Consider the following 142,236-nt stretch of genomic DNA (forward strand, 5'->3'; position numbering starts at 1 on the left):
GACTGGTCATGACTAGCTGGTGGACAAGCCTTTGCTTTGGAATAGCTGGGGCCTGACCAAAGAATTCTTGCTTTTAAAATGACCTATTTTTTTATTTAAAAAAATTAAACCTTTTTAAAACAAAACAACTGAGGTCTAAATTACATATTCAAACATGCCCAGTTCCGAGAAGCACAGATGGATTCGTTTTGACAAATGCAATGTCACCACCATCCCAGGCACAATCCATAGCCCAACGCCCCAGAAATTCCCTCCCACCTCTTCCCGCTGATCCCCAGGCCCACGGCCCCAGGGAAACCACTGTTCTGGTTTCCTATCACTTTCAGCTTGATTTTGCTTTTCCTAGAATTTCATATAAATAGATGCATTAGTAGGTCCCGTGTAGACATATGCCTTTTTTTTTCACCTAATATAATGGCTTTTAAATTCATCCATTTCCCGTGACTTGTTCCTGGCTATTCCTGAGTAGGATGCCATTGTCATGGGAAGAGCACGGTCTGTGTTCCATTTTCCTGTTGATGGTCATGTGGGTGTTATTAGTTTTGGGCAATGATGTCTAAAGCCTCTGTGAACATCCCTGTTCGTCTTCTTGAACATACATTTTCAGTTATTTTGATGTGGGATTGAAAAGCCTGAATTGCCACGTAGGTATACTTTTACCTGCCAAACCGTCTCCCAGAGCAGAAGATGCAATCTGGCCAATTCATTTTAACTCCACATGTGATAAGCCAGGACTACCAACTGACCTCCTTACCAGACAAATGACCGTGTGACTAACTAGCTGGTTCTGGGGGCTGGAAAGGCTTCCAGAGACAGGAAGGGCAGTGATCAGAAGCAAGAAACGAGATCAGGGAAGGCTGCTCGCGCTCCCCTGGCGAGCTTCCGAAGCCAGAAGCCTTCTGAAGGGTCGAGGTCCCCAGTCCCATGATGGAAAGGAAAATCCTGAGTTGTCTTGAATTTAATTACAAAGGCTAGAGAGTGGGGAGGGAAAGTTAATCAGTTAGCAGATGCTGGGAAACCACCCACAGACTCTGCTGCACAGACCTGAATGTATGTGAAACCATGACCTAAGTCCATGGAGAACCAGGCGGCCGCGCCCTGTTTTCTCTGATGCAACCGCTGAGCTGAGCCTGCAGCACGAAGCCACTGAAGCCACTCCTCGTGGCCTGCCCCAGCCCAGAGCTTGCCCTGCTTCACACCATCTGCCCCTCTTAGCTTTCGTCAATGAAGTTTTGCTGTAGACACCTTTTCCTCCCTATGTTTTATAGAAATGCTCTCGGCTCCAGGTCTGGAGTCTTTTCCTTCTGCTGCCTGGCCCTGCTCCTGGTAGTTGTGGGAACTTGTCCTGGGACCTGGTCTTTTCCTTTTCTGATTGGCATTGCAATGGCTCAGTTGCAGAGACTCAGGTCCCTGGGTCTCCAGAGATGTGATTGACCGGCCTTCGGGGGAGACCGCCAGCCAGATGCTCCTTCAGCCCCTGGAGTAAGAACCTGAGGATGGGGCTGGGGATGTGGCTCAAGCGGTAGCGCGCTCGCCTGGCATGCGTGCGGCCCGGGTTCGATCCTCAGCACCACATACAAACAAAGATGTTGTGTCTGCCAATAACTTAAAAAAAATAAATAAATATTTAAAAATTCTCTCTCTCTCTCTCAAAAAAAAAAAAAAAGAGAGAGAGGAGAGAGAGAGAGAATTAAAAAAAAAAAAAAAAAAAAAAAGAACCTGAGGATGTCCTGAGGCTTCAAGTGGCCAGGGGAGGTAGGAGGAGGATGCAGGTCCTCTCTGGTGCTAAGTCCTTTCTGGTGTGAGGGAGTCAGCGGTGGCCGTTGGATGTGTTGTGGCATGTTTAGCAGATCTCCAGCCTTCAATGACAGTGTTCCCCATCCCACCCCCAAGGTGTGTCATCCATAGAGGTTGTCCAGTGCCTCCAGAGGACAAAGATCATCCCTGTGTTGAGAACCACTGGGTTAAAGCAAGTCCTAAGACTAGCCCAGGTTCACAGGGAGGAGACCACAGAAACACAGAGATTCCTGGAAGTTCGCTGGGGGCCACCAAGGGACCTTGCACCGCTTCCAGATCACCTCCAGCTCACTTGGGATCCGCTGGACCCTTATTTTGAGGTCAACTTCTCCACCTGATGAACTGAGCCCCAGGTAGGTCAGAAGCTGCAACTCGAATCAAGTGCAGAGTGATCCTGTGACTTAGGGTCCTTGGTCACATTGGCTGTGGATCTGAGCTGAAGGATTCAAACCCCCACGCAGCTCCTCCCCATACCAGGTCAAAAGTGTGGGGACACGGTCTGAAACCAGGCCATCTGCCTGGTGGTTTGGGGAGTCAAAATTTCTAGAGCAAAAACATGAGCACATAAGAGGCAGTCAGGGGACCCCGAGAAACAGGAGCCCTTAAGATAAAGGAGGTGAAATCTCCCCAGCAGGGGAAATGACACAGGCAAGCTAGATCTCAGGCTCATGAGGTTCACAAACACCAGAAAATGAGGAATTAAAGAGCAGCCCAGTCTCGAAGGCTTTAGAATTAAGACAACGCGGGCTGGGGATGTGGCTCCAGCCACCCTCCTCCCCGCCCCACCCCCTGCTAACCGCCACTCTCACTTATCGCCATACATGGAGGCAACTTTGTAAACATGGACTTGTATACTGTATTCTTTCATGTCCGGCTTCCCTTTTATACATTTCATTTTAAAAGATTCACTCCTCAAGTTGTGCACATCAGTCATTTTTACTTTTTATGGGTGTGAACTATGATAAGAGTAAGTTTGACTTATGAAATGGTCCTAGGTTGGATACTGCTGTTTATGCCCCAGTGCCAGAACCTCCCCTCCCACCCACAGCATCCCCCGCCCTTCTCCTTCCCCCAGAGCTCTGACCGCCATCACCCACACCTGGAGGGAATGTCCTGCCTCTGTCCAGCAGTCCCCCAGGGCTGACCTTGACTGTTCAGGCTCTGTGATGACATACTGACTTAGAAATTACTGAAGCCCGGCAAGGTGGCATACAACGGCAATCTAACCTTAGGAGGCTGAAGCAGGAGGATCGCAACTTTGAGGCCAGCCTCAGCAATTTAGTGAGGCCCTATGCAACTTACTGAGACACAGTCTCAAAATAAAAAGTGCTGGGGATGTGACTCAGTTGTAAAGTTTCCCTGGGTTTAATTCCTAGTACCAAAAATAAATTTTTAAATTAAAAGTTAAATTATCGGAAGAAGAGTTGCCTTTTCTAATTGCACCCTGGCCCTGCCTGGCTAGCTGTGGCCATCAGTGCCCTGTTCCTTTAAGGGCTGCCTGGGTTTTGATGCCATCGCTCCAGCTGAAATGGCACAGCTGGCTCAGCCAGGATGGGATGTTCGCTCCCAGCTGTGTGGAGGGAGTGACCCCCTCCTCAGCACAGCGGTTCTGCCGCTGGACTCTGAGTTCCTGGTCCTGCCCTCCGAGACCCCTGAGTTCTGCCCCAACGTGGCCCCTACACTGTTTCACTGCTGTCCCTTCCTTTCCCCCAGGGCTGCCTCCAGATTTGGGACATGATTTGTGTTTTGAAAAGGAGCCTGTCTGCTGGGGATGTGGCTCAAGTGGTAGTGCGCTCGCCTCGCATGCATGCGGCCTGGGTTCGATCTTCAGCACCACATACAAACAAAGATGTTATGTCCGCCGAGAACTAAAAAATAAATATTAAAATTTAAAAAAAAAAAAGAAAAGAAAAGGAGCCTGTCTCTCTGGGGTTGTGGCTTGCGCACGGACAGCGTTTTCTGGTCAAGTAACTACGAGGAGTAAAGTCAATCGGTAAATATCGGTCAGTGATTGGTGGAGCTATCAAAGTATCAGTCAGCTGTGCCGCGTGACAAGCTGCACCCAAACTTTGTGAATTCATACAACTATTTATATTGCTCACAGTTCTTGAGGGACTCTGTATTCCTACATTTTTCATTAAGAAAATGCTTAAAGCAAGCTAACTTTATAAAGAGTTTATGTAGCTTGAAGTTTTGGAGGTTAAAGATCAGGCAGCCTCATTGATTTGGCCTCTGGTCAGGTGGCTCTTTGGCAAAAGCACATGGAGGAGTGAGTGTGAGGTGAGAGGTCGCGTCCTTACACAGGAAGCCAGAGAGCTCTTCTGGGGTTGGGTGTACTCACAACACCTGATTTTATAAGAGGTCAGGGTCCCCCGAGGGTGATCTTGTTGCCTTCCAAGGGCGGCTCCCACAACGACCTATGGGCCTCCCCAGGCCTCCCTCCTAAAGGTCCCAAAACTTGACCACGGCCACCGGGGACCAGGCCTCCGACACATGAACCCCTGGAGGACCGAACACGTCAAAACCTGCTTCCTTCCAAAGCTTCTTGTGCCCTGGTGTCCAGTACATGAGTCCCCTGCAGCGCCCTTAGTGGCCGTCTTCCCTCAGCTGGTTTATTACCAGTGATTGGGTGCGCTCACCTCCTGGCTGAGGGAGGTCAGTGGAGAGTAGAGGCTCCGGGTTCTGGTCCCAGCTCTGCCCTTCCCTCACCATTGTACCTGAACCAATCACTCCAGCTCTCCCAGCCTCAGTTTCCTCATCTGTAAAATGGAGGGGCTAATGTCCACACTATGGAGCTACTGCAAAGTGAAAAGAATAGCGCATTGATTGTGCGCTCACACACACGGTGCTGGGCTTTGTTCTAAGCACTTCACTCACATGGTGATAATCACCCTGGGAAAGAACACTAAGAAGGTTGCAGTTGGGAAGAGGCAGAGGCGGGATTCAAACCAGCAACCTGGCTTCAGAGCCCACGTGCTGAGCCACACTGCTGCTGTTCTGCCCCCAGACGAAGGAAGCAAAGGGCCCGGCCCAGAGCTGACCACGGAACCATCCAGCAGGGGAAGCGGAGAGAGGCAGGAAAGGGGAGTTTGACCTCTGACCACAGAGAAATCGGCACAAAGAGAACAGTTTTGAGCTCTTTTAATTTCGGCAAACTTCCATTTTGCATTTTAGATTTTAGGGGTTTTTTTATTGAGTTACATAAGGGAGAGGCAGGTTTCCGTGTGGCTTTGTCAGGCTTGTGGCCTCTAAAGGTCCTCACTGGGCCTGCATCACCCAGCACAGCCAGATCCTCTGTGGGTCCATCAAAGATTATGGAACTTCCCCTTCTTGCTGCAAACCCTGCATCTGGCTCCCATAGTTCCCAGCCCCTTCCCCTTCTCTGCCCTGGAAGAGTCTGGCAAATCCTCCCCCATGGTAGTGGTCAGTGATCACGGGTCCCAGCAATGCCCACGGTTTTCCTGTGGTTCCCGCATGGTATAGAACACCTCAAATGTAACATGGCAGGGGACTGGTGAAACCTCCTAGGGCACCAGGGACCGAGGCTGGAAGGGGAGGTACCCGCCAGGCTGGGTCCTGAGCCGCTGGAGGAGCCCGACTCCATCCAACCTTACCCGATGGGGTCCAGTCCCGGCTCAGGAAGCCACCTTCTTTGCCAGCTGTCCCAGGTCATTCTAAGACAGCCCTCCCGCGCTCCCTAAGCTCTAAGCAGTCTTCACCACCCCAAATCTACTTCATTTGATCCTCACGCCTGCACTTCCTGGGAAGAAGGCCATGGACAGTCTCCTTGGCATAAGAGGAAACCAAGGCACAGAGAGGGAGGGAGGCCGGGGACACATGCCAAGCCAGAGGAGGTGCTTGGGAGAGAACCAGGGCTCCTGAGGACCCGAACATTGGGCCTGAGCCTGCCGGTGGGTGAGGGACCCTACCCTGCGGCCCACTTGCCGAGGCCACCCACTGAGAGAAGCTTAATGATAGGGCTTGTTCCCCAGCAAGCTAGAGAACCTTGTCCCTCCACAGGCTGGTGTGACTTGGGGCAGGTCCCCTCTCCTCTGAGCCTCTGTGGAGATGGCATGGAGGTCCCCTGTGACGGAGACATGCTGGGACTGTGCAGTTGGGGCCTAAGGCGATTCCACCTCTTTAGGGTTTGGGGATCCTCCATCAAAATGCAAGAGGTTGTGTGACAGGTATGGTGACTATGCTGTGACCTGATGACAATAAGGATGCCTGTCTGTCTCCCGGCTGCTCTCAACAGCTGGGTTATACGTAAGTGTCAACGTTGAATGTAACCATCACTGTCACCCAGGGAGGTGGGTGGTGTTGTTACCCCCATTCTATAGATGAGAAAACTGAGACTCTGAGAAGTGGAGAAAGTGAGCCAGGACTGGGATCCAAGGGTCTTCCTCCTCTAAGGGCAGGCTCTTGCTCCTGGATGTCTGCTTTAGAAACAGACTCCACTGTGCAAGGTCTATAGCCCCTGAGCTGTTCCTCCAGTACTGAAGCCCCTCATGGCCCCTCAAAAAGCATTACGGGAACTTTCTGAGCACGTGAGGACCTAGACCAGCAGGACCAGCTTCCCCTGCCTCTCCTTCGCCAGTCCCTCATCCTGGCCCACATGCAGACACTGCAGCTGGGCCATGGAGCCTGTGAGCAGACACAAGTTTATTATTGCACAGCCTGTAGCACCTAAGCCCCCACCCCCACACCGGTTCCAACCAGGCCCCACAGCTCTGGCAGCCACAGGCTCGTCCCCAGCACAGGACCAGACCCAAAAACCCAGAGCAATGATCTTAGAGTTGAGGCCCGGAGCCTGTCAGCCCTGAGGAGCCTTACCCCACCCCCTCATTCCCTAGGAGTCCAGAAAAGCCCAGATACAGATGCAGAGTGGTGCCCACAGCTGGCTGGGATGGGGGCGTCTGTAGGCTCCTCTCTGCAGAAGCACAGTTCAGGATTCCAGCCACGCTAGAGGCTCTGGCAGCTGGAAACGGGCAAGTGCAAAGCTAGAGGGGAAGGTTCCTAAGGATGGAGAAGGGGGAAGGGAAAGTTGTTCCAAATGACCAGGTCCTGACCTGCCCTGGGGGGGAGCCTGGCACCACACGGAGGCTCCAAGGTCCAGAGAAACAGAATAGCAGCAGCACCTCCAGCTCAGCTCGGATGCTGTGGCCACATCCTTCCCCAGGAAGGGCTTGGGTGGGCCTGGGAGCTCTTTCCCTTCTTTCTGGAGACAGGGAACCACAGCCCTTAGCCCCCAGGCCACCTCCCAGCAAGCCTGAGGGCCCAGACACAGTGTGTGAGGACATCTTTAAGGGAGGTGCATGTGAGTGTCCTTTGCCAAGCATATGGAAGGGGCTTTCTTGTGAAGACTGCACCAGGCTGATCTCTCAGCACCCACCTGAGAGTCTGCCCAGGGAAATCTGCCTCCCTTCCATGTCATGCCTCCCTGAGCCCACAGTGGCCCTGGTGGGGGAAGGGGACAAGCCAATTCATAGGGCATCATACGAGCTGTAGCTCACCGGCCCGAGAACTTCTGTACACTGACCCCAAGGAAATCAGCAGCTCTAAATGCAACTCCAGCCTCAGACACACCCACAAACAGGGGCCACCACAACGGCACCTTACCCTTCCTCCCGCCCCGCCCCTGGGGTCAGTGGCTTCCTAGGCAAAGGCTCCCATTCCCCAGGTCTCCCCCTGTGCTACTGGGCCAGGAGGGAGGCTGAGTGGATTGGTGGGAGAAGGCGGAGCACTGCATGCTGGGCTAGTCAGCTGAACTTGTCCATTTCCTCCACCATCATCCAGAACCTCTGTAAGTCAGGGCCAGCTGTGTGCTGGGTACAACCACATGGTCCAAGGGATTTCAGTACCCCCTCAGCTTCCCAGGCAACCTTGGGCCACCAGCCAGGGGACTAAGTTAAAATGGGAGGGGGGTAGGAGCAAGAGGGAGAACATCATTGAACATCAACATCCTGCTTAAGTGACTTCTTCCAAAACACACAAAAGCTCAGGGATTGGGTGACAAGGGGCAAGGAGAAGGAGTGGGTGAGGACAGGGGACAGGAGCAGATCAGGAAGCTCAAGAGACCAGGGGTCTCCCCTCAGGGCTTCCCTTGCCCCCGAGCAGAGCGCCCCTGGAGGGGTCCCAGACGTTTTACTCCTCTGGCACCCAACCCACAGCACGGCCCCGGGAGGCCTCCTTAAGCGTCTGTGGTGTGGATGTGAGCTGGGCGCGGGGCTCCAGGAGCAGAGTCTTGTCCTCTTTGGCCACCTGCCTGGCATTGCAAAAAGATGGATCATGGTGTCCCCGGAACTCCTGGCTCTGCAAAGGGACAGCAACGAGGTGAGGTGAGGGAGGGAAGAAGGGTGCTCCAAGGCTGACCACCCAGTGGGATGCTGGGCGCCTTCCCCTTCCCCCCCACCAGGGCAGCCCCGGCCCCTGGCTTTGGCACTCTGCCAGGCCTCCCCAGGCCCTGACGCCTGCCTCTGCCTATTTGAACAGGCTGTTCCCTCTGCTGTTCCACTCTTCCCTTCCTTCCCTCCCTCTCCCCCTCTGTCACTGGGCTCTCTCCTTTCCATCCTCTAAGCCATTGGTGCCTACAGGAAAGGCTCCAAAATCCCCATGAAACAGGCAGCCCACGAGCTCAGCATTTACCCCCAGGTGGACCTGCCAGCTACACAGTGATGGCACAGGGATTCCTTCCCTCTCCTGAGACTGACTACAAAACTCCAACACACTCTAAGCTACAATCAAAGAAGGGCTGTTTGGGTTGTTGTTTGTCTTGCAGGGGGAGGGGGCAGAGGACAGGGGCAATAGGCAAGAACTCTGAGAGCACTGCCAAGGCCAGGATTCGCTGTGAAGGCCAGCCCTGGCAGGGGGAAGACTGTCACCCTGAGACCAGCTCAGCCCATCCTTTTTTTAGAGGACTGTGTCCAGTCCCCAGTTCCATCATGGAGAGGAAACTGGGATGGAACCAATGGCAGAGGAAGGGCATGGGGTGGGAGGGACTGAGGTGGGGCAAGAGGGCGTGGTGCTCAGCCCTGCCCACCATCTCCGGTGGACTGTCAAGATGCAGGGATCTGGGGACAGCATCAAGAGCTGCTCAGCTTGATGTCTGAACTGGGAGATCTCCTCCGCTGTGGGCTGTGAGGATTGGCTGTCACTCCTCAGGGCAGGAGTGAGTCTCTGCTGCCTCTACAGCTCCCCCTGGAGGCGCTGCTGAGCAAATGTTGGTCCAATGAACGAATGGATGGGTGAATAAAGCTCCGCAAGTGTGCAGCTAGGGACACCTAGGCGTGAGCAAATGGGGTGGGGAGCCCAAGATCTGCCAAACCCAGGGCAGATGTGACTCCACAGCAGAATGCTTGCTTAGCATGCACAAGGTCCTGGGTTCAAGCCCCAGCACGGCAGAAAAAAATAACAACAATAATTAGCCTCAGGATGGATGCCCAGTCCCCAGTGCGTTCCTTCTCCTGTCACCCTGACCCAGAATTTCTATGGGCTCCTCCGTTTTCCTGCTTTCCCCTGCCGCACCTGGTAGACGAAGGTCAGGTCAGGAGATGGACAAAGAGGATGGCCAGGCCGATGTTGAGCAGGATCACCATGCAGATGAGGACAGTATTGGGGACCTGGAACAGTGGACAGAGGCTGCCTGAGTCCCAACAGCCTCTTCACAATCCCAGTCAGGTTACAAGTCTGGCCAGGGGCGCAGGAACTTCTAGAAAGATCCTCCTAAGAGCACCCCCTGTGTGGTCACTGTGGACCCTGGATGGCAGACTTTGGGAGCTGAAAAGATTCTTGAAAATAATTAACATAAGCCCCCAGGGTCCAGAAAGGGACATGAATATATCCCAAACCACAGAGCAGGAGAGACTCAGGCCTGGAACCCCGGGTGGCAGGCCTGATGGACTGCTGATCCCTCCTGTGTGGCCTTCCTCAGCCCTTGAGAGCCCAGCCACACTCTGTTTCTGCAGTAGTGGCGTCCAGCCTCCCAGGGATGGAAAGGTCCAGAGTCCAAGACCTGCTGGGGTCTTCCTCCACCCCCAGGAAGCCATCCCTGCTACACCCTGAGCAGATGAGCAAGCTGGGTCCCGGCACAAGTCTTCCCCACCAGCAGGTGGCCCATCCTGCCTTGGCTCAGGCTCCCTGCTCACCCTGTTCCTGAGACCTGCCTCTGTGGATAGGACACCAGGGGCAAAGATACTTACCCGGAGGTGAGGCAGGAATCTCTGCCTTGTCATTTAGGCTCTGAAGTCCTCTAGGCACCGGGACAAAGCTACACTCCAGTATTCCGCCTTCCCCGCCCCCAAATGCCCTGCACCCCAATCCTGCCTCCCGTCCTGTGGACCTCGGATGCCTCTTCTGCCCATAGACTCACCTCTTCTACCTCCACCTCCGCCTCTGCCAGCAGCGCCGCCTCCTTCCGAGCCTTCTTCTTGGCCCCAGCCTTGGTCAGCCCTCTGGCCTCAGTCTTGCGGGCCTTGGCCTTGGACTCGGCTTTGGGGACAATGGGCTTGGGCTCCAACTTGGAGGGGGCCTCGGGCGCAGGCTCGCAGACTTGGACCGCAGGGGCCTGCACGGGGGCGGTGGCCGGGGACGGTGGCGCGGAGTCGGACCCGGAGGCTTCGGGCTCGGGCTCATCCTCGAAGGGCGGAGGCGCGGGCGGCCCTGTGCGCACGGCGTAGCTGTGGTAGCCGCGGTACAGCGCCACCTCGGGATCCCGCGACGGCGCGGGCGGCGCCTGCAGCGCCTCGATGGCCATGTGTTCCGTGGCGGGGTGCGCGGGGCTGCGGCGGCCCGCGCCCTCGGACGGCGTGACGGGCCGGCTGCCCTCGCCACCAGACTCGCCGTTCCAGGCGCCCGGGCCCAGCAGGCCGTCCTTGGACGTCCCCGGCCGGGGACGCTTGGGCTGCGGGGGAGTCCCGGCCGGCGACGGCGGGCCCCCTTCGGGCCGCGGGGTCTCGCGCTCATGCAGCTGCGGGCTCTCGCGGGGCGGCTTCGGGACGCCTGCAGCGCCCGCGCCCCGCTCGGGGGGCTCCAGCAGGCTCTCCGAGTTCTCCAGGATCTCCTGCAGCAGCCGGCGCTTCTGATATTCCGGACCTGCCGAGGCAACACAAGGAGGCTGCGTGCGAACCCCACCGCTGGATGATCCTGGGCCAGGCACGTCACCTCCTGAGCCTCTCTCATTTACTCAGCCAGCACTCAGGGCACGAGCTGATACCAGACCCTGCCTGGCCTGAGCAATTTCCTAATATGAACTCGTTCGTTTTGATAACCCTATGAGATTGGTGCTATTGAAAACCTCCGATTTCCAGATGAAGAAAGAAAAGACCCAGAAAGGTTAAATCACTAGCCCAATGTCACACAGCAAAGGGCAGATGTGATGCTTTTAACTAGGACACTGGTCTCTTTACATCCCCTTGCTTGAAAAATGGGCCTAGTAATACCTATTTCATAAATAGCACTGGAAGGATAACTTTAGAAAATGTGTGCAAAATGACAAGCTCAGACCCTGGCTACCACTACCCAAGGCAAGCTAGTGACACTCTTCCTGGGCCAGCAGGGGGAGCACTGTGACCAGAAGGGACGTCTCTGGGCACAGACTGCACTCCTGGGTCTTCTATCTAGTGTCACTTGGGCTCCCTTACTGCAGTGCAGTCTGTCAGAGCCATTGGTCCTCCTTACTCTGCAGCCTCACTCCCCACCTCCTGCTGCGTGCCTCCCCATCTAACTGTTCCAAGCTCCTGTGCTTTTGGGCCTGCAGTTCTTTCCATTCAACTGTCCCACCCAGTACCACCTGGTGCAGTAGTTCTCAAAAGTGTGGCCCCAGACCAGCAGCATTGGCCCTGCCTGGTCCTCTAGACATGGGCTCCACCCCAGACCTAAAATCAGGACCTGGGGGAGGGGTGGGCCCAGCAGTCTGTGTCAAGATCAATTTTGAAGGACCTGATCTGTCACACAGCACTCATCATACTGTGTGAAATTGAGGTTTACCAGTTGCCTTGCACGAAGTAACACAGCTGGTGAGCAGCGGAGTCAGGATTTGAACACCTGCAGCCTGTGTGCCTCACCCCATGCTGTCTTTGAGTGGCCCTGGAGCCCAGCACAGGCCTGACACACAGGCAGTGCTCAATTAGTGCTTGACAAAGTATTGAGCAGGAGCAGGAAGCCCCGTTTGCCCCGGCATCCATCAGAGACTTACCACTTCTCTAAGCTTCACCAGCCCCAACCAACAGGGACAGTCATGCAGGCAGAGATGTGTCTCCTCCGTGTCCTTTTTCATTGTCCCATACCTTGTCTGCATCATGCCTCACAGTTTCCAAAACTTGCAAGCATTCATGAGCCTACTGAGTATCTCAGCTTCCCAGCAAGCAAAAAAAAGTGCCCATCGCCCAGTGGCCCTACCTGGCTGGTAGAAGTCCGGAGCCAGCTCCCTGGCCAGAGTGCGGGCAATGTTCGACTCCTGGTTGGCGGCCAGAGCAGCCTGTTCCGATGCCTCGGCTTTGGCCCTGGCGTGGCTTGTCCTAAGGAGACAATAGGGAAGAACACTTAGGGTCCCACCAGAAAAATAGTTCTTGTTTCTTCTCCCCATGCCATGCAGAGACACCTGGACCCAGCATTCGCTCACTCAGGCTGTCCATGGATATTTATCAAAGCCTGTGCCCAGAACATTTCTTCTACTTTCTGGGCACGAGAGACCTCATGTCCCAGCCTCCCCTGCAGTTAGGTATGATGGGGTAACTCTCTGGCCCGTGCGTTATGGGAAGCTCTGGTGTGTGCGCTGTTCAGGCCTGGCCATAAAACCTTTTCCCTGTTGCTGGATGCATGCAGAAGAGGCCAATGTCCCACGACAGGGTGTTTAACATCTTTTGCGTCACAGAGTCCTTTGGCAGCCTGGTGAAGCCTGTAGATCCATCTCAGAACAATGCTTTTAAAATGCACAAAATTCATGGGATTACAAAGGAAATCTGCAGTTATATCAACACACTGTCACCAAAATATTTAAAATAACAAATTTGCAACATAATAATGTATGTCCTTCTTTATTAACACATTAAACAAAATGTCTATCAGGCCTACTAACTACCATAATTTTCAAGTATAAATTAGCATAAAGGATATTTCAAAGATAACTGCAACAGTAATGTGATATGAAAATATGTATGATTTCCATTGACAACAAAGTCACAGATACTGAGAACGGTATCATGGCTTATTGCCTACTTCTACAAATGAAGAAAATGCTGAATTTTAGTTAGAAGTTGGTAAAAAAAAAAAAATAACACTTTTCCCCACCTCTAGTAGGTACTTTTGGTGCCCAGTCCAGATCCCTTTACTGGGCAAATTGCACCTGCCCCCTAGCTGTCGTGAGTGTGGGCTGCTAATGGCTCATTGCTACCCCAAGGATTGCAACCAACAGAAACCATTGTGTTCCACAAGTTTAAAATGCCACTTCCTCTACCCTTGCCCAAGCAGCCCACACCAGTGACTGGCTGACACCAATCAGCCTCCTCTCACCCCAAGAGCAACCCACTGCAACCCTGGGGCACAAATCCTTGCTCCAGAGGCCTCAGCTTTAGGCAGGGCTCCAAAGGAGACCACAGGCTCGCACAGCTCCTTCCCCGTCCCTCCTGATGCTCCCACACCTCTTTCCTGGAAGCATGCCCTCAATAAATCTCTGGCTCAGGAGTCCCCATCTCATGCCGTGTTTCTAGGGACTGTAACCTAAAACACCATTCAAGTTCATGGACCCTCCACATTCTACCCAGAGAATCCCTGGTGGACTCCAAATTAAGAAATGGAGTGGAAGGAACCCAAGTGCATAATTGACAGCCCCTCCCACAGTCCTACACTGGAATGTGACAAGAGCAGCACCTGAGATTTGAGAGATGTCTGTTTCAGCTGCCAGTTTAGCTACAGTAACAGCGGCCCCGTTTACCAACAGGACAGGCTGGGTGCTCCACTCCGGCACTAAGGGAACCAGTAAGATCATCTGCCATGATATCATGACATCTGAGGAAGCTGGTGCTGTTGTTCACCCTCTTTACAAATGGAAACCGAGACACAAACAGGTTAAGTAACTTGCCCAGGGTCACAGAGTCAGGAGGGCAGGAGTCAGGATGTTGAACCCTCACCTGGGTGCTCATGCTGCTCTTGAGCATGGGAAGACTGTGGCCAAAAGCTGAGGCTTGAGACTCCTGTGGACAAGAAGGTCCAGACCCCACCCCCCACACACACACACCATTAAATCAAACATAATCAAATAAAAAGTATTTATTTACAACCATGGAGATGTGCCAATTAGGAAGAGCATAGAAGACACTGGAGACCCTGGACAGTGAGCCTTCCTAGAGACTGGCAGAGTGTGGGTTGGCACAGGAGGTTTCCCTGAGGATGGGACATTCAAGCTGGGACCTGGAGACACACATCCATTAGGCCTAGCAGAGGTAGGGAAGGCTGTGAGCTGGGCAGAGAGGCGAGCAAACTCTGAGGCCCTGACCTAGGTGACAGCTGGACTTCCCTGCAGAACACAAGGTGGAGTGAGAGCCAGGAGAGGGGTTAACTCCTCGGGGAGTGGAGTGTCTCCAGCACACACTGGGCCCACAGTAAAGAAGATGGATTCCCTGAAGCTCCTACTATGTGCCAGGCCCCTTACCTTTTGTCATCCCTCTCAATCCTCAAAACTGTCCATAGGAGGTTTTTTCCATCCTTCCCCATATCATGGGCAGGGAGACTGAAGCTCAGAGAGCTATCTTGCTCAAAGATGCAAAATAGTATCTCACATTGGTGCTCAGGGCTCTACTTCCCACAGCCAGGAAGCAGCAGCATGAGAATTCAAGCTGAGGCACCCAGGAAGCAGGGCCCCTGGACACAGGCTCCGCTCCACTCAGCAATGAGCAGGCCATTGAATCTCACACCCAGGCCAGCAGACATCCAAGCCGCTGTCCTCTCCCCCATGCCACCCTGTCAGGCTAGGGTTCACTGAACCAAGAGAGCAGCCCAGGAGCGCGCACGCAGGCACACGCACATACACACACACACACACACACACACACACACACACACACACACGGGGGCGGGGTGGGGGTGGGGGCTTGGGAATAGGTGAGAGCACATCGGGGATCAGCAGCCCTGGATTCTGATTTTGGCTCTGCCTCGTCTGGGGTTAGGGTGCGGCGTGAGGGGCTCTCAGATGCCGAAAAATTCAGTGATCGAGTTAAATCATATTTTCATATAATATTTAAAGTTAAAATTGAAATCCTGGGTAAGTAAATTATTTAGAAAATGTTTCACAGAGACTGATGGGACGCTGTGCTGGCGTCCCTCCCTCCCCCACGGCTCCCCAGTCCTGACCCCACTGGACCTTGGGTGTGCGGCTTTCCTCTCCGTGCCTCAGTTTCCCCGTCTGTAAAGTGGAGGTGACAGCTCTCCCCTGGTGGAGCTGCTGTGAATGTGAAGGGGGTGGTGATGACTTTGCTGGTGAGACAATAAGTGGTGGCGGTGGTATAGGAGGACAGGGTGACATTTGCAACATCGAAATTCAAGGTGGTACGTGCGGAGCGGCAGGCTCACGTTGGCCTGCGCGTGGGTTTGTGTGAGACAAAGTCCTAAACTCTTCAGAGCCACTTCCAGGGGAACCTGAAACCCCAGGTCAGTGGGGGAGGGAAAGCGCAAGGCAGGCGAAACTTCCAGCTGAGAAGATGCCCTTTTTTGGTCATGTGAGCTGAATGACGCTCATTTCCTGATCCTTAGCGAAGCTGGGTTGCAGGACTCCAGGCTGGAACCAGGGCAGCCGGCACAGGAGTGGAGATGGGGGTGGCCACATAGCCCGAGACATGAGGGTTGCCGCATTGGAAGCATGGGACCTCTGCCCACCTCCATCAGCCTGGCACTGGCCACAGAACCCCTTACTAGCCCTCTCCCCAACCCCCATCCTCTCTAACCTCAGGGTGGCTTCTCAGCTCCCAGCCTGCAAGCCAGGAATCCCAGTATTCTCCCACACCCTCCTCCCCATCTCCTTCAACCCCAAAGCCAATCAGTCACCCACTCCTGCCTGTCCTTGCAAAGCCCCCCCAGCCCCAGCCCACGCAGTACACAGGGGTTGTGCCTGCCCGTGTACATTCCCAGGCCTCACCTCTTGCTTCAGGTCTTTGCAAGCCCTCTTGCTGTGCTCAAAGCAAAGCCCAAACACTCCACACTGCGCCTGCAGGGCTTCCCACCTCCTCTGCGTGAGGCAATCCTGATGGGGCATGCAGGGCAGCCCCCAGATGAAGGGCAGGCAGAGCTGCTGTCTCCCAGAGGCCACTGCTTCCAGTCGGGTGCCACTCTCAGGGTGGCCCTGCAAACCCTCCAGCATCCTCACCAGCTTGTCAGTAATGCAGGTTCTCAGGATCCACCCCAGACCTTCTGAATCTCAATCAGAGGGGGAGGAGCCCAGGAACCTGTGTTCCACAAGCCCTCCAGACACCCGCAGCTCACCAAAGACAGAGAAGCGTGACAGAGAGGTGATCAGCCTGCCCGAGCCCTGGGAGCCTCAAATGCTTTCTTTAAGCACCATGAGCCCTCCCTGGTCTAGGCCCTGCCAGGATGACACAGGGACCACCTCTTCTCTGACTACTCGCCACATCGAGGTTGATGCCTCTGGGCGAGGGTCTTCTAGGACGGCTCTGAGCCTGCTGGGGAAGTGAGGGGAACAGTAACTGGGTCAGCGGGTGGGGCAGGGAGAAGCCACTCTTCTTGATGGCATTCAGATGGATTATCTTTCGTCAGCAGGGTTAAAAATAAGGCTGATGGTTCTGGGATGGGGCAGGGCTATCACTCAACAGAACCACTTTGGGGCGCATGCACTACTACCTCCCCATCCCATAGCTTCCTTTCCCATCCCCAGGTCCCTCGCTGCTTGGTTATAGCTGGTCTTGTTTCCCAGTTGTCTTCACCATGCATTGGTGGCTTCATGAGGCCAGAAGGGGACACTCACTGGACTCATCTTGACTCCGGGCCTTTGTTCAGGCTGTTCCCCCAACCTGGAATGTCCTTCTCCTCCCTCCATACTTACAACCTTAAAGGGCCAGCTAAAGACCCCTGGCCACTCATTGGTCCATTTATTCATACAATTTATGGAATGTCTACCACGAGCCACGCACGGTTCTGGGCGCTGTGGACTCGACAGGCATCTTGGTGAGCTCCCTCATGGAAATCACATTCTAATGCAGGACTCAGACAGTGCCAGCTGCAGGCTGAATCCAGCTCCTGGTCTGTGTCTGACTGCCCTTGAACTAAGAACTCTTATTATATTTTTAAGGGGTTGAAAGAAAAAAAAAACAAAGGAGTAATATATTGTGACACATGAAAAGTATATGAAGTTCCAATTTCAGTATCCATATAAAGTTTTATTGGAACGCAGCCACACTCATCCGTTTATGTACTGTCTGGAGTTAGGTGGTTGCCATAGAGACTGCACGACAAGCAAAGCCAAAAATATTTCCCATCTGGGTCCTTTTCAGAAAAAGCTTACCACCCTCTGTTCTGACGCATTGCCTCCACAAATGTTTCTTCCACTATTAAAACTAATAGCATTGATTGGGGTTATTGGTTGAGCACGTTGTGCCCAGCTCTGTGCTATGGCTGTCTTGATAGCTGTGACCTAGAGACGTGACCTATCCAGCTTAACAAGACTGTGGCCATCTTGGTTATAGCAGCCATCTTGCCCTCCAGGTGACCCTGGCACCCATCCCAAACCCTATAGGACAAACAAGTCATTAAGAGAGTCAACCAAGCATGTTGTGCCAGGCACTGATGCCTGGACTGTTTCTTAACTGACATTTGGCACGTTAATAGCTTTTGAGAAAGGTCAGGTAAATAGCGCTTGGCCGCAGCCCACCTTTGTTTTGCTTCACATATAAATTCCTTCCTCCTGCCTTGGAGTGAGGGGATTCTTTTGCCTTGCCACTGTCCTAGGCACACTTCTGTCTGCGGATCCTAAGAAATTGTGCTTTCTGTGATCCTTTGGACCCGTCTGTGTCTTTCTTTGGTCTCACGGCACCTTCCACCTTTGGTGACTGATGCTTCTACGGGAACTGAGTTTTTCCCAAACATACCTTTCTCATTGTCACACAGTTAGAAACTGAATGTGCCCAAGCTCTTACCCATTACTCTGAGCTACATCCCTCCGGGCTCCACACCGAGGTAGGTTGAGCCCTATTCTCTGTGGGCAGGGACCAAACTTGGGGAGGAACAGGTCCCAGCAGCCACTTGGGGATCCTGCACCCTAACAACACAGCCCTGCCAGGCCCACCGGGCCTCATTTCTGGAAATCAGTCGTTAAACAGGAGCTCAGGGCAAGCGTCTAAGTGACACCATGGCATGGCTAACAGGGACAGCTGGTCGGGCCAGATCCAGACTCTGCTCTCACAACCCTGAGAGGTCTGAGCCTTCCTGAGACCCAGTCTCCTCTCCTGCAAAGTGGGAATAGTAACAGCACCTAGCTCAGAGGAAAAGACAGAGGAGAAAGCACGTCGGCAAGCACCCACACGGCTCTGGGACGGTGGTGGGCACACACGAAGTGCTGTGTAGATGCTTGTAAATAAAAATCAGTAAGAAGCACAGTTTGTTTGGAGAGGATTAAACCAAAAATCCTGCGTATACTAAATGTCACCATTTTTTTCACTTTAGAATGAAAAAAAAAAAAATCCTCAGAACAAAGAGGTTTGGCAGACTGGGCAGATCATTGTTCCCAGCTCAGGCCTCTGCCAACGTTTCTGGCCGCTACAGAGGTGGTGATGGAGACAGGGCAGCCAAGTGTCTTCCTGAGGGAGAATGCTTCAGATGCCACAACCCTGCCTTCTCCCAAAATAGCTCCTCGCCCCCAGCTCTCACTGGACAGGCCCGTTTCCCTAGAATGACCAAGGCCAGCCTAATAGAATGGAGGACCCTGGCTCGGTGTCCAGTGGCTGGCCCAGAGAGCTCCCCAGGAGGAAGCCCCCTCCCTCAGGGATTCGGGCAGGAAGGAGTCCTGGACCCACAGACCCCTCCCTGCCATGCCATTTGCCCCCATTTGCCAAATTGATCCTGATCCCCTGCCACAGGGGGGCCACAGCAGGTGCTAGAGAGAGAGTGGCCAATGAGCAGGCTGCACCACACCAGGAAGCCCCTCACCAGAGAGGCTAAGGGTGCAAACTCAAGCCCCGATCATAGCACCATGTCCCATTCTAAGATCTGACCTTTGCTCTTTGGCCTCCGTTCCTTCAGTGGTGAAATGGAGATAATAATATTTACCTCATTGCTGGGCGTGGTTTTGCACACGCCTGTAATCCCAGAGGCTCTGGAGGCTGAGGCAGGAGGAGCAGGAGTTCAAAGCCAGCCTCAGCAAAAGCAAGGTTAGGAACTCAGTGAGACCCTGTCTCTAAATAAAATACAAAATGAGGTTGGGGATGTGGCTCAGTGGCTCAGTGGCCCTGAGTTCAATCCCTGGTACTCCCCCCAAAAGATTTACATCATAAATCTGAAATGAGATAGAAAAAAAAGTATTGAGTGTAAACTGAGCACTTAGTAGTAGTTACCATTATTACTGTTTTTATTAGTATTGTCAAAATGTTTACCAGAATTCCCTTCCAAAATTCTATCTGCTGCCAACAAATGGAGACAGGCTGTCTCAAGGCTGTTCTGAGGTCCACCCACACTAGAGCACCCACCAGGACTTCATTCCTCTCTATCGCCAAATGATAGATCATTGTGTGGATAAGCTGAGTTTGTTCACATCAGTTGATGGATATTGGGGTGGTTTCCATTTTGGGGTTATTGTGAATTCTGCTGCTTGGATATTCATGTACAAGTTTTTGAATGGAGGCATGTTGTCATTTCAAACTGCTGGGTTACGTGTTACCTCTGTTTAGCCTTCCACGCACCATCAGGTTATCTTGCTAAGTGGCTGCTCTATTTCAGTCTCCCAGCAACATCTGAGGGCTCCAGTTCTTCCACATCTGTGCCAACACTTGTGATTGTCCACCTTTTTAATTATGACCATACTGGGGACTTGTGAAATGGTACCTCATTGTGATTCTGAGTTATAAAGGACTAATGATTTCGAACATCATTTTATATACTTAAAGGCCATTTGTTTATCTTCTTAAAAGAAATGTCTGTTTAGATCCTTTGCCCACATTTTTTTTATTATTATTGAGTTGTGAAAGTTCTTTATTTATTGTAGACACACACCCCTTAGCAGATACATCATTTGCGGTATTTTTCCCATCCTTCTGGTTGACTTTTCACTTTTTTTGATAGTGCCCTTTGAAGCAAAAAAAAGTCTCAATTTGTTGTCGTTCGTTTGTTTCAGAAGTACTAGGGGTTGAACAAAGGACCTCCTCACACATGCTAGGCAAGTGCACTATCCCTGAGCCACCAGCCCCCCTTTATTTATTTATTTTTTTTGGAGTCAGGGTCTCATGCAGTTGCCCAGGCTGGCCTGGAACTTGCAACCTGCCGCCTCAGCCTTCCAAACAGCTGGGATCACAGGCGTGCACCATCACGCCCGGCAAAAGTTTCACATTTTAATGAAGTTCAATCATCTATTTTTTGTCTTTTGTCCTCTGGACATTTGGTGTCATACCTAAGATGGCTTTGCCTAATCCAAGGTCACAAAGAATTCCTCCTATCTTTTCTTCTATGAGTTTTACAGTTTTAGTTCTCTCATTTATGTCTCTGAGCATTGCTTCTCATAAAAAAAAAAAATCACAGATACACTAAGGGTTCATACCACCTTACAAGGTAGCTACCACCACCATTTTACAGAAGGGGAAACGGAGGAACAGAGAAGTTGTGTCACTTACTCATGATTATTAAAGTGCAAGTTGAGCCATGGATGGCCCCAGCTGTGGAAAGATTGAGTCTGGTAGGAGAGATACGACAGGTGAGAAGTCCTGAGAGTAGAACGAAAGAAGGTTAGTGGGCTCTGGAAGCCCATCTGGGGATGCTATTTTATTCTTTGTATTTTATTTTTATAATACATATACAAATAAATGCATACACATATGTATTTTATTATTATGTTGCATATTATAAAATGTATCATATATATATACCCGTGTCTCATAAAAATAATATGGCTTCCTGGTAGAAAATTTTGGAAGACTAGCATAATTTTTTTTTAATTGCTGTTTACATTTTGGTGTTGTGAGGTGGTTAGGATGGTGGGTGACTTCCTGAAGTCCTCTGGGCTTCAGCTTTTCCATCTGTAAAATGGGGGTATGAACAGCCCTGCCTCACAGAGTGGCTGGGATTGTAGAACAAATTCATACAGAAAACCCTAGACCAGGACCTGGCACAGTGAGCCCCAGGCCAGTGTGCCCAGCAGCGGAAAGTGGTTTGCTCTAGTTGAAGGGGAGAAAGGGGTGGTGTTGGGGATTTGGGTTCTGAGTTGGAGTGGAGGCAGGAGCTATGCTACCCTCCACTGCTCTATGCAGGACTGACCCAGCCAAAACTCCCTGGCCACAAAGGTAGCCCTTGCAGATCATGTTTCATGGCAAATCTTGCTCCTTATGGAAGAACCTCCAGCCCAGTGAGAGTGGAGGCGTGGCCCTCCCAGCCGAGATGGGGAGGCCAAGCCACAAGAGTGTATTTACCCCATGTTAAGTGTGTGCCCGTCACTTGATCTGAGTGGCTGGCTGAAAAATGGCCCCAAAGATATCCAACTCCTAATCCCAGGCTCTGTGAATGTCACCTTATATGGCGATACAGCCTTGGCAGATGTGATTAAAATAAAGATCTTGAGATAGAGAGACACTCCTGCATCACAGGGCAGGCCCTGAATGGAATCACAGTGTCCTGAGCGGGAAGCGAGGGAGATTAGGTAGAAAAGAGGAAGGAGCCCGATGCTGGGGAAGCAAGATTGGGGTGAGGGGCTCAGAGTCTGAGGAAATGTCCTGACAAGGATCCCGGGACAGTGAGGGGCTGTAAAGCAAAGAACAGGCTCTCCTCTCAGAGGTCCTGCAAGAGCCAACCCTGTGACAGCCAACCCTGCCTCCAGAGGGGAAGACGGGAACCTGTGTTGCCACCCGATTTGTGGACACTTGTTACAGCAGCAGTAGGAGACTAGAACTACCTATGTGATGGCATGTCATCCTCGGAATGACCCACTTCCCTGGAGAAGGAACCCAGGCTGAGGAGATCATTTGCCTAGAACAGCAACTTGTACACTTTCACAGATAGAAAGTGCAGAGTTGGCCAAGTGGGAACCCGAGTCCACCTGGGCTTTGCTGACCCCCCACCCGCCGACTGCTCCAGGGTTTCAGTTCAGGCTGAGCAGCGGTGGAAGGCGGCCTGAACTGAAAGCCTCTCCCAGGGCACTGTCCCAGGGCCTGTCAGAGAGGGCGCAGAGCTGGTGGTTATCAGTAGCGCTCCCCTCTCCTGCCCCAAGAGGGCTGTCTGGAGGAGCCTGGCAGCTCCGGGCTGACTGTGGGACTGAGGAGGACTGGGCTGCACTTCAGCAACTGGTGAAATGTCAGGGAGGGGACCTGGGGCCTGGCTCCTCCTTTCCACCGGGGACCGGGCCTGCCATCCAACCTGAGCCAGCTGCCCACAGCGGCCTTCGTTGCATGCACTGGCAAAGGCTTCAAAGCAGATGAGCAGAATTTCCTTTCCAAAAAGTCACTCTTGATTTTAAAACGACGTTTTACAAATGGTCAGAAGAGCACTATTAAAGCAACGCCACTCAGAAGTCACTCCACTAACATGACAGCTATTCTTCAACTTCTGAGGTGTCTTCTCTAGACTATGGGTACACTTTTTTTTTTTTTAACAGGGTTGTGGATGTGATAAAGACTGAATTTGGAGTCACTGTGGCTAAGAGCATGGAATCTGAAGTCATGCTCCCTGGGTTTGAATTCCTGACTCCAACACTTCCTAGCTGTGTGACCTGCACAAGTCACCTAACCTCTCTGTACACTCATTTTCTCTTCTGCAAAACAAAGTGGCAGGCAGATCTCTCAGATAGCTCCTGGGAGTCATACCCTTGTAATTCCCTCCCTTCAAGTGTGTACTAGACCTAGTGACACAGTTCTAATGTAGAGAGTATGGCATAAATGATGCCACGTCTTTCCATACTAGTTTATTAAAGAGTGTGGCCTCTCTTACTAGCAGACTCTCTCTGGCTTTGACAAAGTAAGCTGCTGTGCTGGGGAGCCCATGTGGCCCAGAACTGAGAGTGGCCTGCAGCCAACAGCCAGGGAGGAAATGAGGCTCAGAGGCCTACAGGACACAGAATCCTGATAACAGCCCTGTGTGTGAGCTGCCAATAGCCCCCCCCCCCCAGCTCAGCCTTCAGATGAGACCACGGCCCCAGCCAACACCTCGGCTGCAGCCTCATGAGACCCTGAGCCAGAGGACCCAGCTGAGCCACGCCTGCCCCAGAAGCTGTAAGATAAAAAATGTGGTGTTCTATTTTGTTTGTGGTGCTAGGGATTGAACTCAGAGCCTCACAAATACTAGACAAGAAGCCTATTCCCAAGCCCTTTTTATTCATTACTTTTATTTTGAGACAGGGTCTACCTAAGTCTCTCAGGCTGGCCCTGAACATGTGATCCTCCTGCCTCAGTCTCTCAAATAGCTGGGGTCACTGCATATGCCACCACACCCTGCAAGTGTGTTGTTTTAAGATGCTCTGTTGGGCCAGGTGCAGGGACGCATACCTATAATCCCAGCAGTTTGGTATGCTGAAGCTGGAGGATTAGAAGTTTAAGGCCAGCCTTAGCCACTTAGTGAGAATTTGTCCCAAAATTAATAAAACATAAAATGGCCTGGGGATGTGGCTCAGTGGTTAAACACCCTGGATTCAATCCCTGGTATATATAAAAAAAAAAGTTTGGGAGCTATAACTAATCGCAGATAACTAATAGATAACTAAAACTTGACCGACAACTAATACAACCAGAATAATAATGATGTCTACCTCGGAAGGCCATTATAACAATTAAATGAGTTAACATTTAGAGAACAGTGTCCTATTACACATTTTCAGCTTAAATAATTTCCCAAGGGCTGGGGATGTGGCTCAAGACGTAGCGCGCTCGCCTGGCATGCGTGCGACCCGGGTTCGATCCTCAGCACCACATACCAACAAAGATGTTGTGTCTGCCAAGAACTAAAAAATAAATAAAATTCTCTCTCTCTCTCTCTCTCCCTCCTCTCTCACTCTCTCTTTAAAAAAAAAATAATAATTTCGCAAGTTTCCTTCCATACATTCAGAGTTATCATTTCAAATTCTTCAATCTGTTTTCTTCTTTAGAAATTGAGCATCCACCTATTTCCGTGCTGGTGATTCCCCTCCGGGAGGCTGGCCAGCAAATACGCTCTCATGGTGCAAAACGACATAGGAACAAGAGTGTTTGCCGCGACACCGTTTGTGACAGCAAATGACCGGAAGCAAAGCCCAAGCCCAAGCCAGCAACTGGTCAACGCATCACAGCGCGGCCATCTGAAGGACTGTTAGGTAGCCAGGTCCAGGAACGGAATCCATCTTTATACAGACACAGCTAGGTTAAGCTCAAGACAGGTTAGGTTCAAAGGCAACTTGTAACGCTTGGGTAAACCAACACGTTTGCTGTTCTATGTGAGAGGATATTTATGGGAGAATGGGTAAGAAACAGTAATGCCCAATGGGAAAGAGGCTCGGTGTCAGGGAACGAGGTGGAAGAAGGAAAGGAAGAAGAAGACAAGGGAGCCCCACCCCACTCTCCACCCCAGGGGTGACTGTCCACAGCCAGCCTCACCCAGCGCCCTTGCCCTCCAGTTCCCAGCTGGGTCCAGCCAGTCAGGGGCAGGGGCACAGCAAGCAGCTAGAGTGTGGAGGAGAGAGGATCTGGGTGCTGGCTGCCCTGTCCCTCCTCCACAGCTGAGCTCTCACCCACCAGCCCTAGTAACAATACCATGTCCACCCTTTGCCCCTCCAGAACTGGGGTACTAATGGCTTCCCATTGCACTAGTCCCAGACACCCTAACACTCCTGGTTAATGTTCTGGCTCATCTCTGCAAACACTGCCTTCATTCGATTCTTCATTAAACCCTTGGAATATGCCCTTTCCTGCCAGGATCCCGGCTGGCACGACCCTTTTAGGCCTGGATGTGAGTGTGCTACACCCATTCCAAACACGCTGATAAATATATATCAAAATCTATCATCTAGTGGTGCCAGGACCTTTAGCAGTATGGTTTAATTTATTCCTTAAAACAACCCTTAGTGGTGGGATTACCATGTCCACTCAATAGACAGGAAAACCAGGCTCCGAGAGGCAGCGTGACCTAACGGCATAGCCTCACAGTTAGGAAGCCCTGGCATGGCTAGATCTGCAGGTCCTCGGGACCCTACGCCTGCGCTAAGCCTCGATGCAGGGATCTCGGGCATCAGTGCAGGACAGCGCTGGGGCTTCCTCTGGCTAACCTCCTTCCTGCCAGTGAGAAACCCGAGTTTCCGGGGCTGGTCTTGCTCCATCTGAGGTTCTCTAATTCCTTCTTGGAGCTAGAAGACTCCAATAGGGAGAGAAGCGATGTAAAACATACCTAGCAATGGTATGGAGGGCCCTGGCCATCCAGGTGTCTAGTCATTGAGCTGCTGGGTGCTGGACAAGACAATGTCCTGGGCAAGAGGCCAAGTAGACAGGACAGCAACAGGAGACAGGGAATCCTCGGGAGCTCAGAGCAGCTGCTAGTTACAAACCGGGACAGAATCCGCTGAACTTCAACAACTGGCATGATCCTGCTGGAGCACCCAGCTGGACCCTGACCTGGAGGTGTGTGTTTTCCTTCCAGTTTCTCATCTGATCTCCAGAGATCACCCCCTGCAAAGCTGATCTTGACCCTCTGCATATGACCCCACAGTGCCCAGGGACAATGTGGAGGTCCTTTAGTATGAATTTGTGACTTAGATGGTGCCAACCTCTCCAGTCTGACGCCAAGCTCAGCCCTCCAGACAGACAGAAGCTTCCAGTTCCTCGGAGGTGCTCTACCTGCTGTTTTCTCTCTGGGGTTTGACCAGGCTGTTCCTTCTCCTGGGCCTACTGCCCCCACCCTCTATTCTCCACTTCATGATCTGCTCATCCTTCAGAACCTTGCCCAGGAAAGCTTACTCTGATCAGATCTCTGTTCTTACGGTCCCCGTACTTGGCTGCCCAGCTACTTCATCTTCTTTCCGTTGGTCTGTGAGCCCCCAAGAGGCACAGAGAGGCTACCACCTGGCAGGCCTATTTATCCACCCCGTATTTAGGCTCAACATGTGTCTTCTGGATGTGTCTCGCTCTACAGAGCACATATATTTAACTGCAAGACTCACAGAGCTAAAGGACCCTCAGGAAGCATCCCATCTCATCAAACACCAAAACAGTGACAAGATGGGGACACCAAGGCCCAGAGGAGTCTGCATGATCATTTTCAATTTTTCAAAATTGAAAGTGAGTCATTGTGTTTGCTACTTGTTACAGACCTGTTGGAAGGGTCACTTACTATGTGACAGAAACTATTCTGAGCGCCTGCACATACTGCATCACTTAACCTGAACAATGACCTTAGGAGAGACGTACTATTATAATTCGCAGTGTCCAGATGAGGGGCTGGACTATGAGCACTTCAAGAACTTGCCCAGGGGCACACAGGCAGCAAAGGTTGGGGATGCACAAGGTCTGGGCCCAGCACCTGCATAGTGACCACAGGAACCCGGAGGAGGCAGCAGGCCCTACTTCTTCCTCCTCTATGGAGACCAGCCTAGGCCCGGGCACACAGTAAGTGCTCACAGTAGCCTTGGGCTGTCAGGAGCACAGGATCACATAGCAGGTGTTAAAAGGGTAAAACCTGAGACCTCTTCCAGCCTCTTACCCTAGGAAGCAAGGCTTTCGCCTAGGAGTTGAGATGGTCTCTTGGTAGAAAACTGGAGATAGGACCTAGCCCCTGCCACCTCTCCAAGACCATGATTGTCTACATGTTCTGGGAGGCAACAGAGCCTGCTGGCAACAGGCCTTACCATTTGCCTGCTCTGATCCTTGGGTGCAATCCCCTGGGAGGGTGCCGAATCCCTGGGGCCCGTGACCACCACCACCACCATCATTAACAGGCGATACTTGCTGAGTACCTTCTGTGTGCCAGGTGCTACGCTAAGACACTGGGCTTGTCTCACTTTATCCTTGGATATCCTCTAATGCAGGCGTCACCAACAGTCCTCCTTTTACAGGGAGATGTCTTCATAACCAGTAAAGAGGGAAGCCAGGAATTCTACTGGGCTTATACCAAAATAAGAACATGGAAGCATTGGTTAGCTCTGGGGTCAGAGGAGCTTGGTTTCAAACTCCAGCTGCCCACTCCTAATTTGTGTAACTTTTGCCAAGTCACGAAACCTCTCTGAGTCTCAGTTTCCTCATCTATAAAAGAGGTTAATACCAGCACTCGCTACCACTAAAATGACCTTGAGGTTTAAGAGAACTGTGGCATGTGAGGTGATGCTCCCTCAATTGTGACAAGCATTTACTAGGCACCTTCTGTGTACTGGATCCCAGCCAGATCTGGGTACAACAGTAATGGAAGAGACACTTCTCAGGACTTCCAAGTCTGCTTAGCCTGGTACCCGGTCCACAGGCTCCCCATGAATGGCACCTGCTCTTTGTTACTATTGCTTAGAGGGTAATTTTTCTCCCCACAATTTGGACTTCCCACTCTGGAGTGTCCAGGTCCAGAGTGGGAAGTCCAAGAGTCTGCTGACCTAGCTCTGGGTGTGCCCTGCCCCTGCCCCTGCCCCTGTCCCATCCTGCCCCATGAGCCGGCCTATAGTGGCATCCCACAAGGCTCAAGTCAGCAGACGTCTCCTGCCTAAATAAGGACAAGGCGTCCAGGAGAGCATTCTGTGAGCCCGAGGAATGTGACAGCTGAGCCTTCCCTGGGTGGCGCCCACCCCCGCCTCCGGCCCCTCCCCAGGTGGGGCTCAGCTCTGGCATTCCAGCTCTTCCCAGAGCGGTCCCCAGGTCCCCCACACGCCCTCACACCCCACCCCAGGATGACTGGAAACTGATAAGGAGCTGGGGAAGGAATTCCAGGCAGCTCCATCTGCTCCCTGGGGGCTGGTGTGTCCCTTCTGCCACAGAGACATGGCAGGAAGAAGCCCCACAGGACCACGCCCAGCCCAGCCCCGGGAAATCACACCTCTTAGTTCCAAAGGCATTTCCAGGGATCATAACTGGCCCCAGGTCATGCCAGCCCCCAGGGCTCCACAGGAGAGTCCCAGCACTACGGATTTCCTGTCATAAAAGCACCACTTAAGAGTCACCCATGGGGTAGCCACACCTTCCAGGGCACTCAGAGCTGTGTGGCCATCCTGGCCCTGACCACACCAAGGAGACCACTGAGGCCAGAGGTGAGTGATCAGGTCTATCATTTTTGTCACCTCTGCAGCAATGGACACATACCTAGCACATAGTAGTTGCCCCTAAGGGTGCGGAGGTTTTGCTTAGTTTAACAGATCTGCATGAATCTCAAGGCATTAAAACCAAGACATGGGTTGGAAAAATTATGGAATTTGACACATTAATTCAGAGACATTTATGGAGCTGGTGGACCTATGCCTGGACCTGGGGTGGTGGGAAAGGGAACAGCACAAGGAAGCAAAGGATTCCCTTCTTGGTGATCAAACATGATTGATCAAATAATAAGGAAGGATTTGATAACAAGGTGAGAGGCCAGCAGGGAGGGATTGGATCTCAGGTGGCCCGTGGGATGTTTTCACAGAAGTAGATCAAATGAGGGAGAGGGCACTTATGGGAGGATGAGGGAGGGGTTTATGGGAGGATGCAGGAGGGGATCGCCTGGGCAAAGGGAAGGCGCAGGGCGGGGTATGGGTGATGCTAAGAACATAGGTGCTGGGGCCAGATGTCAAGGTAAGTCCCCTATTCACTCCATGCACACTGGCTGACCCTGGGCAACTCAGATGACACCACTTCCCACAGCAGTAAAACAGGTTGGCCAGGGGTCCCCAAGATGACATTTGCAAAACTCCACTTGGCCAAGCAGGTTGTGAAGGTAGATTGCAAAGGCCACAAGGAAGGGATATTTGTCTGTTTTGTTCATTGATAAACCCCAGCAACGAGAACCAGGTCTGGCTCAGAAAAGGTGCTTAATAAAAAAAATATATATATATATGCTTAACAAATAAATGGTAGCTATTACTATCATCATCATCACCATCATCATCATCATCATCAGTGATAGACCTGGTCTGGCTACAGCAGAGGAAAATTTTAAAAAGAACTTTTACAGATAGGAAACAGGCCTAGACAGGTGAAGGGATTTGCCTGAGATCACACTGACAAAATGTCATAGGAACTGGCCCCTGGCGGGTGCTCTTCAATCCCACCTCCTTTGTCCTCCATCCTGCCTGCCTTCTGTAGTAGTTACCTGGTGTCCACCCCATGTGGGCATTGGACAAGGCAGCAGGGGTAGAGAGAAACTGAAAGCCCAAGTTCTGCCTGCAAGAGCTTGTAGACTGGTAGGGATGGTCATTAGAAAAAGAATCCAATTGAGAAACTTCAGCCTTCTAGAGAGCCTCCCCACCAAAAAAAATGGGACCTGCAAAAGATTCTCTGAAGATGAGACCTTTGAGCCAAACATGCAACAGAGCAGACAAGAGGGGACCCGCCCTGTGCCAAGTGGCCAGCGGGAGGGGTGCTTGCAAGCTCTTGCCTGCTCTCAGGACCAACTGCTCCCACCTCATGGAAGCCCTGCATCCAGAGACTGCACACTGGTAGCTTGAAATTGGTCATATTTACACCATGGAAATTAGTCCATTGTAGGAAGCAGGGCTTTTCCCACCCTGGGGAGCTAGCCGATCAGCATGCTACTTCTTAGAACAGACATTAATTAAGGAGGTGGGGGGAACTGTCTCAGCAAATTCAGACCCTTGTATTTCACCTGTAATCTCCGTGATGCCCCTTTGAAAATCAGGTCACTAGCTCTCTTGATCAAAGCTCCTGAAGTGTGTCCTCTGTAACTGAAAGACGGCCCCTACCCTACTGGTCACGGGACAATTCCCAGAGTGGGCCTGTCATTTGCTCTGTGGGGGAGCTCAGGGATTGAAGAGGCCCCTACGGGGCTGTGCACAGGGCGCTTCTCCCTCCATGCCATCCTGAGAAACTTTCAGAGTCTCATTTTAAATTTAGAGGTGTTGGTCTTGTTTTCCACAAGCCTACAAGCTGGTCAGCCAGAGAAGAGAGGAAAGGGTGTTTTAAACAGAGGGAGCCAAGGTACAGGAAGATGTTCTGCAGACACTTTCTCAAGTTTAAGAGACTTGAGAAAAGTTCACCGTGACTTGTCATGAGCCAAAGAAGAGCTAGCCTGGGGCAGATGACAGAGGACCTTGATGCCATGTTCACTGAGCGTGGCTGAGACCGTCAGCAGTTCACCAGCCCGTGTCCTCCAGACACCCGCCTCCCTGGCAGGAATGAGGCCACTGGCTCCACCAATAGAATGTAAGAGGACAGGATGTGTAAGAGCCTCCCATGTCTTCTTCCTGTGTCTCCCTTTTCCCCAGCTTGAAGCAGAAGAGCAGGACGGCCTTGGGCACCAAGGTGTGGAAGGCAGAGAGCCACGAGGTGGACGGAGCCTGGGCCTCCCAATGTGCCCGTGGAGGAGAGCTGCCCTCTGAGGAAGCGGACCATTCTGGACCTCAGGTGAGCAGGAAACACACCTGTGCTGATCTCCTCCAGGTGTGTGCTGGTTCCCTACTTAGTACAACAAATAAATGGACGAAGAAGATGAGGGAAAGATGGCAAGAGTGCTCCTGCCTGCCTCCCCTCCACTATGGTAGCTCTCATTCCAGGCTCCAGCAGCAGGCTCAGCTGTGACCCAACCGCTGGCTCCGGGGAACACAGTGAGGAGGACAGATGCCCTTATTGGATGAGACTCCAGAAGACACCTGTTTGTCTCAATATCCATTCTTCTTCCATAAGAGCCTCTTAGACTCATTAAGAATCAACCGCTGATAAGCATTTAGTGAGTGCCTACTGTGTGCAAGGCCTGTTCAAGGGGGAGGGGGCTCTTTTTACCCAAACCTCCCACAAGTCTACTTCCTGGAGAAAAGGCCCTGCCAAAGGCTGGCTCTCCCGCTCTCTGGCCCTAAGAAGACAGGAGAAATGTGTCTTACAGGCTGCTGTCTCTATTATTTACCACTGGTCGTACCAAAAGTGATAAATGGTACCAGGCTGTTCATTAAGTAACACTGTTCCATCATTGTTCCACGTCAGCCGTTCTGACAGCATCAACGAGCACCTCATTTGATGCTCATATGTCTTTAATTCCTCTCTTATGCTTCTTTTTTCGTTTTCATTGCTGGCAGTCAAATCCAAACCCTGACGCGTGCTCAACACACATTCTACCCCTGAGTTCCACCCGCAGGCCCAGGGCTCCTCTGGAGCACCGAGCACAGCAGCAAGCAATGCTGAGCCTGGGCTTTGATGGAGGAGTTGAAGGATAATTTAATGATGCTTCATTTTTCTTTTTTTTTAAACTTTTTAGTTGTAGATGAACATGATACCTTTGTTTTATTCATTTATTATTTTATGAACCCAGTGCTTCACACATGCTAGGCAAGCCCTCTGCCCTGAGCCCCAGCCCCAGCCCCCTCTTTTTTTGATAACTTCTTTTAACCTATCATTAGATTTCTATTTTCTATTAGTGGTAATGATCTAAAGTTCTTTTATAAAAATAAATTTAGACTTAAGAAAGTCAAAATATTTCTTAAATAGGGAGTAAAAATCCGAATGGCATGTGGGTACGGTATGACTCTGGAAGGCTCATTGGTGGCTGGCACTGGGGACACCCTGCCTTTGCCCATACTGTCACACCTGTGGGCCTTCACCCAGGCTGGTCCCTCTGTCTGCTTTTCCCTGATGACCTCACAGGGCTGCCCTGGGCTCCATCTGGGCTGAGTCACCTCCCAATGAAGCCATAGTAACAATGGCTGCTCATGGCAGGGACACAGAAAAGGCCAAGTCAGGGAACAAATCAGGGGTGGCTTTTTTCCCCCCAAGGACAAACCAAAGATGGCTCAGTACTCCAGGAAATGGCTCCCTGCAGAGGGCAGGGACTTGCCCAAGATCCTCGGCCTGTCGGTGGCAGAGACCTTCCCACCCTAAAACAAGGTGGACAGAAGATGAAATGGGTCGGTTCTGCAGAGAGGCCCAGATCCAGCAACTGCCCTGGGAGGATCTAGTCTGGAGAGATAACTGGCCTCGGATGAGATGATGTGCACCGATGGCTTTCCCCAACCCAGTAAAGGTCTGGAAATCACTCAAAAGCTCCACGCTCAACAACAGCCACCAATGGAATCAATCGTGGCACAAGCTACTTCATGGACTCCTGGGTAGGAGTTTAAAAAATCTAATAAAATTCTTTATCTGAAAAGATATGGGAATATCTCCAATTTACACACAGCAAAGAGAAGAAAGCAAAGTTGAAAACACCGTGTGCAATCTGCAGCTCCCAACAGGCATCTGCTGATAGCAGGTGTTTCTGTGTGAAGCTGCCATTTTGTAGGTGGAACCTGGTCAGATACCAGCGGATCTCACACACTCCGTTGATCTAGGCCAGCGGAAACCCGGGGAGGAAAGAAACCCAGGTAATGCTGCCTAGGGGGTGTGGACATGGCAAGGAGACGGGGACAGGAAGAGGGGTGGGGAGTTGGGAGCAAATGAATGTTCACAATTTCTCAAAATTAAAGGGAAAAGATCCTGAGGCCCCTTGGCACAGGTCTTCGTTGGCACGATGCTGTCTGCACACCCCCGAGTTAGGGAGCTGGGGTGAGCAGGGGAGAACTATCCTGGCCAGAGCTGGGAGGCCACCCAGTTAGCTCCCACAAATCCCACTCTAGAGGACCCACTTGGTGCTACTTACCCCCTCTACCCATGGGTCAGAGCCCCTGGGGCCCACGCCCTTGGCCAGCTTCAGCATGGCCACAGTCAGCCCTGGGGGTTCCCACTTGACACTGGGTTGCTGACCTTGTAGCCTCCTCCCACATCTGGAGGGAAGGAAGTTTCGGCTCTCCTGCGACAGGCACACACAGATTGCCCCCAGCTAACTCTGCCAACTCCTCCTCCGTGTCCCCGCTGGACATCAATGAGGCCCACGCTGGCATGTCTCCCCAGCTAGGATGGAAGCGTCAGGAGGGCCAGGATCCTTCTGCATCCTTCCCTGAGTCTAGAACACTACCTGGCCCACAGTTGACTCTCCATAAACATCCGTGGAATGTGTTTGAGGAATTACATGAGTAGAACCGAGGATGTCTCCCTCTGAGCTCCAGGTTTTCCCTGTTAGAAGATGATTGACAGTTAACACTGTCTATCAACCTCCTTCCTGAGCCTCTTGTCGGCTGGGTACTATGCCAGGAGCTGGCACCTGGGTTAAGGTGCCAGGAACTCATAAAACAGGGCACCCAGACTAGGCCTGAGCTCAATGCTTCCCTGAGGAGGAAACGTCTGAGCTAAGTGAGGCGGGAGGAGTGAGCTGGTGTTATCAGTGAGGTCACAGTGAGGGACAAGCATTAGGGCACATGGAACAGCTATGCAAAGGTCCACCGGCAGGGAAGAGAGTGACCCTTGAAGGAACAGTGGCTGAAGGTGAGTGACAGGGAGACTGGTGTGAGTTGGGGCTGGTGGGGTGAGCTGAAGCCAGACAGGAAGGGTGCTGTGGGCTGAAGGAAGAATCTGGAATTTGTCCTACAGCAGACACCCAGTGCCTCTGTCACATCTCCTCTGTCCATTCCTAATTTCACCCTCACTGTGGAGGACAGGGCAGCCTCGCCAGCATTGTCAGGGTCACACAAGCACAGCTGTCTGCGACCTGCCCAGAGCCTGCTTAGATGCTGCAGGAGACCCCTCACCCCCAGGCCCATGCACAACCCACAGTGGGAGAATGTACACCCCAGGGGAGATTCTCAGTAAACAAGGGACTGGAGCCAGGGTGGGGAATCCTGGGGGTATTGGGGTCCCAGCCCAGTCCAGTCCTGGTGGTCTAGAGCTTGTCCTCCTCCCCTGTCCCCCTTGCCCCACTCCCTGCCTCTCACCTCCTTCTGGGCATCTCCTCTCAAATAAAGCACTTGCTCCAAACTTTGTCTGGCTCCGATTTCAAGGGAATTCAAACTAAGGGTCCCAAGAAAGTTCGCCCAGCAGAGTGGCAAGGCCGGGCTGACAGTTTTCAGGCTGCTGTGTGACGAGCCCAGGGCAGGAAGAGGAGGGAGGAGCTGGGAGGGACCCTTGCAGTGGGCCAGGACAGGGGTTGTTGGTGGTGACAAGAGAGAGAAGGGGCTGGAGACACACAGGGGCGCCTGGTTCCCCTCAGGCCCAGAGGCTCTGGGGGCAGGTGGGGTGACACGGAGGCCCTCCCGGGGCCATGCCCCTCGGGGAAGGCAGCCTTGCGGAGCTCCATCCCTCGCACCCGCCTGGTGCTGGAGACCTGTTGCAAGGGGCTATTTTTAGGGAGCTGGGTGTTTACCGGACAGATTTGAGGCCTGGCTTTATTTTTATCTCCCCTCCTGATGGCAGGGCCTCGCTGGTGTGGTCTTGGGAAGGCAAGCGGAAGCTGGAAACCCAACGGAGCAAGGCAGTGCTGGGGAAGGAGGGTCACCCTGGCTCCACCATGCCCACTCACCCTGCGCTAGGGGAGCAGAACGATGGTGATATTGGCCCTGGCCCCCACGGACCTGCCGAGCACCCCCAGGGCACCATGGCCATGCAAATCCTTCTACACACCCACTTCAGGGATCCTGGGGCAACCCCAGGAGGCAGGGCTGTTACGTCCCTATTCCACAGACAGGAAGGTGAGGCTCAGAGAGGACACAGGACGGGCAAGGACAGTGCAGGATTCCAGCCTCGGTTCCTCAGTCTGCCCAGCCTGTGCGCCCGGCCGCTCTACAGAGAAAAGCACGGCCAGGCGCCAAGTACCAGGCGGGTGGTAGGACAGAAGCCAGGGTTGTGGGGGCTGAAGGCTTTCTCCTCCAAGGGCTCAGAGGGCGAGTCTGGGCCAGAGAATGGGAGGCCTGGCCACGCCGTGGTTTTGTTGAGTTTGGACTCCTTTCCTCATCTGTGAAATGGGCGAATCTAAGGGGCAGCTCTTGGCTCATGAGGATTAATGAGATGGAGCCATAAACCCCCTCGTCCTGGGGCCTGGCAGGCGGTGGTGAGAAGGCACTGTGGGGTCCCCGTCCTGCACCAGGCTCTGTCCCAACACGGCACGTGTAAGGGCCCCCTGGATCTTCTCTCATGATCTGCATCTCAGAGGTGACACACGGGGGATGAGAGGCTTAGGGGGAGACACCTGCCCAAGGCCGCATGACCAGTGAGGGTGGAGGCCGCCTGACCTTGACCCTGACCCTGACCCTGAGCTCTCAGACACTCCGTCCTGATCCCAGGGCTCCCGTGTCAGCTCCCTTCCAGACTTGACCCCTGAGTCCCCGGCGTCAGCTCAGGGAAGTGAGGACACTCTCCCCTGTGGGGTTGAGGGGCCCTCTTCTCTCCAGGGTGCAAGCTGTCCCCCTGTCTCACCTCTGACTCTGCTCTTTGGGCTAAAAAATAAGGTGGGAAGACCCTGCGGCTGGGTCATGACCTCCACCTCACCGAGCCCCGGCCTCTTCCTGCTGGATTTGGGAACAAGGACCAGAAGCCAACTGAGGCCTCAGGGCCCCCTCTGCTCACCTCCGCCCTCGCTGGGGTTCTGCCCCTTCCTGCCTCAGTTTCTCCATCGTGACATGAGCCCATGAGGCCACTTCCTGCCTGAGGTGACTTCCAGCCGCCTGCCTTTTTCTGAGGACTGTCTGGGAGCACACGGCTTCTCCGCTCTCCACGCTCAGGGGCGTCCCCCTCCCCCAAACACACTGCCCCCCCACCCCTGTCTAACGCCTCCCCCTGCCAAGGACACAGGCCAGCTCTTCTCCCCTCCTGGCCTCTCCGCCTTGGCGTGTAATGTCACAGCTGCCTCGTGTATGTCACCAGAATCCCGCCCCATAACTCAGGAAATTCCACTGACCCCAGTCTTGGGTCTCTGGGCGCCGGGGATTTTGTCCATCTGGCGACTTGGGAAAGAAGGACGTGAGGGAGGGCAGGAGTCCCAGGCTGGGGGTCCTCTCTGTCCTGATGAGCCCATCCCCAGGGAGCTGAATACACTTAACGGACCTCAGGAGGCAAGCCAGAGACAGAGGACAAGGACAGAGGGTGCTGACGGCGGCCCCTGGGTTCATGGCTCACCTGAGTACCCTCAAACAACTTGTCACAGCGTGGCAGCCGGGGCTGAGGAGGAGGGGATCTATCTGGAGCAACCCTTTGGGAGGCCAGTGGGGGTCCTCGTCATAATTACAATGCGCTGGGGATATGGCACTCACCTGTAATCCCAGCAACTGGGAGGCTAAGGCAGGAGGATCACAAATTCAAGGCCAGCCTCAGCAAACTAGCGAGGCCCTAGGCAACTTAGCAAGATCTTGACTCAAAATTAAAAAATAAATAAATAGATAAATAAATAAGAAGGGCTGGGGATGTGGCTCAGTGCTAAATTACCCCTGGGTTCAAGTCTCAAACCCAAAAGAAATAGATACATAAAATCCTTTTCCACCCAGAAAATCCACCTCTCGAAATTTAACCCGTACATGTACCCCTGTCTCCCTTGCAACGATGATTTAAACCTTTGTTAACTGTATATGGGAGGATGGTGTGGGAAGCTGGACGGGGTGGTTTGGAATTTTGCTTTTTGTTTGTGTTAATCCACTCAAAGGTACCGTGGACCCTGTGGGGAGAGTCCACTGAGGGCATATGATGGTGAACATCAGGTGACAGTCCCCTGCGGAGTCACCCAGGTGAGCTGACATCACCCCGAAGGCCCTGCTTATCTGCAGTTTCGCTTTCCAGCTTTAGTTACCCAAGGTCAACCCTGGTCCAAAAATATTAAATGGAAAATTCCAAAAAGAACAATTCATAAGTTTAAAATAACTTCTAGGCTCGTAGAGTGTTATAGTTGTGTTATTTTGGTATTGTTGCTAACTCTTACTGTGCCTAACTTGTAAATCAAACTTTATCAGAAGTATGCGTGCATAGCAAAACACAGTCTAAGGAAAGTACTGTCCACGGTTCCACGCACCCACTGAGGGTCTTGGGAAGTCGCCCTGTGGAGAAGGGGACTTCTACATTTCCCATGTATGCCAATGGTGCTTGAATGTCCCTGACAGGATAAGTCGCCTGGTTGTCCCTTTAACCTGTTCTGTGAGTAGGACATGGGTCCTTGGATGCTCACTGCAGCCTCGTTGGTGATCAAGAAAAGATAAAATGGCTTAGTTTTTCCATCCAGAAAGATTGGCTGAATAAATCATGGTGCCCCAAACTTTGGGATATTCTGTGACCACCAAAAAGAGTAAGGCAGACCCATGTGCATAAGATAAAAAGGCCTCGAGACGCTGAGTCAAAAAGACAAGCTGCAGTTCTATTTATGAAAAACACAAAGAAGAAAAGGTCAATGGGCGGATTCTTTAGGTGAGCTGTTAATAAAAGTCACTTGGAAAGCACAAACAGGGCAGAAGTAGGTCAGGGATTTTATTACTTTTTTTTTTATGATTTGGATCTTCCTTGAATCTTAACAAGGATGTTGCTTAGAACAGTGATAAAAGAGCAAAAGAAGAAAAGAGAGAGACAGAGAAATTCACCATTTCAAGTAGCAGACCAGTGTTGTGGCTAAACAACTGCATTTAGAATATAGCAGCAAATAAAGCAAACTCTGGGGTCAGAATCAGCCCTGTCCCTTACCAGCTCTCGACTCTGGGCATGTTTCAAAAAACCCCTATGTGCATCAGTTAAAGGAGTTGACTCAACCTGACATATACCAAGTCCTCAATTAAAACCACACAATGCTAGCCATTATCCCCAGGCCTTCGTGTGGGGCTGAGGTTAACCGCAAGTGTTGCTGAGGGTCTCCTGACTCATGTCCCAGGGCTCCTGCTCCACTGACCTGTTTCTGCCTCAGTGACCTCCCCCTAGCAGAAGAGGAGGAAAGGTGGAAAGGGACTGGGGTGAGAAAACAAGGAAGCGACTGTCTCAACTCTGACAATGTCCCGGGCCACCTGGGGTTCACCACTGTACGCCTCTGTGTGACTCCTCCCATGCCCTTCCCTGCCCCCGCCCATCCCACCCCCAATCTAAGGTGCGTGTGCCAGGCAGAGTGCCACCTCATCCCTCTCCTTCCTTCAATAAAAAAAATAAAACAATGAGAACAGAAGGAGGAGGATAATTTGATGCTTCTGGAACCCCCAAGCCCTGGTTAGCCTCCTGCTGATGTCACCAGCCCCCTCCTCCCTCTCCAATGCCCTGCCACATGTACAAGAGCAGCAAAAAGAACAAAAACAACTGAGGAATAAATTTAACAGGAGAATAAAAATTGTACCCTGAAAACTACAAGACCTCACTGAAAGAAACTGAACTGAATCCTTCATAGATTGGAAGACTTAAAATTGTTCAAATCACAACACTTCCCAATCTGATCTACAGATTCAACTAAATCCCTACTAAAATCTCAATTGCCTCTCCCCCCAACCCTTTGGCAAAAATTGACAATCTGATGCTAAAATATACGTAGAAATGCAAAAGACTGAAGATCTCCTAGATAATCCTGGAAAAGAACAAGGTCGGAGGATTCACACTTCCCAGCTTCAAAACTCAGTTCAAAGATGTAGTAACTGGCAGAAGGACAGATACAGAGATCAATGGAATGGAACCGAGATCCCGGAAATAAATCCTCACAGTTATGATGGATTGATTTTTGATGAGGTAGCCAAGAAAAAAAATGAGCGAAAGAATAGTCCTGTCAACAAGCAGTACAACTGCATATCCACCAGCAAAAGAATGAAATCAGACTCCACCCCACACTATATACAGGTATCACCTCGAATCACAGGGTTCAACATAGAAGCCAAAACTATAAAATACTTAGAAAAAACTTACAGAAGAAGATTTTGGATTAAACAATATTTTTCTCAGACATGACAACAAAAGCATAGGTATCACAAGAAATATAGGTTAAACTGTACTTCATCAAATAAAAACTTTAGTACTTCAAAAGACACCATCAAGAAAGTACAAAGATAATCCACAGAATGAGAAAACATAATTGCAAATCACATAGCTGATAAAGAGCCTTTGTATTCGTAATTGATAAAGAAGTCTTACAACTTGGTAACAAAAAAGACAACCCAATTTTAAGATGTGCAAAAGGTTTGAGTAGACACTTCTCCAAGAAGATAGATGAATGGCCAGTAAGTTCAAGGTAAGAAAGTCAACATGAGTCACTAGGGAATGCAAATCAAAACCACAAGGAGACGATTTCCCATTTGAACAAACCAGATATGAAATATATTAGATAAAAATTGAGAAAGCCGGGCTCAGTGGTGCACGCCTGTAATCCCAACAGCTCAAGAGGCTGAGGCAGGAGGATCGCTAGTTCAAAGACAGCCTCAGCAGCTTAGTGAGGCCTTAAGCAACTTATCAAGACCTTGTCTCAAAATAATTTTTAAAGGGCTCGGGATGTGGCTCAGTGGTAAAGAACCTCTGTGTTCAAAAAAAAAATTGGTACCAAAAAAAATTTTTTTGAGAAAGAAATAATGTATATGGAATTATTGTTGATCTATTCGGTGGAATGATGGCTTTAGGATTATGTAGGAAATACCCTTATGTTTTAGAGGTGCATCTTAAAGTGCTTTGAGGTGAATTCTTTCATAATATCTAGAGTTTACTTTAGACTTGTTATAATTTGGAAATGAAATATTCCCTAAAAGCTCCTGTGTTAATGTTCAGAAGTGAAATGACTAGATTATGATTCGGTAACCTAACCAGTGGGTTAATCCATTTAATGGATTAATAATTCGAAAGGACTACTGTACTAGGTAACTGTAGGCAGGTGGTCACTGGGGGTGTGCCCTTGGGGATCATATCCTGTCCCTGGTTCTGCCCCCTCTCTCTCTGCTTCCTGGGTGCCACAGGTGACAGTGCTTCTTGTCATGACTTCTGCCATGATGTACCACCTCACCACCAGCCCAGAGCAGCAGAGTCAGCAAACCATGGACTGAACCTCTGAAACCAGGAGCCCAAAATACATCTTCCTCCCTTTAAATTGTCCTGTTTCCTCTTCCAGCTCCTGTGTGAGGAGAAAACTAAGCCCCAGAGAGGTGCAAACTTGCCTGGGGTCACACAGCTTCCAAAAGGCTGAACCCAGACTCAACGCCGGGCATCTAATGCATTAGCCCAGGTATTTCGGTCACAACAATGAAAACACAAAACTAACAAACACAAGACTGTTTCAGGGAACATGTGAATAACTGTGATCCTGCAAGGTGGTCGTTTGCCACAACTAGGAAGTGGCAGGCCTTCCCCAGGGGACTGGAGGAGGCCAGGTCCCCGTGTCCTACCATCTCTAGCAAGTGACACACAGTCTGCACCCTCCTTATAAAACACAGGCCCCCTCCCTCGCCATAATATTTTAGTTGGTACTATCAGGCCCTGCTCCTTCTCCTGCCCTGGAAACTGACCAGTCTTGCCACCAGGCCGGCCTATCTCTACTGTCCCCGCCCCTCCAGCGCTCTCAGTGACTCACGGCTCCCAAAATACACTGCACACTTCCCGCCTCCCTGCTGCACACATCCCGGAGCCTCTACCTGGAAGGACCCTTCCCTCCTCCCTACTGATGAACCCCAACCAGAGGTGGCTGCTGCAGGGACTCTCCCCCACCACCTGGGGCGACAGGCTGCTCTTGGCTTTGGGACCCCACTTTCAGCTCCTTCCTCCCTTTATTCCACCACCGACTATTTCCAATCCCTGTCTGTTGACACCACGGGGCCGTGAGTCCCTGGAGGGCGGTGGCCCTGATGAGCCACTCTGTGTGCCCAGGGCCTCAGCACAGGCCCCACACTGAGCAAGGGCTAATCAGACCTGGTGACAGGAGACCCAGCTGAGGTCAGGAGGCAGAGAAGAACATTCCTTCCCGGCCCACCTGGCTGCAACTCCCAGCCCTGCCATGGCGTGGCCATGTGTGACTATTTTGAGACACTTAACCTGTCTGTGCCTCAGCTTCCATCTGTAAAATGGGAATCATGAGACCTTCTTCATAGGACTATTGAAGGATGACATAATATAATAATATATTACTTAGACTGGCTCTCAGAAATAAGAACTGTATCAGCACTTCATAAATAAAAATTTTAAAAGCAGGTTCAAACATGGGCAATCACCAAGACCCTCCCTCGGACCTCATCCAGGGCCAAGCCCTCTTCCTGGGGAGGCCTGTGTTCCTGGTGTAGAGAGAAATGGGTGTGGACAGTGTGAAGTCACAGTTTGAATGGCATCAGATACATTTGGGGGGCATGGGGGTTGTGGGGATTGAACCCAGAGGTGCTTTACCACTGAGCCACATCCCCAGCCATTTTTAGTTTTTATTTTCAGGCAGGGTCTCACTAAATTGCTTAGGGCCTCACTAAGTGGCTGAGGCTGGCTTTGAACTTGCGATCCTCCTGGCTCAGCCCTCAGAGCTGCTATTTCAGGCAGGTGCTACCATGCCCTGCGGTTCCATTCTTCTTACTAGTCGAGGAGAAAGTCCTGCTCCAGTGACTACAGATCTTTCAAACCTCCAATCTCTTGCCAATGTCTCTTTTCAGCAAAAAAAAAAAAAAAAAAAAAAAAAAGTACAGTCTTCAGACTCAGCGCAATCAGCCATCCACAGCATGGCCCTGGATTTGAATGATGTTGTTCTGTTTTCAGAACTCCCCAGGATATTGGTTTTCTATTTACAAAGGTGATTAGAAAGCCCTCCTGTTCAATAAGCAAATTGATTAAAAGATGAAGATCCAGGAGGTAAGTTAATGGGGGGAGGGGGTGTGAATGTAACCAAAATTGGGAGTGTGGCTTGCAGGAGGTAAAAGTTTGGAAAACACTTTGTATGGACTGAGAGAAGAGGAGGAGGCTGTCCCCCAGGTGGCTTCAATCTCAGGGGAGACTCCAAGGTCCTTGCAGAATGAGGCATGATTCATAGTAACAGCCTCTACCTTCTTTTTGAAGAGGAAAATAAGCCCCAGAGAGGTGCAAACTTGCCTGAGGTCACACAGCTTCCAAAAGGCTGAACCCAGATTCAATGTCAGGCTGGTCAATGCCTTATCCCAAACTCTTGGCCACTCTGCCACCGGGCCTCCCACACACAAGAAAAATTCTGTCCCCAGCAACTTGCAAAGCCAACTCTAGCTCTGCACTCAACTTGGGAGTTCCCAGGGCCGGCCTGGGGAGGAGTTATAGGAGAGGAAGGGATGGTGGGGACAGAAGACCGAGCAGTTCAGTGACGTCACCCAGTACAAACCCTGAGACATTCCTAACATTAGACCCTGGAGTAGCTGAGAACTCTCTAAGGATATCTCTACCCAGCACCACAAGGGACACAATAAGAATACCAGCCAATGACAATAGCCCTTGACAATGATTGAGGGCTTCCTGCTGGCGGGCCCTGCACAGAGAGCTTCCCATGCAGCCTCTGCTTTGGCCCTGAAGACACTTCAAGGTCATTACCATTTTTCTCCTTTTAGAAATGAGGAAACTGAGGGCCTTGGGCTTAGCCATCTACTCTGCTCCTTCCAGAAAGAAGTCATTTAGCAGGGTGTAAGTGTGACAACCAGAACAGTTCAGGCACCACTCCAAATGTCCCAGCTTTACTCCGCAACCCAGGACCTTAAAAGGCATTACCAAAAGAGTCCTTCCTCGCAAAATCAGAAGGCAAGGATCCCGTTTCCCTCCACTACCTAGTAGCCGTGGCTATGTCTCTATCCCTTTCTGGGCCTCAGTTTCCCCATCTGGTCGGTGGTGGGGCTGGACTATCTCCAAGGGCCTGAATGGATCTAGAGCAACACTGATCAATAAAAATGCCATGCAAGTCACGGGGGTAATGAAAATGTTTTTCTAGTAACCACATTCAAAAAAAGCAAAAAGAAACAGATGAAATTAATTTCAATAATATATCTTCTCTAATTCAATATGTCTAGAGTATAGTCATTTCAGCATATTCATAGAATTACATTCTTTTCATACTAAATCTTGGAAATCCAGTGTGCATCTCACACTCGGAGTGTCTCAACTGGAACCAGCCACATTTCGAGCACTCCACAGACACAGGTGGCCCCCGGCTGGGACACTGGAAGATGCAGGTCTAGAATCTTTTTCCATCTCTGGTCCATTTCAAGGATGAGATGTGACTATTTGCTCCCTTCTCCTGGGAAAAGTGTCCTGATTGTAGGCTGAGCTGGACACACAAGCCCAGGGCCAAGCCCAGAGGCCAGGATGGAGAGAATCCCAGGCCCAGCCGGCTCCAGGAGGCTGCTGGGGAGTTTCCTGTCCCTCTGTGGCCAAGTCACTCACCCAAGCCCCAGGGAAGGGGAAGAGGCACAACCCTGCATTTCCTCTTCACCAAAGACTCCCTTAACTGGGCCACCAACACACACACACAGGACATCAGCCCCAGGGCACAGGGACTGGTTCCTCGCACACAGGAGGACTGCAGACCTTCCCTGCCCACCACTCACAGCGGCTCCCAGTGCAAGAGCCTGTTCACTCACTCCAAAGGCTCTGGTGGCCCCAGCGACCTTCTGAGCAGGGAGAGCTCAACACCTCCACATTCAAGGGTGCAGGCATGGGCAGGAAGGAGAGGGAAGGCAGGGGAAGTAAGGGGGCAGAGAGGGCAAGATGTTGCCCCCGTAGAAATAGGAAGGGGAATCCCTCCCTCTTTCCAGCCTTCTATTTCCTCGCCTTAAAATCAAACACAGGAGATCTTAACAAGGGTTGCTTTCCTGCTGGCTGCTCAGCGCTGGGCATGTCCCAGGCATCAGCTGGTTTCCTCCTCCTAATTATCTATCGTATGGGGAAAGAGGACCCCAGCAACAGAGTGGCGAATCAACTTGGGCAGGATCACACAGCTGGTCAGTAGAAGAGTCAGCACGCTCTTCTGAATCCAGAGACAAAACTCTTTCCTGTTCCTCTCTCCCATGTTTCAGGGTCCAGGACTATCCTGGCTTCTACCTGTCATAAGCATTATCTGTCAATAAATTCACTGAATGATGACGGTGACTAGAAATCCTAACTGAACGGCGCTTGGTCCAGCACCATAGTGGATACTCTGAAGTACCATCCAGATTCCCCTTGAAGATTGAAGGGCAAAGACGAGCACGGTAGCCACACCTGTAATCCCAGCAGCTCGGGAGGCTGAGTCAGGAGGATCACGAGTTCAAAGCCAGCCTCAGCAATGGCAAGGCACTCAGCAACTCAGTGAGACACTGTCTCGAAATAAAATACAAAATAGGGCTGGAGATATGGCTCAGTAGTTGAGTGCCCCTGAGTTCAGTCCTCAGGACCAAAAAAAAAAAAAAAAAGATTGAAGAGTGATTTCTCCCACCCCAGCTTCTCAGAGAACTGTCAGCTGTCCATCCTCGCTAATACGCTCTTGGCGCAAGAAAGCTGTCCAGACCTAGTCTTGCTCTTTTTTATTTGAGGATCACCTGCATCAGTGCTAAGGGTGTGACCTCCCAGCTCCGTCACCCCAACATGGGACATCTTTGAAGGTCATCTCCACTGCAGAGCACCCCCTGTGGTTGGACAGGCCTTTGTGGAGATTTTATTACTGCCCAGGGTCTCCCTCCACCCTATTCTGCTTCCTTCCATCCCCCATCGTGCCCACTAATCTTCATCTCAGAGTCTACTTCCAGAGAACTCGCCCACGGCAGGACTGAGACCTACTGGGCTTCACTATCTGCAGCTCACTCCAAAGTACCTAAGTGGGCAGCAGGAGGAAAGAGGAGCAACCCAGGCAGAGAAACCAGCCTGAACACAAGCCCTTCAGCAGGAGGGACTGGAAAATATTAACAAAAGACCCGAGTGACCAGCACAAGGGGAAAAAGCCCAGGCCCAGGAGGAGAATGGTAGAAAATGACACTGGATAGGAGGGTGGAGCCAGGTGACAGAAGGCCACTCTCTAACTGGGTGATTTTGGAGAAGTCACCTTCTAAATGAGCTCTCTGACCTCACTGAGCTCACCTGTAAAATAGCAATAAAATGGTATCTCTCTTATAAGGTTGTTAAGAGGACTGAAGGACTCAATATTTGTAAATCACTTAAAATAGCCATCACATAGTAGGTGCCATCAATGCCTGGAGACAACATTAAAAGATAATCTGAAGTAGAAGGAGAAGACGTAGAGGAATTTGAATGTAAATAGGGTGGGTGCTCAGGGATGGCAGACAGGGTGGGTGGGTGCGTGGTTGGGTGGATGGCCGGGTGAACACGGGTGAGTGGGTGGAAGTATAATGGATTGTTGGATGGAAACATGGTGAAGGAGGTGGGTGACTGGCTGATGGCAAGGTGGCTGGGTGAGGGGGTAGGAGGGGTGCTATTTCAGTGGATGGAAGTGCAAAGGGGATGAATGGGAGTAGTTGGGTGAATGCAGGTGGCTGGTGAATCAACCCATGGTTGGATGTTAGGCTGGGTGGCTCAGAGCAACTGAGTGAATGTGGGTGACAGGTGGATGAGGGACAGATACAGGGCTGCAAGGAGGTCTGGGCAGTTGCATGGGTGGTTGGGTAGATAGATGGGTGGAGAATTGAATTGCTGGATGAGTAAAAGGATAGACAGTTGGATGGATGGAGGAGGATGAGTAAAGGGTTGCCAGGTGGTGGTTCAGGTGAAGGTTAGAGAGGTCCAGTGGCTGGAGGTAGATGGGTGGATGGAAGGGTTAGGTAGACAGAGGGGTTGCTCAGGTGGGTGTTAAAGAAGGCACAATGAATGAAGGGCTTGGATGAACGTCTGGATGGTTGAGTGGGGAGATGGTGGGTATTAGAAAGGCTGGGTGAATGTAAGAGTTAAATCAGCCAGGATGTGGGTGATTGCAGAAGCTTGGGGGATGTATGAGAGTATGGATGGGCGGGGCAGGATGGATAGATGGTTGACGGGACAGAAGACCTACGGCAGGTGACACCAGCTACTAGAACCCCTCCAATTAACCTCATAAAGGTCATGAGGGAATCCCTTATGGTAAAGAAGCAGAAACAGGCTTGGAGACCGCCTGTAAGCTGGCCTGCTCCAGGACCCATCCCAACAGGCCCCTCCCGCGTGGCCCCAGCCAGGCCTACCTGGAGGCAGCGATCTCGGCTTTCTGGCGCGCGATGGCGGCGGCACGCTGGGCACCCTCCACACTGTGCTCCACCTTCTGGCGGACCTTGTTGCTCTTGAGCGGAAGCACGCGGCGCTTGGTGCCCTTGACCAGCACGTTGTGGCGATACTTGCCCTCCTCGCGGTGGCCGTCGGGCAGCGTGGTGCAGCCGTAGCCGTGGCGCAGGTTGTCCAGCCATTCGCCCTCGTAGCGCAGGCCACTGGAGCGCTCGCTCACGCCGAAGCCCGAGCGCTTGTCATTCTTCCACTCGCCCATGTACGTCTCGGTGGTGGTGGCGTCGATGTCCGCCTCAAAAGGCGCGGCGTCGTCGGCGCCCTCGGCGCCCTCGCCCAGGCTGGCAGTGGAGGCTGCGTCGCTGGCCCCGGAGCTCAGGTCGCTCTTCAGGAAGCTGACGCGACTGCGCTGGCTGCCCAGGGACGTGCGTGACTCCGTGCGCCGCAGCTTGCCCAGCAGCGCGCCCCGCTGGAAGAGGCCACCCCGGGGCGCGCGCGCCGCCTCCCCGCTGGCCAGCAGGCTGAGCGCGAAGCCACCGCGGGGGATGGCCGGCGAGGGCAGCGTCGGGCCATCGGAGGCTGGTGAGGTGGGCGAGTCCGGGGCCACTGTGCCATTGCTGTGCTCGCTTCGCAGAGATGACAGCGACGTGCGCAGCGGCGAGCGCACCACCACGGCCATCCCGTAGGGCACGCTCTGGCGCACCCCATAGCCATGGCGCATGCCGTTTGTAAACTGGCCTTGGTAAGTCCCTGTGGGCGAGGAGAGCTCACATCAGTAGGTGACACAATGCGCCCTGCGCGTGCACAGTGTCTGGGTGTGCAAGGACCAGGACTGGGCAAGGTGGATGGCTCTGAATGGGGAGCTCGGCCATCTGAGGGGCAATCAGTGCAAGTTACTGAATGTGAGGTTGTAAGTGCGCCAGCAAGAGGGTCTGCCCAATGGTGTATTTCTGATGGTGGGAGCATGGCAAGTTCACAGACGTGCAAGAAGGGCAAGTTGTGTGGGTCAGGGTGTCATTGTGTTAAGTTGTGTGTGCAATGGAGGCCCTGAGAATGGGTTAGATTCTAGGAGTGTGCATTCACGCAGAGGGAACAAGCCAGAAGGAATTTGCAGGGTGGTGTGAATATTTCCATTGGTGGGAACATGCTAAGGTCAACAAGTTTCCAAGACAGGGGGAGGTGTGTGGGACGTGTAAGCAGACAGGTGAGGCTCTGATGATGTGAATTTGAATGAGTGTGCACAAATTTTTGATCACACACTGGAGAATGTGCAAGAGCACTGATGTGCGTAACAGTGGGTTTGTGCGATAGCATGACTGCATTTGTGGGAGTGTGCAAGGCAGTGTGCACAGAGTGAGATCATGTGAGTGAGACACGATGGGATATGACATAAGGTTAGGAGAGCATGGGAGGTCTTCACGCAAGGAAAGGCAGAGTCAAGTGAGAGGGCAAGACCATTGGAGGTCAAAAAGCACAGTGTTGAGGCCAGGCACCGTGGCTCACGCCTGTAATCCCAGTGGCTCAGGAGGCTGAGGCAGGAGGAACAAAGCCAGCCTCAGCAAGAGCAAGGTGCTAAGCAATTCAGTGAGATCCTGTCTCTAATAAAAACACAAAATTGGGCAAGTGCCCCTGAGTTCAATCCCTGGTACAAAAAAAATAAATAAATAAATAATAAAAGCACCAAATTGGGTGACTAGTCAAGTCTTCTTGGTAACAAGGCAAATGCACATGCACAGCCAACCTAGCATCCAAGGTCATGTGCACATTCAAGGTCATGAAAAATAGGACAGTTTAGTAGTGTGAATGTTAGAAAGCATAATATTTTGAATATGCATTTGTGCAAGATTAAGTGTGCAAGAGAGTTTTGTGGAGTTGGGTGCCCTGGCATACACCAGTAATCCCAGTGACTTGGGAGGCTGAGGCAGGAGGTTTGTAAATTCAAGACCAGCTTCAGTTACTTAGCAAGACCCTCAGCAATTTAGACCCTGTCTCAGAAACCAAAAATAAAAAGCAGCGGGGGACATGGCTCAGTGGTAATGCCCCTAGGTTAAATCCCCAGTATCAAAAAAAAAAAGTACTTTTGTGGGAACACGTGTTAGTGTTTTCTACTTTATGAGATCACGTGTGTGGAGCAGTGTGTTCACAGTGGGGTCCTATGGAGGTGACGTTAAGGACATGTATGAGGTTCTGAGTGTGCAAGGCCATCCGAGGGTCACAGCACAAGGCAATGTGAGGCTGGAGGCTGAGAGTGTGTGGCTGTGGGCACCAGTGAAACTGAGACCGCGGAGGACCATCTGAGCAGGATAGCGACGTGTCCATGGAGACGTCAGCAGACACGGCCCTGCGTGGACAGAGTGTATGAGCTAGGGGCCACCAGGAACGGGACAGTGAGGTTAGTTGGGGGCTGCTCAAGTCTTCCATGAGCAGAGGCAACAGAGAGAGGAGCACAGGCTCCAAGCACTGCCTCTGCCCTGTCTAGCTGTGTGACCCTGGGCAACTGACTGCCACTCTCTGTGCCTCAGCTTCCTTGTCTGTCAGAGATAAGAATTACCTCTTACTGAAGCATTGCTTAAGGTTTAAATGAGTTAATACCTCTGAAAAACTGAAAGAAGACTGATTCTGCAAAACTGGACTAATGTCGGCGGTCACCTAAGCTGTAGAGACAAGCTGACACAAAGTGGCCAAAGTGACTTCACACCGCACCTGCATCCTACTGTGAGGTTCTCCCCAAAGTTCCATCCCCAACCGGGTCCCTCCTCCCTGGATGCCATATATGTCCTGCTGAGCCCCCCATACACATTCCTGACTTCTTCCCCACCCCTCTGCCTCTCCAGATGTCAGCCCGCAGGGGGATGTCCCCTAGATGTCACACAGCTGCCTCCAGCTCATCACCACCTGCACACAAGGCCTGTGCCACGCGCTGTCTTTGTCTCCCACAGTGGCACTGGTACCCGGACGGTCTCCATTTAAAACCACAGTCTGGCTGCCCGCCCCCACCCACTTGCCCCGCTCCCTGGTCACATTTTTCTTTCCCCCCAGTATTTACTGATGTACCATAGGATTTGTTTATTACCTTCTCTGTTTTTCTTCCCCAGCTAGACTGGAAGCTCGGTGAAGGCAGGGACTTTTCTGCTTTGTTCTCTGGGTCTCTCCAGAACCTGGAACAGTGCCTGAAACCTAGAGGCGCCCCCTTGACCGGAGGACCTGTCTGCAAACTCCATCAGGCCGCGTGACCTCGGGCAGCGCCTTCCTTTCCCTGGGCCTCATTGCCCCCCCAGTTGAGTGGGCTTGGACCTGAGATGCTGGGCTCATTTCCAGGACAAGCTGCTGGTCCGAGGCGTGACGCACCTTAACCCAGGAGGCAGGATCCAAACTCAAGTCTACCTTCTGCAGAGGCTCGCTGTTGGAGCCTGTGGTTGTCAATCCTGGTGCCCATTTGAAGCCCCAGGAAACTTTTAGAAAACCAACCGACCCCGGGGCTTTACCAGCGGAAATCCAGCTTTAATCTGATGGGAAGAGTCCTCAGTGTCCCCAGCTCCTCTGCCCAGCAGGCAGGAGCAGCTAGGGCCGAGACACCTCAGCCCTCCCCTCCCCTCCAGCCACAGAAAGCCACGGCCACAGTCATGGACTCTCAGCTCTACCCAGGCCAGAGAGAAACTGGTGAGAGACAGAGAGGAGAGCACGGATGGGATCTCAAGACGACGGTGTAAATATGACCTCTGTTTCTTAGATGGATGTGCAGAGAGGTTGTGTGACTTATCCCAAGTCACACAGCAAGAAAGCGAAAGTGGGATTTGAACTCAGGTCGGACTCAGGCTGAGGAAGTGGGAGAAAGTGGTTGTGTGGGGGGTGCCATGAGCAGAGAGATGAGAGATTGGGGCGATGGACAGAGAGAGAATTAGGCTGCCCTTCCTAAACTCATTCACCCATGAGCCACTGGACAGGAGGCAGAGGGACACCAGTACGTGAGCCTCTAAGCTGTGGAAGTTCTGCTCATTCCTTCTTCAGATTCTCAACTTCCTCATCTGAAAAAATGGGAAACGAATACCCACCTTCCCAGGTTTTCTTGAAGACTGAATGGAAAACCCAACACCCCGGGATACGATGTGAGCTGTTATGCCACCACACAACAGAGTGCCACTCGTCCAGCGAGGGAGGTGACCCGTGTGCTCAGCAGGAGCAGACCTCGAAGCCAGGCCACGCAAGGGAGCCAGAGACCCAACAGCACCAAGGGTTTGGTTCCAGTGACATGAACGTCTAGAAGAACTGACCAGAGTGGCAGAGCGGGTCTGTGGTGGCCCAAGCCGGGGGAGGGGAGGGGTCAGCTGCAAGGGGCACAGGGAACCGCAGAGGACGGTGTCTCTTGACAGTGCTGGTGTCTGCACAGGTGTGCGTGTTTGCCAAGACTGACCACTTAAAACGCATTTCGTTGTATGGAAATCATGCCTCTGTAGAGCTGATTCTTGAAAATTTAGATAGGTGGATGAAAGGGAAGGAGAGAGAAGGAAAGAGAGAAAGGAAGGAAAATAAACTTTTATGAAAGCAAAATACACAGATAGATAGTATTCTGGAACTATCTATCAGGACATCTTGCAGCCCTACTTTCCAAGTGGATCTAGAATCTGGGTACTTGTCAGTCCTCTTGGAGCAGAGCCCCTGTTCTCTCTCACCTGGACTTCAGCAGGAGGCCACACTGGTCTCCGGCTCCTGCCCTTGCCCCCTCTACCTAACCAACACAGCAGTCAGAGGGATCTGTTCAAATATGCAGCAAATCAGATCACACCGCTCTGCCCCTTCTCACTCAGAAGAAAAGCTGAAGTCCCTAGCGACCCACAAGACTCTACCTAATCTCATCCCCATAACCCTCTATTCTCAACTCCTCCCATTCTTCCCTTTCCCTAACTCTAGTCACACAGGCCTCTTGCCCACCCTCCCCCATGTAGGTCCTGCCTCAGGACCTTTGCAGCTGCCAGTCCCTCTGCCTGGAATGCTCACCACTTGCCATAGTCAAAGCTTTATTTATCTCGTCATTGAACTTCCCCCCATCACACTATTTAAAATCATGACCCCCAATGTCTTTTGTCCCCTTCTTTGCTGTGCTCTTACAGCATATCTGAAGTGACATCTTGCTTCTCCTCTTTCTCCTGCCATCTGCGTCACTGGCGTGAGTACCCCCAGCGCCTGGAACGTGCCCACAGGGCCGGATACATGAACAGCAGGCTCCCGCCCATCCATTCTCTCCCTGCCTCTTCCATCTGAAAGTGGCCCTGTGAAGGTGCCTGGTGGGGGTCCAAGGGTCCACGTAACAGAAGAGGGAAGCCTAAGGCCCAGCGGGGATGAAGGGCCGGCCCAAGATGACCGGTCAAGGTGCCAGAGCCCGCGCTCACCTGCCTGCCTGGCTCTGCCCATCCCGCTGCTGCTCAGAAGGAAGAAGAAGAGAAGGGAAGGGGACGTGAAGCCGGCAGCAGAGGAGGGGACCTGGGGAGGACCTGGGAGGCAGCGCTCGCTGGGTTGGGTGGAGGTTTGTGCAGTCAGATCGACCAACCTCCTGGGCAGGTGTGGGCTGGGCTGACGTGGCCCCTTTAAGCCCAGGAAAACCTGAGGTTGCAGCAGAGGGCCGCTGGGGCCCCCAGGGGAGGAGGAACAGCAGGCTCTATTAGGAAACCTGGGAGCAAGTGGCAGGAGGCACCGACACCCAGGGGAGGCTGAGAGCGGGGCCTTGGGAAGGGAAAGAAGCCAAGTGCAGGGCTGCCTCCCGAAGCCTCTGTCTAAGACAGTTCTCCCTGGGGATAGGAGAGCACATGGGAAGGTGGAGAGAAGAGAGAGCCTGTCCACAGTAGCTGGGAAGGGCCCTCTGTGCAAGGAGTGTCTCCTCCCACAGCTGCTGGGTGGCCCCTCACTTGGTCTTGTTGTCCCTTCAGGGCATCCTGATGTCCTCAAAAGAAGGACCAAGATCCCTAGCAGCTCACACAGCCTGGTACACCTCTCCTTTCTGGTCCTAAGCTGTTCTCTGGCCTTAATGACTTCCGAGCCTCAGGACCTTTGCACACGCTTTCTGCTTTTCTTGGCGCACTCTTCTTCTCCACCTGCCCCTTGGCGACTTTGATTGACAGTTCAAGCTTCAATTTAAACTTCACTCCATCCAGGAAGATTTCTCAAACCCCTCCCCCAAGTTCTGCCAGAAATGGCCACATGCTATCACGTCTCCTTATTAGCACTTTCCAGGTGCTGCTGAATCATGATTATGATTCTGAATTCATTGTGAGGCTTTCCTTCCTGTCTTTGGCTTCCAAGAGGGAGGCTTCTTTCTGTCAAGGCCCCAGCATCTAGCACGGTTCCCAAAGCCAAGGAAGCCCTCAGAAAGCGTCTGATGATGGTTGCAACTGTCTTTTCCCCGGGTGACACCTTTGTCATCTCTTCTCCCTCATGACTCAGCTCAGCAGTGGGGGGCAGTGGCTGCCAGGGTAGGTTCAGTCCTGTCCCCGAGATGGGGCTCTTGAACATGGCCTCCCTGCAGGGACTTTTCCGGTATATTACAGAACACTGTGCATGTGAGCCCTAACCCTGACCTTGAACGCTCCTGGGTGACAGTATGTGCCTCCTTGCATCTGACAGGCATCTGCTGTGGACCCTGCATTCCGTAGGCCAGGTACTGGGGAGACCACGGTGAACGGAATGGACGTGGTCTCTGCTCCCCAGGGGTCTGGAATCTAGAGCAGGTGAGACTGAAGTTGCCCATCGCACATGCACGCACAGACCTGACCGCCACACGGCGGCCCAGAAGAGAGATGGCGAGGGGTAGGGAGAGGTGGCTGACTGCAGATGAAATGAACTAACTACACGGGAGGCAGCTGGTGCCCGGGAAGGGCTCCCTGAAGGCTAGGTTTTGTTTCTTTTCTTTTTCGTTTTCATTTTGTAGCTGGGGAGGAGCCTAGGTGAGTGTGCTCCGCCGAGCCGCACCCCCAGCCCCCAAAGGCTGACTTTTTGGCAGGTCAGAGTCTTTGCTCAGAAAAGCTGGCCCAGAAAGGATTAACTGTAAAGATGAAAAGAAGCCAGGAGGACAGGGGACTCGGAGGGAGAGGAGGTGACCAGTCCAACCGGCCACCTCGGTGCCCAGGAGGCCTGAGTTATTCTGCAGCCTCCACTCAGGGAGAGGCTTCAGAGCTTCCGCCCTTGGGGGGAAGAAAATATTTAACTCTGTCCATCTATCTCCATATCCCCAAATGCAGAGTCGTTTCTGGAAGCCACGTCTATCCACAAGATCCCCTTCCTGGCCTGAAATGGTAATGTACTGATCTGGAGATCAGAGGTTTTTAAAGCACAGCCTTGCTTTGAATTTGGTTGGTGTCCTCCAGGCGTCCATTATGACTAAAGGCATGGTCCCCCAGGGTGGGACCCTGTTGGGACAGAGTGGAAACTTTGAGGGGTGGAGGTCCTTAGGTCATAGGGGACATGCCCCTAGGAAGGGACTCTGGGACCCCAGTCTGACTTCTACTTGGCAATGTAAGCTCTTACACACACACACACACACACACACACACACACACCTCTGTCCTGCCTTGATGTGGTACCCTCTGCTGTCCTCCCTAAAGGCCAAATCAATGCCCTCCGTCTGCCTGATCTTGGACTTTGAGCCTCTGAAACTGCAAGCTAAATCAACCTTTTTTTTTTTTTCCTTGTAAGTAGCCTGTCGAGGATTTTGTTATAGTGCTGAAAAGCTGACTAATAGGACCAGGATGTAGCTCAGTGGTAGAGAACCTGCCCAGAAAGCAGAAGGTCTGGGTTCCATCCCTAGCACTCCAAAAAGTGCCAATTAACACAAGCACCTCGACGATTCTAGTGTTCAGCCTGGGTTGAGAGCCGTGAAACCTCTCCTCTGGCCTCCAGTTAACCCGCCTGCTCCATTCCTGTTCTAAACTGTGCCAGGGATTCCCTTCACACCCGGATGCTCCCGCGGGTAGACCAGGTGAAATACTGACTTCATATCTCTCAAGAAAAATCTCAATAATTATATATTGATTATACATAGAAATGGTGGTATTTTGGATAACCGTCTCAATAACAAGTATCATTAAAATTAATGTCACCATTTTAGATGTGACTACTAGAAAAATGTAAATCACACACAGAGCTCACGTTAGGTTTCTGTTGAAAAGTTCTGGTTTCCATCATTTGGGGTTGGAGTCCCCAGTGACCTGCAGAGATCAATGCCATCATTTAAATTTTAGAAATGGAAAAACAGATGTCAGAATTTAAAGGACCTTCTCCTGATGACATGGTGTGGCCGTCATAGGCCACCATTGGCAAGTGTCCCTGACCAGCGCTGGCCCCACTGAAAATCGGAGAATCTCCCTTCCAAATTAAAGATCGGTACATTCTCAGCCAAACCTCGTCTCCAAGCAGGTGGGGTCAGGTCAGAGACCGGGGAAGGCCGGAAGACCTAGAACCCACCAGGGACAGGGAGGAGGCCTAGGGACAGGCCTGGGACTCTGCTTCCTGCTGCAGAATGGCCACGGAACACCCCCACCTGGCCAGGGACACCTTCCTATCTCCAGGACACTGTCTGAGGTTGGATGGTCACTGTCCCTGGGAGCTGGCCAGAGCTGGAGAGAAGGGCACTAGGACAAGCTCCTTCCAGGGTCCCCACTGCTCTGGAGTCCAGAGGACCTGGCTGTCCAGTGCCTCCGTGAGCTGTTCCAGGTCACCTTCCAGCCTCATGCCCACACCCTGACTGCCCCCCCCCTCAGCGCTACCTCCTGGGAGGCCGTGTCCCTTCTTGGCTTCCCCTCGTCCCCTCTTTGTGTCTCGTCTGTGCTTTTTGACAGCCAGCCCTGGTCCTTCTCCAGGGTCCTCCCACGCAGCACCAGAAGTGAGCACAAGACCTTAGGACCACCCACGGAAGGGTCATCAACAGATAAAGACAGGGTTCAAGATGGAGCCTGGCAGAGGGAAGCACCAGAGAGCCCAGGGGACACCAAGGTCAGCTCAGGCATGGACGTTGTCCTGAGCATGCGTGCCCATGCTAGAGACCCCATCTAGGTGTTTCCATGTGCAGGGGCCCAGGTAGTCTCGGCTCTGACCCATCTTTAAAGATCACGGACCCAGCCTCCCAGAGAAGCCACTCAGGGCTCACCTATCCTTGGGGACAGCAAGAGTGACGGAAATGGTGCAGGCTTTGGAGACAGAGAGACCTGCTCAGTAGCCTGTGGATGGGTCCATGATCCTTGATCTCTTCCCCACCCCCACCCCCACCCCTTCTGGTCCCAGCCACATCCGGTCCCTCTGGTTGACTATAGCAGTCCCCCCTGGTCCCCACCTCGGTTGACCTACTGCTGCTGTTGGCCGCCAGCATCGTCTTTTTAAGACGCAGATCTCCACGGGTACCTTCTCTTAGGCTCCTGTGAGGCCTCCCACGCCCTGCCTTGGGCCAGGATCCCTAGAGAATCCTCAGGTTCTGAGCCCTGGATGGACATGGGGGCGGGGGGGGGGGGGAGATGTCCTGGGAAGAACACGAATCGGGAAGGAAACAGGGGTCCCAGGTCTGCAGCCGAAGGTGGTGGACATGACCACAGAGGCCGCCACTGATCTTGTGGGGTCTTGGGAGCTGGTGTGGCCCTCAGCATCGTCCAATCAGAGCAGGGGACCAGGCAGCTGCCCTGGACGGGAAGCAACGTCCAGCTGGGCGCCACCACAGGCTCCTGGCAGTTGGGGGAATGAGGGCCCCACCTGAGGGGTGCTCAAGGGCGTCCCCAGCATCATAAGGATGAAGTCCAAAAGGCTCAGTGTGGCTCACACAGCCTCAGGAGCTGGGCTCTGCCCACATTCCCAGCCTCCTCGTCCCTCCCCCAGGCAGTCTCTGCGCCCATCTTTTCTGGAACACAATGTGCTCTGGTCCACCATGAAGCCCTGGCACTGGCCGGTCCTCTGCCTGCCGCAGCAGGGTGTCCCTGGCACCCCGTTAACCCCTGCGCATCCTGCAGCTCTCAGCTCAAACATGGGTGCCCGGAGGAAGCCTTCCCTGATGTCCTGGGCCAGCCCCGTCCTCCCATCGCCACGTCCTGGCTCTTCTACCTTTCCTTTCAATGACACGTCACATTTGTGATGAAGTCACTCCTAGCTGCATGGCCCTGCTGCTTGAATTCATGCTCCTGCACACCAGGGCCGCTCCAGGCAAACCGAGAAGGTTGCTCACCCTAAATTTGGGTGAGAAGGGCATTTCATATCAGCACGCTATTGGGTGCATGCTGGCAACCTGCTCTTCAGGAAAAACAAACAAACCTTGGTTTGTAGCATGAGCCAGTTTCCACCGAGAGAATGCTCCACCCCGGCTGGTCCAGATGTTGAAAAACTCATGAAAATTCAAAAGTGGGTTTTCATGAGCCAACAGGAGATGGCCCCGGTACCCTGTATTTAGACAGGACTCTTATGTTCCTAGTATTTGTGAATGTGCTACACCGTCATGACACCCCGACTCTGGTAGATGTGATATTCTCTCAGTCCTACGGACACAGCTAGAGTGGAGCTTGGAGACCAAATAGTCCACAATAATAAATAGTCGGTCACATGGGCCACCTCTTCGCTACCCTGTGTCCACAACAACATTGCTGACCAATCATGATTCTGAATCCTAATGTGGCCTGGCAGTCTCCCCTCACCACATCTCCAGGTAGCCATAGCCAACAGGTCAGTGCTGCAGATGAGAGAAAATTCACTTACCTTTAAGGGTAAGTAGGGTCCAGCCCCCTCCTAATGCAGAGGAGAACTTTAGGCTCAGAGAGGTAGAGGGACCTGCCCAAGGTCACACAGCAAGGCTGTAGCTCAGCTGGGACTAGGGAACAGATTTCTTGCCTCACTTCCTCTTTCCATCCAGCTCTACCTTAAAAAACTGAGTGTCCCGGAGTAGAGTGGAACAAGGAGGGAGGACCCTGTTGGATTCTGGGCCTAGATTTTGGGAAACTCCCCAAACTCATTTTTTTGTGCCTTGAGGGCTTCTTATCATGTCTGTGTACAGGCACTGTTTCTGTGTTGGGGAGGGAGCACTTTTTATAAATCACAAAAGTCACATATGCTCATTGCAAAAAATTTCAAACAGATGAGAATATAAAACAAAAGCCCTCCACGGTATCTCCCCAGGGGTAGCCACTGTTCAGAACCTGGGTCCCTCCAGGCCTTCCAGTCATCAGGGGTAGAGATACAACAAGGAGGCTGAAAGGACAGCCGACCACAGCTCTGCCACTCACCATCCCCGTCCCTGAGAACTAGCACATAGTAGGCACTCAATTAACAGTCCTCCAACAGCTTCTGTTCACTTAAAGTGCCTCGGATGCCTCCTGCCTCTGCCCTACTCGTCGCAGGGCTCAGCTGATTGAAGGCGCCCTGCGGTGAGTGTTTGATCCGGTTTCCTTGTAACAGTCCCAGCCCTCGCTCTCTGGCTCGCCCTCAAGGCTGGCACCAGAGTCCCTTGCCATGGCTTCCAAATGCTGCCGTCCATCAAAGCCCCGCAGTGTCTGGTTTCCTGGGATCACTGACTGACAACCCAAAGCAGAGGGGCTGGCAGCGTTGGTGACAGCAGACTTGGGTTGCGGCGGGTGGATGACAAGTGCCCTTAGCCTGCAGGCTCCGCCACCCCCACGCCATGAGGCTGCGGCCCCGATGACACCCCACGGCTCACAGAGAAACAGAGGATTAACCGGGCGGCCTCGCTGACCGCCGGGGCAGGGGCCTGTGGGAGCCCCTTTGCCAGGTCCTGGGTCAGCGAGGCCGCCCGAGGGCCCTGGAAACCAGATCTGACTGGATGTGGGGGAGGCAAAGGGGTCAAGGGGGGAGCGTGGGGGTTCAGAAGGAGGCCCCCGGCCCACGGTGTTCAGTGCCAACCCCAGGACTTCCCTCCTCGAACCCGCACCCCATCTCAGCTCAGAGCATCCGGGTTCTTCTGTGTTTAGGCAAAAACCTGAAACCCTCCTTGACTCCGCCTTCCCTTCTCCTCCTGTCCAACCAGGCGGCAGAACCCACCAGCTCCTCCTCCAAAACTCCACAAGGTCGGGGCCCACCGCCGTGGTCTCTGGTCTGGATCGTTCGCATTTAGTGCAGTAGGGTCTCAACCCTGAGCCAGACAGAGACTCCTCCACCCGGAGCTAAAGGAATCCCATGACACCAGTCAGGCCCTGTCACCTGTGCAGTCCCCATTGTCCTCAGAGTAAAAGCCAAATTCCTACAGTGGCCCACCCAGCCTGGCGCCAGACACCCATCCCTTCCTGGCAGGGCATTATCTAGATAATGGTGCTTCCCCAGTGAGTCCCATCCAGGGCACACACTGCCCATTTGTCCTGTTACTAAGATGTCACATTGGGTCCCATGGTGAAGAAGGTATTCGCTAAGGATTCCAGCTTAATTAAAAATAAAAGTAGGAAGAACATGGCGCCGGCCAAATGGGGTTTTCGGCAGGCCGCGCTCAGCCCTGGCCCCAGCGTGGCGCCCTCCACACGCCCTGCAGCCCAGGTTGGCCCTAAAGACTGAACACCTGCAGCACAAGGTGCTCCCGACAAGCAGCAGCGAAAGTGCTGGAGGCCCTGCTGCCCTGGGTTGCCCTGTGGACCCTGCAAGGCGCACCTCTGGGCCGCTCATCTGGGAGCACAAGCTGCGCAGGAACCAGGAGGGCCACACCTCATGGCCCACCTGCTCTGTGGCTGGGCTTGGGGAGGGATAGGAGGGAACAGCGACAGCCCTCTGGTCCAGGGCAGGAAGCAAACCTGCCCCCCTCACCCTTCACTCTCAGCCAGGGGCCCAGAAAATGAGACTCCGCATTCCTCCCCAGGGTGTGGCGGGCAAGGGCTGGTCCTGGGAACAGCTGCTGGAGGCACGGGATTAGTGGGCCCTGGAAACAAGCAGGCTGCGCGAATCCCAAAGGCCTGCCTTGGACAGGGCCTCGGCAGAGCTGTGGTCAGCTGGACACACGAACCACAGGAACGAGGCCACAGAGAGGAAGAGCTGTGTCCGCTCCTGTCTTGCTGAGGGGCCCCTCTGCTCCCCTGGGGCCTGTAGATACAGCCAAGAAGCTACCAAGACAGCAACTCAGCGGGCTGTCACCCTGACCCCTGGCTGTGAGCTGGGACATGAGATTTTCAAGATGAGGTTAAATTATGCTGATTCTACATTCGAAATGGAATCACGCCTGGCGTGGGCTCCATGGGCACTGGCCAGACACGACGCAGAACCATGAAGAGCCTTGTCTTGGCCTGTTAGCTGCTCCAAAGGCAAAGGTAGTTTTTGTGCTCAAATTTTGTTCCAAAGACCAAGACAAGGTGTGGCTCAGGACATTCTGAGTTAATTCGTCCTTAGGGATGTTGAAGGACATAGAGGAAGGAAACATATATTTTGGCATTTTCTCTGTATCAAGCATTATGTATTATTGCATGTATTATCTCAAGTCAATGTCTCAATCATATTTGATGGAAAGTTCAATACTATTGTGAGAAAAAGGATGTGGAAGCGCAGAGACGAGGCTCCAAGTGCTTAAGTACCGCTTTTCTCCCTTTAATAACGCTGGATTCTCTTAGGACCTGTATACTTCATTTTTAATAATAATCAAGAAATTTTAAATTAAAAATACGCCTTAGAAATCTGAAAAACAAAAATCAATCCTCCACACACACTAGAACTAAGTAATTAATTGGGCAAGATAAAAGGCTTCAAAGTCAAAATACAAAAATAATTGTATTTCTATAAACTAGCAAAGAATGATTGGAAAAAAATCAAATTTAAGATGCCATATACAATATCATGAAAAATAAAATACCTAGGCATAAAATTAGCGAAGATATGCAAGTCATTGAAAATTCCAAAGCATTGCTGAGTGAAATTTAAGAAGATCTAAATAAATAATGATACATACCATGTTCATGGATTGGAAGACTCACTGCTTCTAAAATGTCCATTCTCTCAAGCTGACCTATAGACCCAAAGCTACTGTAATCAAAACCCCAGCTGGCTTTCTTTCTTAAAAAAGAAACTGACTGACAAATTTGATTTTATAATGTATATGGAGATGGAAGTGACCTAGAATATGAGAATGTTGATTAAGAAGAACAGAGTCAGAGGATTCATTTATCTGACCTCAAGACTCACTATAAATCTAGGGTAATGAGGGCAGAGTGATATGGGCACAAAGGTAGACAAATAGATCAATAGAAAAGATATCCCTGTGGGGAGAAAATAAGTAACTGTGGAGGTTAAGTTTGTTCAAGTTCAACTCTGCAAGGAACACATATCAAAGACTCAGAAAATGTGACCCCAGGTACTATTCAGTCCCCTCTCCTGGCACATTCACTAAGTTCCTGTGTTCAGAGTCCACAGGGCTAAAATGAGCTTAAGTCATTAACTCTGGCCAGGAGAAAGTAAACTGGGTTTTGGACCCAGTTGTAAGAGATAAACATAAAAATCTCATGTTTTCTGTGCATAATAATAACAACAAAGCTCTAACACAGGCCACGTTCTGTTCAAAGAGCTTTATGTATATCAGATCATTATTATTATTATTATTATTATTAATTCTGTTTTCCGATGTTGTTGATGTGTGCAGACACAGAATTACAATGTGCTGTACATTACAGCAGTATTGCAACTACAAAAGTTTGAAAGCCATTAGTAGTAGATGAGAGGATTTTAAGAAGCCTAAATAATATAAAGCTTATAAGAGTCTTAGCACAGAGTCTGGTGCATAATAAAGACTCAATAAATAGTGGTTGCAGTTGTTAACTAAGGTCAAGGTGAACTTGGGTGCCTAGGACCTGGCACTTGGTTTAATGCTCTGAAATTCTTTAATGATTTTGAAGAAGAGTCCATATTTTCACTTGTGCTGGGTCCCACACACTATGTATCCCATCCTATTTTGTATTAATTTGTATTATTTATTAAAACATTTATAATATGAACTATTTAATTATTACTAGTTATTATCAAGTTCCTCTCTACCTAATCAGAAGACCTTGAATGAGCATAACATACATGATCTGTTTCCATTTCCTCATCTGTAAAATAAGGGTAGAAACAATATTTCTCCATAAGATTACTGTGAAGATTTAAATAATGTGACCAGTTAGGTGCAAAGAACAGTACCCAGTGCACTGTAAGAACTTCAAAAATATTAACTACTGCCAGGTGTGATGGCCACACCTGTAATCCCAGAGGCTCTGGTGGCTGAGGCAGGAGGATCACAAGTTCAAAGCTAGCCTCAAAAACATAGTGACCCCTAAGCAACTTAGTGAGACCCCAACAGGCTGGGCATGTGGTGCAGTGGTAAAGTGCCCCTGGGTTCAATCCCTGATACCAAAAGAAAAAAAGTTAACTATTATTATTATTATTATTATTAGTTTATTTTAAAAAGTCAGTCTTGGGTTTGGTTTATCCACAGCACATTTTTTAAATGTTTATTTAGTTGTAGATGAACACACAGTACCTTTATTTATATTGATGTGGTGCTGAGGACTGAACCCAGTGCCTCACACATACGAGGCAAGCATTTTACCACCGAGCTACAGCCCCAGCCCCGTCCACAGCCCATTTTGGCTATTGGACTAAGCAATGGTTGTGGAATTTATCTGAGCATGGGGTGACTTTAAGAAACCAACAACTATCTGCAAAGATACCTCCCAGAAAAACACAGATAACACAGATAATTGATGCACATATGAACACATCTTGACTGCAGCTTTGGGACATCTCTGGACATCCTGAGGCCAAGGCAGGCCCCAGGTCAAGACCACTGGGAAGTAAGGATCCCAGCAGCCTTCAGGGCTGGAGTGTGTGACAGTGGGGGTGGGAACAGTCAGGCAGCGACTGCACACTGGGACTCCAGGGCAGGGGTATGCGGGTGCCGCTTTAAGTCAGCAGCTATTTTTAGCTTTGCTTTATATGGCCAGGGGAGGAATGAGGGCCATGGGAGGGGGAGGGGTGCCAAGTGGCCTGCAGCAGGGTTTGGGAGGCTGGAGCCCCTGTTCCTTCCCCACCTCCGGCCTCCCATGCCAGAGCTGAAGAGCTTAACCTGCAAACAAAGCCATGGCTGGAGGAGAGGGAGGCTCCACAGAGGTAGGATGGCAGGGGCTTCATAGAGGCCAATCAAGACTTTAGGACAAACTTTTTGACCATGATCTGCAGAAAGAACTGAATTTATAACACACACACACACACACACACACACACACACACACACACACACCAAACATTTCAGGAAATAATACTTTATCTTATTTTCTGTGACATACCGAAATTTCATAATCTCTATTCTATTCTTTCATTTTGAAAAGCTTGGGTCTTGACCCCTAAATCAGTTTCACCTCCTGCCTCTTCAGTCTGGCAAGCTGCTGTTTCCCCGGGTTTTGAGCAGGCACTGACCTGTAGTAGTGCTGACTGCAAGGGAAGGTAGGGAGCAGGGAACCCTTCTCAGTGCTGGAGATGAGATGCCCAGTCAAAGCTCGGCCCGGTGGTGCATTCCTGTAATCCCAGCAACTCGGGAGGTCAAGGCAGGAGGCCAGCCTCAGCAACTTAGGGAGGCTCTAAGCAACTTAGTGAGACCCTGCTCAAAATTTTAAAAAATAAAAATAAAAAGGGCTGGAATGTGGCTCTGTGGGGAAGTCCCTCTGGTCCAATACCTGGTACCAAAAATAAATAATAAATAAATAAGATAATTTGGCTGTATCTCCTGGCTGAGCAGCAGCCTCTTGGCTTTGATGGACTCCTCCTTCCACCTGGGGTTGTCAGACTTGCTCCCACACATACTTCAGGGCTCGGCTTGCCGCCTACTCCAGGAAGCCTCCCTGGATGGCTAAGTCGGGGAGTTCCTCACTGGGGCCCTCTTAGTCCCCTGTCTGCCCCTGCGTCTCGTGCCCAGCACTGCACTTCAGCACCAGGTCTCATTAGGTCCTGGGTGAAGGCAGAGCCTGTCCACGTAGGTCACTTGTGCACCTCCCAGTGTAGACTGGAGCTGGCTTCCTAGTAAGTATGCCGTCTATATTAATTGAATAAGGGAACAACTAGTAGTAATAAGCATAACTGGCATTTACTGAGTGTTCTCCATCATTTCATGAGAAATCTCATGAGCGGTTAGGACAGGTCCACCTTCCGCAGGAGGAAATTAGGGCTGAAAGAGACGGAAGAACCCAGAGGCAGCCCGTGACCCTGGCTGCCCGGCTCCCAACTGATCCTGACCACGGGATCTCATCTGTCCACATTCCCCTCAGCGCTCCCCAGGATAGGGCAGAGGGCAGGTCCTTAACAAACCCTCAGGGGACCGATGACAGGTTGATTAAAGAGATTTTCCGAAGCAGTGGCCACGTCTAATTTTGGGCAGTTACACCTCGTGTGGGGCTTGGGAGAGAGAATCTGTGAGGTTTCCAGGGACCCTGCCTGTGCAGCCATGTCATTCCAGAGAAGTCTGGGCCCCTGACAAACCAGAGGGACAGGTGTCCAGTTATAGCCTCCAGAGCTCCTGGGCACACCTGGGACAATAGCAGGTCAGCGAAGCCTGGGAGAGCTGGCCCACGCCCACGGTCCCAACCAGCACTCCTCTCTGGACCCCCACGCTCAGGGCTCCTTCCCCGGCACCCGGAGTTCTTGCTGTGCCTCCAACGTGCCATGCCCAGACTTGCATCAGGTGACCTTTGCATGGCAGTAGCCTCTGATGGAGGCTGCCTCCTCTCTAGCCTCCCCATCCTGCTTCTGAGGCCACCTGTCCCCACATACTCACTCTCTTCCCTCTGCTACTTTTTATGTGTGTGCCCCTATAACTTCTGGAAATCACACAGGTGGTTGTTTTCTGGCTTATTTCCATCTGCTCCACTAGACTTGGCTCCTGGAGGACCCTAGAACTTGCTGGGGGCAGAGCCTGGCACAGAGCAGAGCCCAAGGGAACGAATGGAGGGATTTCTTTCTGCCATTTAAACATTTTGGAAAATCAGCCTATGGTTTTTCATGCTCACCTCGACCCAGCAACTCGTGTCCCTGGGACTCACACCCAGATCCACACTCTTATCTCTCCTTGGTTTGGAGAGAGCAAAGAGGGACAGGAGGGGACACTGGGCGCATGCCTACAATGCACCTTTGCACAGGTGACAGACACCTAGCGAGCGCTCAAGAGTTTTCTCCATTTTACAGCTAGAGACACTGAGGCTGGCTCTCTGCTGTCCTCAAAGCCAAGCACAGCTCCTGGCGGACACATCAGGTGAGCTGAGTTGCCCTTAGTTGGAGAGAGTCAGCAAATGGTTCAAGGTCACCAACTAGCAAGTGGTGGAGCCAGAACCTGTCCTTAGCCTTGTCCAGTCCCAGCCAGGGTTTTAAAACTGCCAGATGTGCACACCCACAAAGACCCCCAATGTCGTCTCCCATGAACATGCAGAATCCTCCCGGGGCGTTCCTCAGGGGTCCTCACTCAGACAAACCCACCCTCAGCCCAGGCTGCGCTCAGAGTGCCCACTAGCCTCGGCTTGAGCCTTGCAGCCACCCCTTCAGCACCCCCCTCGCTCCCAGAATGCCCACTTCCTGTCTTCTGTCATCAAGCGGGTGCACTGGTGACAAATATAATTTCCTGCAAATGCCTTCTGGTGCCGATGTGATTGTTTTCTAATTAGCCACAGTTTTGAGCTGCGCAGCAGCTGGGAAGACCACACAGAGGACACAGGTCGTAGGTACGGGACTAGAAGGACCGTCACCAGCAGGCGCCAAGGAACTTTTGCTATGAGGAGTCATAACAAGAGGCAAACCGAGGACGCTGTGCAGCACTTCCATGTAACTTTAATATGTCCCAAAATATTGTTCTTTGATTTTTTTTTCCCCAAATAACTAATATGTAAAACTGCTCTCAGCCCACAGGCTACACCAAACAGGCAGTGGGCCAGCTTGGCCTGGGATCTATAGTCTGTGAGCCCCTGGTTTAAACCAATACTTTTTCTTTTCCTTTCTTTTTATTTTCCTTTTTTTTTTTTTTTTTTTTTTTTTTTTTTTTGAGACGTGGTCTTGCTATGTTGCCAGGAATGGACTCAAACTCCCAAGCACTCTGCCTGCCTCAGTCTCCCCAGGAGCTGGGACATAGGCAGGTGCCTTGCACCCATAAAGCAATACTTTAAAAACCTTAACATGTTTAAAATCTGCCTGGTGAGCTTGTTAAACCAGCTCTCTCCATCCTTGCTCAGAGATTCTGGTTCAGAAGATCTGCAAGGAGCCCTGAACGGGCATCTGCGCCTGGGGGCCAGGTGATGCCGCTGCTGCCTGTCCACTGACCACCGTTTTAGCAGTACTGATGTTCCAAAGAACCCCTTGTTATGAATGAGGAAACTGAGGCTCAGATAAGTGATAGGTTTCAGGTCACACCCAGCAGATGAGGTAAGGATATCTGCCCTGCCACTTCCGGGGGCCGTTTTGCCACAGAGGACTCTATTTTCTGAACCCACTATTCCTCTCATGCTCCTGAGCCTTGATACAAACTCCTCTCTCTGCTGGGATGGTCCCCAACTGCCACTCCACAGTCACTCCTTTCCCATCACACTGCAGTCAGGAGTCACATACTCTAAAGTGTCCCCTGCCCTCCTCAAACCTAACTGTTCTGTTCTGCCACAGCTCTCTGTGGGTGTTGGTGTATAATTGTTTTTGAAGCCAGACACTGTATCTTGTTCTCATATCCGATCCTTTGCACAAATACCTGGCAAATAGGAAGTACCCCAGGAACATGCATTGAATGAAAAAAAAAAAAAAAAAACACAGGGAGCCTGAGGCAGGAGGATTGCACATTTAAGACCAGCCTCAGCAACTGAGAGAGACCTTTAGCAACTTAGCAAGACCCTGTTTCAAAATAAAAAGGACTAGGGATGTAGTTCATTGGTATAGCACTCCTGGGTTCAATTCCCAGCACTAAAAAGGAAGGAAGAAAGGAAAGAAGGAAGGAAGGAAGGAAGGAAGGAAGGAAGGAAGGAAGGAAGGAAGGAAGGAAGGAAGAAGGAAAGAATGGGTGAGTGTGTGGGTGGATGATAGATAGATGGGTGGGTGGCTGGGTGGCTGAGTGGATGTGCAGGGGGCTGGGTGAGTGAATGAATAAACACACACATCTCATAATCTATTACTTGAAAATAATTTTCATGGCAAAGTTGAGACCAGACCCCAATTCTGCTAGAACCTAAGCTACAGTCTATTCCACAATTGCTTATAGACCTAGCATGCCAAGAGCAGTACTTGCATTTTAGTGATTGTGCGTTAAGTGTATATTTATATGATAGGCCTTGTATCTGCCAATCTTCACAATAATCCCTTTATTGGCCCCACGTTTACTAATAAGGAAATGGATGCTCAGAGAGGTAGAGCAGCTTGCCCAAGGCCACACAGCAAATCCCATCCTACCCACCTGATTCTGTGCCAACTGCCCTCACCCTTCTCACCCTCCTCCAGTGTTCCTTACCCTCTGTCCCAACCCCAGCTCTGCAGGCCCCAGGGTGGGCTCACCTCCATCTGCATAGGTCTCAGTGCCGTAGCCATCCTGCAGGCCATTGTTCCAAGTGCCCTCGTACTTGGCACCGCTGCTGGTGCTCTGCCGGGTTCCGTAGCGCCCCTTGAAGCCATGTGTCCACTCACCCTTGTAGAGCCAGCGCCCCTTGGTCTCTATGCCCAGCCCATGCCGCTTGCCCTGGCTCCAGTATCCCTCGAAGGTATTTCCACTGGGCCAGGTGTAGACGCCGGCCACTTCGAAGCCAAAGTTCCAGGAGCCTGAGTATTCGCCCTGGCCCTTGGGGCCAGTGCACAGTCCATGCCCGTGGGCCTTCCCCCCCTCCCAGCCCCCACAGTACGCCCCGCCATCATCAAAGTCGAAGCGGCCCCCGCTCATCTCATCCTCGCCCCCAGCACCCTCCCCGTCCTCCAGCTTGGGTGCAGGGGGTGACACTCTCCAGGCACCCTCAGGGCTGGGCCCCCAGACTCACCACCATGCCCCCGGAGGGGGGAAGCAAGACGCCAGCAGAGGCTGAAAGAGCCCAAGAGCCAGGTCAGCACTGGGGACACTGGGCAGTGCCATGCCTGGGAGCCTGCTCAGTCAGCCCCAGGAAGGAAGGCTGCCTCTTGCAGAGGAAACAGGAAGGAAAGACTCCAAGTCCCCACAAAACGTCCCAAGTCTGGCTTCCATGAAATCCCAGGAAAAACGGTGAGATCCCTTTAAGAAGCACAGGGAAAGGGGTGGGGGTAGAGGGGACCCACTGATTCAAAGAGGGGCAATCCCCTGGGTGGCAGCCCCAGCCGAGGCCGCTGGCCCCCTTCTCCTCCACCCGGTGGGTGTGCGGGCTGCGATCGTCCCGCCGCGCTGCCCCGCCCCTTCTCCAGCCCTGCCCTCCCCGGGGACAGAAAGGTCAGTGTTGCCCTAACAAGGCCATTGGATCTCAGAAGCTGCTCCCAAAATAACCCCCTGGCCAACCGGGCCTCCTTCTAAGCTGGAGGGAGGGGTGTTTCAAACCGAGCTGGTGGCTGCAGACCCAGGTGGTGGCCGGAGGGCTGAGGAAGGCAGCTGAGAACTAAGAGTAGAAGCCCAGGCCCCTGGGTGTCCTGTGTCCCCAGGGGTAAGAGCTCCCTCCACCCTGTCCCAGCAGGGAGCGGAGACGAGGACCTGCCAATGCCGGGCCCAGGGACACTTCAACTTCTCCAGAGCTCAGAGGTTCGCCAGCCTCGCCACCACCCAACTCGTTTGCCCTAACAGGACCTGGGGCTGCAGCGCCACTGCCAACCCCATCCAGGAATCCGGTGACCTAAAGCCAAAGGAACGGGGACGGGATCACTTATGCTTTTGACAGCAAAGAGGAGCTCAGAAGGAGAGGTGGGGTTCTGGTGACAGACGGCGGATTCAGCAACTCTGAGTCCAGGGCTGCAGCCCACACCCAACCCCCTGCCGCCTGGGAGCGGGGAGAGCCGGGGGCAACCCCCAGCCCAGCGGCCCCTCCGCTAGAAGGGCAAGCCCCGCCCTGCGGGAAGCCCCGCCCCTCTCCGCTCAGTCGCTGGGGTGGGGTTTGTGTGGGGACGAGGTCCCCTCCGAAACCAAAGGACGGTGACTTTTACAGAGTTTCCCTTTCCAAGCTCTCTTTTGCTCTAGTGTCCTCCGAGCCTGTGGGGCCACACTTCGGAAAGCTCTTGGGGCAGGGTCAAGAGCCCAGGGCCTGGGTGGCTTCCCAGCGCTCAGGCTCCCACCAAACTCCAGAAAAAAGAACGAATGCATTTCCGTGTCTAGAAGCTAAGGCTGGGGTTAGTGGTGGACAACTCCACTGGAGTCCAGGGTTAACGGGAGGGGACAGTCGTCCTGCGAAGAATAAGAGCTGCGGGGGTGGGGGGGGGTAGAAATCACCAAAAACAGCGAAGGGACTGGAAAGCATTAAATTATTATCTGACTTCAAACATATCTGACAGATTTCCAAATCCCGTGATGACTCACGCCACATAAAGTCACTGCAGAGTCGTCCGTGTTTCAGAATTGGGTAGGAAATGTTCTCTCCTTCCCACTCAGCTGATGGGCCACCCTCATGACTGGGCTCCTCCATGTACCAGTGCAGACCTTAAAAAGTCCCTTTGGTGTTCACATTTCACCACCAGGTAGAGACACCAGCTTCCCTCATAGCAAATGGCAGTGGATAAAAACTGTCACCTGGGCAGGTGGACAGACAGCCTGCTCCTAGGACATGCACTTCCTCCTAGTAGCTCCGCTTTCTCCACTTCTCTTTGAGGGTTTGAGAACCACAGGTTTCTTTTCAGCTCTGCTATCAAGGGAAGAGGAATGAATGGGAGTGTCAAATTGAAAGGAGTGTGTCCCAAGTTCCATGCCCCCTGTCATTAAGGGCAAGTCTACAACACACTGTGTGTGATGCTGTTGTAAAGTGAGGTGCGCCTGGCAAGCTGTTCCATCACATACATGAAGCCACTTTTCATGCCCAGTAGCCCCCTGCGATGGATCTCCCCAGGGAGAGCACACAAAAGAATCACCTGAAGAACTTCAAACCAGATTCCAGACTTCACCATAGACCTAAGGAATTAGTCGCTCCTAGGAGAGGACTTGAGTATTTGTATTCTTTTTAAAGCTCCCTAGATAAATCTGACCCTCATCTGTGGTTAAAAACAAATGGCAAAATGATACATTCATGACTCCTACAAGCTGCATAGGGTAGGTAGTTTTGGAGTTAGATATATATTCCAATCCATACTTCTGAGCTGTATGGCTGGAACAATTGCTCACTTTCTGTAAGTCATAATTCCTTCATGTGTAGAAGCACCTACCTCAAAAGATCATTGGTGACAAGGTTAATTGTATCTATCTTATGTGGCTAAGTGAAGATCACATGAGTTGTCATTATAAAAAGACAGGATTCCCCGGTGTGGAGCACACACCTACAATCCCAGTGGCTCTGGAGGCTGAAGCAGGAGGATCACAAATTCAAAGCCAGCCTCGTCAATGGCGAGGCGCTAAGTAATTCAGTGAGACCTTGAGTTATCGAGGTCCTAAGCAACTTAGCCAGACCCTTACTCAAAATGCAAGATAAAAAGGGCTAGGGGGCCGTGCATGGTGGCACACGCCTGTAATCCCAGAAGCTCGGGAGGCTGAGATAGGAGGATGGCGAATTCAAAGCCAACCTCAGCAAAGGTGAGGCACTAAGTAACTCGGTGAGACCATGTCTCTAAATAAAATACAAAAAGGGCTAGGGGGGCTGGGGCTGTAACTCAGTGGTAGAGCACCTGCCTTGCACATGTAGGCACTGGGTTAGATCCTCAGCACCACATAAAAATAAATAAAGATATTGTGACCATCTACAATTAAAAAACATATTTTTTAAAAGGGTTGGGGATGTGACACAGTGGTTAAGCAACCCTGGATTCAATCCCTGGGGTCAAAAAAAAAAAAAAAGTCTTAGGATGCACTAGGTACCTAAGAAATGTGCACCTAAGAATAATACCTAGCAAACAATAGCCATTACTCTGTTATTCTTGTAACAAATTCCTTTTCAGATCATCATGTTTAATAAAATAGTTGCCAAAGAGGGACAATTTAATTTTTTTTTTTTTTGTACTGGGGATGGAACCCCAGCATGCTTTGCCACTGAGCTACATCCTCAGCCCTTTTTATCTTTTATTTTAAGACAGGGTCTCCATTAAGGTGCTGATCAAAGAGGAACTAAACATTAAACATTAAGCATTCTCCTCCCACTACATGTTCACTCCACATTACCCTGTGGTTTCTTGTTTTTTAAAACTGCTAAACCAAGTCACTAGTAAAGGGACACTTTGACTTTGCAATAGTTTAGGTAAAATTCAGATCGCCAAATTTGGCACTGGCTGTTACCTGCCAGAGGTTTCCAGCCAGGTCATCAAGCTTTGGTCCTTCCATTCAATCCTGTGCATTTCAGGGAAGAGGGACCCCTTGTGGCCATACGTGTGTTACACAGATTTTCCTTAGGAAAGCACTTCGCACTAAACGGAATTTACTAAACTTAAATGAATTGTCAACTGTTTTTAAAGGCAGCTTTTACACTCTTTCTTCCTCCCCATCCTTTGTTCTTTCCCTAGCTCTGGTTTGCTCAGAGGCAGTCACCTCCTTCCGGTTTCCTCCTCTGCTTCTCAAGCTGGGCTGTTTCCCAAGGGGCCTGTGAGGAGAGGAGGGCAAATCCAGAGCAGGAAGGGGGATTGAGTTTGGAGACACTGAGGGCCCAGCCAAGGGAGCCTCCCTTCCCATGAACCTTTCCTGGCTGGGTCAGCAGTGCTTCCCAAAAGTGAAGCCAGAATTAGACAGGCAGTCAGTGTAGATAGGTAAATCGAGGTCGGGTCAAGGAGGCCAATTTTGAGTGAGTCTGGGAAGTTGGAGACTGTCCCCTGAGGGATCTTATCAAGAACCTGCCCCTGCACCACCCTGTTGCCAAGGTAACCCGTCCCAGGAATTCCACCCCCCCCCCCACACACACACACAGGGAGCTATAAGGTTGTTAAAGTGTCCTGTTCTACTCCACCCTGCCCTTCCCCCTTCAGCCCACCTATTTCCCACCTTTTGGCCACACCACTGACCATTCCTGGGCCTAGTCACGTACACAGGAAGGAGAAAGATAAGGGGGGAAAGGAAGCCTAGGACACGTAAAAAGGGCAGAACACCTTGCCTTTTGGGATACCATGATACCAGCTATGGCCCCCTTCTCCCTCGCAGGAGAAGTCTGTTACCCCTTCTTAAATAAACCCTGCCTCATATGCTTACCTCTGAGTGCTTCTCTAATGTTCAAACTTCAACATGCGGGGAAGCAGGACTCACGGATAACAATCAAGATCACAAGCTGCCTCCTCTCCCCAATCAAGAGAGACTTCAAGTAAGGATTCTCTTTCCAAAAACATACAAGAACACCTCCTGTGGGGTGGAGCTGGCCCACCTATGCCTGCACACAGTAGGTACTCCCCGACGGCTGAGGACTCTCTTCTCAAAATGTTTTTTCAGTTGATTTTTAGGGTCTCTCCACTTGGTTTGCTTTGTCCTCCCCTTTCCCTTATCTCTGTACCTTGGGAATGTTTGGAGCTCAGCTGTTTTCTGTTTGTTTTATGGGTGCGTTGTAATTGTTTGTAATAGTTAGGTTTGTTCTGACATAATCATACATGCCTTGAACTTGATTTACTCCATTTCCGTTCTCAGTGTCTCCCTTTCCCTCCATTCCTCCCTCTTCCTATTTCCCTTCTCTTTACTGGTCTACCTTGTACCTCATTTATATATTTTTAATTGGTGCTTTATAAATATCCATAAAGGTGGAATTCACTGTGGTATATTCATACATACTCATAAAGTAATTTTGTCAAATTTGCATTCGAGGACTGGGGTTGTGACTCAGAGGATGAGCGCTCGCCTAGCATGTGTAAAGCACTGGGTTCGATCCTCAGCAACATATAAAGTAAAATAAAGACACTGTCCAACTATAACTAAAAAATAAATATAAAAAATTCTTAAAAATTAATTTTTTTTTGCATTTGACAAATCTGTATTTCCTCCCCTTTGCAGTTCCCCTTATTCTCCTTCTACTTCACTGGTCTTCCGTCTTTTGACATCAAGCCCCACTCCCTCCTGACTTAGTGATGTACATTCACTGCATTGGTGACCTCTAGTCTCATAGCTTTATAAACATCCAGGTACTGATGGCTCCTAGCCTCTCCATCCTACCTCTCTCCTGATTTCAGTCATTATGCAACCACCTACTTGACATCTCTACATAACTCATAAGAATCTCAGGCTTGACAAAAGGAAAACCCAAATCCTAATTTCCCCTCCCAAATCTGCACCACTCAACTCCCAACTTCTTAAAAGCTTTGGATATCATCCTGTATACCTGTCTTTTTCATACCCTATACCCAATCCATCAGCAAACCCCTACATATCCTGCACTGCCTAATGTCCAACCACCAAAAAGCCATTGTCTAATTCATGGTAGCCTCCTGATTGCCCTCTAGGACCTTCCCACACTCAACAGCTGATGGTTTTAAAAGGTGAGTATCCATAACATCTCTCTTCTCCACTCACCCTCCATCTCATTTATACTAGGAGCTAAAGCCTTTAAAGCGGCTACCAGGCCCTCCACTACCTGGCCCCGCCTGCTCAAGCTACATTAATATTCTCATGGTTCCTTCTGCCAAAAATGTTCCTCTCCCAAATGTGTCCCTGTACTCAAATGTCACATTATCATAGAAGTTTCTCTGATGACCACAAATAAAGTTGGAATTCCCAACCTCCCACCTCAGCCTTTCCTATCTCCTAATCCTTCTTTCCTCTGTAGCAGTTACATGTACATCAGCTTTCCTCTGCTGTGCAAGGAGGTTGCTCTGTCTACAGTTCTACCCGCACCTAGTAAAATGGGCCTGATGTGTTGCAGACACTTAAACTTATTTGGGTGAATGAATGAATGACTGAAGAATGGTGAAATAAAAGCATGTGGAAATCAGGGTGCCATTCTGCCAGAGTAATTTATTTTTTTTTTATTTTTTTTTTTTTTAAAGAGAGAGTGAGAGAGGAGAGAGAATTTTTTTTTAATTTTTTTAGTTCTCGGCGGACACGACATCTTTGTTGGTATGTGGTGCTGAGGATCGAACCCGGGCCGCACGCATGCCAGGCGAGCGCGCTACCGCTTGAGCCACATCCCCAGCCCCTGCCAGAGTAATTTAAACAATCCCTCAATTCACAAACCAAATCCATTTTCCAGGCTGCATCAGAGAAAGTAAATAAGGTTGGTAAACAGTATCCACAAAACAAAGCCAGTACTGACGTTGGCCCAATTGGATCTGAGCAGAGTAATGTTCAACTTCAAGATTTGTGTTTTGAGAGTTCGACTGAGATAAAATGTATTCCCACAAACCTGGAATATCTAAATTTTCATTCAAATTGGACTTCAGCAGTTTTCCAAGGTCAATATTGTCCTTTTCTGTCCCTTTCACACTACCTAAAAACATTGTACAAAAAAAGAACAATACCACTCTTCATTCTCTGGTGATTGCTGTATTTATAGCATGAAGAAAATACAAAAACAAAACAAAAACAGACCCCTGGTTTGAAAAGCAAACCAAAAGGACTTAAAGACTTGATTCCTTTTACTTTAAGTAGTGAGCTACTTAATTACATTTCAATGGTCATATTATCCACAAAGATGCAAGATTGCAACTGAGACCCTGTCTGTAAATAAAATACAAAAAAGGCTGAGGACATTGTCAGGAGCTGCCACATAGGAGTGAGCATGGACCCTTAGGGTATGAGACTTTGTTTCTGCTGTAGGTGGAAACAAGTGGACCTCACCTCCAATCTGCAGGGGAAGGAAGCTCTGGGAGTGGGCGTCACCCAATGAAACTGGGCTACACCCCATGAAACACAATCCCTTGCCTCATTTGGGTGCCTTCCCCTCAATAAATAGGGTCTCAGGCTTGCTCTCGCACATCCCTGATTCCTGTAAGCAAAAGGTATTTCTGCGGTGCGTGCTACTTTAGCTGTTTTCTTAAGCTATTGGTGCAGCCAGCTCTTGTGAACCCAACTGAGGTCGCCAGCCTGGCTATTGGCAATAGGAGATGGCTCAGTGGTTGAGTGCTTCTGAGTCCAATCCCCTACTCTCCAGTAAAAAAAAATAAAGTGAGAAAAAATTACTTATGGGTGGGGTAGTACTTTGACAACCAGCTTACATGGTCTCTTTGAATGGTTCTCAAATCATGATCTGGGAACCCCTGGACATCTTGAGACCATTTTAAGGAACCTGACAGGCCAAATAGTTTTCATGGCACTAAGACATTATTCTCTCAAAGAGTATACAGTGGAGTTTACTGGAGATAAAATAATGTGATAACCCAAGAGACTGAATGCAGGAGCAGACATGAGAATTTTTCTTCTTCTTTTTTTTTTTTTTTTTTTTTTGAGAGTGAGAGAGGAGAGAGAGAGAGAGAGAGAGAGAGAGAATTTTTTTAATATTTATTTCTTAGTTCTCGGTGGACACATCTTTGTTGGTATGTGGTGCTGAGGATCGAACCCGGGCCGCACGCATGCCAGAGGAGTGCGCTACCGCCTGAGCCACATTCCCAGCCCCGAGAATTTTTCTTCTATGAAGCCAAACAAAAGATTTGCAAAAATGTAAGGTGGTGTACGCCTGTAATCCCCACAGCTGTGGAAGCTGACAGGAGGATCAAAGCCAGCCTCAGCAATAGGGAGGCACCAAGCAACTCATAAAATAAAAAAAGGCTGGGGATGTAGCTCAGTGGTTGAGTGCCTCTGAGTTCAAATCCCAATATACCCCCCACCAAAAAAAATTGTTTTGTTAAAGCTATTTTGAATTCTAAAATGATATTTATGTTAGTTTGTAATGTTTTCATTATTTTTAAGCAATATTTTAAAAATGTATTAGTTTTAATTTCTGATAAATATTAAACTGTAATCCACATAAACAATCTCTATAGGGTCCCAAATTTTTAAGTGTAAAGGAGAACGAAAAGTTGGAGAATTGCTGCCTTATATGTACAAAGTAGTGCATGTCTTCTGTCACCATTAAGAAATGTCACAGGGGGCTGGGGATGTGGCTCAAGCGGTAGCAGGCTCGCCTGGCATGCGTGCGGCCTGGGTTCAATCCTCAGCACCACATACCAACAAAGATGTTGTGTCTGCTGAGAACTAAAAAATAAATGTTAAAAATACTCTCTCTTTAAAAAAAAAAAAAAAGAAATGTCACAGCATTTAGTGCTGTCATGGCGTTTTGCTTCTTTGCTCTAATCACAGCTTCCACACTGAAATAGAAACTAGCAGGGGTTTTCCACAAGTTCAGAGCTTTTCTAATACTACCCCCAAGTACAAATCACTCATTTGTGAAGTCCTGACCCCACTGTCATGAATCAACTGTACAACCAGTGGGATGTTTTAGTAAGTGGTGAAAGATTATTTTGAAATCTAAAAGTAAAAGAAATTTCTTAATGTTAACATGGCTAGAATTTTCACTAAAATTTGGTGACTATGCTTAAGATGCTGTGAATTAAAATATAAACTATGAGTATATACAAAAACCCATCGTGGAAACATCTGAAAAAGATACGGATTTGTCCTTCTGTTGAAACTGAGATTTTAAAATTATTTTTATTTTATACCAAAGTTTGGAGAGGAATGTAGGGTGGTTGACCAGAAATGTATTAAATACAGCATGTACAAAATTCTCTTTTGGTTTGCTCGCTGAGAGGACAGTTCAGAGATAATAAACATCTAGACCATTTGAAACTGAGGAATGAGACCCTACACTAAAACTGATGGCAAGAAACATGCCACATAAAAACATTAGACAAAGATGCACCCAAGTGTCAAATACTACACCCCCTCCCTCCAAATGAAGCAGCCCACTCCAAGCAGCTTCTTACTTGAAAAACTTCACATAGCATATCTCAGGATGAGTAAACACTAGAGGTTTATTTAGTGATGGTTACTGACTCTAAACAATATAAGGCAGGCTGGCTAGTTTATTCATATTGAACCTAAACCTTAGACCTCTGGCTCAACAAAAAACATAAGAAACCTGTAATGGCACAAATCCTGCATTAAATCAGATATGGTTTAAATCAGTCTTGTAACTTCTAATACTGCAGGCTGGCACGATAACATGGCAAGTGTTTAGTTCAGTTACAAAACTGACTTTCCTTGGCTATCCAATCTTACACAGTAAAAAATGCTGTTTTACAAAAGGTTTTCTCCATACACCCACTATTACCAGTCTCAAGAAATTACGGTTTTTTCATTCCCCATGAACACTCTATGGGAGGGGGACTTTCTCTGATCTGTTTACCTTGATGGGTACGAAAAAACTAGAGTAAGTTTAAAGAATGAAGATTAACTGAGATGCCAAGAAAAGTTTTTATTGCAAGCACAGTGAGCAGAAAGACGTCCTCTCACACAAAGTAGCCACAAGGTCTGCCATTAACTAAATCTCTTTGACAACCCTTCATTGGTTTAAAGCATGTGAATTAGCTTCTTACTATCAGGTGTACATCATTTCTGCCATGTGGGACATTTTCTTGGGAATATACAAGTAATATTCCATGTAGCCTGATAGGTCCTCAATGGTCACATCATCCACATAGACTCGAGCTTGCTCAGAACAGGAACGGGGAGAGCCAGACAGAGTTCTGGTGTGCAGCGACTGAGAGTAGTCCTCAAGTGTGGATCTTCGTTCTGGGGCCAAGGGAGGAACATTCTGCAGGCCTGAAAAGGAATACACTTCCATATCATGCCATCTTTTACACTGGCACTCCTTGCCTATGCATGCACATGGCTTGCCCTGGTTTAGCTTGGAAACAGATTGAAAGTCAGAGAGATCGCTGGCCTTGAGACTTGTGTGGGAGACTTGGGTAGCATCACAGGAGTCTTCTGTCTTACTCTCTGATGAGAGCCTTGGAACTGAAGTTCCCAAAGGCTCAACAACTCCCCCTGTGTGACTGGCATCGAGTGAAGCAGAGCTTTCTCCTGCACTGAACTCTTTAGGAGTTGATATTCCCAGCCCACTGCTGCCATCAGGGGGGTCAGTCTGGCTTCTGTGCTTGAGCTGGCTGCTGGAAGGAGATGCTATTGTACTGCAATGTATGAACTTTGGAGGATGAAGGACAGGAGACTTAGAACGTCGACGACGCTGGGTTCTCACTGCTCCTCGTGAAGACTTCCTTGTAGACCTAAGAGAAAAATATAGAAACTGTTGGGGATACAGAACCCTCCCCACTGATTCTTTATGACAGCTGGAAATTTACCGCCTCCCAGGTTGAATAAGTATAAAGTTATAAATTTCCCCCAAAGAAGTGTGCCTCCCTCCATTTTCAAGCTGCCTAAGTATTTGTATCTCAAAAGCCACATCATCCCCTTGTTAGCAAGCTATAGAAATAGGAGAGAAAACTGAATTATTTAGAACAAACATGTGGTGTGGAATACCTACCTTGTCTCCACCTGTGTTTGTGAATCTCTGACCAAGGGAAATGGGGAAGCACCCTAAACAAATTGATGCCGAAAAGCCTAAATGTCGTGCCCTAAGCCTGAATTCAGTGCCATTTCAAGGCTACTGCTACAAATGGCCAAATAGCCATTATGCCAGTATAGTAAACAAAGCCTCATATTTATGACTCGTATCTATAATTGGTAACAACCAACAAAAAAATAAACAAAAGGATTTAGATTCTGATGTTCTCAGATACTGGGAGAATTCTCAGACACCCTATATAAGTTAATTACTTGTTCAATATTTAAAGAAAAGAACTGAGTAAAGAAAAGACGTGATACTGGGAAGCAAATTAGAAAAAAGAACCAAATGGGGCTTTAAAGAAATAAAAATTATATTTGGAATTAAGCTAAATGAACAGGCTAAATAATATACATAGCTAAGGAAATAATTATTGAACTGAAAGAAAAACTGAGTTGTTTTTAACAGGGACCAGCAAGTTATAGCCTGTGAGTCAATTCCAGCCCCCTTCTTGGTTTGTTTGGTGCTGGGAACTGAACTGAGGCCACATGCATTACGCATGTGTTCTATCACTGAGTGACACCTCCATACCTGTTTCTGTATAGCCCATGAACACTTCTCCAGTAGGCTAACTAAACATGGAGACTAGAGTACAGCGGCCCCTGAACCCCTCTATTCCCTATTGCCTGCTAGTGGGCATGTTGCAGCACTGTCCAGGGCCCACATGGGTTATCGTCTATATACTGGCACTGGCTAGGCATCACAGCTCAATAATGTGACCAATGCCAGGATCTCTGTAGGAGAGATGGGCATGCTGGGATCTGGGTGTCACTGAGACAGAAAGTAAAACCGAATCTGTTGCTTCTCCCTATCCATCTGTTCCACCAGGCCCTTCTTGTCAGGCTTTTCATTTCATCCTGAGACTGTCTCAACAAATGAGCACAAAGTATGTCCATGAGGCAGAATGGCCCACCCTAGGCAATAGCATGGGGCAGGAATTTTCTCTCTTAAATAAGTACCTATAGAATATCCTTGAATTTTTGTCTATTGGTCTCCAAAGCCTAATATATCTACTATAAAACCTTTAACAAAAAAAATGTACCAGCTCCTAATCTAAAAGGTATACAGACAAATGGATATGGAAAAGATGAAAAAGTTACAAGAAATGGAAAACAAAATAAGTCTGTAGTCTCTGAAGTAAAGAAATCAAAGGACAAGTGATTTGTAAAGAGGTAATGGCTGAGATATATTTTTAAACTGATAAAAGAAAAAAAATCTATAGATATAGGAAGATTAGAAAAACAGTCCATATCTAAACTCTGTAACAAAACTGTAGAACAACAAAAACAACAGAAAGATCTTAAAAGGAGGCAGAAACAAGTCAGATTGTTTCAAAGAGAATAACAATTAGATTAAAAGAAGACTTAATGTCAACACAATGAATCCAGAAGACTGTGAATAGTATCTTCAGGTGCCAAGAGAAAGTAAATACTTTGTGCTCATTTGCTGAGACAGTCTCAGGATGAAATGAATAGCCTGAAAGGGAGGGCCTGGTGGAACAGGTGGGTAGGGAGAAGCACCAGATTCCGTTTTACTCTCTGTCTCAATGACACCCAGATCCCAGCATGCCCATCTCTCCTATCAGGTATATCACATCTACTTTTCAAAAACAAGGATGAAAAGGATATTTTCAGGAAAACCAAGTACATTTACCAACAGGACATCATGTTATATAACCCAGGAGGCTCCGATCATAAGTATCTGTCTGCATATTTATGTAGTACTGGAAATGGAACCCAAGACTTTGTACATAGTAAGCAAGTGCTCTACCACTGAGCTATATCCTCAGCTCAGGGGGCTCCAATCAAATGCATTTTCTGTGGGGTTATGCAATCCAAGGGGTCTTTTGCTAAAGAACGGATTTTCACTAAAGGAACTACCTTACGAAGAAAGGGATCCTGTATGGAAGGTCTGAGATACAAAAAAGCAAGCAAAAAAACTATAAACATGTAGATAAACATAAACACATGTTGTCATTTTAAATAACAGTAACAAAACATAAGATTAAAAAGAACTAACAAAACTAAAATATTGAGCAGCTAAACCATGAAAGTGAGGCTATAAGAGAAAGAGTTCTAAAGAAGAGATTTATAGCATTAACTTTTTCGTCTTTGTTAAAAACATGCAAGATGATTAAAATTTCAAGGCTAATTACTAAAAGAATAAAAACAATGTATAATTTTCAAACCAGTAGATGGGTAAGTGACAGAGGGAAAAAAACAAATAAAACCCTTTATTTTTTGGAAGGTGGGAAGAGGCAAACAGCAAGACCCTGTCTCAATATTTTAAAAAAGTGCTGGAGATGTGGCTTAGTGGTTAAATGCTCCTGAGTTCAATCCCTGATAGGGAATAAAACAAAAACAAAACACAGAGCTAGTTAAATTAATTTCAGGCAATACGGACTTTAAGAAAAATGTCATTATAAAACTATATAAAAGTTTCAATTCACCAGTGAAGAAAAAACTCTTGAATGGACCTAGGTTCTATGTACTTAATAATTCCAAAACAAAGAAAGCAAAAACATAGAACTTAAGGGAAAAATAGATAAATTTACTCCAATGAGGGATATTTCAACATACCTCTTGATAGGTCAAACTGAACAAAAAAACTGAAAGTAATACATTTAAAGCCTAATTTAATGGACATAGAATTAAAAAAAAAAATGGAGAAAACTCATTCTTCTCAAACACACATAAAACATTTATAAAAATTGACCCTGATCAGGCCAAACAGAAAGTCTTGACAAATTTACAACTAAGGTGTTTCTCTATTCTAATTGCTGGGTGGTGGATTCTATATTGTGGCATTTCTTTTTCTGGACACTCAGGAAGGAAAGTCCCATAGTACTTTAAGGGACTGGGATAAAAATCACCTCAATAAGAAGCTCTTACCCATGCCAACTGTCTTTAGATGCACATGAGGTTTTAGGTTTGGTATCATCTGCTGCTGTTCTGACTGATGCTCTGACACTCGTGACTTCTCCAACAGACAGCGATACTATGGACCTGAAGATAAGAACAAAGTTTACTGCTGTAGAAAACCTACAATGAGAACTTACTGCCATCACCAACCCAAACACAATTTTTATCAATATCTTTATTTTTTTCTAAGTTTATGTTTCTCAAAAGTTGAGGTTGTGGCTCAGTGATAGACTACTTGCCTAACACGTATGAGGCACTGTGTTCGATTCTCAGCACTGCATATAAATAATGAATAAAATAAAGGTCCACTGACATCTAAAAAGTATTTGAAAAAAAAATTGGATTTGTTCTTCATTTAAAAAAAAAATTGCTTGGCTTTTAATATAAATCTTTCTTCAAAACCACATTTAGAGGATCTTCAAAAGCCCATAGTTGCAAAATCATAAGCCAAGGAATGATCCTTAAGTGTAACCAACAGCAGGATATAAATAGACTTTTAGGCTGTTTATCTGGGGCAGATCAGGCCTTACATTCAGAGAGAATACTAATGACAATGGCCACTCATTTTTGCAGGCAAACCAGAGCCCATAACTAGGTTTAGCAGCAAAATCTTTAAAAGACTCAATTTAACTTGAAAATGAACACATTTAAATGCCATAAAATCTTTAGAAAAATATTATAATTTTCATAATAAGCAAAATATTTCTCTGCGTTAAATCTTTATTTTAAAAGTATACAGGTTGGGGCTGGGACTAGGGCTCAGTGGTAGATCTCTTGCCTAGAATGTGTGAGGTGCTGGGTTCGATTCTCAGCACTGCATATAAAGAGATAAAGGTCCAAAATAACTAAAAAATATTTTAAAAATAAATAAAATTAAAAAAATAAAAGTGTACAGGTAACATAATAGGTTCCTAGTAAAGAAATGTAAAAGAGAAAAAGGAAGAACCATCCATAACCTCACGATCTAGAGACTACCAATACTAACATTTTTGGTATAAGTCCTTCCAGATTTAATATACACACTCAAAATATAAAACACACAAACACGCATAGCTTTTACTATATATGCTATGGATAATAAAAATTCTTTAGAAAGAGACATTAATGTACTAAACTAAAAGGTATTCACTAAAGCATAATTTTATTTTATTTGTTTTTTATTTTTATTTTTAATTTTATTTTTCCTTGTTTTTATGCAGTGCCGGAAATTGAACCTAGTGCCTCATGCATGCTGGGCAAGTGCTCTACCACTGAGCCATAACCCTGGCCTATAAAGCATAATTTTAAAAAAGTAACTTGGGAATAACCTAAACATTCAACAAGAGAAAAATACTGTACTATATAAATTATGGGAAAACTATACAATTAAACATTAGGAATTCATTAAAAATATACAAAGAACTGTTAATGAAATAAAAGCATATTTATATTAGAAGAAAACACGGATAACACTTCTATACACATTATGATCTCAATTATGCAAAACACGTATATGGTATTAAGCACAGATGGTCTAGATGGTAAAATTATGATAAATTGTGACTGTTCCTTCCTTCCTTTATTAATTTTTTGTAAATTTTTCTCTAACAAACATGTTACTATTTTATACTTAGAAAGGATTATGTTGTTTTGTAAAAAACATTTAGACATGTGTCCTGATAAGACAAACACCATTAGGAATTGAAACCTGTTGAACAGGATCATGCTAAATTCCTGGCAAGGCCAGGTTACCTTATGAGTCAGTCTCTAAGAAGTTCTCCTTGTAAATCAGCAACAATATGAAATAACTAAAAATGTATGCTGAACTATGCAAGTCTTATTCTGCTTAGTCATGCTAATGAATCACTGTTTTCTCAAGTGTTCATTGCTCCTCTTCCGATAATTTTTCTCAAGGCAGATCACATGCTACAAATACCATAATTTTCAAGCATATATTACACAGATTCTTTGCAAGATATTTTATAATGAACCAAGTAATTTTTAGCAACACTAAAATGACTCAATTTCACATTCCAATTTCTTAAAATATAAGGAAGTAAGTCTGGGCATCAAGAGATTACCTTAAAGTTTGCACATGAAGGGAATTATATATCTGTTTGTGGGTGTTTGTGTTTTCCCAGAATCTTCTTGATTTTAAAAAGTTATTTCTGTACCAGCAATCACAAAGCAATATACTACAACCACAATCTAGACCTATCTGCTTTTGTGCTTTATTTCCATTTCCCAAAATGGCTTATCAAAGTATTGATACAAAATGGCAAGATGAAGTATCAGAAAAACAAGGAGAAACTTTCTTGAAGTATCACAGAAGCAAATTCGAGCACCTTATCATTTGTGGTGCAAATCTATTAGCATAAATCTCCTCACTTGGTAGGCCAAAAATAATGCTAGCAGTAGGCAGATACCTATAATGACAAACGTCAATTTAATTTTTACTTTATGCTATTACTACATGCATTTCTTCATATTATCTTTATTTAATGTACTATACAAAGAAATGGTTAAGAGCACAAGTTCAAAGTCAGACTGGGTTCAAATCCTGGCTCCATGTGACAAGTAGAAAGTGACTTTATTTATATGAGTCTCATCAATGACATTGGTATCTAATTTTCTAAGGTGGTAATGAGGATTAAATTATGAGCATGAAGTACTTAACCCAGTGTTTTGGGGAGAGTTAAGTATTAACTATTTATGGTGGAGTGTTCTATTCTGGTTTTTATTCATAAAAAGAAAAATTCTCATTTCCATTAAAATTTTAAGATTTCTTCTGGCTTTGGGAAAATAACTGGAGTGAAAGGAAACTGGCACAGAACATTTTGCAAAGGGTCAAATATTAACATTCAGAGAGCAGCTGGTCTGCAGGTGCTCTAATTAGTTTGGCCAAAGGGTCCAAGATTATTGATCTCAGTGACAGAACCCTACTGAATAGAGGTTTCCATAGTGATAGAGTCAGCTATCAAAGACCATGAAATCAACAATGTCTTCATAGATTACGATTGAGCCAATTACATTTAGTGAAAAATACTGTGATTCCCTTGAGATGTATCCCTGATATAACCTCTTATGAGATCTGCTTGATAAAGGGGGCCTCCTCAAAGTTAAAGAAAATCAAAACACTGAATGCTAAAGCACAAATGAGCTGATATTTTTCATATTTAACATAAGATTCTTTACTTTAAAAGTAAAACAATACTGTGTGGAATTTGGTAGAATGTTATACTATTACTACTGATTTATTCTATAAATAATAATGAATGTTGGAAAAGGAAAAGCTCTTTAAAGGGAGAGGACTATTTAAATCTAGTAAATAATTCTAATTTAAATCTAGTAAATAATATATTAGGTTTAATTACCCTGATGCATCCACTCTTAATTTCTTGAAAGCAGTTTGTAGACTCTCCTCCTCTCCATCCTTGGCTTCGGATTTCATTGTGAAAGTTTTTGCACTACTATGGATGTTCCCGTTAATACTAAAAAAGAAAATAAAAATAAAATGAGCAAAGTAAAAGTGGTGGGATCAAAAGGATCCCTTTTCTATCTTTGGTTGGGGACAAAGATAGTGGTAAAACATTTAAAGTAAAGCATGCTTGAGGCCCCAGGTTTAATGCCCAACACTGAGGGGTGTAAGGGGAGACACACACATATATATGTAAACACACACACACACACACACACACTGCTGATACCATAACTTTGGGAGAAAAAAAATTATTTCTAAAAGGAAGTTTCAGTGTTAATGGATCAGGAAACTGTGGGTTCTATTTCTTAAGAAGAAACCAAATGAAATAATGCAGAAAATGTGTATGTATTATGACAATTTAAACTGTACAAATACTTGATGACAAAATCCTATTAACCAGTTTTAGAAACTAGATCATCTCAAATATGTTTCAGTACACTTTTTAAAAGGGGAAAATAATCTCTCCAGTTGTAGATTCCTAGAAACCTGTAACACACTGACCTTACATCAAAAAGGCTCAAACTATAGCACTGATTCTTTAAAATGCTACTGGGCATTCATCTGGTCTAACCCTAACAATTCTAGTTAAATAAAACTTCATGGCACTTGATCATATTTTTTTCTAAAACAATCCTTAGCCAGGTATCCACATGCATCATGAGGAAATGTCTGAGAGACATTTGTTAAAACAGGATTAGAAACTTATTTCAATGATTATTGATTATTCCATACTCAACTTCTTTGTTCTTTAAAAATAGCTTTGAATAATGAAATCATGAAACAAGAAAAACAAATGAATTAGCAACTCAAAAATGGGAAGAAAAAAACAAAGTGCTGTTCTACAGATGTGCAAAAACGACTTCTTTTTAATCAACTAGTTTGATTAACCAAAGTTCTCCATTTCTTTTGCCCTGAATTTTATATTTAAACAAAGGGGATGAAGAATTAACCAAAGCAACAAGAAACACAATAGAGACTCTGTTAATAAATTAATCTAGTGTCTAAATTAGTTTTTCACCCAGGATGAAAATTAGTACCAAATCCTGACCAAAAATTAAGCAAACCAGTATCCAGATAGAAAGAAAGGGGGGCATGGTGGTGGTGGGGGCAGCCAGCATTGACAGTATGTGCCTGTAATTCCAGCTACTCAGGAAGCAGAGATAGGAGTATCTCGAGTTTGAGGCCAACCAGGGCAATTCAATTAGACTCTATCTCAAAATAAAAAAATTTTTTAAAGAGCTGGGGATACATTCAGTGGAAGGACACCTCTGGGTTGAATTCCCAGTTACCATAAAAACAAAACAGAAAAAAAGTAAAACAAAAAATTGAGAATTTCTGAAGCAAAGAATGTACTTCACCTCTTTATTTCTAATCCCTGACCCCATCCCCCCACCCCCACCCCCCCTCACCCCAGACACCCTCAGAAGGAGTAGTGTCCTCCCTATGAATCCTTGAGTCTTCTGTGATCCCATATCTGCTCATTTCTCAGGGGTGAGTTTGATGTTATTATGAGACCTCTAATATTCCAAAGGTCAAGGTGTCATGTTTGATATAACATAACCATGTAGTATCAGTAGCAGAATAAAGCAGCAAGGTATCATGATTTACTATTTATTTATGTGTAGAAGTTGAATTATTTTAGGCAGATGTCTTTGAGGAAAATTGAAAACAGTCTCAGAAGAATTAGCTAGCTTTCACCTCAACTTCTTAAGACTGAAAATGTAAATATGATCTTTACACATATTTGGCTGACTTATTAAATCAATACATAAACACAAGGAAACACTGTCAATACAATTTCACATTTCACCGGTTTCTAATTCATCTTGATTTAGAGGAGGGTCCCCATAAATAGATAACAAAGTCTTAAATATCTAGGGGTAGGGCTAAGCAAAGATCACATATTCTAAAATATGTGAAACTCTACAGCATCTAAAAAGATGCTATAGCAGATTGTAAACAAATTTTTTCTGATGCCAGAACTAAATTAAAATTTGATTTACAGGGCTGGGGATGTGGCTCAAGCGGTAGCGCGCTCGCTGGCATGCGTGCGGCCAGGGTTCGATCCTCAGCACCACATACAAAGACGTTGTGTCCGCCAATAACTAAAAAATAAATATTAGAAAATTCTCCCTCTCTCTCTCTCTCTCTCTCCCTCCTCTCTCTTTAAAAAAAAAATAAATAAAATAAAATTTGATTTACAGTTCTCCTGGATTACTTTATGACCAAATGCTTTGTCTATAAGCATGTACATAGTTAATAGATCATCTGAACCCAGTCTCCCCAACCAGAAGATCCCCACACAAACAATCTTGGGGTTCCTATGGAAATAAATCAGTCTAAATAAATAAATAAGTACACATCACGCGTAAGTATACATTGCTGGATTCTACAGACAGAAATTTATTCCTCCCACCAATATTTCCAAAATTCCTACCATGTACGTGCTTGGCACCGGACTGGAAGACTAGGGATAGAAGGGTCCCTGGGAACTCCATTTCTGTAAAGACTGGAATCTCATTCCTGCCCTTCAGAAACTTAAAAATAAATTACTGCCTGAGCAGCTTTGCACCCAGATATGTAACTTTTAATTATAGACTGCTGACTTAATAGCAAGGCAGGTGACCACTCTAGGTGTTAACACAAATTTAGTTAATATTCTTGTTGACATACCAAAAAAGATCTATTATCTAAAAACCAAAATAGGCCAAAATAAAATTTCAGTTACAGACTAAAACTTCAAGAATGAAGTATTGTCTAAACTATGTTCAGACTTCCAGTATTTCAATTACTTATGTTTATTTTCTTATTTTAACCCAGAGCAAAGGTGAATCTCAGGCATGACCATAAGAGAGAGATCAGAGCCTGCTTGTAATCACAAAAGGCATACTCTGTGCTCCTCTGTATTCCTAGGTTTCCATTCACTCAAAGCCAAAAGTTGTACAACTAATTTTAGACAACAAATATAATTGGTTTGCCCATCTTCATTAATATCAAATTTATGAGAGACTATTTTCACTGCAGACTGCTGTATTTTCTTGAAGCTGAACAATCCCCAAAGAGATTAAACTTGTAAAGAAAGGCCTATCAAAAGTCATTTTGCAAAAAAAAAAAAAAAGTCATTTTGCATTCCCAGCGACTCAGAAGGCCAAGACAGGAGGATCATAAATTGGTGGCCCTAAGCAAATCAGCAAGACCCCGTCTCAAAATAAAAAATAAAAAGGGCTGAGGTTGTAGTTCAGTGGTAAAGGGCCCTAGGTTCAATACCAAGTACCAAAATAAAATAAAATAAAAATTTAAAAAATAATTTTGCATTGTTTTAAGCCAAATCACACCACAATTTAATTCTGCTAGCGTTCCCCCACTCTTTCAAAAATGACAAAGAAAATTATTGTGTAAGTTCTTCCATCAAAACAGAAAATTCCTGATTTTCTCTTTCGACGAACAGCATCCACATGATCTAATTCCATCTTGACGTTTTAACCAAGACCTCCTTAAACTTCAAGCCTAATTCTCCATTTCTAGGACCCTGAAAAGACCTGAGAACAATTAAAAAAGGGATCCGCACGTAAGCGTGTCATCACAATGTTAAAAGACTTCGAAACTTTTCCTGACCACTATGGAGCCTAACTGTTCAGCAACCCTCATAGATGCAAACACCGGGTTGAAACAATCGACCCCCAAAGACAAAAATCACACATCTCTCTCTGCACGACCACTCAACCCAACAATCGCAGGACTCCAGCCAAAACACCACGTTAATACGTTCCAACTAGAATCTGGGCCTGTCGCGGTTAAACAGAATCAGGAAAAGGCTACGACCTGAGGCGGGGGTCTCGGAGAAGTGTCTCGGAAAGCTGCCCCCTCGGAAGAATTCCCAGGCCGGAACGGGAGCCGAGGAGCTAGGGATGCGGGAGAAGACGGAAGCGGACCCGAGGGGCGCAGCCGACGAGAACCGGGCTCGGAGGAGAGCGGGAAAAGGCGGGAAGGGGCAAAGGGCGGCCCTGGAGGGCGAAAAAGGGGAAGCTAAGGCTGGGCGGGAGACCGCGAAGGAGCGGGGCGGGGACGGCGGGAGGGCAGAAAGGCGGGAAGCGGCGAGAGCGCGGAGCTCCGGCAGATCCAGACCGCCGCGGAATAGCCGGCGCCGAGAGGCGCAGGTTCAGGCCCGGCCCAAGTAGTCGGCGCCGGGAGAAGACGCTACGAGAGGTGGGCGAACCCAGAGGAAACTGCCCGCGCCCGGGCAGGACCTGGAGGCCGACATGCCGTTTCTCGGCCCCTCCCCGTCACGTCACGGCACTTACCTCCTCGCAGCTGGGGCGCTCCGGTGATCCGGTCCCGTCAGTTCAGATCGTCTCTCCCCGACCGCCGCGCCTGACTGACCCGGATCCAAACCCGCGGCAGGGGCGGCCCGCGCCTCCGGAGTCGCACTGCGCCTGCGTCATTCGGCACGCGCCCCGCCTCCTGCTCATGCCCCTCCCACCCCAGTGACTCGGCAGGGCAGTAGGCATGGCCGCGCAGGCGCGCGGTGGAGGACGCGTCTCTCCATGCCCCGCCCTGCCCCTCTCTGAAGCACGTGCGCTCGCGTCATTTCCTGTTATTCTTTTCTCTCCCACTCCGGTGTTGTGGGTTTGCTGGGGACCGACTCTTGGGGCGTGTCTGCTTCCTCTTTTTTGTCAGGTGAGTGAGTAGGCATAACTCTTCCCAGTGGCCAAGCCGTCTCCACTTCCCGGGGATCTCCTTGTGCTTAGTCCTTCACTAGGAATCGCCAAGGCAACGGGATTCCTCGAGGGTGAGGTCCGCGTGGGGGAGCCTTCGTACAGAGACCCTTCTGAGAGTTTGGCCAAGTCCCCTCAATGCCGGGGTATGGATCGCCTGCAAAGTCTTGGGCTCGGGCTGCAACCCTTGCCTCCTGGGATCTTTTCAGGGCCTTCTGAGAAGCGAGGAGGTATCGGTCATAGTTGTGACCAGGAATGCGAGGCCAGAATTAAAACCGAAATGCCTTCGCTTCTGATGCCTCTGTTTGATTCAAGGCAACTGCTTATTCCTCTCTGAGCCTCAGTTTCTTCGTCTAGTAAATGAGGAAGTTGGACGATATCTGCATGTGTCCTTTTTTCAGGGACTCCTTTGAGAATCTGGTGAGAAGTATAGACCCTTTCGCCAGAGAAATGCACATACACACCAAAGTTTTCCACAAAGTTTAGGCAGGTCACCTACGTCGGTGATTTTTTTAGGGATCGCTATATATTTATGATTCTGATGGTTACTCACTCAGCAGACGGGAAAGGGGTGAGCTCTGCAGCAGCTGCTGCCTCCTCCATCACCAGGACTGGTTCTGCCAATCTAGCTATGCCTCTCCTCACCTGCCTTTGCCCAGCTCCACTTCTCAAAGCTTCGTGGGAAAAGATGACTGTCTCAATTCTGTTACTTTTGACCCAATGTCACAGTGGCAAAAGGTGTGACTTTTGCAGTCAAGGGGAAGAAATAAAGAATGTCCACGCTTCTGCCTTTGTCAATGCTTTATTCACTCAAATCACTCAATATAATTTCACTCTCTAGGTTCTTTTTTTTAAATATGCGTGGTTTTTTTTAGTTGTAGGTGAACACAATAACCTTTATTTTTATGTGATGTTGAGTTTTGAAGCCAGTGCCTCATGTGAGCTAGGCAAGCACTCTACCGCTGAGCCACAACCCCAGCCCTTCTGTAGGTTCTTAATCAAGAAAATGACAATACTTAGTGCTAGACACTGAAAGAGATGTAATTCACAGCAAACAATTATACATTAATTCTAAGTGCTGCAAACACACTTAATCATGACAAGCTCATGACAGACATTCCCTCTGCATGCTAAGCTCAAGTGTGACTTAGAGCCTTAGGCTCTAAGTCTAGCAGATGCACACTCACTCAGACTGTGGTGATCAGATGGCAGGCTTCTCCTGGGGTGGAGCTGATGGCTGGCTGAGGAAGTGGTCATAGGGAGAAGTCTCTTTCTCGCCAGAGTCAAGTGGCTGCTGTAGAGTATGAGAGCGGAGAGAATAACACAGAGGATCAGGCAGATGAGAAGAGTTGGGATTTCAGTCTGGGTCCTCACGAGGCTCTCAGACTTGTGTGCATCAGTGTCGACTGGCTGAATGTCTGTTCATTTGCTCCTTCATTTATACTAAATTTTGGGGCTTTGACCACCCTTTCAGTCCCTATCAGCTGCCACTGGGTCTCTCAGTGATGTCTTTACCCTGGGGTTAAAGCATTGGGTCTGTTGGTTCCCACCCTGATTTTCTTGCCTTTCCCTCTATGGGGCAAGGACAACATGCTAGAGACTTCACTCTGGGATTATCAGGGTGGGGAAAAGTGACTTGTTTGTGCCTAAGCACCATACTGGAGTGCTCCATTAGGCATGCCTGGTGAGACTGCAGGTTTCAAACTGGAGTTTTTAAGATGGAGTTGCTTAGGCTCAGGCCTAAGGCTATCCTTACCCCCAGCCCTAGAGTGAGGGAGTAACCCTGAACCCAAACTGGCTCCATCACCCTTATTCTCCAGTCCTATTAGCTGAATTGGCTTTTGAAGACAATTCACCTTTATCAGCTTAACTACACCCATGGAATGCTTGACTCTGGGAATGAATTAAAATTCATTGTACAGACAATCCCCCAACTGCTGATAGTTTGAATTAGGATTTTTTGACTTCACGATGGTGTGAAAACATATTGCATTCAGTAATAACCAGGCTTCAAATTTTGAATTTTGATTTTTTTTTCCCCCAGGGCTTGAAATATGCCCTTTTAGGATGCTGGGCTTAGGCGGGGAGCTGCAACTCCCACTGTCAGGCAGTCACCTAGTCAGGAGGGTAAACCACAGAGACCCTACAGTGTACTGTTGCCAGGCTTTGATGTTCAGTAAGTTATGTATATCAAATGCATCTTTGGTTTAAGATATTTTCAGTTTATGATGACTTTATCTGGGTGTAACCCCATCATAAGTGGAATAGTATCGGTATAAGTTTGCTAAAGCATGTTGTAGGCGTAGGTAAAACATTTTAGATTCTCCTTGTTTATATCAGTGGCTCAATAACTGACAGGAGAAGAAAGAAAACTGTAGTTATAATATGATGCTAATAAATAATGGCTTTCTTTTTCTGAGTAGCAGTTATGTACATATGTTCATTTACTATTCCTGTGATTTTATACATTCTGCAGGTGAGGATGAGTGGGACTCAGAAAGATTAGGTAACTTGTTCTAATTCCTGTGGTCCTGTGTCACATAGTAAGTCAGGATTTAAACTGTCTCAAACGCCTATTGATTCTCAGCTGCTCTTCTTGACAACTTCTGGAAAAGAAGAGGGAAATTGACATTTTTTTCCTCAGAAGTTTCCAAGTGTTGCATCAATACCAAATATGTATTTTTTAGCTGCCATTTCAAAATATACCTTGAGTTAAAATGTCATACCTCTTTTGAGTGTGAGGACTGTGTCTAGATCATTGTTGAATTCCCAGAGCTTAACACAAAGCCTGGGAGGTAACTGCTCAATACAATTTGGGTGACTTCTCATTTTATTTTACTTTTACCTGTTAAGACATTAAATACTAAAAACTAAAAAAGAAAAAGTTCCTTTTTTGTAAGCCTCTCCATCATAAAGTTAGATATTGTTTGAGATGTGAATCATTAAGAGGACTGAAAGGTGAGAACTTCTTGGGAACACTGAATCTATTAACTCACACTTGATGCAGCTTTAACTTTCAAGTCATTATATAGAGGACTGACTCACTATGTAGGGCATCATGACTTGGAATGAGATGGAGAAGCTACAAAATATGCTCTCTGGTAATTCTAGCTACTCAGGAGGCTGAAGCAAGAGGAAGGCAAGTTCAAGGCTGGCCACAGCAATTTAGAGAGACAATAAAATGTATCAAAATAAAATGGAAAAAAGGGTGAGGTGCTGGGATATAGCTCAGTGGGATATAGCATTTGCTTAGTATATGCAAGACCCTGGATTTAAGCCCCAGTTAAAAAAAAAAAAAAACACCCCCATCTTGCTAAATAAAAACCCAAACCTGAATGAACAAAAAGCTAGACTTGGGCCCTGTACCAACAGTATCTTTTTAGCCATCAAAAAACTCTGAACAGCTGGGCACCGTGACCCACACCTATAGGCCCAGTGGCCCAGGAGGTATAAACAGGAGGATCACAAGTTCAAAGCCAGCCTCAGCAACAGCAAGGCACTAAGCAACTCAGTGAGACCATCTCTAAGTAAAATACTATATATGGCTGGGAATGTGGCTCAGTTGTTGAATACCCCTGAGTTCAATCCCCAGTACCAAAAAAAATCTCTGAACTTTGTGGATCTTATGTTCAGGAAATTAACTAGGTATTGACTTAATGCACATAGAGATGCTGTTTAATTAAAAGGCTGTGCTAGTTATAAGATTCCTGTTAACAGTGACAGATGTTTTGTAAGTGGTTCTTCTAACCTTCTTGTGATAGGTATCCTAAAAGTGATTGAACATGGAGGACTTAATTCCATCAAATTAATGCTGCAAAAACAGCTTATTTAGGATGATCTTTTATTTTTCTACATTTTTAGGATAATTTTTTTTTAATCTTAAATACAACTTTGGAGAAGGCAAGTTCAAAGTCTTTTTTTTTTTTCCTCCCCACAGTGCCAGGGATCAAACCCAGGGCCTCATGTATACTAGGCAGGTGCTCTAACACTCAACTACACCTGTAGCCCAAGTTCAATAAACAATTTTATTTCCCTAATGATATGGTTTCCATTGTAACAGTGGTAATCTAGAAAAGTAGTCTTTTGTTTTAAGGGTCAAATAAGTCAATTTATTCCTTACCTTGGTATACTTTTTGTTTATTTATTTTTATGTGGTGCTGGGGATTGAACCCAGGGCTTTGCACGTTAGAGGCAAGCGCTCCACCGCTGAGCCACAACCCAGCCCCACCTTGGTATACTTTTTAAAATGACTAGGGTAGAAAATAGTGGTGATCTCATTTGTGTCTTAATTACAAGTGTGGTCTCTTAATCTTCCTAACTAACTTGTGAAACAGGTCCTTTTACTATGTCCATCTTACAGCGAGGAAGCTAAGGCTCACGCAGTTAGGTAGCTTGTCCAAGGTTACACAGCTTGTTAGTAGCAGAATGAGGATTCAAATCTAGACGGGCTGACTCTCTACCTCCCTCCTGATTGCCCTCACATTGCTTTTCCTAGCCTCCCACACCTCCTGACTAGACCAGGGATCTCTGCTTTCACCTGTGCTTGAGGAAGCTGTCTGTTCAGCTCAAGGACTGTGTTCCAACAGCACTTGCCTTATATGTCCTTGAGCCCACTAGACATCACCCTCTCAGATTTTTGCATTTCTGGGAACATTGTTTACTCATGGCTTGTCTCTCCACTCAATCGTATCAGTTCCTTAGAGGGGTCTTCCCTGGATACCCCCAGAAGTCCCCTTCACCCTGTATCCCTTGTTTTCTTTTTCCTTTCAGAGCTTGTCATGATCTGTTGATGTGTATTTATCATCATGTGCCCTAGAATCAAAGCTACCTGAAGACAGGCTTTTCTTTTTCACTGCTTTTTAAAATTGACTCTTAGATGCACATTTCCCCCACAATCTAGTCCTCTGCAAATCTGGATGTGTCTTATAATTGGCCGAGTGACCTGGTTTAATTAGTTGTCTTTGGTGGTTTTTTGTTTTGTTTTATTCTGAAACAGGGTCTTGCTAAGTTGCCAAGGCTGGCTTGAATTTGCCATCCTCTTGTCTCAGTCTTCCCAGGAGCTGTGACTGTAGGTATGTGCCACCATGCTTGGCTGTTTTCTTTTTTAATCATACCTCCAGTAAATGTGAGTCTTTAAAATGACAGTGTCAGGCTGGGAGTGTAGCTCCGTGACAGCACTTGCCTAGGCTGTATGATCCCCAGCACTGCAAAAATATTTAAAATAAATGATGATGCCTTAAGAGTTTAGGGAAATATGTTTATCATCAGGGCCTAAATTCTTGGTAGCACATAGTTGGCACTCAGTAATTGCTGATCAAAGGAAGGCATTGAACTGTGTGCCAAAACTACTAAAATATTTTTCACTCCCACAATTATGAAATGCTTCCTGTTACCAAGACAGTCTGGTAGTGAGAATTGAATGCATGTTGATCATTTTGAAAGGCTTTAGGAGCCCAGAGACCTGTGTCCATTCTGCTTTCTCTGCTGTGGGACCTCAGCATGTCAGGGTGCCTCTCATATGCTCAGTTCTATCCTTCTTTCCACAGACTTTAATGCTGCTTGCCCAGTGCTGTGCAGACGGCCTTGAGAAGTTCCTGGGCTCATTCGAGAGCCACAGAATCAGCAGATGTACAATGTGCTGTGTGGACACTCAGAAGGGTTGCCTGGCCCACTGTGAGGTGCAGGATGGTGTCTCAAGGAAGGCTTGCTGAGGGAGGGTTTGAAAATCAGGCATTGCCTGGGCAGTAGGAAGGGGTAGGACGAGACTGGAGGGTGGGCCAGGCCAGCGCTACGGGAGAACTGCATTGAGGAGTTTGGATCTTGTCCTGAAGGTCATGAAGTATTTTCATGATGGTGGTGTGCCAGTCAGCAGTCACTGTTGCTCTGGAAGTCTCTTGGAAAGTAGCGGGGAGATGGGAGAGTAGGTGAGGCCAGTTAGAGACACTTGAAATGATGTGGGAAAGGCCAGAACGAAACCACAGCTGAAGGGCAGTGAGGAGGACATGGCTTCCAGGGAGACGAAGGGACTTAGACCAAGCTGGGCAGAGGTGTCCAGCTCAATGAAGCCAGTAGGTGACCCATTTACTAAGGGAGCAGATCCAGGGAGACCAGGTTTGGGGAATGGGAGGAGAGTTTGGTTTGGGGCATAGGGAGGTTGAAATGCAGATGAAAACAGGTATCAAGTAATGAGGGGTCTTAAAGGCTGTGGCAAGGGGTTTATCTTCAGATTTCTCCTAAGAAACATGGGAGTTATGAAAGACAAGCAGCCGGATAATTTTAGAATGATTACGCTGGCTTCAGGGTAGGCTGGCACGGTGCACCAGGCCTGAGAAGGCAGTGATCTAGAGCAGTCCCCTAGGTATGGAGAGCAAGTTGTGTAGATCAGGCTTCAGCAGGAGATTCATGTGAACCAGAGGGGCAGGTAGAGAATATCCACAGTGACATTTGGCTGTCTAGTTTGACAGCTGAATGGATATTATTGCCTATCTGCTGAAGTCAGTTAACAGGGAGCAGAAGAAAAATAATATTTAATTGAGGATAATAATAGCAACTAATACTTATATAGCTCTTGTTTTGTATCATATTTTTAATTTCTTATTTTAGTTCTCACAACAATCCTATAAGGCTATCATTATCCTCTTCATTTTTCAGATGAGGACATTAAAGAGCAATTAAGCAATTGCTTGAGGTTACACAGCAAGCCCATGGTGGAGCTAGAATCTGAACCTAGGAGTCTGTTCCCTCCCTGCCTGCCTGTGAACCTAGAATATCAGCAGGTACCGTGGGGCAGTGTCCAGGGGCAGGAGGACATGGGTCTGAGGCTCAAGTAGGAGGTGGGGACTGGAACTAGGGATTATGGAGTCAGCATACCAGTGGCCATGGAAGCTCCAGGAGCGGGCAAGGACCCCATGAGGGTGTGGGAATAATAGGTGAAAGAAACAAGGGAAACCCGGGAAGGCAAGCGCAAGCATTTATAGGGAGGAAACATCCATCAGCAAGTTCGTTGCCATTGGTTTACAGATACCAGTCAGCACTTAGAAAGTCCACCCCCTGAGTCTGATCAGCTCTGGGTATCCTGACAAAGTAGAGTTCTGAACCCAGGACTCTTAAGGACCTACCTGGAATGGGGTGATCCTCCCTACTCTCCTCCACCATGAGATTCTACTTGGTGGCTTCACTGAACATCTGGGTTGTCCCTCACCACTATAGCTGCAAAGCCTCCAGCCCTTCTGCTTGCCATGTGCCAGCTTCCTTGAGGCAACACCCCCACCCCGTGTAGGTTCAGTCCCCACACTGTGTGCCCCATGGCACTTCATACTTACCCCAACAGAGTCAGGCTGCATCTTGTACCCCAGCATCTGACACAGGGTCTGCCGCAGTGTACTGATCAGGGTGAGCAGTGAGTCCACCTGTAAGTCATCAGTCGTCTCACTCTGCATGATTCCAGAGACCCACTGCTTTTGAAAGCCACAGCTGGGGAATGCTGCTTCCTTCAGCTGTGGCTTTGAGCAGCAGAGCCTTTCTCCACAATCTGGTTTGGGGCAGGTAGGAATTGTCTCTCTCTCCTGTCATTCTCTCTTAGCCTCAATGCTACTGTAGTTTGTTAGTATTTAAAAATTTTTTTTTAGTTGTCAATGAACTAAATATTTTTATTTATTCATTTTTTTAATGTGGTGCTGAGGATCAAACCCAGCGCCTCACATGTGTGAGGCAGACGCTCTACCACTGAGCCCCAGTCCCAGCCCTGTAATCTGTTATTTTGATAGTTACTCTCCTGAAATGTTAGGAAGCAGAAAAGGAAGTGAAGGAAGATCTTGGAATGTACCAGTGAATGTCCTGGCCTTTCGCTTCTGTGCTGGTTCCCAGTAAGGCCACTGCAACTTGGATTCCAAGACTCCAGCTAATCCTCAAAGGTTCGAGGGAGCTTTGTTGCCACTGATTACCAGCAGAGGGCACCATAGGATTGCAGCTTCTTGCTTAATTGAGATACAGCAGAACTGTTGAAGGTTATCTGATGGCTTGCCTTCTCAAATTTTCATTCATTTGAACTTTACAGTTTAAACAGTAAAGTAGTATATGTGTGTTTTTTCTGTGTGTGTATTTAAACTCCAATAAAAAGTTTGAAAATCTTAAGAAAATAAAAATAACCTCCATATGTATGCCATAAGATAGTATTGGGTTAGAGTGAGCTGGTCTTTTTTCTTTACAATTCTTGATCGTATCTGAGCTATGAGACCCCTCACCTCAAGAAAGCCACAAATCCCAGGTTAAGAACTTTTGCAGCAACAGAAAAGAAAATGAGCAAAGGACATGAACAGATGGTTCACAGAAAAAGAAATGGAAATGACCCTTAATGAAGAGATACTCAGCCTCAATCTTCAAAGATAAATGCTTCTTGGAAGATCACTGATATACCATTTTAACCTATCAGATTGACATAAATCCCAAAGTTTGATGGCACTCTGGCTGGGGTTGAAAGAGGGGTCAGGCAATGGGCAGCAGCTTCTTCATGCATTGCTGGTGGGATTGTGAAATGGACAATCCTGTTGATTTGGCAGTACCTATCAAAGTGGTGAGCCTAGCAGTCTCCCCTGTGGATGACATTTGTACACATAGGTAATGACTTATGTAAAAGGTTAACCATGCAGTAGTGAAGGTGGAGTCAGGTGGCCCTCTGTAGAGGGCTGGAAAAAGTTCAAGGAAGCTCTTTTTAGACTGGGGAAAGAGCTCTAGAGCCAGTGAGATGAGCCTTTAGGCATCCATACTTAATAACTGCCCAGTTTGGAATGGCTGAGTTTGCTTTTTTAAGTTGAATTGAGCTGAAGTGAGAGTCTTCAACTGATTTTTTTCAAGCATTTCTTCATTCTCTGCTTGTATGTTCATAGCATCTATTTCTTTCAGAGAGGAAATGGAAAGTTTTCACCAGAAAGGTGTGCTGTGTCCCGGGAGCCCTGAGCTGGGAGTCTTGCTCTGTGTTCTCTTCTCTGCCTGTCTCCACATCTCTCCCCCTCCTGTCCTGAGGCTGGTCCCCCCCAACATCACTTGGGTTTCCTCTCCCATCTTTTCCTCTCCCATCTTCACACTGTTTCTTCTGTGTGTGCAGACACACATCATCTCCTTGTTCTCCTCCTCCTCTCCCCAGCCATTAGTTTTAGTTTCAGAGGTCTTAATGAGCTTTATTTGTGATACTAGAATTGGTCAGCATTGTAGACCCAAAATAGTTCAGAATGTCCAGCTCTGCCACTTAGGCAAGTTTTATTTATAGCTGGAGAGCTTCTCTCATCTTTGAAAGACAGAAAGCGAAACCCAAACCCACAAAGCGCCCTTCTACTCAGGTTCTCCCTAAAGCTCTTGTCCTTCTCCTTTTCTTCCCATCCATCCCCCATCCTGTCTCCTACTGCAACCAGACTTCCACTCCCACTGCAGCATTTCTTGTCAAGGTCATCGATAACCTTGTTGCTGAATCTGAAGGCCGCCATCTTGGCTCTTCTGTTGCTTGGGCACCAAACACTATCTGATACATGCAGCCTCCTCCTAACTTAATCCCAGCCTGTGTATCACTGCTATCAGGCATAGCCGGTGGCCCCTCTTTTTTCAGTCTCCCCTGTGGGCTCCCTTTCCGATGCCTACCTGCTGATCCCCAGAGGCCTCACCCTGCACTTCCTGAATGGTTCAGTGTCAGAGAATATAGAAGGCCACTCTGACTTGAGTGAATAAAGGAATATACTGTAAGGATATCAGGAAGCACACTCAACAAAAGGAAGAGCTAAACAGGCCTTATCAGCCTGGGAACCGAAGCCCTGCTCAGGTGCCTGGAATCCCAGAGCATAGCAGTCAGAGTTGATTCCGGTCCTCACATTTTTGATGCTGATGCACCCCTCTGTATAGGATTTCAGATTCCCGGGAGAGAAGCTCTGATTGGAAGCATCTGTAACATGGTCAGAGTTTACCCACTACCCCCCAGAGGGTGGAAACAATGCAGCTTCCTCTGCTTTGTTGCCTGGTCTCATCTTTCTCTCAAACTTGGATTCTTCCAACTGGGACACTTTAGACCTTCTAATTTCCAGCACTCTGTCTTCTATACCTGTTCACAGTGCCAAGGTTTCTCCTCCCTCTCTCCTTTCTCTCTGCTTTCTTCCAGAATGGCATCTGGGCATAAGGGGGTAGCATACGAGCTATATGGTTTAGATGCTGTCCCCTACCTTTTGCTGGTCTTCACTGACATGTGGCGATTCCAGACTTTCCCCAGGGCATTATGGATTATGACTGAACCCACCAGGACAGGACTCGCCTGGATTAGGTCCTGAGCAGCACACTGACCAACTTTGAATTCTGAAACTTGCCAGTGTTTCCAGTCCTGAGGTCCTCATGTGCCATGGCCTCACAGCTTATCACCTGGCCTCTCTTCATCCCTCTACTAGCATACCACTGGGCCATATGGACAACTCCAGATCACCCACATGGCACTCGCAGACCAAGGGGAAGTGTGGAGTTGCTACTACCCACCATACCATCTCCTAGAGCTACTCTTACAGCTTCTGTGTCAGCTTGGCTGTGTGGCATATCAGGGCACAGCTCCTCCAAGAGACCAGTGCCCTCCCTGGTCTGTGTTGGGGGAAGTAGCCACCAGTGCCCTCCAAGCCTGTGTCTTCATCACCAACCAGGATTTGACCTGTGAGGAGGGGGACCGCAATACTTGCTTCTGAACTTTCATCTTGCCTTTTCCTTATCAACAGCATCGGAAGGCCCTTTTCACTTCCTGCTGCATGGGATCTTGTCCTTGATCTTACACCATGTCATCTTCACCCTGTGGTTTATAGAAATCTATCCTCTCATCCCCAAATTGTGTTCTTGATCTGCAGAAGAAAGATTTCTGAAATTAGGAAATTTTTTCCAACGAAGCCAGATATTAAGACGTATCTCACCATGGACTCAAGAAAACTGAATTCCAATATCAGGACTGAGCAATGGTGGCCTGAGTGACAGAGGCCATTGATGGAGATCTGCTAGCTGGGGATCTGCATGCTAACTAAGAATCCAAAATTATTAGCAACCAAGTTCACTTGGGAGATGGGGAGTTGGGGCTGTAGCTCAGTAGCAGGGCACTTGCCTAGCATGTGTGAGGCACTGGGTTCAATCCCTAGAACCACATTAAAAAAATAAATAAAGGCATTCTGTCCATCCATAACTACAAAAAAAATTTTGATGCATTGTTTTTTAAAAATATTTTTTAGTTGTAGATGGATGCAACACCTTTACTTATTTATTTTTATGTGGTGCTGAGGATCGAACCCAGTGCCTCACCCGTGCTAATCGAGTGCTTTACCACTGATCCCCAGCCCCAGCCCCAGCCTGGCATTGGTATTTTTAATCTCAGGAAATGTTCTTTGTACCTGTCTTGGAAGATGTGCACGTTTGGGGTTGCAGGACACTTTGGCATCTCACCAGGACTGTGTGGCAAGGGTAGGGTGAAGAGGGGGTGCTGAAAACCAAAGGAAGGGGGAGGGGAGAAAGAGGAAGAGTAAAGGTCTCCCATGGCTTAGGGAGTCTCTTGCTGCTATGGACACCACATCTGTACCTCCAGCCCCTGTCATCTGCTTCTGCCTGGTGGATGTAATCTGTGGTGCTGGTAATCTGTTGTTTTTTCTTGTACCCTGTTCTTCCTGCCCTAGGATGTTTAGCATTGTGGCATCTCACTGATGACAGTAGGTCCCAAAGCCCAGTATAGGTTCTAAAGAAGCCTGACTCAGATGAGTAGGAGCTGGGGCGAGCTAAGCCATTTCTGAACTCTGTAGCCTTCCCCATGCAGATGGCCGATACTCTATGTATGTCAACTTCCAATTTCCCCAACATCCTCTCACTTTCCCTTACCCTGCTAGTGTTATTCTAACCTCCCAAAAAGAGAGCTAGAGTTTTTCATTTGTAAAAAATGGGGTAGCGCGCTCGCCTGGCATGTGTGCAGCCTGGGTTCGATCCTCAGCACCACATACAAACAAAGATGTTGTGCTGCCGAAAACTAAAAAATAAATATTGAAATTCTCTCTCTCTCTCTCTCTCTCTCTCTCTCTCTCTCTCTCTCTCTCTCTTTAAAAAAAATAGAATCAACTAAAATTGTATTTGTTTTTTACAAAACTCATTTGCGCGTGTGCCTACGTGGATCCTAAGAACCCTGGAGTTAGGTGCGCCTCCCTCCGTGTCGCAAGCTGACTGTGGAGCCCGGAGCAGCAGGGTCTATCTTAAGTGCCTGGTCTTCCTAAAGGACGTTGCCTTCAGAAAAGAAGTGCAGCAAGGATGTGCATTGCTTGGGAGAGGAGAACACCAGCTGTCTTTGAAGGAATAAAGCTGAAGTTAAAAGTGTAGAGACCCAAGGCCTTGAACTGAGGGGATGGATGCTGGAACTGTGGTTTCAAGAATCTTGCTCCTGTTACCTGCAGGGTGGCAGAAGGAACGGCAGCCCAGGACTCTAGGGATGGGGCTTCCCCTTTCTTTCCTCCAGAGTTACCATTTCTTGTGGGATCCTGGGCCACACACTATACTGACTCTCAGTTTATCCATTTGCAAAATGGAAATAGCTGTCCCACTTTGCCAATTTAGATGAATTGCTTTGAGGGAGTCTTACAAAGTAGTCTACATGATGCTGCCTCAGGGACTTTAAAAGTGTGAGCACAAGGAACCCCTTAAGCTGGATCTCTGCACTTAGGGTCAGGGGGACACTCCAGCAAGTGTTCTGTTCTTTCCTTCCTTTTATCCTTTACCTCTTATTTTTATCTTTACTTTTGTTCTTGGAAGGTGACAAGTGGTGCTGGAATATTTAAAATAGATATAAAAAAATCCTGTGTGCCTCTCCCTGTAAGCAGCCTGAGGTGATCTGTGAAAATGGTCCGCTACTCTCTTGACCCTAAAAACCCCACAAAATCATGCAAATCAAGAGGTTCAAATCTTCGTGTTCACTTTTAAGAACACCGGTGAAACTGCACAGGCCATCAAGAGTACGCATATCCGAAAAGCCACCAAGTACCTGCTTGGTAAAGAAGCAGTGGATGCTATTCTGGCATTACAATGGTTGAGTTGGGAGGTGTGCCCAGGCCAAACAGTGGGGCTGGACACAGGGCCGGTGGCCCAAAAAGAGTGCTGAACTATTGCTGCACATGCTTAAAAATGCAGAGAGTAATGCTGAACTTTGGTCATTGAACACATCCAGGTGAGCAAAGCACCCAAAATGGGCTGCTGTACTTACAGAACTCATGGTCGGATTAGCCCGTACATGAGTTTGTTCCTCAACCAGAAGAGGAGGGTGCACAGAAGAAAAAGATATCCCAGAAGAAGCTAAAGAAACAAAAACTTATGGCGTGGGAATAAATTCAGCAAAAAATAAATGCAAATAAAAGAAAAAAAAATCCTGTGTGCTCCCTGCATCCCACCATCTTACTCTGCAGAGAGAGTGAGCACTATCTGTGGTTAGTACACCTTCCAGGCTTTGGAAACCCAAAGCCCATTCATATTTTGGTATATGCACATTCTCACATTCACATGCACTTGTTCATATAATTTTGTAAAATTCCTTCACACTGCACCTTGCTTTTCCTCCTTAGTAAATGCACCCTGCAGACCTCTTTACATCAGAACTTGTCTATGTCTCCATATTGAATTAATTACCTACTGATGTCACTCATTTTTAAAACTAAAATATTACCAATGGTGCATTAAAAGACTTCTCGAAGAAGTTTATATATTGTAAATGTATTTTGAAGTGAAGTTGCTGTGGCAAAGTTTTAATGTCTGATGGAAATGCCACACTACTGACCCCACCCCACCAGGGCTGTTGGGGGCTGTATACCTCCAGTGCTCACAGCTGGAGGAAATTTTGCCCCCAGGGAGTATTTGTGAATGCTTGGAGACAGTTTGGTTGTCATCTACCTGGGGGATGGCAGTGGAGGTGCTGCTGGCATCTAGAGGACAGAGGGCAGGGCACTGCTCAGCCTGATGCACAGGACAGCCCCACAGCGGGGGCTTACGTCAACAGGGCCAAGGCTGAGAAGTTCCGGCCTAAAGCCTTGTTGCATATTGCTATTAATTTTAATCTTGCCAATCTGGTAATTTGGAAAATGATGCATAATTTAATTTTGTGCCTCTTTAGGATAATAGAATCATTTTTATTTGCTTATTATTTGAATTGGCTACAATGAGCATGTATTCTTTTTGTGATTTAATTTTTCCCTGGTGCAGGGCCTCATGCATGCTTGGCAAGTGCTCAGCCACTGAGTTACACCCCAGCCTTTTTATTGTTGTTGTTGTAATTTTATACAAGGTCTTGATAAATTGCCAAGGATGGCCTCAAACTTGTAATCCTCCTGCCTAAGCCTCCCAAGTAGCTGGGATCCAGGCATGCACTGTTGCACTTGGCTTCTTTCTGTAATTCTTTGAAAAGCCATTAAAGATTTTCTTTTAAGAATATGCATCTCTTTGACTCTTAGCATGCAATCTGTTCTTAAGATTTAATCATGTTAGTGCCTGTCTGTTTTCCCTGGTGAGGTTTAGAAAGAAGTCCTCAGTGTTGGCCTTGAGACCCCAACAAATCTTCAGGTTCAAGTCTCCTTCTGACCTTCAGAGTTTCTCTACTGCTTTTTTAAAGCACCTTCTCCTAGTGTGTACCCAGACCCAGGAGCCATCTCCCAGCCTTATCTTAGTCCAAAGAAATTCCTCACCACAGACCAGAGCTCCAAAGCAGAATGTCTCCTGCAGCTGACCTAGGGGGCCTCACAATGCCCACTATGGATTCATCATCCCAGATACCAGAAAAAAAAAAAATCCTCACGCTCATTTCTCAGCTTTGAAACCAGAGATCCATTCACACAGTGAGCTTCCAGGACTGTCACAGCTGAGCCAAGCCCCTGGTGCCTGTGTGGAGCCTGGAGCTGCTGGCACAGGCCCTGATGGAGCTTGGACATGTTTGCATTTCCTCACCTCCATTAGGTCCCATCAGTGTGGAAATGGAGAGGAGCCCAGTGTCACTCCTGCCCAGCATGGCAAGGACTCTTGGAGCAGCGCCCCAATCTCAGAGCAAGTCAGAGCCTGCCTGGAGGAAGTGTCCTGGGAGGACTTGTGGGTGTGATCTGGATATTCCCAAGAAAATGTCCACATGTAGAAATGACACAGACTTGCCTGCAGCCTTTGTGAATGTCATGAAGCAGAATCACCCAACCGCAGATTTTCAACACTTGCCTTGTGGGCAGAAAGCTCCTGGCCCTGGTGCAGGAGATAGGACTTCCACCAGCAGCTCTGAGTGTTTGATCTGCAGTCCAGAGGGCTTTCCCAGCAGACCTGGGTCGGGTGGCTCTCTCCACACCAATCAGGCTAGTGGAATGGAGCTGTGAGGCCAGGGAGTCTGAGGCCCCCAGCATTGCTGACTTAGTTAGAGAGCAAGCAGCAAGTAATTCCTGGGGGCCGGGGATGTGAGGAAAAGGGCCTGAGTTCTGGTCCTGTCCTGCTGCCCACCCCAGGCCATCAGACCTTCTTGGGCCTCACTAACTGGTCATTGGAAGCATTTGCTATTTTTCAATCTGCTTTTTCTTCTCAAAATAGTGGCAATTAGATAAAGCTGGCTACACAAATTAGTGATTTAAAGTAGAATTTGAAATCAATCCAATTCCTGTTTGTTAGTTTTTCTTGCCTGTCAGTAATAAGTCCTCAGAACTTCAGGGAGGGGGAGAAGACACAGCTAAGCAAGAGGCAGTTCTTAAAGAACACCCATAATCCCACCCATACAGACACTGTGCCGCTGGCATGTTGGATGGATCCTTCCAGAAAGGTAGTCAACCTAGATAGGAGGATGGGATTTGGGGGAAGAGAATCCCTAACCCACTAAAACTAGGGGCTTGAGTTGGAGTTTCCACTTCTCATTCGGTGTGCACAGAGTTTCCTGACTCTCCTCCAACCAATCAGCACTGTCTCAGGGATTTCCTAGGCCTACATATTAAATAGTTTTAATGGTTCTTACCATAAGGTGACTTTGCACTTGAGCCCTTTTCTTTCTGTCATTATTTCTCTCTCTCTCAACAGGGGATTGAACCCCCAGAGGCTTTACCCCTGAGCTACATCACTAGTTCTTTTTTATTGAGACAGGGCCTCACTCTGCTGACAAGGCTGGCCTCAAACTTGCAGTCTTCCTATCCCAGCCTCCCAGGTCACTAGGATTACAGTCATGTGCCATCACACCCAGCTATAGGGTTTTTTCTTAATACTTTTCGACAACTTCTGCTCCATTGCTTAGCTAAGCTTGACTTAACAACCTGCCTTTCAGGCCATTTAGGATATTTTAGTCATTTTGCTGCTATAAGGACAGTAATGCAGATACAAAAATGTGGATGGAAAATAATATAATAAGAAAACAAGAAGAAAAACATAGAAAATGTGAACCCCTGAACAACAAAAAAAAAAAAACAAAAACAAAACTTTAAAAGGATGTCAAATTACACTGCAGAGCACAAGAATTACCAACCAGCAAGAGATGAATAAGATACCAATACTCATTTTCAACCAATTACATTTAAATCAACAAATATGTACCGGGCAGCTGCTGTTATATGCCATACCCGACGCCAGATGCTGTAGACTCAAGAGGTGGCCTAGTCACAACCTTACAAATGAGGAGAGACCAGCCCAGAGATGATTTCCTACACCATTACAGCCCAGTATTACCTCACTCTCCATGCTGTTCTTGCTGGTGACCAGCCTCCCTGCCTTTGGGGAGGCTGTGTGCTTCAGCCTTGGGTGGAGGCCTGTCCCAGGTTCCAGCCAGCCCAGAGGGTAGCCCTGACTGAAGGCCATTCAACTTCTGCTTGTTCTCTTCTGGGAACAGAAGGGAGGCGGGAGGCAAGAAGGAGAAGGAGAAGGCAGGAGGGGAGGGGGGACTGGCAAGACTACAAGGGCACCCCCCCAGGACTCTCTTCCACCAGCTCCCAGCTCCGCGCAGCTCCATTCACCTATGAATCCATCAATGGATCCATCCACTGATGAGATCAGAACTCTCATGACCTAATCACTTCCCAAAGGGCCCACTCTGAACATTGCTACTTTGGGGACCAAGCCTTCAACACATGAGCCTTTGGGGAACATTCCAGAACCAAACCATAACACCAGCTGCACCATAATTGCCCAGATCCCAAAGGAAACACAAGACAATTCCCTTTGAAAGAAATTAAAATGGCTTTTAAACATTTGAAAGGATGGTCAATTTCACTCATATTTAATGAAATTCAAGTAAAGAATGCACATTGAGAAATGCAGATGAAAGGGCAAAATCAGAAAATCCTCATTTTACAACCCTGCTAATTGACTCACTTGAAACCATAAATGGATAAGTGGATCCAACGCTGGCTGGAAGAGGAGAAATGGACCCTTACCATGGAGTGCTGTGGTCACCACCTTAACCTGTGACCACATTCAGCATCATAGTGGGACAACATGACATTCTAACTGCTGATACAGGCACAAAGAAGCAGGCAGCACCTCCAGGAAGTATTGATTAAATCCTTGCCCCCAAAGTGTCTAACCTAATTCTAATCCATCCTTTGGGGTCCAGATGCTACTTTGTAGAAATGCAGGGGACAGTACAAGAAACTAAAGGACATGGCAATGAGACAATCAGAAAACTGCCAGGGTGGGACATTGCACACGGTGTCTGGCCCAGTCCCTTTGGGGAGTGCCCTGGGAAAGGGAGCAGGGACCACTCCAGACTAAGACACCTAAGAGAGGCAGCCACAGACTTTGGTGTGGGGTCCATGACGGGCTCCTGATTGGAACTGACTGTAAAGACACTTCTGGCAAAACTGGTGAATTTAAATTATGAACTAGAGTGTTCGGGCCTTGTTAAATTTTTAAGGGTGAAATTTGTATTTTTGAATAAGAAAATGACCTATGTTAAATATAAAGTCTTTAATACTTTATGTAGTACCTAGGACGGTAGTTGGAGAAATATCAAGATGCATATAATTTGTTTCCAAATACTCCACCCCCAATTAAACAAATATGGTAATTTTTAAACAATGATTATTTCTAAGTGTTGTTCGTTGAGCTATTTGCTTTTTCATGTTTGAAAAGTAAAAACAAAACAAAAAAAAAAAAGTAAATTGGGGCTGGGGATGTGGCTCAAGCGGTAGCGTGCTCGCCTGGCATGCGTGCAGCCTGGGTTCGATCCTCAGCATCACATACCAACAAAGATGTTGTGTCCGCAGAGAACTAAAAAATAAATATTAAAAATTCTCTCTCTCTCTCTCTCTCTCTCTCTCTCCTCTCTCACTCTCTCTTTAAAAAAAAAAAAAGTAAATTGAAATACCAAAGACAAGATTCCATTTTTCACTTGTAAATTCAGAAAAAAAATGTTTAAAAATATGGTGCCAGGAACAGTGGCCCTTGTCTGTAGTCCCAGCTACTCGGAGAGCTCAGGAAAGTCCAAGGCCAGTCTCGGCAATTTAGTGAGACCCTGAGCTAAAGTGAAAAATAAAAAGAACTCAGATGTAGGGCTGAGGATGTGGCTCAAGTGGTAGGGGCTCGCCTGGCATGCATGCGGCCCGGGTTCGATCCTCAGCACCACATACCAACAAAGATGTTGTGTCCACTGAAAATTTAAAAAATAAATATAAAAAAAAAAGAACTCAGATATAGCCCTGGTTTTGATCCCTAGCATCAAAAACAGAAATGGAAATTTCCCTCTATCTCTCTCTCTCTCTCTCTCTCTATATATATATATATATATATATGGTTAGCAGGAGGATAGGGAAATGGGAACTGTCCTAGATTGTTAATGAGGAGTATAAATTGGGACCTTTACTAAAGACATGTCCTTTGACAGTCATGCTACTTCTAGGAATTTAACATGTAGTGTACACTTAGGTGTGTACAATGTATATGAATAAATTATTGCAACTCTTTATTTTTATTTTATTTTATTTTATTTTCAGTACTGAGGATTAAACCCAGAGATGCTTACCATGGGGCTACATCTCCAACCTTTTGAAAAATGTTTAAAAATTTTGAGACAGGGTCTTATTAAGTTGCTGAGGCTAGCCTCAAACTTGTGATCTTCCCTCCTCAGCCTCCTGAGTAGTTGGAATTATAGATGTGGGCCACCATGCCCACTCTGCAACTTTATTTTTATAACAAAAGATTAGAAACAGTATATATGTCCATCAGTAGAAGTTGTCAAATTTTTTATGGTCTGACCATGTAGTAGAAAGAGTCATAAAGTATGAGTTAGACCTTTTGTGCTGTTAGATGTATTGCTGAGTGTATAATGCAAAGGTCAGGGCAGACTCTTATTCATCACTATATATCTGGGGCCTAGTAAGGTGTCTGGCACACATGGGTCCTTAGTAATATTAGTAGAGGGAGTAAATACACCTCTGAACAGCTGTGAATCAGCCTGTCTGGATGGATGTGATCAAGTTTAAGACATAGAAAGGGGCCAGATTTTCTAACTCCCTTAAATATCTTCCTTGAATTCACAGATATTTGAATTTCTCTCAAAATGTACCATATCTTTCTTTGCAAAATCAGTGAACAAAACACTCAAAGGAGGAAAAACAAAATTATCATAAAAGAGTGACAATGAAATTGCTGAAGGTAGGGGTAGGGGGAGCTAAGGTAACAATTGGGAATTAATAGAGAATGTAGCTTCAAGCTTCCTGACAGCCAGGGCAAAAAGAGAAACCCGCGGGCCACAGAATTTTTGTTACATGGTAGAAGGAAGGACACTGAGTTCTATGAGCCATGCTTATAGTAGGGGAGGAGTCCCCAGTAGCAAACTGAGAAGCTTACCTCTCTAGGTAATTTACAGCCATGCACTGCCTAAGAACATAGGTCAACCACGGACCACATATGGGATTAAAATCCCATAAGATTATGTCACCTAGTGATATTCTAGTCATCCTAGTTCTTACAAATACGCTGGGATGTTTGCACAATAACAACCTGTCAGCTTGTTCCCCTTGTTAAGAGATAGGCGACTATATTTGTGTCTTATTGTCTCGAGATCTGTTCTGTATTTGCTCAATGGTAAAAAGCGTGAACTTTATGTAAACTTCCTATGAATGTTTATTAGGATAACTGTTGGCAAAATGATCTCCTCTACTTAAGTCTCATTTTCCTGGGTGGAGGTGTAACCTTGGATCAGTGGCATCTCTGAGCCTCACCTTCCTCATCTGGGGAAAATGATTATTGTGCAGATAAAATGAGATGCTGCATGGGAAGTGCCTGCATTGATAAATGCTTGCTGCGCTGCTTACATTATCATCATATCAGGATTTTCTGGCTAACAGCACTGACTGCCTGGATGTGAATCTCAGCTCCACCACTTACTGACAAAGTGACCTTCGGCAAGGTCACTTAGCCTCTCTGTGCCTTAGTTTCCCCTCCATAAAGCGAGGCCAACAGGATTATCAAGGCGCTAAATTGGTTGATGGCTAAGTGCCGGTGTTTGTTAAATAACTCACTGGTTCCCTTCTGCTCTTTCAGGCCCTTCAGGGAAAAAGTTCGAAAATAGCAAAGAGAGATAAGCTCTCTCCCGACACTAATTTGAAAAAGCAACGGATCTCTGTGATACCAGTTATCCTAAGAGGCATTTCCTTCGTGGAAGATTAAGAGGCGTAAATGCGTTTATAATGGTGGAGCCTTCGGCAGGTGCCTGGCCAGATTGGAGCTATCTGGGGGCACGGTCCCCACCCCTTGGCTGCTCCCGCCCTTCCAGGGAGCCCACGCGGACCCGCGGCTTTTCCGCGCCGTCCAGGGGCGGGCCACCGGGAGGGGACAGAGCTCCCGGGATCCCCGCCCCTCCCCCCGCCCGGTGAGTAATGCCATTCGCGGGGAAGGAGGCGGAGGGAGGCGAGGAGAGGGGCCGGCTCGGCGAGGCCATGTGATGCTGGGCGAGAGAGCCGCCGCCGCCGGAGCCGCCTTCTTTCCTCCTCGGATCCCGGGCCGCCATGGCGACCCCCAACAACCTGACCCCCACCAACTGCAGCTGGTGGCCCATCTCCGCGCTGGACAGCGATGCGGCCAAGCCGGCCGAGGCCCCCGACGCGCCCGAGGCGGCCAGCCCCGCCCATTGGCCCCGGGAGAGCCTGGTCCTGTACCACTGGACGCAGTCCTTCAGCTCGCAGAAGGTAGACGACCGCGGGCGCCGGGCGCGGGCGCGGCGGGCGCTGGGAGGGGCCGGAGCTGGGGGAGGGCAGGCGACGGCCCCCAGCGCAAGCAGCACCGTGCTGCCTCTCCCTCCCGGAAAGACCCGGTGCTGGGGGCGCTGGGAAGAGAGACAAAGGCCCGGGGAAGGGAACGGGCGGCGGGGAGGCGGCCTGCGGAGGGCTGCAGCGGGCGACCCGCCGCCCCGGGGACCCGCCGCCCGGGGCTGAGCCAGGCAGCCCTCCCTCTGCGCTGCCGCCCCGACACTGCAGGGCCCAGGTCGCAGCTCCGCCGCCCTCTGTGCCGGCGGGGGCCTTCCCAGGCTGGCTTCGGAAGGCCGGTCCCCAGGCGCTACCCCTGCTCTGGAGCTGAGAAGGAGGGAGCCCTCCAACCAGCCCCGCGGCCCTAGAGGTCTGTTTTGCTCTTAAAGACACAGACTGGCTCCAGCCCCTTAGACCCTTCTCAGACCCGAGGGTTTTCGGGTAGTTGGAAATCCAGCCTGGTTCTGAGTTATCAAGGATCCCCCTTCTCCCGGAAACTGCACCCCTGTGACCCAGGAGCCTCCAGGGCACGCAGTCCCCCACCCCGGGAGGCCGTCCTTTCTCTTAGGCATGGGTTCAGCACCATGGCCAGAGCCCAGAGACCAGTCCTACTGGGGCCTAAGCGGCACCGCGTCTGACCCTGACTCTTCCTCTCCTTGGGAGAATCTTTTGTTCCTTTCATTCATTTCCCACATGGAAAAACAGATTTCGTGAAGGAGAGGGGCTTTCGAACCCAAAGACTTGGCTCTGAGTCTTGGTTCAGGCTGGGGTTCATTGTCTGGAAAATGGGATAATGATAATAATAGCTGCCTCTAGTTCCAGCCCCTTCCCAGGGAGGCCGCCAGGGCTGTTGAAGGGGTGGCATAACTTAGCACTCTAGACAGGCACTCCTCATGCTGCCAAAGAGCCACAGGGCGTCAGGGTAAGGCATGGCCTGCCAGATTCTGCCCCGGAGGTTCTGGTTCAGTTCAGTGGGGGGCCCAGGCACTGTATTTCCAATAGGCTCCCAGGTGCTGCTGAGGTAACTGGGCCACCCATCACCCTTGAGGAGCCCCAGCTTAGATCAAGGCTCTGAGGCCAGTCAGACCTCAGTGGGAGAGCCAGCTTCCCCACATGCTCACTGTAGAGCTTTGGATAAGTCACTTTGCCTCTCTAGACCCTCAGTGTTATAATCTGCAGAATGGGCCTATCACAGTCACTTCCTTAGAGGGCTATTATGAGGACAAAATGAGATGATGCACAAAAAGTGCTGATGGTGGCCGGACGCAGTGATGCACACCTGTAATCCCAGCTACTTAGGATGAGCACAAGTTCAAGGCCAGTCTGGGCAACAAAACAAGACTCTGTCTCAAAATAAAATATAAAAAAGACTAGAGGGGTGTAGCTTGGGAGTATGCTTGCCTAATATGGAGACCCCAGGTTCAGTCTCCAGTACTGCAAGGAAAACAAATGCTGAGGTAATGTCTGGTGATGGGCCAAGGCTCTGGTAATAATGGGTGCTTGTGTAGCTCAGTGGTATAGCTCCTGTTCAGCATGCACAAGACCCTGGATTCACGTCCCAGCATGTGTGTCCGCGCGCGAGCACACACGCACATATCTAGGCAAAGGAGGGCCAGAGTTATGCAAGGTCATTCTGGGACCAGTCTATAAATTCTACACATGCTTGCTGAGCACCTACTGCATGCCAGACTCTGTTTAAGGTACTGGGGGGTTGAAGATGAATCAGACTGTCTCCCAGATTTTAGAATCTCCTTCCACCCAATCCTTGGGAATCAGGTCCCAGTGGCTGAGACTGGACAGGGAGCAGGAGGAAGACGTCTCCTATCACTATCCCCAAGAGGGCCTCATAGAATATTTCCTGTTCCTCCTGAGCTCAGGGCTTAGGTGGCACTGCAGTCAGGGATGGGAGCACCCACTGCAACTCCACTTTTGACTGAGTTGTGGAACAACCCAGGCTGGACATCAGCCTTCCTCCCCCACTGAGGGCCTTCCCGCTGCCCAGGGCCCATGGTGGATTCCAGGGGCAGGACAGCCTCACAGAAAGATGACTTTGGGTTCCAGTCTCACCCTGGCTGCTTACTGGCTGAGTGACCTTGGAAAAGTTGGTTTGCTTCTCTGTACCACAACATCCTCATCTGGAAAAGGAGACTTTCCGTCCTCCCCTGCAGAATCCATGGGAGTCTTAGAGAATGGAGAGGTGTAGTGCCCGACACGGAGCAGGAGCCCAGCGGGCACATTCCCTGCCTTCCCAAAGCCCTGAAGTGCCTTGGGTGCCTACAGAGAGGCCCCACCGTGGACCTCTGAGAAGCCTGTCCCTAATGGCACATGAACTATTAATAGCAGAAAACAGCCCACCTCCAGGGCTGACGGCAGCTCCACTGGGTGGGGGGGCTATTGGAGACCCAGGCTCTGGAGCCCTGGCTTGGCACTCAGCTCTGCCATCAGCCAGCAGGTAACCCCATTCAGGTGCTGATCTCCTGTGCCCCAGTTATCCAACCTGCTCCCTACGGATAATGACAGAGCTCCTGGACAGGAAGGTCATTGTAAGTCAGCAGACGGACCCATGTGAATCACCTGGGATAGCATGTAGGATGTGCTTACCCAGGGCTGGCCACCATTATAAAGACACAGGCTGTGGCATTGGCTAGAGACCAGGCCCAACCCCAAGCCACTGTGTCCCTCTGCAGGCGTCCCTCCTCTCTAGGTCTCACTTGGCTCATCTGTGTGCAGATAATGGCAGTACCCCCTCAGAGCGCTGTGAGGATGGGATACTGTCACCTACAGTCACATGCTTAACACTGTGCACCTCCAAGCACCACCATATATGATAGTTGGAGGCCATGGGGTTTGAAGGAGGCTCTGAATGTGTGGTGCAAACAGTGGCTTCGGAGGGTGTTCCTGGCACAGCCTCCTCTGCCTTTCAGAGTAGAAGTGAGTTTGAGAGGGGCAAGAAATGAAGGGCGTCAGACACTGAGGGTAGCGCTGGAAGCCCCATGAACAGCTGTGTGGCCTGACCCTCTCTGGTCTTCAGCTTCCCCAGGGGAAAAAGGAGTAGATGGATGGTAAAGCCTGCCTTGCTCCCTCCTCCCCAAGAAGGCAGAACAACCCTTTATCTCTGTGCCCCCTGCCTTTATGCGTCCCTCTGTCCTCACTCATACCTGCCAGCTTCTTAAAAAAACTAAGATTGGGGGCTGGGATTGTGGCTCAGTAGAGCACTCGCCTAACACAGGCAGGACCCGGGTTCGATCCTCAGCAGCACATAAAAATAAAGGGGTCCATCTACACCTAAAAAAATAAATATTAAAAAAAAAACTAAGATTGCTACTTGTTAGCTGTGTGACTTTGGGCAAATTATGTACTGTCTCTGTGCCTATTTCCTCTTCTATAGGTCAAGGATATCAGTAAGTGTTAGTACCCACCTTGCTGGGGCTTTGAAGGGATTAAAGGAGTAAATGCACGTGCTGCTCTCAGAACAGTGCAGAAGTGCTATGTGAGAGTTAGCTGTAGATACTGCTGTTATTTCTACCATGGCAACTTTCTGAGGACCTCTTCTGGTTGCTGCCCCAAGCCTGGTTTAGAGTCCCTTACCCCACCTTCTCAGGTTCTGTCTTGGATGGATCTGGGGAACCCCTAGCCCAGCCTTTGTTCCTGGGGTAAGAGACCCAACTTCCTACCAGGAACCAGTCCTGTCACCAGGCAGGGAGAATGGTCTCTACCTCCCCGAGCATCCTCACTTTCAAACTCCCAAGCACTGCCCCCCTCCCAGCCTGTCTCTGCTGCACCTGGCCATTTACTATTCTGCCCAAGGCTCACAGGTGAGAACTGACAGGGCCAGCAGAGCACCGCATTCCACTCCTCTCCTGCTCAGAAGCCTGCTATGCCTCCCCAGTCCCTCCAAGAAAGACCCAGAGTCCTCACAGTGGACTGAGGTCCTACTGCAGGCTCCTGATCTTGCCTGGGTCAGGACAAAGTCAGGGGAAGCCTATGGGCCCTAGTCAGCTACTGTTTTTAATTGAATAAAATAAAATACCTAAGATTTATAGAGTAGAAAGGAAACCAATCATATTGAAGTACAGCTATCGAAATATTTTTAAAACACATGTGTTATATAATGATATGTGTGTTTCTGATTAACCCATTATATAACACAGCCTAGTGGCAGGCCTGCTCGCTGCTGTCATGTTGAAGTCTCGATGAGTGTGCATGATATTTCGAGGTGACTGCAACAACTGTCAAGTGAGGTGACACCGCGGTACTTTATCGCCTACATCCCTAGAAGAAGGGCAGGCCCGCATCAGTTTCCATTACTGAAGTGAACATGTCAGTTTCTCATTGAAGGTTCACACAGTCCCTGAATTTACTCACAGCTCCTTGCTGAAAAGCCCCTCGAGATCCTTCCTCCCTCCTCATCTCCCTGAACCTGCTGCAACCATCCTGCCCTCATCCTCCTTGCTGACTTCCAAACACATCCACTTGAGCTTGCCTCAGAGCCTTTGCACCGTCCATTCCCTCTGCCTGGACCTCCCTTTTCTGATCCCAGTGTGATCACCTTGTTCAACTTCTGCTCAAGGGTCGAATCCTCAGAGAGACCTGCCCTGCTAGACCACTCTACTTATGTATTGTGGGACTGGGGATTGGATCCAGGGGTGCTCTACCACTGAGCCCAGCCCTTTTTATTTTTTTATTTTGAGACAGGGTCTCTCTCGCTAAGTTACTCAGGCTGGCCTCAAACTTGTGATCCTCCTGCCTCAGCTCCCAAATTGCTGGGATTAAGGCGTGGACCACTGCCCCCTGCATGGTCCTTCCTATTTAAAACTGCAGCCCATCTCCCTGATATGCTTGCATCCCAATAGCTCTTGCCTGTTCCTTAGTTTCATCATTTTAACTGCTTATCATCTGCCCCCATTAGAGCATCAGCACCTTAGAAGGGATCTTTGTTTCTTTCATTCATTTCAGAATCTCTAGCACTTGGAACAAGACCTGGCACATAGCAGGCCCTCAATGAACAACTGTTAAGAAGTGATGTATTTGTAAGCCATAAGTTGTTACCTAAAGAAAGTGTTTGATTCTGCAAACCTATAACTGCTTTAAAAAACAAACAAAAAAAAATCTGTTAAATTTTTCTTTTGGTGGGGAAAGATATTTGAGATAAACAAACTAAGGCTCAGAGACTTGAGTGCCTTTTAGAAAGTCACACAGCAACTAAATGACTGGGTACAGATGCCAAATCAGTGCATCACATAAACAGGGCCTGGCTGAGGAGGGACAGTGTCTGACCCCTCACATTGAAGCACCAGTGGGCAATGGCTGAAGTCTCATCACAGGGGTGGTGACCACCTAGGTCTGGTGGAGCCTCCAGGAGGCAGAGATGGCAGATGGCTTTGGTGGCTTCGTGCCCTTCCCTTGGGCTTGGTTCCTTTCAGGTTCCCTCCCCCGCAGGCTGGCACCGGGTTCTGGCCTGCAGCTCGGCTGAAGGTGAACGTCTCCTTGGCCACCTGCCAGGGTGACCCTGAGGCGGCTCCAGGCAGGGTTATTGTGCCTCTAAAGATAGTCCCCTCCCCCGGCGGCAGCAGCCCCATACCCTCATTGGAGCCAGGGGCAGAGCCTGGGGAGTCACCAGGAGCAGGTGCCTGCGGGGATGGAAGGCCAGCTGCATCTGCGAGGGCCCAGCCTGGCTGGGCGGCTGGGGCGGAGCCTGACTCCCAGGGGAAAAGGAGGGACAAGAAGAAAAGGGTGGACGGTGCCACCCCTGAGCTCCAGGTTTCTGCAGGGCACAGGCCATGCGTGTGCGCCAAGACCCAAGTCGCACACGCTCTGGCTCCCACGCACCAACACGCTCACCCAGTGCTTCAGTACACACTAAGTTGTGTGCTCAGCTATGCACACGCATCTGCTCACTCATGCACACCCACTCACACTCATGCCCAGACCCAAACAGCTCTGGCCCAGGCCGCTCGACACTGCAGTTCTGGGACAGACCCGCAGTCCCCGCCCAGCGCCACCAGGGAGGTGGAGCCAGCCCCGCCTCCTGCTGGGTCAACTCCCCGCAGGGCTCCAGGGCGTTCTGTGAAGGAGTCCAGCCACTTTGTTTTACTGAAGAGAAAAAGGAAGTTCAGAAATGGGGAGCGAGAGCTCTAAAGCCACACAGCATTAAGGTGCAGAGACAGGACGACAACAGGGTCCCTGCCTCCTGCCTGGGGCCTGCTTTGGCTATCAGAGCAGATGCATCTGTGGAGAGCCCGCGGCCAGGGCCCCGGTACTTCCCCTCCACACTCCGCCCAGTGGGAGGGGTGTTAGCCGAGAGGGCGGGCAGGGGCTGCTCCAGGTTGCCAGCCAGGGTGCAGGGAGGTCGTGCCGGCGCGTACTCAGCACCCACAGGTTAACCTCCATGCTGGGACTCCACACACAGCACCCATTCCGCCTCACACCAGCCTTGAAGGAATAGATCACAGTCCTCATTTCACAAAAATCAGAGATCCGAAAGGTTGCCTGATGTGTCCAGGATCACATAGCAAATATGCTGCACAGCTGGGCTTCAAGTCCTGCCGGCCTCTGCAACCTTGTCTAAACCGGGGAGCTGAAATGTGGCACAGGGCTTGGGGCCTTGAACCCTCACACAGCTGTCTCCCGGAGTCGCTCTGGGACTTCACCGAGCAGGAGGCACACAAAAGTGATGCCACTCTGCCATCCAGCAAGGCTGGAGCAGGGATTTGACCCCACACCCTCCAAGGCCCTGGCCCTGCCACCATGCTGCCTCTGCTGGCACTGAGAGGGAGGCCAAGTGCACCCAGGCCTGGGACTCCCGGATGCTCAGCGAGAACCTGCCTTTGCTTCTCTCAGGGGTGCCCCCTTCTCCCCAGAACTGCAGTAGAATGTGGGAAGGAGACTGCGGGAGGGATCCCTTGCCATCCCCCTGCCAGGGGATCTGGGGCGAGTCCCTCCTTCTTTCTGAGTCTCCATCCACAGGTACAGACAACTGGACTAGGTGATCTCTAACCAGGCCTGATTGGTTCCAGCTCAGAAATACTGAGCTGGGGACTGGAGTCATGCTCAGTGGTAGAGCGCTTGCCTGGCATGTGTGAGGCCTTGGGTTCGGTCCTCAGCACCGCAAATAAATAAATAAATAAATAATCCGTTTAAAAAAAAATAAAAAGAAAAGAAATACTGGGCTGGGTCAGGAGCAGGCCCAGCCTCAAGGCTGTTGGCTTCTGCCAATTCAGGTGTTTGTCTGGAACATCCTAGAGACAAGGAAGGACTCAGGAGAGGGCAAGCCCGGGACTCCAGGAGGAATTCCTCAGAAGAAAGGGCACTCACTGGTCTGAGAGTCAGAAACCATTGTTGCTAGCTTTATGTCTGCTGTGTAACTTTGGGTATGTTGCTTGCCCTTTCTGGGCTTTAGTTTTCTCATCAAGGAAAATAGGGAAATATTCCCTGTTCTGTCTTCCCCTGGGAGGCTACTGTGAGCATCCAACCAGACTGCCAGATGGGAAGGCACTTGTTCGGAAGCAATAAAACCTCAACTCATGTTGGCAAATTATTTTTCACCTCACTTTGTTCCCAATTAATTTGAGAAATTTAGCTCTTGATTATGACAATGATTAGAATTTCTGTGAATCTCCAGGACAGATCTACCTCCAGAGACCAGAGTAAGTGTCAGATCACGATAATGATAATCACGAATTGCCATCTATGTGCCAGACCCACACTGGCAAAGTGTGCCAGGACTGGTGATACCCCCATTCTGCAAATAGGGAAACTGAGGCTCAGAACACTTAAAGAGTTTGCCCCCATGGCCCAGCTAGGAGTCCCATCCCGGTGTGTCCAGGTGTAAAACCCAGGCCCTAGACAGCGGCAGCACCACCTCTCAACCCCGGGCAGGCCCATGTTCCCCCACTGCCCAATATATGCCCCTGAGACATTCCCCCCACCCCTGTGCCCAAGACTGCGCTGAAAGCAACAGTGTCACCCTCCTGTGTGTGACCTCTGACCTCCCTCCCCCGCACGCCCTGCCCCGCCTGGGCAGTGTCCCTCGTGTCCGCCTGCCTTCCCCGCTCTGACCCTGGCGCCTGCAGGTGCGACTGGTGATCGCCGAGAAGGGCCTGGCATGTGAGGAGCGGGATGTGAGCCTGCCACAGAGCGAGCACAAGGAGCCCTGGTTCATGCGGCTCAACCTGGGCGAGGAGGTGCCTGTCATCATCCACCGTGACAACATCATCAGCGACTACAACCAGATCATCGACTACGTAGAGCGCACCTTCACGGGAGGTATGGCCACCGCTCTCCCCAGGGGCCACAGCCCCCTTCCCCAGGAATTCTGCAGTCACAGGCACAGACACAGGCCTTTAGGAGTCCCTCAGGTCCCCAAGACAGGGTCCAGATTTCCCAGGTCCCAGCCCGGGGCCAGACTCATAGGAACCCCATAGACACAAGCAGGGTCCTAACACCCCAGACCCAGCAGGACCTATGTCCTCTCCCTCCCTTTGGCCATCCCCAGGCTCAGGAGATCACTGCCCAGGCAGAGGCTCAGGCGGCCACTGAGAGGGGATCAGGGACCAGCAGGTGCTCTTCAAAAGGAATGAGGGGGTGAGGATCCATGGTAGAGGCCCTGGGTTCCACCCCCCCCCCCCCCGCACAAAGAGAAAACACACACCCGTGGATGTTTAGTCACCGGTGAGTAATTTATACATATAATGTATGATTTTATATAGAAGGATACATACATATATATTTAATGAACTTGCCGGTGGTTAAAAATCAAGGAGACTTGAGCTTAAACATCCAGGTTTCCAGTCCCTTATGAAATTAGGCAGCACGAGGCCGAGGTCCCTCCTGGCCACAGTCAGGCTAAGAGGAGCTGCCCTTGCAGGGACAGCCTGGCAGAGCCCAGCGAGGAGAGGCCCCACTGGACCTCTGGATCCCGGGGTGGGCCAGCGGCAGAGCCCTGGAAGTGGGTGACCGGGCCTTCTCTGTGATGGTCCTAGTTCTAGGATGCTGGGGGGCTGGCGGCTGAGTCAGGATCAGCGCCTACCCCAGCCCGGCCATTGGTTGTGCCCCACAGAGCACGTGGTGGCCCTGATGCCCGAGGTGGGCAGCCCGCAGCACGCACGGGTGCTGCAGTACCGGGAGCTGCTGGACGCGCTGCCCATGGACGCCTACACGCATGGCTGCATCCTGCACCCTGAGCTCACCACCGACTCCATGATCCCCAAGTACGCCACGGCCGAGATCCGCAGTGAGTGCCCTGCCTCGAGGGAACTGTTGCCGCACCCCTCTTTGGACAGGAGTCCCTCTTGGGCACCCTGCTCCCCTCCCGGGTCTCTTCCTCCTGCCTCTGCTCTTCCTCTCACCTCTTCTGTCCCTGCTTCTCTCTCTGCCCCTGTCTCTCACTGGGGGTTCCTCCCGCCGCCATTCTTCTCTTCCCTCTTTCTGGCCCTCCATCTCTGGAAGCCCGCCCTCCCACCTTCCCAGGAAGAGGCTGCCTGTCCTGCAGAGGTTTTTGTTACTGGTGGGGAGCTGCAAGCCTCCCCCAGAAATCCCAGTCACAGACTGTCATTGGTGGCCAAGGGCCCTGAGAGAACTCAGGGTCATGGTTGCCCAGGAAGGATGCCCAGATGTGGCAGGCCCCAGTGGGGTCTCTGGTTGGGGGTGGGACTAGTCTCCGTCGCCTCTTTGCCAGCTGCCTATAGACTTCAGTCCAGGCTCCTGCAGACACCTTGGGGTGCCATAGTCACAAGAGACAGGAAGAGCCCTAGCGGATCATAGGTGTTTGGTAAATGGTCACTTCCCCTGTCTCTCACATCCTCTTCTGTCCCACTGATGTTCAAAGGCAGGGAGGGGCATCAGTCCTGTCCCTCCAGAACTCCCTTGAACAAGACTCAGAATTTATCCATGTGGCCTTCCCTGTTCAGTCGACAACACTAGGAGACCAGGAGGGAGCTGGGAACAGACAGGGTTAGACACAACTCCTGCCGTCCCAGGGTCTCAGTTCCATGGAGCAAAGACAAAGATCAAGCAATTACAGTGCAAGACTAAGAAAACGGGCACTCTCTGGAGGGCACTGACCAAGCACAGAAAGCTCACGCCTTGGAGACTGGCCCACGGGCACACCTGGACATATGCCCCAAGAAGTACAAAGATAGTCACCAAGCATCGTTGGTCATAGTGGGAAACACAGCTGGAAATTAACCCCCTGCCATGGGTTGGGGACTGTGCAAATAAGTAACAGCACTACCATATAATGGCATAGCATGCCACTATTTAAAATATGACAGATGTGTTCTCAAAGATACACCAGTGAGCAGGGAAAAAAGAAGGAGGGAAATCACCCAAAATGCTCTACTTAAAAGGGAGTTAAATGGATGCAGAGGGGCTTGGGTGCCCAGGGTATTTCTTTTTCTTTCTTCTTCTTCTTTTTTTTTACTTTTTAGTTGTACACAATACATTTATTTATTTATCTTTTCATGGTACTGAGGATCGAACCCAGGGCCCCACACATGTTATGTGAGCGCTCTACCACTGAGCCACAACCCCAGACCCTGTATGGGGTATTTCTGGAAGATGCCCATGAAGCTGTCAATCATGCCAGCCCCAAAGGTTTGGTGGGGTCTAGTACACTCAAGGTGACTGAACTGCATCACCAGGGGCAGGAACACTGGGGCACTCAGTGAAAGAGGGAGCAAGCAGGAGGTGGAGAAGGTGGGTCCCGCAGCTCTTAGAGGGCAGGGAAGGCCCCGGTGCTGTGGGAGAGGGGCAGGGAGGCCTAGAGGACAATAAGGCCTGGGTTTGGTGTTCCGCCTGTTTCCGGCATCTCCTGCTATTTCACCAGGTGCTGTCTCCTCCTCAGTGAGGCTTCCTGGGGGCCCTCTAGGCCCCACAGCATTGTGCCATTCTTCATTACAGATGGATTGTGCCATGTCACAAGGACTTGGTGTCTTTCTCACCCACTGGCCTGAGCCTAGGGCAGGGTGGTGTCTCATGGCCCAGTGTCACAGCCTGTAGTGACCCTAAGTCTTGGCTGCTGCCATTGTCATCCCCCCACCAGTGTTCAGATGGACTGACTCCCAGTCATGGGGGAAGGACGGGAGGCCCTGGGGGTCAGGATAGGACTCTTCCTGTTCTCTTCTCAGGACATTTAGCCAACGCCACCACGGACCTCATGAAACTGGACCACGAAGAGGAGCCCCAGCTCTCGGAGCCCTACCTGTCTAAGCAGAAGAAGCTCATGGTGAGTGCCCCCGGCCCACCCGAACTCCCCACCGTCTGTCCATGGGAGGGACAACTGGAGAAGGCGGCTCTGAGGTGATCACTGGCTGCTGATTTGAAAAGGAAATCCTTGCTTGCTTTGCCAACTCTGTGTCCTCTGCCACTTACTGGCTGCTTGACCTTGGGCAAGCCACCGCCACCCCAGGGCCTGTTCCTCACACCTGAGGCTCTGTCTCCAAAAGCAGAGCATTGAACACAGGTTCTTGGGTAAGAAGGTTCTGAGGGGAGCCCCGTGGGGATGGCAGAGAAAGGGAAGAAGAAGGGCCCACGCCTCGCCTGGTCCCCTGGGAAGCTCTGGAGCACCAGAGGCACCACACAGCCAGTCCACCTTGTTATCAGGACCACCCTTTAATGCCCCCATATCAGCTGGCCCTTGGCTACAGACTACCTGGTGGGGTGTAGGGTTAGGGACAACCTCCCATGTGTTTCTGGTCAAGGCAGCTCCTCAATGATTGACAGCCATTCTCTGGAGAAAGGACACCTGTTTGCCACTAGCAGCCAACCCTCCCAGGGGCTGGAGGTCTGAGTGTCCAGCCCCGTGGCCGGGATTTGGGCAAGATGGCCACGCTCACTGGACCGTCCAGCACCAGATGAGGAAGGCTGGGTTTTCGAAGGGATTTAGGTGAAGCCCCTCCTGCCCCTGCGAATCCTGACGCCACCGAGGCAAACTCAGCCTCCGGCTCCTGCCTGTCCTGCCACAGGCCAAGATCCTGGAGCATGATGACGTGAGCTACCTGAAGAAGATCCTCGGGGAGCTGGCCATGGTGCTCGACCAGATCGAGGCCGAGCTGGAGAAGAGGAAGCTGGAGAACGAGGGTGGGTGCTGGCCCCGGAGCGGCGGGGGCTGCAGGCCCCACTTCTACCACCCCTCCCTGCCCCTGCCCCTGCCCAGGGTCTTGCTCCCCCAAGATCTCAGAAGACCTCCCAGATGGTGGGGATCATGGGCTCTGGAGTTGGGTAGACCCAGGTTCAAATCTAGCTTGGTCACTTACTGACTGAGTGACCCTGGCCCTCAGCTTCCACATATGGAGTGGGGATAACAGGAGGACCTGCCCCAGAGACACTGGGACGCTGCATGAGACCACCCGCACAGAGAGATCAGGGCGTAGCACACAGCTGAATAGAGGCTGGTGACGCGGCTGTGGTGGTCATCAGCCTCCACACCACCTCACCTGGCCCTGCATAGGAGAGCTCGGTGGTTCCTTCCTACTGCAGCCAGACCTCCAGGCTCTGATCTTGACACCACCTGCTCTTGAACAGCTTCCTTCCCAGCCCCACCCCCTTGCTCCTGCAGCCCAGCCTAGAGTCCCCTCTCCCTGCCACTCAGCTCCATTAGCCCGTGACACTGACTTCAGCCCTTCTCTCAGTCTCACTGTGGACCCTCTGCCTTGCTCTTTTTTTGGAGGCCTGTTAGTCTTGTGTCCTCAACAGTACAAATGTCTGGGCCATGTGTGGCCTGTCTGTGTGCACAGGAGGCTGCAGAACAGTGTCAGAGACAGGCAGATTTGAGTTAGAGTTCCAGCTTTGCTCTGTGGCCTGGGACAAGTTGCTTTCTCTCCTGGATCTTCAGTTTTCCTCATCTGTAAAATGGGATGGTAATAACACAACTTAAAACCTTAACCCCATCTTGTTGGACTCTGGGGAACATTAAAAGCACTCAGCACTGTTCCTGGTGCATATAGCTGAATAGACGTACCGCTAAAGGCGAGCTTCTTCTCTGGATGAGAAAACTGAGGCTCAGAGAGATGAAGTAACTTGCTCAAGGTCACACAGCTCATAAGTGTTAGGGCAAGAACAGGTTCCCTCTCAAAGAGTTCAGTGTTCTTTGCAGCACCTCATAACTAATGGCTCAAGACACACAGAGACCTAAATTCCTGAGCAGGGACATCATCATACACACTGAGGCTGCTGCCTCAGATGTTCCTGGAAAAAAGCATGGGCTGGCTGGGTAAACAATGACACACACCTCGAGAAGGAACTTTCCAGTTTCCACTGGAGAGGGTGCTCCAGGGGGGGATTACAGAAGAGCTTTCAGGGGCCAAAATACATGGTGAGTCCAAAGCTGGCCTTTGGGGTTGGACAGTCTCAGCTCTGTGGTTCTCTGGCTGGGTGACCTTGAATCACATGGTACCTAGGTATTAGTTTGTTAGGGCTGCTGAAACAAAACACCACAGACCTGGTCACTTAAAAAGTGGAAACCTTCTTCCTCCCTGTCTTGGAGGCTGGACGTCCAAGGTCAAGGTGTCGGTAGGGCAGGTTCCTTCTGAGCCCCTCCTGGTTGAACATGGTGTCTTCCCACTGTCCTCAAAGCTCGTTCCTCTGCTGGGCAGCCCTGGTGCCTCTGCAGGCTCAGACTTGGCCTTATGAGGAGGGAATTAGGGCCCACACTATCGTCTTCATTTGGACTCACTCACCTCTTTAGAGCCCTGTCTCCAAACGCAGTCACATTCTGTGACACTGGGAGTTAAGAACGTGTGAAGTTAGGAAGGGACAGAATTCAGCCAGGACAACGTGCGTATTTATCAGCACTCTCTGTCTGTGAACACTGTTCATGGAGTTCAACTCGCTCAATACCCATGACAGCCCTGGGAGGTAGAGACTATTCTCATTTAATAGATGAAGAAACTAAGGCACAGAGACATTCAGCAGCTCCCCTGAGTTCACACAGAGAAGTGGTGGAGTGTGGATTCAAACTCTGGCTCCAGGTTCTTAGGCACTAGCTCTGGTGCCTCTTCTGAGATGAGAACTCTCATTTCATGAGTTGTGAGGATTTATGAGAAAATGCATGTACGGGTAGCACCGCGGGGCCTGGCACACAGGACGGGAGTTTCAACAAATGTTAGCTGTTGTTGTGATCAAGGGGGGCTCAGGGTCTGACCTTGACTGGGGCCAGAGTGGGTGGCTCTGGAAGAGAGCTCTGGATGAATGTTCCTCCAGGGATTCCCAGATGGGGACCCTGCTGCCTGCCTGTCTTTGGGTCAGGAGGTCTTCTGAGAGGTGGAGGTGTTGCATTGCCCTTGGGTGAGATGGCTGAGCTGTTCAGAATGGAGAGGTGTGGATGGTCCTTGTGCCCCTCGGGGCTGAGGGGCAGCAGAAGCCCAGGGCAGTGGCTGTGGGTTTTAAAGCTCTGACTGGCTGTGTCCTCATGGCCTCTGCCATTCATTCCCCAACCAGGGCACCACTGCCTGCCCTGGGGGACACTCAGGTGGGTCCACTTCTCCCTGGTGGGCTGAGCCCAGAGTCGGGAGGTATTATAGAGTCACATTATGACCCCTAGCATACAGCCGGATGACCTCAGTGCAGATTCCCAATCAGCCATCTCCTTGCTCTGTGACTTGTGGAATTCACTGCTCCTCCGAGATCATCTGCAAAATCAGAGTAATAACGGAAAGTAACTCACAGCAGGTTTAAGAAGACTTGTGAAGGCAGTGAGCTCTGAGCACTTCAGACAGTGCCAGACTCAAGGCAAAATGTTCTAGAAAGAGCAGTTTTAAAAATCATTCTTACCATTTTTCTGGAAAGGTTTTTTGCTTGTTCATTTATTTGTTTGCTGTTGCTGGGGTTGGAGCCCAGGGCCCCAGGCATGCTAGGCAAGTGCTCCACCACTGAGCCCCAGCCCCGGCCCCACTTTCATTTTTTCCATTTATTTATTCAAATATTTACTGAGCATCTCATATGTGCCAGATCCTGGGGATCAAATTGGAAACAAAAACAAACACCACTTTTGCTCTCATGGAGTTTATGATCCAGAAGAGAAAAAGGTAATAGTCAAACAATTTCATGAGGAAACACAGTTACAAAGAGTGATGTGTGAAGATGGACGAGGGCAGGGGCTCTCGGGGGAGGAGGCTCACCTAGCATGCTTGAGACCTGGTTCAAACCCCAGAACCACACACACACACAAAGGAAGACCAAAATGGGCAGGGCTGGGTGCAGGTCCGTGAGGAGCCCTTGCCTGGCATGCCTGAGGCTCCGAGTTCGATCCCCAGCACCACCAGAAAGAAAAAAAAAAAGTAAAATGGGTGGGACAAGTTTGATAACGTGAGACCTGATAGAGGAGAAGAAACCTAGGGGAGAAGGAGGGAGCTGTCTCCCAGACTAGGGGATGCTGTGGAGGTGGGGAGGTGGGAGGAATGGGGGGCCTCTCAAGCAGCTGTGTGGTACATCGTGGGGTGAGTGATATGAGTGAGGCCAGAGACGGCTGGAGAGGACAGGGGGTGATCATCGCTTCAGGGCAAGTTGACATTTATGAGGTTATTTTACACTGAGTGCAATGGGGAAGTTCCTGGAGGGTTTTGAGAAAGGGTTGTATCCGTTAGCCTTACTGCGTAACAAACAATGCCAAATCTGAGTGTCTCCCACAAAGAACCTTTCATATGTTCATCATGACTTGTGGCTTAGCAGCATGGGCTGGGCCCAGGTAGGAGGCTTGTCCCTGTCCCACACAGGGATGGCTGGCTTCATGCCTGCAATTGTGATCAGACAGCAGCCACCAGCCTCACTGGTGTGTCCGCTGTTGGCAGTGTCAGCGGGGCCAGTGGAGGTAACTGGACCACTTGCTGCTCCTCATCCAGCAGGCTAGCCCAGACCCGGTCATGCGGTGGCAGTCACAGGGTTGCCAAGAGCAACTTGAGAGCAAAGCGTCTTCCAGCCTCCGCTTGGGTCACCGTTATTCAAATCTCAAGGACTGAAGCAAGTGGCACTTCAAAGTCCAGATGAAAGGGGTGGAGCTCTATCAGGTTGGCCTCCTGGGGCTCAGAGCAACTTGGAGAAGGAGAAGAGGATCTAGAAAGGCCAACTAGAGATACGCAGCTTCTGATAAGTGCAGAGGACCGCAGAGGGACTGGCCTGGGAGTGGAGGACAGGGCCTGCCAGGTCAGCATGGGTAGGGAGCAGGAGGCAGAGGCTGGAGCTGCTGGAGCCAAGCCCGTGTGCCTGGTGGGGGTGGGGGCGAGGTCTTTCAGATCTGAAGGCTGCTCTCTTCTGAATGAAGCATAAAATGAAGTCGTCAGCTGAGAGAGACCTGGGGAAAGTCCTGAGGGGTGAGGAGAGAAGGAGAGGACAGCAGTGGTGTCCCAGGGAGTGGGAACAAGGCCACCCGAGAAGTGCAGCAGGACCCGCAGTGTCCTTCTGGGCTTCGCAGCCCTGAGAGGAGCATGACTCTCCAGCTCCGCTGTGGATTGTCTGCAGCGGGAGTGACTGGCAGGCTCAGGAGTGCCAGCTGGGGGTTGACTGGGTCTGGGGCTTTATGAAAGGGATGCAGGACGGGGGGGGGGGGCGGAGAAGAGGGGAGAAATGAAGGGGCCCTCCAGAGACATCAGACGGCAGCCAAGGGGCACCTGTGGTCGCTCAGGGTACTTTGCCTGCAAACAGACGCAGGAGGGGTAGCAGTTCTCAGAGCAGGTCTGCAGGCAAGCTGCCCGAGAGCGTGGGTGTGCGCTGTCCTTCAGGAGATGCACCATGTGGACACAAAGCCCACGTGTGCAGGTACCCACATGCAAATACGAGCAGGAGCTGCATGGATCTGTGCAGGCAGACACAGGGTACACGCAGACAGATCCACACAGACCAAAACACAGTGTGCACCTACTGACGGGGCCGAGTGTACATGTGGAGATGCTTGTATGTCCCAGCTCATAATCAACACCCATCAACACATGGTGTCAGTGTTCATCTGCATGTGGAAAAGAGCAGCATGATGTAAAGTAGCCTGGGTTTGACTCAGGCTCTGCTCTACCATATACTAGCTGTGCAACTTTGACCAAGTTACTTGACCTCTTCATGTCTCAGTTTCCTCGTCTGTAGAATGGAGATAATAATCACATCTGCTTGCTAGGGTTGTCGCAAGGACTGAGGGAACTACACCACGCTCCTTGGGGCATCTCCCACCCACAGGCCCCTCTTCCCAGCCTACTTGCTGGATTCTCTTTGTGGCCCAGTATCTGGGCTCCATCCAGGTGTATTCTCAAGTCTGTGTATGCTCACTCCCTTGCTATGGGCCCACCTCTCTTGCCGGCTTCATCACACTGGCCAGACCTTGTCCCCTATTCAGCACCTGCCCTGGGCCTACACTGGCCCTAAATATGGCTGGGGAAACCTGAAGACTCGCTGGAGCTGGTGGGCAGCAGCCCTGGGGACATTACCCCTGCCCCGCCTCCCGCTACTGCAATCTCCAGAGGGCTTCTGTGACCATCTCCTTAGCCCTCCACCCTCCACTGTCCCCCATCCTCACTCCCTGATGACCCCTTTCTTCCTACATCCCCGAGAAAATCAGAGCATTAGGAAGCGATTCTCACAGCCCGGTCCCATGACTACCTGCAGGCAGGAGTGTCCATCAATAGGACAAACCCTATTTGTCCTATTGTGACCGCAGATAGGAGGTTCCTTGGACCCATACCAATATGCTAAGAGGCGTCTTTGTCAATCACACGAACAACTCTAGAATTGAGACTTTTCTTGTGATTGATTATTTGCTTTTTCTTTGGAGTAGGCGTCTCAGTCCCCATGGTTACTTAGATTTGGTGACAGACCATGCTGTCTTCCTTAGCAAGATGCACCACAGTCCCTGAACTAGCCAAGACCAGCCCCTCCACAGGCCCCAGACCCCACCCCTGCTCCTCCACTCAAGAACCCCGGGCAGTGCCTCTCCCTCTTCCTGTGGCCTCACCACCCCCCACCACGGCATCGCTCCATGAGCCTTTTACCCTCTCATCTTGCAGAAGTGCTCTTGACCCGCCTCACCTGACTGCCTGTCCTTCCCCTCAGAGCAAAACTGCTTAAGAGCCCTCTTTGCTCCCTGTTTCCTATTCTCTCCTCCCCCCTCTCGAGCTCCTCCTACCCAGGCTGTCACTGTCAACAGCCGGTCTCCCTGCCCTCGTCAAGGCTGCCATCCACTAAATGCATCGCAGTGCTCCAGCCTCTTACTCGACCCTTACATGGAATCTGAGCACAGCCGAGCACTGCTCCTCGGGACACTTCCTTAACTCAGACACCAGTGCCCTGATCATCTCCTCCCTCAGAGGCTGCTCCTTATCTGTCCTTTGCTGTTTTCTCCCTGTTGCTCCATTTCTAAACCTTGGAGAGCCTGGGATTTGGTGTTTGAGCAAAGACCTGCGGAGGTGGAGGAATGAGCCTGGGAAAATGCAAAGGCCCTGAGGTGGAGTGTGCCTAGGAGGAGGACCTGCAGGGAGGCAGTGTGGCTGGTGAAGAGCACAGGGCGGGAAGTAGAATCTGAGGTCCGGAAGGTACCTGGGGCCAGATCCCACAGGGCCTTGGAGGGCTTGGAGGCCTTCAGCTTCTATTGTCACCATCATGGGACACTATTAGAGGGTTTTTTTTTTTTTTTTTTTTGAGAGAGAGAATTTTTTAATATTTATTCTTTAGTTTTTCGGTGGACACAATGTTATTTGTATGTGGTGCTGAGGATCGAACCCAGCGCTGCGCGCATGCCAGGCAACCGCACTACCGCTTGAGCCACATCCCCAGCCCCCTATTGGAGGGTTTTGAGTGGAGAGAAGTGGCCTAATCCAAGTTTTCACAGGATCCGTCTGGCTGCTGTGCTAATAGACTCCAGGGGCAAGGACCTCCTAAGGGACATTATGATGATTTGGTTATGAGATAAAAGTTGTTGGATTAGGATGGTAAAATTGAACATCGGGTTTAAAATATATTTTGAAGATAAAGCTGATGGGAATTACTGACCCATTAGCTATGGGGGACCAGAGAAAGAATTCATGGTAGCACGAAGGCTTTTGGCCTGAGTCACCAGAAGCATGCAGTACCACTACCAAGGCGGGGGTGACTGCCGTGGGTTTGTGGGTGACCCATAATCCACAATTCTCTTTTGGACACTTTGAGTTTGAAATGCAGAGTAAACCCCAACTGGAGCTGGGGGAGAGGCAGTTGGATGTGAAGTTCTAGAGTTTAAATACACAATTTGCACTTTGGAAGTTGATTTAAGCCTTGCCCTGTGTTGCACACCTGTGATCCTGGCTCTTTGGGAGGCTGAGGCAAGAGGATGCCAAGTTCAAGGCCAGCCTGGGCAACTTAGCAAGACCCTGTCTCAAAATAAAATAAAAAGGTCTGGGGGTGAATCCTAGTAACAGAATACTTGTCCAGCTGCCAAATCCCTGACACACTCACACACACACACACACACACACACACACACACGTATGTCAGTTGAGCCAGGCATGGTGGCTTCACACCCATAATCCCAGCAACTCAGGAGGCTGAAGCAGGAGGATTGAGGCCAGGCTCAGAATAAAAAGGACTAGGGATGTAGCTCAGTGGTGAATCCTCTGGATTCAGTCCCCAGGATGAGAGAGAGAGAGAGAGAGAAGAAACAGAAAAACATGTCAGAAGCTGTACAGGCGAGGCCGGCCCCTGGGAGACACCCGGGTGGGCAGACACAGGCTGGGCTGAGGAGGGAAGTGAGTGCTCCGTCCCCTCTCCTCCTCCAGGGCAGAAGTGTGAGCTGTGGCTCTGTGGCTGTGCCTTCACCCTTGCCGACGTGCTCCTGGGGGCCACCCTGCACCGCCTCAAGTTCCTGGGACTGTCTAAGAAGTACTGGGAGGACGGCAGCCGGCCCAACCTGCGGTCCTTCTTTGAGCGCATCCAGAGACGCTTTGCCTTCCGGAAAGTCCTGGGCGACGTCCACACCACCCTGCTGTCGGCGGTCATCCCCAATGCGTTCCGGCTGGTCAAGCGGAAGCCCCCATCGTTCTTCGGGGCGTCCTTCCTCATGGGCTCCCTGGGCGGGATGGGCTACTTCGCCTACTGGTACCTCAAGAAAAAATACATCTAGAGCCAGCAGGGCTCGTCTGACTGTCGGTGTCTGTGCTGTGTGATTCCCAGTGACCTCAGAAACCCACTGTCCCTCCAACACTGGACAGCACTTCCCGCCCCTCGTTCTGAGTAGTTCTGTCGTCGGTGTGAAAACATTCCATAGTTGTAGAAGTAGCCAATGCTGTGACCTGAGGCCATGGCTCTGCTAGAGAGAGAGAGAGAGAAACGAAACAGAATGCCTTTTCTTTCGATTCAAGGTCTCAACACGGAACTGTGGGGACTGGTTAGGATCTGAGGTGAGTCCCCGGCCTTGCCATCCAACAGGGCCCAGGTTCTGGGAGGTGCTGGGGCTCCGAGAACCTGACCGCTCGCCTCCCTTCCCTCTTGCCAGGACAAAGCCAACACCAAGACACACCTCTGCCAACAGCACCTGGGCTGGCTGGGGCTGGAGAGCCAGAGACCCCGTGGAGGCCCCTGAAGATCAGAAGGGGCTTCATTCTTCTCCTGGACATGGACTAAGACAGCACTGGCCAAGGCAGTGGCACCCCAAAGCCTGACCATGGCTGGGACAGACACCATGAGCACCCCCCGGCCCTCCTCCTGAGCGTGTCCAGTCTGGCGTTCAGTAGCATGCCCTTGGGCAGCAGCCATCAGCACGCCCTACCTTGAGTTGCTTTCCCATCCCGCGAGGTGGGACTTTCAGCAAAAGCCACGTTGGCCTTCTCTCAGAAGGTCGGTGCCAGCTCAAGTGCAGGGGTGGGTCCCTCTCCACCTCCTGTAATGCCACCTTTCCCACAATTCCAGGGGCTCCCCATGCTGCATGCAGGGGGGTCTCACTCCACGCTGCCCCCTTGGTCGGGTCTCACTTTCCTGTGCCTTTTGCTGTGTTGGGAAAGGGTCTGGGTGTCAGTGCCGCTCATGCTTAGAAACCACTGAAAGCCCCCAATAAAGCATCCAGGAGGAGCAGTTGCTTTTCATTTCTAAACCTGTTTGTCCACCCAGCTCTCCTTTCCAAAGTCAGGCCAGAGGGCTGGAGGTGAGGTTGAGGTCCCCAGTTGAGTTGAGGGAAGGTCCCAAATTGCCCATCTGGGCTGGAGAGACTTTCCAAAGCTCTGATCTTGAGGTAAACACTCCTTGCTTAGGCACAGCACTTCCCAGTTTAAGAGCCTGCTCACAAACATTTGCCTACATTAACCTTCAGGGGGTACCCAGGGCACATCCCCACACCAGTTTCTAAGTGGAAAACATGTATTAAAATGCCCAAAGAATTAAGCCGGGATTATAATTTGTGGAATATAGTTTTATATTGAAAGAAGATGGTAAGAATCTGCCCGTTTAAAAATAGCCAGATCTAAGACAGGCCAATGGTGGATCTTGGAGACCCTGGACACTCTGGTACTGTGTGTCCCACTGGGCTACCCAGACATGCAGAGCCTCCTCACTTGCAATTCAACCTCTACTCAAGAAGAACAACAGCCTACTCTCCTAGCAGGATCCACTGCCCTTGTGAAATGGGGACACGCTCACCCTCTCCAAAAACAAGACTCACAAGGCCCTGCCTGTCTGCCACATAGCTTGGGGTGAAGTCATATTCTCCTCCCACTCTTCCAGGTCTAGAGATCACACTCGAGCCTCACTGAACTATAACTTACAGACCAAATTCAGCTGTCACTAGCATTCCCGTGACACAGTGTGCACATACAAGCAAAGAAAATCCTCACAACTGCCGCCCTTCTGAAACTGATCCCAAGGCCATTGTTGATATTTACAATTCCTCTTTTCTCCACGGCTACTCTATGTGTGTTCTCTTTGCCTCAAACAGTGCTCTGCTGGTTGGTGAAGTCTGCCTGGTGAAATGACTCTAACTTTTGGTGGCCCTTGGGTTACTGTGGTTTTCTAACCATCTTTTACCATTAGATGTGAAGGTTTTGTAGGGTTCCTAGAACCCCATCCCCATACATAGCCTCCATGCTAGCATTTGTAGAGAAGCCCAGCGTGCCTTGGTAATCAGGTGGAACTCCACACCCTGGGAGGTGACACCTCTTTGCCTGGAATTTCAGTGTAGGAGGGGCTCCAAATGGCCAAGCAAGGGAACCACTGATGTGTTCCTCAACAGAAATGTTCTGTCCTGGGTACTTATCATCTCTAAGTGGCCAAGGCCCACGGTTTCAGGGATGGAAAGTACTATGTGTGATAGTGGAGTCACTACTCCCTCTTCTACCTTGGCCCTGCTGGCCCTGTGTTACTCGGCTGAGGAGAAACCAGGACCATGACAGGTTGAAGTGCAGTTTCTACCACCCCCTGCAGGTCAGTGCTCCAGCCCTGCAGCGTCTCCCAGCCGGCATTGGAACAGAGCCTTCAGTAGCCCATTTCAATGTTCTGTGAATCTGGCTGCTTCTGGGTACAAGAGTAAGGACATGACAAGACCAGAAGTTTCTATTGGTATGACCCCTTTGCTGCTCTTCCCTTGCTGTAACCTCGATTCTTTGGTCAAAGCAATGTCACATGGAATACCAAGACTGAGACCAGACATCCTATGTCCTTGTGTGTAGTGGTCAGAGAGGGCAAATCCACATGGAGAGCCAGTGAGGACCAACTGCTGCTTCCTCTATAATGGAAGTGGTTCCACGTAGATGAATGTGATGAATGGTTCCATATCATAACTCTGGGCAAGCTGCGCACTCAACAGTGGTATTGGCTAAATAGGGTTTTTTTTTTTTTTTTTTTTTTTGTGTGTGTGTGTGTGTGTATGTATGTGTGTGGTGCTGGGGATTGAACCCAGGGCCTTGTGTATGTGAGGAAAGCACTCTACCAACTGAGCTATGTCTCCAGCCCCCTAAATAGGTTTTGAGGAGAGGAAGTCCACGTTATACCATTTATAACTCAGTGACCACGCTCGTTCTCATGAACCTATTGGACAAGCACAAGGGTATCTGGGGAAAGAGAATGACTAACAGCTACAAAACAAGGAATTTTGTCCCCTGGTATATTGACCCATGACCTCCTCTGCAGTGGCTACCTTTGGAGGAACATGCACGTAGGACACATTACCCTCCCATTCTATGCTCACATGCCTTCTCCCACAGACCTCCTTGTTACCAGTCCTGCAATCTTTTCTTTCCATGTTCCTGATCATCCAGCCAAACCCTCTATCCCATGCATATGTAGGTTCATATGTCGGACTTCTGTCTCCACTTGAAAAACTAGTCGACCAGATGGACAGCTTGGACCTGTGTTCTTGGAAGCTATCTGCCTTCTGCAGTGTCTTCCAGGGGACCCTGCAGTGCTGTAACCATCCACTTCCACCTGGCACCAGGCCCGAGTTTTTTCTTCCTCCATCAACTGACCACAGGGACTTCACCACAAGACCTTGGGTACTGATTGAGGAAGAGGCAGCAATGTGGCAGAACAGATGGCATTGTGCTGTCACTTTCACTTGGTAAAATGCTGCTGTACATGCATGTCCTGGCTTGACAGGTCAGATGACCCAGATCGTGACTGAGTGCTCAGCCAGGTTGCATAGCCTTGGTGTCTTGTGGGCAGGAGTTCAGTCTCTACAGGGCCCAGAAGGAAGCCAAATGCTATTTCTCAAAAGGACAATCAATTATCATTTGCAGAAGAGGAAATCGTGGGGTATGCTGAGATTTTCCGACTGGGACTTGCTGGAAGCTCAATGCCACATGCCTGTTTCAGAGACAACTGAGGCATCATTCATTGGATGTGCTGGGTCACAGGCTCCATTGGCAGAGTATCTTGCACTGCAGCCTGAATTGCGTTGGGACCCATTCAAAACTGGCAGAATTCTGGGTTATTCAGCAAATAGTTCAAAGAAGCACGTGTGCATGGGCATGTGTTGCCTCTGGTAGGGCAGCCAATCAGTGAGGAAGAAGAGAAGAGATTTCAGGGACAGCTAGCAGCCTCTGACATAGGAGTAACTGAAAAAGAAGACTGCTGGAAAGGATGGTGGGTGCAGAGGAAGCCCAGGCTGGCGGACAGCAAGACTGCCATCTGCTGGTTCCACATATGGGGAAACCGGGATCCTGCATGGGGTGGCGGATGGTTGAGTCAAGACCCCACTGCCACAGAGCTAGAACCAGGGAGTCCTTTCCCTGGTCTCATTCTGTCTCTGAGAATATCATGGAGGAAATCTAGGGTGTCGACAGGTATTTACTCTAAATTCATGGGCTGCTGGGCCATGGGGGATGCAGAGGTGATGGCGGGTGGTTATTGGAGTTCTCTAGTCAGGAAGATGGGCCACAGCACTCCGGACTGTGGCAACAGGGGCTCCTGAGTTTACACTGTTAGCTGGGCGAGGTGGGGCACACCTGTAGTCCCAGCCACTTGGAGGCTGAAGGGGGAGGATCACTTGAACCCAGGAGTTGGAGACCAGCTTGGGCAACATAGTGAGACCCCATCCTCCCCAAAGAGAAAAAATAAAAGAAAGGCTTCTCTGACATTCCCTGAAGAATTCCTGCTGGGAGGACAGTAAGGGCTGCTGAAGGTCATAGTTTCTTTGGTTTGTTGGTTTCTTATTGCCAAAGTTACAAACTTGATGACCCAGGTCACTCCAGCATATCCCCAAAGTCCTATCTGGTTCTTCTCTAGCAACCTGGGCCCACACTGCCTAAGGGCTTCAGTTTTCTCATCTCTGAAATGGAGCTGGTGACACAAGCAGCTGCCATTCATTAAGTACTAGGAAATATGCATAATTTCAAACCCTAAGAAGCATGAATATTTGTTTTTCATTGATGAAATGAAGACTCAGAATTCAAGAACTCATGGTTCTAGTAGTAGATTGTACTATGGGTCTTCCCAACAGCATTGCATGGTCACTGCCTTTGACACGAAACTTCAGCCCCTCCCACTGTGGGTGGAGTTTGTTCCCTGCCCCATCAAGCCTGGTTTTCCGGCGTGACCTTCTTGGGTTAGTGGAATATTGGTGAAAGGATATAACTTAACCACTGAGCCACATCCCCAGCCCTTTTTATTGTTTGTTTTGAGACAGGGTCTTGCTAAGTTGCTTAAGGCCTCCCTAAATAGCTAAAGCTGGCTTTGAACATTCGATCCTCCTGCCTCAGCCTCCTGAGTCACTGGGATTACAGGCATGTACCACCATATCTAGTGGGCAGAGGTTTTAAATGTGCTATGTGGCTCAGCTTGGACATGGTACTCCAGCAACCATCAAAAGGGGAGCATGCCCCTAAGTAATTGCTGCCCTTTTTTCTGGATGCCAGAACGAAACTAGCAAAACAGGACTGAGCCTATCTTGTGGCTTACAGCCAGGCAGAGCCACCCCCCAGGCTGCAGCAGAGCTCAACAGCTGAGGGCAGCCCATAGTAGCATTTGACCTGCATTTGCTGTAAGTCAGTAAGTCTGTTGGGAAATGTGTTGTTACCAAGCAGTATTAGAGCAGTAGCTGACTAATATACTGGCAGAACTGGGCTATGAAGTCAGATATGTTTGAAGCCAAAGTCCCAGCTATTTTCTCTTGGCCTGGATTGGAGGGAACCACAGGTGAGGTGATACAGTAAAATGTCAAGCATCAGACTAAAAAAAAAAAAATCAAGAACAAACACCAGTTGTTAATCTTATTCATGTTGCATTAGATTGATGACATAGAGAAATTTCAGGGTTATTGAGGACATTTAGTTGTTAGAGGGTCTGCCCCTGAGAGAGAGAGTCATTAAGCAAAGATAAAACTCTTCAATACTAAGCAGGTCTCATGGGTGTCTGATATCTCAAAGCTTATATTTTCCCATCTGTGATTGCATTAGGCCAATCAGTGACTAGCGAGACAGAAAGTATTCTCATTTTGAAGTTGAGTAACAAATCAGAGAGGCTAACTGCTTTGCCCAGGGTCACGCGCTGAGGAATTGAACGCAGGCTTCTTGGTTTCCAGTCCAGGTCAGTTCAGGAGAGCTGGTTTATGCCCCCCGCCGCTCACCCTGCATCAGTCCCCAGCAGCAAGAGGCGCCTGGCAGATGAAGTACGCTCAGGAAGTGCAGGCAGAAGCCAGGGCAGGTGCAAGGGGTGCCAGTGGGAACACGCAGCTGGCTCGGGCAGGCCCCAAATGACTTTGTTCCAGAAATTAAGATCTACTCATGGAGATTCCCACGCTCCCCCACCCACTTACCTCCTAAGCACTCAGCCACCTCAGAAGCTCAGACACTGGGTGGCACACCTGGCAGAGAAGGCAGCCGTGGCAGGGCTCTGTGATAAGGCTCCCCGCCCAGGGCCCCGCAGGAAGCATCCTGGGGCCAGCATAGGCAGCCCATAGTTCCCTGGGTGCCGGGTTTCTGTTCTCGCGACTAAAAGGCTCAGGGGTCACTCTAGTTAAACTGGGCTAACTGGGCTGCACGAAATAACCACACGAGACACAAATACCTTTTTCTTTGGGCTGGCTGTGACGGCTCCTCTGACCTTAAGGGTCTGCAGAAAGAGAGAGAGAGAGAGAGCACGTGCTGACCCCTTTTTTGAGGAGAAGCTATTCAAATGAGGCAAGGGGTCAGGTTTCAGAGGGCTGAGTCTATCTTCATGAAGTCCACTGTCAGCAGGTTGACTGACACCTGGGTAGGCCACACCCAAGGGCACAGTAAGAGAAGGGGACACACACAAGGCACTTCCATGGAAGATTCTATCCTAAACAGGGCAAGGGGTTATATTACAAAGGAACAGGTGAGCATAGCTTCACCCATGGGGCTGTAGCAAGACACACCCATTTCTGTGACTGAGCGCCTCAGCACCCAGCTGGGAAGTGTAACTTAGTCACCCGTAAGGTTGGCCTCCCACACCTGGATGGACAGCACCTCAGACAACACCGGGACCTACTTCACCTTGGCCAGAAGGACGCCATCAGTTCAAGGCTCTTTCTTTCAGCTGTCCTGGAAAATGGCTCCCTTCCTCTCCAGTAACTTCGTTAACCTGCAAACCAGAAGGCAGAGTCTGAGGTGCTCCGGGGCCACGCCGGTGCGCAGGGACACAGTCTTGCCTGTTCAACAGCACCTCTGTGAACTGAAAACGCGCTCGTTGTGGGTTTTCTTTCTCCTGGTAAAGTAAGTTATGGTACTGGTGACACACTAGGACCTACCACACCCTGGACGACCCTTGTGTTGTCCTCCCGCACAAGGTCCTGTTCTAAGCACCTCACAAGCTTTAATTCATTTAATCCCCACAACACTTCAATGTAGGTACCATCCCTCATTTTACAGATGAAGAAACTGAGACCCAGAGAGGTTAGGTGCTTGCTCAAGGGTGCACAGCCAGTGTGAATGTTAGGGTTAGGATTGGAAACCAGGCAGCCTGTTAACCTCCTTGGTCCTTTTACTTCTCTAAATGCTTTATGTAACTTGTCTCTGCCTGAGCTGTGAAAATGTCAGGGTCCGTTGGGGAAACACTGCTTCTGATGCTCTGCACACTGTCTGATGTGGCGATTTCGTTGTCTGAATATGGTTGAACTGCAACCCATGGAGGCAGGTCTGAGTCTGAGTTAATGCTGCACTCCCCCCTCGCCTAACACAGAAACTGGAGCACGGGTGCTCCCCAACTACTGGGTGACTGATGAGTGAGGAGAGGCACTGTGAACCCCACCTTACACTCCCGAAGCAGGGGCTCAGAGCCGACCCGGTTGAGGACACACAGCTGCGAGTTATAGTCAGCACGAGCCCAGATCTTCCGCTCCAGACTCAGGCTAGCTAGGACGTCACTCATTCTTGGTAGCAACTGCATTATGTGACTCACAGAGTTACTATAATTTATGTAACTGATATAATTTATGTAACTGTCATTTGGGTTTTGACAAGTTTTCACTCTTGCAGCAACTATAATAAAAATCTTTCTGTACACATTTCCGTATGCAAACCCCTACACTGAGGTTGTTGGGTCTGCACGTTTTCAGCTTGGTTTCCACCAGGTCACCGTCTAAACAGGAGGCACCAGGCTTCCACCCACGTCCCCTGCAGCAGGAGGGCACTGTTCTCTGTGCTGGGTGTTCAACTGTAAAACTCCCCAGGTGCTGTCAGAACTGTCACAGGTTGTGGGGACAATTCCTAATGATGTCTAAACCATAGGGGTTTCTCTTAACTACCATCTCGATAGTGATCAAAAATGTTTTGAGGGCTGGAGATATGGCTCAGCGGTAGCGCGCTCGCCTGGCATGCGTGCGGCCCGGGTTCGATCCTCAGCACCACATACCAACAAAGATGTTGTGTCTGCCGAGAACTAAAAAATAAATATTAAAAAATTCTCTCTCTCTCTCTCTCTCTCTCCTCTCTCACTCTCTCTTTAAAAAAAAAAAAAACGTTTTGATTTTGGAGAGTTTTTAAATGACCTCTGCAGCTCATCTCTTTGGGAATTAGGTTTGGTTCCCCAAGTGCAGTAAGCCCATATGAACCCATGTGACCAGGCCCGAACTACACTAGGGTATCGTACAGAGAAGGAGGAGCAGAGTGGTGACACACTGCACCCAGAAGTGTGTTCTCTTGTCACTCACCAGGAAAGGAGCTGCCACCTCAGCCCTGAGGGGGAGCTTCTTTCCTGTTGTTTCCTAAAACAAAAGCCATAATCAGCTTTGAAAGAACTATTCAGAGAAACAGGGACAGGGTAGAAGGGTTGCTGAGACAGCCCAGACCACCCAGAGCTCATCACGTGAGGAAACTGAGTCCCAGCGATACTGATTAGTTCAAGGTCACACAGAAGAGCAGAAAAAGCAGTGGCAGAATCCAGCCCACACCAGGTATTCTAACTTCTGGCTGAGAGTTCTTTAGATTGCAGCTGGGCACATCTGTAGCCGCCAACAACAGGCCTAAAAGTCTCCCTTCAATCTCGGGGGCTTTAAAAAATGACAAGAAAGTTGAGTTCGCCTTGGAAAGGGAAACCTGAATAAATTAACCCATGAACTATCAGCATGACCTTGTGTGTTGGCCCCACTGCCTTGGATTCACTTCCCTGCCAAACTCTTCCAACTCCTCTTTATCCTTCAAGACCCCAAAGAACCACTACCCTCTGTGGAAATACTCCCTGATTCTCTGGGGCAACTGGCTGCTTCCTGCTCTGTGTTCCCAGGCCCTGACCTTGCTCCAGCACTCAGAGCAGTCTATGGTGGGCCTGGGTCTTCTCTGTGAGAGTGACAATTCCTTAAATGCAAGATGTGTCAAATCCACCTTTGCAAACCCAGTAGCTGAAGCCACAGTGACTTTAGAGCATTAACTCCACCAGGGAGGGAGTTGATTCAAGAGGGTCTTTAGCAGGGCATGATGGCGCACACCTATAATCTCAGTAGACTTGAGAGGCTGAAGCAGGAGGATTGCAAGTTGGAGGCCAGCCTAGGAAACTTAGTAAGACCCTGTCTCAAAAAATCAAAAGAGTTAGGGGTAGCTCAATGGTAGAGTACCCCTAGGTTCAATCCCTAGTACTGAAAACAAAAACACAAAAACACTTCTGCAGAGCTGCTGAAGGAACGTGAACAGGAAGTCCTCCAGGGTGAAGAGATGCTCATCCTGGAGGCACTGAACTTTCATCACACACTACCTGGAAGTGCCAAGCAGGTCAGGCTGCTAAGTGAGGTGAGCGGGCCCTAAAAGGCCCAGGAAACTCTCACCTATGCGGAGGCCTCCCTCGAGGGCCACAGAGCACTTGCGAAGACGACCCCACCCACGTGAACTTTGTAACTGCTCTTCAGCCTTCCTCCTAGGAGGCCTAGCTCTCCTTTGCCAAGGGGACACCGCCCAAGTGCAGCTGACACAGAACTCAGGATAGTAAGACACAGAAAGGAGTAAGGCAGGCTAAGAAACACACACACACACAACAAGATGTAGGTGAAAAAAATGAGATGAGAGTAACTATTGCCATGAAATACTACACACACACACACACACACACACACACACACACACGGTGGGGGAGAGGGAGATGGGCAGACAGAGAATGAGGGGGAGAGAGACCCAAGAATGAATCACTGATGCTCCAGGAGGTGTAATCAAAGTGACTTGGGAGGCTGAGGCAGGAGGATCCCAAGTTTGAGGCCACCCTCAGCAACTTAGTGAGACTCTGTCTTAAAATAAAAATCAAAAGGGGCTGCATATATAGCTCATAATTAGGGCATCACTGGGTTCAATCCAAGAAAGAAGTAAGGAATTAAAGAGTGGGGTGGGGGGAAGGAAAGAAAGAAAAGAGACAGGCAGACTATCTTTCATATAGTGCTCTCAGGTTTGCTGGGCTGCAGGCTTCTGTAGGGATATGAGAAAGTAACACACAAAACACTGGAATGCGGATTTCATTATCTCCATTTTACTTTAATTTGCTTGTTTACACACAGATCCATGTGTACATAACAGTGGCAAGAGCCATTCTCTAAACACAATCTGGTACCCAGACATGACAGACGCACAGGAAATGAGGGCCAGGGAAGGAACTTCCAGAGAGGCCAGATAAGCACGGTAGAACTCTGCCATCAGAGATACCTCCAGAGCCTCTTGTCCAGCACCTGAGGACAACAGACACTTCTCAAAAGATATGAGATATTCAACCTGAGACCCAGACTCCAAGTTGCCCCCCAAAAATGTCAGTTCCTCTGCCTTCCATAAAGGAACCAGAACATTCCAAAGGCTGTCAAGAAAAAGGAGGATGGAGATTATCAACTGCTAAGAACAGATGCTCAGCACTTTATAGGCCTCATTTCCCATAATCCCAACAGCATCATCTCCACTTTCCCAGTGGGGAAGACGAGGCTTGCACACAGTCACAGCTTCTGGGGGTGGTGCTAAGATATGAGCCCACACCTGACCTTTGCCTGGGCCCAAACTCTTATCATGCCGTGGTGTGTCACATGGTGAGAGTGCACATGCTCCCGAGGAAAAGGCAAGGGTGCTGAGGGGCCAGGGTGCAGCTCAGAGGCAGAGCACTTGCCTAGCACACGTGAGGCTCTGGTTCCATCCCTGGCACCACAGAAAAAAAGAAAAAGCACTAAGAATGAATAATTGGTGGAAGCCGGATGCACACAGCAGGTCGGGCAACAGACAGTCCCCCGTGTAGTTAATTTAGTGTTAAGCCTGCACCAGACCTCGTGAGAAAAATGAACTTCCCTTTGGTGCTGAACATGAAGCTTAGGAAAGACTCAATCCCTCGACATGCGCCTGCAACCGACCTCAGGCCCACTCCACCCCCGGTTTATGGATGGAAACCCCAAGGGTGGAATAGGTCATTCCCACGGTGAGCCCATCTAGCCAAAGCATTGTAGTGATTTCTTCCCCTTTGGGGACAACATGGTACGTCTCACGTTTTGATCAATAAAGCTGACCCACAGCAAAATGGGATACGAAAGACATATTTTAAATATCTTTATATAAAAAGATTTACCCTGAAGATCGACCAAGCTCCTTACCACTAAAGCCTGAGCTAAGTAAGCCAGGCGGGAGAGCTTATGCTAATGCTATTATCTGGCTCCACGCCTCAGGCCATCAACCAGAAGGCAGGGCTTGGTTTGAAAGGCCAGAGGAGACAGTCTGGAAGAGAGGACATCTCGTGGACCTGTGCCCTGTGAGATGGAGTGAAAGGTTTTCTGACCCTTCCCAGCACTCTCACAGTGAAGGCCACAGAATGACAAGGCTGGAAAAGAGGAGAGGAAAGGTCCTGGAACGGCCCAGGTTTTGTGTTTCATTGATGGTGCAAGGAAGAGGAGGTGGGGCCAACGTCAGGCCACCAAGGGTAGAGATGTCTTTGCCAAAGGCCTGGCTGCTGGCCAGCGGAGGGAGAGTTTTATTTCACTTTCGAATTATCCCCATCTTATCCAAAGGTAAAAGTGCCCTGGGCACAGTACAGGGACCAATGCTCTTATGCATGACCCTGAAGCACTCTTCAGTCCACACCTGATACCTGGTCAGGAAGGTTTCAGTACAAATACACATTTTACTAAACTATTCTGACTCAGCTTAAAATCCATCAGATTATTAAAATGCCAGCTTTCCGGTTTTATTCTTAACAGAGGAAACAACCTCACGAGGTGTAATTCCTCTAAAGCCAAGAATTTGGTTTATAAAAAGTAAATTAGTGTCCTAAAAAGACTCCTCAAAACAATCTACACATACCAAAAGCACAGTACTGAACTGTGAGTTGTTTTCAGGAGTTTTGTTGACAAAGAACAAATGTCATAGTTGTTATTAAAAACTATAAAGCATTCACTCAAAAGAGAAAAAAAGATGACCGTATTGCTCCAAAAACCAACATAACAATAGACAATGAACAGAAAAATATCATTGTTTGTGACATAAAAATCACCCGATACTCAGTGGCACAGACACTGTGTTTTAAGGGACTGATTTTGGTGGCTGAGCACAGCCAGCTG

General features: G+C 49.4%; 4 protein-coding genes across 5 annotated transcripts in view; 1 reads left to right on the forward strand and 3 right to left on the reverse strand.

Moving 5' to 3' along the window:
- Positions 1–4,921: 4,921 nt before the first annotated feature.
- On the reverse strand, positions 4,922–67,365 carry Jph2 (junctophilin 2). Its single transcript, XM_026383251.2, has 6 exons — positions 66,495–67,365; positions 45,980–46,763; positions 12,193–12,311; positions 10,166–10,887; positions 9,322–9,416; positions 4,922–8,109 (listed from the first exon to the last, which is right to left on the reverse strand). Exons 1-5 carry the CDS (start codon positions 66,871–66,873, stop codon positions 9,336–9,338), a joined length of 2,085 nt encoding a protein of 694 aa, XP_026239036.2. The 5' UTR covers positions 66,874–67,365; the 3' UTR covers positions 4,922–8,109; positions 9,322–9,335.
- Positions 67,366–76,373: 9,008 nt separating this feature from the next.
- Oser1 (oxidative stress responsive serine rich 1) lies at positions 76,374–88,349 on the reverse strand. 2 transcript variants are annotated; one of them, XM_026383187.2, is made up of 4 exons: positions 88,225–88,349; positions 83,817–83,933; positions 80,434–80,547; positions 76,374–77,204 (listed from the first exon to the last, which is right to left on the reverse strand). In XM_026383187.2, exons 2-4 carry the CDS (start codon positions 83,891–83,893, stop codon positions 76,517–76,519), a joined length of 879 nt encoding a protein of 292 aa, XP_026238972.2. In that variant the 5' UTR covers positions 83,894–83,933; positions 88,225–88,349; the 3' UTR covers positions 76,374–76,516. The 2 variants fall into 2 exon arrangements, with proteins under 2 accessions (XP_026238972.2, XP_026238973.2); XM_026383188.2 differs by lacking the exon at positions 88,225–88,349 and adding an exon at positions 87,746–88,088.
- A 21,221-nt stretch (positions 88,350–109,570) lies between these two features.
- Gdap1l1 (ganglioside induced differentiation associated protein 1 like 1) lies at positions 109,571–129,918 on the forward strand. The gene is made up of 6 exons (XM_026383281.2): positions 109,571–109,793; positions 117,923–118,115; positions 118,909–119,082; positions 120,977–121,074; positions 121,814–121,928; positions 129,575–129,918. Exons 1-6 carry the CDS (start codon positions 109,614–109,616, stop codon positions 129,916–129,918), a joined length of 1,104 nt encoding a protein of 367 aa, XP_026239066.1. The 5' UTR covers positions 109,571–109,613.
- Positions 129,919–140,594: 10,676 nt separating this feature from the next.
- Fitm2 (fat storage inducing transmembrane protein 2) overlaps positions 140,595–142,236 on the reverse strand; it is a 6,041-nt gene continuing 4,399 nt past the window's right edge. The window contains exon 2 of the mRNA XM_026383209.2: positions 140,595–142,236. This exon is cut by the window's right edge and continues 1,152 nt beyond it. The gene's annotated coding sequence lies outside the window, so the exon portion shown is untranslated.

The sequence above is a fragment of the Urocitellus parryii genome, chromosome 6, assembly GCF_045843805.1.
Source record: "Urocitellus parryii isolate mUroPar1 chromosome 6, mUroPar1.hap1, whole genome shotgun sequence".
Taxonomy (NCBI): domain Eukaryota; kingdom Metazoa; phylum Chordata; class Mammalia; order Rodentia; family Sciuridae; genus Urocitellus; species Urocitellus parryii.

Bases quoted from the DNA above. Each gene is read 5' to 3' on its own strand.
- Jph2 (XM_026383251.2), bottom strand. From the start codon at position 66,873: ATGAGCGGGGGCCGCTTCGACTTTGATGATGGCGGGGCGTACTGTGGG. The intron at 10,888-12,192 runs GTAGGGCCACTG...TTGCCTCGGCAG, and splicing joins TCCGGACTTCTACCAGCCAG to GTCCGGAATATCAGAAGCGC. The intron at 9,417-10,165 runs GTGAGTCTATGG...CCACTGTTCCAG, and splicing joins CGGAGGTGGAGGTAGAAGAG to GTCCCCAATACTGTCCTCAT.
- Oser1 (XM_026383187.2), bottom strand. From the start codon at position 83,893: ATGAAATCCGAAGCCAAGGATGGAGAGGAGGAGAGTCTACAAACTGCT. The intron at 80,548-83,816 runs GTAATTAAACCT...TCTTATCTTCAG, and splicing joins TTAAGAGTGGATGCATCAGG to GTCCATAGTATCGCTGTCTG. The intron at 77,205-80,433 runs GTAAGAGCTTCT...TTTTTCTCTTAG, and splicing joins TCTAAAGACAGTTGGCATGG to GTCTACAAGGAAGTCTTCAC.
- Gdap1l1 (XM_026383281.2), top strand. From the start codon at position 109,614: ATGGCGACCCCCAACAACCTGACCCCCACCAACTGCAGCTGGTGGCCC. The intron at 109,794-117,922 runs GTAGACGACCGC...TGGCGCCTGCAG, and splicing joins AGTCCTTCAGCTCGCAGAAG to GTGCGACTGGTGATCGCCGA. The intron at 119,083-120,976 runs GTGAGTGCCCTG...TTCTCTTCTCAG, and splicing joins CGCCACGGCCGAGATCCGCA to GACATTTAGCCAACGCCACC.